We start from the raw sequence: 136,035 nt of genomic DNA, 5'->3' as shown, positions 1-136,035 counted from the left end.
TCTCAAAAAAAAAAAAAAAAAAAAAAAAAAATGTATAAATTTTATTTTTCACTGTGCAACAGAATATGCCTATTTAGTCTTTATTTAAACTTTTTATTTATATAAATTATATTTTTACTCTATTTTATATATGTAATTTGGATTTATTTGATTTTGAATATAGATTTTTATTCTCAAGCTGCTTTTTAAAAATTCTTTATGCATTGGTCATATAACCAAGCCAAGATCTAGCATACAGGAAATTGTTAGTATTGATATTTTGAAAGATTTTGAGATTAAAGAGCAGATTTTGAAAAATTAAGAATGTTGCCGGGCGCGGTGTCTCAAGCCTGTAATCCCAGCACTTTGGGAGGCCGAGACGGGCGGATCACGAGGTCAGGAGATCGAGACCATCCTGGCTAACACGGTGAAACCCCGTCTCTATTAAAAAATACAAAAAACTAGCCAGGTGAGGTGGTGGGTGCTTGTAGTTCGAGCTACTCGGGAGGCTGAGGCAGGAGAATGGCGTAAACCCAGGAGGCGGAGCTTGCAGTGAGCTGAGATCTGGCCACTGCACCCCAGCCTGGGCGACAGAGCCAGACTCCGTCTCAAAAAAAAAAAAAAGAAAAATTAAGAATGTTAAATAATATATCAACATTTGTCGTTTGACATATCTCCAAAATAATTGACTCCTGTTTTCTACTGTCTTAAAAACTAGGGTCAGTTGGATCTCTTAAGGAGCAATACAGGCCTTTTATATAGAATAAAGGACTCTCAGAATGCTGGGTAAGTACTAGTTTTTTTAATTTTAAGAAAATTTTTATTATTGCAAAAGTAATGTATGTGTTGGGAATAAAGCTAATACAAAATTACATAAACCTGTCCTGTGTATCATCCCCACCTCCTATGATATATTCCATTTCCCAGAGGTAACTACTCTTAATAATTTAGTATATATCCTTTCTTCTAGCTATATATAAATACACATAGATGATTATATATTTATATATAATCTTTCTTTTTTTTTTTTTAACAAAAATGGAATCATGCTATCCATTCTGTTTTGCAACTTGTTTTTTTCACTTACTATATCTTGGGCATCTTTTCATGTTGGTACACACAGCTCTGTCTCATTCTTTTTAAGGTAAGCCTTTCTTTTGGTAAATATGTCACTATGGTGACCTTGTCTGTTAATTTTAAGTAGCGATGTAGATTATTAGATTATCCTATAGTCTTTACCTTATTAATTTTACTTTATTCCCCTGCAGTAAAATGAAGGGGTCAGATAACCAAGAAAAACTAGTATATCAAATCATAGAGGATGCAGGAAATAAAGGTAAGCATGTGAAGGATGAAGCAGAAAAAAAACATTGTCTTTGGAGCTAAATATAGGGACCCAGATCTCGGCTTCCCAGGGTAGAGCTCGGTGAACAGAGTATGTTGAGGAAGGGAACAGAACATACAAATATAACATGCATGTGCTTGAAGGACACCCAAGAGTAAGGCCATTGCTGCCTTGAAAGAGATAAGAACTCGAGGGCTGTGGCCAGGGATGGAAAAAGACTTCTGAATTCTGAGTCACATGAATGTATTATCTATTCAAAATAAATCAAATCTAAGTTTTTTTTTTTTTTTTTTAAATCTGTACCTTCTAGCTATATGACCATGGACAAGTTACTTAAACTTTGTAAGCTTCAGTTTCTTCATCTTACCTATAAATTGTGGATGCTGACACCTCTCGTTTTTGCAAGGACCAAAAGGAAAGCCAGTGTCATGTAGCAGTGTCTTAATGGATGTCCCTCTGCGCTATAGTTCCTCTTCTACCCCCCTTGAAGAACTGTATCTAGATTGCAATCCTCAATTACAGTAATTTAGGATCTATTTGAGTCATTGATAGTAGCTTGAAAAATTGAGATGTAATCTGAAATTATATAACTAATTCTTATATTTATTAAAATTAACATTTTTTAAAATAGTCCTATGAGAAGGCCATTCTGCATATTTTTTTAATCTTCCTGTCTCATTATGCCACTACATTGGGAAGAAAATAAAGCAAAATGTTTACATACATTCCCTTTCCATATATAACACTTATTTCCTTCTTTGAAAAAGAAATCATTGCTTCTCACACAGGGCTTTTAGCAGCCATAAGAACCCTAGGCTTCCTTTTTCCATCTCACAAATACAATGTTGTATAAATAATGGATTATATGCATGCAGACACTCGTCTAAAGAGTGTTTTTGTCCCACTTGAGGATGGCAGTTGACCTTGACCCAAATTTAAGTTTGTATTTCACATTTACAATCTAAAATGAAAATATCAGAAAACAGAATTAAGGGTACGGATGATATAAGTTAATTCTGTTGCATCCATGATTTTTCCTTCCATGATAAAAATGTCCTTTTCATAATTTTTGTTTGTTTGTTTTTTGAGATGGAGTCTCGCTCTGTTGCCCAGACTGGAGTGCAACGGCGTGACCTTGGCTCACTGCAACCTCCGCCTCCCGGGTTCAAACAATTCTCGTGCCTCAGCCTCCCAAGTAGCTAGGAGTACAGGTGCACACCACCAGGCCCAACTAATTATTTTTGTTTTGTTTTGTTTTGTTTTGTTTTGAGACAGAGTCTGGCTCTGTCGCCCAGGCTGGAGTGCAGTGGCCGGATCTCGGCTCACTGCAAGCTCCGCCTCCCGGGTTTACGCCATTCTCCTGCCTTAGCCTCCCGAGTAACTGGGACTACAGGCGCCCGCCACCTCGCCCGGCTAGTTTTTTTGTATTTTTTTAGTAGAGACAGGGTTTCACCGTGTTAGCCAGGATGGTCTCGATCTCCTGACCTCGTGATCCACCCGTCTCGGCCTCCCAAAGCGCTGGGATTACAGGCTTGAGCCACCACGCCCGGCTATTTTTGTATTTTTAATAGGGACAGAGTTTCACCATGTTGGCCAGGCTGGTCTCAAACTCCTGAGCTCAAGCGATACACCTGCCTCGGCCTCCCTAATTGCTGGGATTACAGGCATAAGCCAGCGTGCCCGGCCCTTTCCATAAAATTTTTAAAAGTGTGCCACACTGGGATTCCAAGAAATTTCTGATTAGAAATTATAAATCATTATAATAAATCTTATAAAGCATTAGACTTATTTATTGTTTGGCATACTTTTGCTACTTTAGCCAAGGTTCTTACCTCTAAGTCATTTCATTTTTACTGTTAGCTTTATACTGCTAACTTTGGAATGAGATACGAGTTAGAGGAATAAAATTAAAAATCCATGAAAACATAGCTCAACTTATTTTACTTTACTTTCTCATAGGAATATGGAGCAGAGATATCCGCTATAAAAGTAATTTGCCATTAACAGAAATCAACAAAATCCTGAAGAATTTGGAAAGTAAAAAGCTTATCAAAGCTGTTAAGTCTGTTGCAGTGAGTAGTCATTTCCTCAAATATCCACTTACATATGTTGCTTCAAGTTTTAAGTCTTGAAGGTATGTCATGATTTAGAACAGCTGGTCCAAAAAGACTTAAAAATTTAGCTCATGTTGGATTGGTTTGGAGATACTGCTTACACTTGTCCCTACACAGTTAGTTCTTGGTGTCTCACCCACTCAAAGATCTAAAACTACTTTACTGTCTTCAGAGAAGAATCTTTGGAACTGTGAACATTTTTCCTAGATTTTGTGGTGTGTAAGGTAATTTACTTTATCCCAACATATTAACTTTCTCATTCAACAAAGTATTTTCTGTGTGCCAGACACTGTTCTGAGTGCTTGGGATACGTTAATGAACAAGTCGTAGAAAGATGCCTGCCTTGGTGGAGCTTCTCTTCTAGTACACGTGTGTTTTTCCTGCTCCTCATCCTGTCCCACCCCTGCTCCAGAGCTGGCTCCCTCAGGGACATCTGCCCCTAATCTCACTGATTTAGACATCAGAGGAGCTGAGATTCCCCTAGAATAAAGTTTGCTTCAATACACATTTCATAAGAATTAAAGCTATAATTCAAATTTTATAATTTCCAAGCTGTTAAGTCTGTGGCAGTGAGTAGACCTTTCCTCAAATATCCACTTACATATGTTGCTTCAAGTTTTTATTTTTGAATAAAACAAGAATTATAAGAACTGTAACATCAGTTATAAGAATTTGATGCTTATTAGTGATTTTATTTATCAAATATTTATGCTGTACCACTTCTCTCATTTAGAATAACATTTCCCTTCCACGTTGTTTAATGGATAATTTCAAATATATATAAAGGTAGAAAAAATCATATAATAAATCCCTGTGTATCCATCACCTAGCCTCATCTTGCCAGTCTTCCTTCTACATCTTTATGTTCAATAACAGCTTTGCTGAAATATAATTCATCATTCATACCACAGAGTTCATTCATCCTTTTAAAGTGTAAAATCTTTGGATTTACAGTCACTGGTTTTTACTATAATCTTAGAGTTGTGCAACTATCACCGCTGTCCTAATTTTAGAACATTTTCGTCACCCCCAAATGTGACCAGTAGTATTTATTTCCCAGCCTCTCTTTCCACAGTCCGTAACAACGAATAGTTTATTTTCTGTCTTTATTATAGATTTGCCTATTCTGGACAGTTCCTATAAATGGAATAATAGAATATGTAGTCTTTTATGTATGACTACTTTGACTTAGCATGATGTTTTCGAGGTTTATCCATATTGTACTTCATTCCTTCTTATTGCCAATTAAAATTCCATTTTACAGATGTATATCACCTTTTGTTCATTCATCCGTTGCCTAACTTCCGTGTCCTTTTAAGGGTTAAAATAATCTTAGATCTAAGTGTAAAGTGCAAAACTATAAAACTTTTAGAAGAAAACAGAGAAAATCTACATGACCTTGGCTTTATTAGTGAATTGTTGGACTACAACTCCAATAGTAGTCTATGAAAGAAAATGTTGATAAGTTGGAGTTTATCAAAATTTTTTGAAAACCTCGGCTTTGCAAGACATTGCTAAGAGAATGAAAAGACAAGTTACATACTAAAAGATATTTGCAAATCACATACTTGATAAAGCACTTGTCTCCAAAATATACAAAGAACTCCCAAAATTCAACAACAAGAAAACAACACTTTGGGAGCCCAAGGCAGGTGGATCAGCTGAGGTCAGGAGTTCAAGACCAGCCTGACCAACATGGTGAAACCCTGTCTCTACTAAAAATACAAAATTATCCAGGCGTGGTGGCACATGTCTGTAATCCCAGCTACTTGGGAGGCTGAGGCAGGAGAATTGCTTGAACCCAGGAGACAGAGGTTGCAGTGAGCCGAGATTGCACCACTGCACTCCAGCCTGGGCAACAAAAGCGAAACTCCTTCTCAAAACAAACAAACAAACAAAAAACAAAGAAAACAAATAATCTAACTAAAAATGAGCAAAAGATCTGAACCTCACCAAAGAAGATACACAGATGGCAGATAAGCATATGTAAAGATGCTCTACATTATTTTTCATTAGAGAACTGCAAATTAAAATAAAATTTAGTGTAGTAAGATGCCCCTACACACCTGTTAGAATAGCTAAACCTAAAAATTGGTAATACCATATGCTGACAAGATACAAACCAAGACGAACACTCATACATTGCTAAGAATGCAAAATGGTACAGCCCCTTTGTAAAAAAGCTGGGCAGTTTTTTACAAAACTAAACACAGTTTTACCACATCGTCCAAAGGTCAAGCTCTTAAGTATTTACCCAACTGATTTGAAAACTTATGTCCACATAACTACATGAATATTTATAGCAGCTTTATTTGCAATCAGCAGCTTTATTCATAATCAAAAGCAACCAAGGTATTGTTCAATAGGTGAATGGATAAACAAACCAGAATATTATTCAGTTATAAAAAGAAATAAGCTATCATGAAAAGATATGAGTAAATCTTAAATGCATATTGCTAAGTAAAAGAAGCCAGTCCAAAAAGGCTACATACTGTATGATTACAACTATATGACATACTGGAAAAGCAAAACTATACAGACTAAAAAGATCAGGGGTGAGGGCAGGGATGGTAGGGAAAGCTGAATAGGTGAAGCATGAGAAATATTTTTAGGGTGGTGAAATTATTTTGTATGACAGAAGCATTAACCAAATTAACCCAAGCTTTGCTGTCCAAAGTTTTTATTAGGGTTTCATTAAACAGGCATGATTGATTGAATCCTTGGTCATGTGAGTGAATTCAATCTCCAGCTCCTCTCCCCTCCCAAGAGATTGGACTGATGTCACATGGCCCAAAGCCCCAACCCTCTAATCATGTGGTTGGTCTTTCCAGCATGGACACCTCCTATTCTGAAACGATTTAGGGTCCTATCAGGAGTCACTTTGTTAGCATAAACCCAGGTGTGATCTAAGGGATTCACCATGAATAACAAGGCCTATTGGGAAATTCCAAAGATGTAGAAGTTACTTCCTAGAAAAAAAGACATAGTCTAGCCAATTTTTTTTTTTTTTTTTTTTTTTTTTTTGAGACATGGTCTGGCTCTGTCACCCAGACTGGAGTGCAGTAGCACGATCATAGGTCACTGCAGCATCAACCTTCTGGGCTTAAGCCATCCTCCCACCACAGCCTTCCAAGTAGCTGGGACTATAGGCAATTTTTGTATTTTTGTAGAGACAGCGTTTTACTATGTTGTCCAGGCCTATCTTGAACTCCTAGACTTAAATATCTACTCACCTCAGACTCCCAAAGCGCTGGGATTACAGGCATAAGCCACCATACCTGGCCCAAATTCTTCATGTTTACAACCCAGTGAAATTTGGGTTACTCGGTGTTGGAGTGAGCAGTTACAGACAAACAAGGGAAGTTAGAATGATCCATGTAGCAATGGATTAGGCTTGAAAACATCAGTATGGACTCTTGTGTAATTTAATATAAATAATATAGATGGTTAATTTAGAAATATTGAGTATAGCTATATGTATATATATAAGAGTTAATATGCACACATAAATCTTGTGCTGCCAACTGAGAAGGCCTAGAAGTGATGACATCCCAATGGCAATGAACACATCTAGTGCCCAAGTCTTGGTTTCTAATACTATCATGCAATAAAATGAACATACTGAAAATGCTCCTGACGCCGGGCACAGTGGTTCATGCCTGTAATGCCAGCACTTTGGGAGGCCAACGCAGGTGGATCACCTGAAGTCAGGAATGAGACCAGCTTGGCCAACATGGTGAAACCCCATTTCTACTAAAAATACAAAAAATTGGCTGGGCATGGTGATGAGCGCCTGTAATCCCAGCTACTCGGGAGGCTGAGACAGGAGAATCGCTTGAACCTGGCTGCAGCCTGGGCAATGAGAGCAAAGCTCTGTCTCAAAAAAAAAAAAAAAAAGGAAATGCTCTTGACATCTTGTAGTGCTAGAAAGTAAGAAAGTGCTAAAATAGCTGGACACGGTGGCTCACGCCTGTAATCCCAGCACTTTGGGAGGCCAAGGCAGGAGGATCACGAGGTCAAGAGATCAAGACCATCCTGGCCAACATGGTAAAACCCCGTCTCTACTAAAAATACAAAAATCAGCTGGGCGTGGTGGCGCGTGCATGTAATCCCAGCTACTTGGGAGGCTGAGGCAGGAGAATCACTCGAACCCAGGAAGCAGAGGTTGCAGTGAATGGAGATTGCACTACTGCACTCCAGCCTGGGCGACAGAGCAAGACCCTGTCTCAAAAAAAAAAAAAAGAAAGAAAGTGCTAAAATACAAACACACACACACACACACAATGATGGGAGCATATCAAAGGGATACAGGAACCAAGTGAAAACCTTCCAATGCTCGAAGCATTCCAAAGCTTCCAATATGGGAATAACAATGAAGTATTTGAATGTAACTCAAAGTATAAGATAAATACTCATGAGTCCATAGTGATAGAAATATGGTGTTTAAGAAATTGTCACAACTAAAAGAAGCCTGAGAGAGATGACTAAATGTAGTATGATGTCCTGGATGGAATCCTGGAGCAGAAAAGGAACATTAGGACTAATGAAATCTGAATAAAGTACGGCATTTAGTTAGTAATGATTTATCAATATTAGTTCATTAATTGTGACAAGTGTACCACGCTAATCCAAGACGTTAAAAATAGGGGAGACAGCGTGGAGCATATAGGAGCTCTGTGCAATAGTTCTGTACGTCTTAAACTGTTCCAAAATATAGGTGTTTTTCTTTTCGTTTTTGGAAATTGTTATAAACACATGAACTGTGCGTGTTCTTTCCTAGGCCTCAAAAAAGAAGGTGTACATGCTCTATAACCTGCAGCCGGACCGGTCTGTGACTGGCGGAGCCTGGTATAGTGACCAGGATTTTGAATCTGAGTTTGTAGAGGTGCTGAACCAACAGTGTTTTAAATTCCTACAATCCAAGGTGAGGTATGATTGAGGAAACATCACCACAAACCCTCTTGTAAAAAGTTTTTCATAGAGGATTTTAATCTATCATACTTTATAGGAATTAAAAACCTGAAATTGGTAATTTTTACTAAACTAAATATGTTCTGCTGTTGGTTTGACTCAGTATAAAGTGTATTCAGAAAACACACCAATATTCTTGCTTAGATTTCTTATGTTTCAATCCTTATAGGCAGAAACTGCACGAGAAAGTAAACAGAACCCAATGATACAAAGAAATAGTTCATTTGCCTCATCACATGAAGTGTGGAAATATATCTGTGAATTGGGAATCAGTAAGGTCAGAACTGAATTTCATTTTATTTTTTAAAACTTATTCTTCATCACATACAATGTATTCCAAACATGTATTTGACCCAGACTGTTTTTTGGGGGATGATAGCTACGAACATTCTGCAGAATCCACTTTGGGAAAATACTGTCCTGTATCTTAAGCAAAGGCAGTCACTGCCATTGGGCATTGTCTGAACTGACACTAAGCCTGGGACACTGATGCTTTTTAAATTTTTTTTGGAAATAGGGTCTCATTTTGTTGCCCAGGCTGGTTTTGAATTACTGGATTCAAGTGATCCTCCTGCATTGGCCTCCCAAAGTGCCACTGTACCCTAGCCTTTTGAAATTATTTTTTTAAGGACACAGATGCTTTTCACAGTGAAGAAATCAAAGTGGCCATTTGGACATTTCATTTTAATTTCCTGGGCCTCAGATTTCTCATTTATAAAAGCTAGGAACTTGGACTATTTGATATTTAAAGTGCCTTTCTGCTCAAGCATTTTATAAATCTCCAATAAATTCCTGCTAAAGAAATGCTACTTTTTTATAAGATTTCTAGATTTTACTTAGGAAGTAAAAATATCAGATTGCAACCTCTGCCTCCCATGTTCAAGCCATTCTCTTGCCTCAGCCTCCCGAGTAGGTGGGATTACAAATGCCTGCCACCACACCTAGCTAATTTTTGTTAGTAAAGATGGGGTTTTGCCATGTTGGGTAGGCTGGTCTCGAACTCCTGACTCAGGTGATCCACCTGCTTCAGCCTCCCAAAGTGCTGGGATTACAGGCATGAGCCACCGTGCCCAGCAACCGTTTACTGTTTTAACACCCTCCAAGTGGATATCTCCCTGTCCTATTTGTGTCCTTTCTGATGTATCCCTTTTTTAGGTAGAGTTATCCATGGAGGACATTGAAACCATCCTGAATACACTCATTTATGATGGAAAAGTGGAGATGACGATCATCGCTGCAAAAGAAGGCACGGTTGGCAGTGTAGACGGACACATGAAACTGTACAGGGCAGTCAGTCCAATCATCCCTCCCACAGGTTTGGTCCGGGCACCCTGTGGACTCTGCCCGGTGAGTTACAGTGGCTTCACTTTATAATTGACTGCCCCTGGGTGCAACTGCCACATTAAGAAACAGAGCAAGCACACCCCAGTTTTCTCAGACTCTTAGGGTTGACCAAGAGCTATTCAAACCTCCATGAAACCTTGATGAACAGACCTTTAACGAACAAATCATTGCTTTACATTCTTTTTTTTTTTTTTTTTTTTTTGAGATGGAGTCTCACTCTATCGCCTAGGCTGGAGTGCAGTGGCACGATCTTGACTCACTGCAACCTCCACCTCCCAGGTTCAAGCGACTCTCTTGCCTCAGCCTCCCAAGTACCTGGGATTACAGGCGCCCGCCACCATGCCCAACTAATTTTTTGTATTTTTAGCAAAGACGGGGTTTCACCATATTGGCCAGACTGGTCTTGAACTCCTGACCTCAGGTGATCCCCTTGGCCTCCCAAAGTGCTGAGATTACAGGCATGTGCCACCACATCCGGCCTCCTGCTTCACATTCTTTCTTGGAATAAACACATTAAGGATATTTGCGTTTTCTGCTCTTGGCCTTGAAATGGACACTTTTTGATGAGGGCTAATCATTTCACCTAAATAGGGCGGAAAATGAGATTTGTGGAGAACCTACCTTGGGCCAGGTGTGTCCTTGATGATTTCCATAGGTGGTCTCATTTAATCCTCCTTACATTCTTGAAGCTCGTGGTGTTATTTCCCCTTAAAAGTGAGGGAGCTGCCGGGCGCGGTGGCTCAAGCCTGTAATCCCAGCACTTTGGGAGGCCGAGACGGGCGGATCACGAGGTCAGGAGATCGAGACCATCCTGGCTAACACGGTGAAACCCCGTCTCTACTAAAAATACAAAAACTAGCTGGGTGAGGTGGCGGGCGCCTGTAGTCTCAGCTACTCGGGAGGCTGAGGCAGGAGAATGGCGTAAACCCGGGAGGCGGAGCTTGCAGTGAGCTGAGGTCCAGCCACTGCACTCCAGTCCGGGCGACAGAGCAAGACTCCGCCTCAAAAAAAAAAAAAAAAAAAAAGTGAGGGAGCTTAGGCTTAGGAAGACTTACGGGCCTGTAGCTTAGAAGTAACCGGGATTCAAACCCTGAGATCATGTCTTTCCCCTGCAGCATGCCCCAGCACTCTTCCTTCATTCGTTCCCAAATTCTGTAAGTGCCAACTCTATGCTCTAGTCACTAAGGATACAAGAGAAAGTACGAGACACTGTCCCAGTCCTAATGACATTTATAGTCATGAGCCTGTGTGTGTTTTATTTCATTATATCAGCCTTTGTCTATATGCCTAAGCTCTCTATGCCCTGGTTTCAATCTGTAGACAAAAGGCTAACATATAAGGAATTCTATTTTGCACCCTTCACAAAAAGGTAGCTAAACATGAAACATTCGGTTAATCAAAATCAAGTCATTCGTATGTATAGGTCTCCCTGCCTGTTTTCCTGTGTTACCTGGTGATGGCCTTTTGCCCAGCAGACAGGTGAGCATGGTCATCTTAATGCCACAGTAAAAGGCCTCTCTACTACTCCTAACTTGATCACAAAGCGGGCCCTATTATAGTATGTTCTTTTTTGTTGTTGTTTTTTTTTTTTTTGCAGAGATGGAGTCTTGCTCTGTCACCCAAGCTGGAGTGCAGTGGCGTGATCTTGGCTCACTACAACCTCCGCCTCCCGGGTTCAAGCAGTTCTCCTGCCTCACCCTCCCGACTAGCTGGGATTACAGGCGCCTGCCACCACACTTGGCTAATTTTTGTATTCTTAGTAGATACTGATGGGGTTTCACCATGTTGGCCAGGATGGTCTCGATCTCTTGACCTTGTGATCTGCCCACCTTGGCCTCCCAATGTACTGGGATTACAGGCGTGAGCCCCCATGCCTGGCCATAGTATGTTCTTAAATACAGTCCTAATCCCTTTCAGTTTGAAAGTTTTGTTTTTGCTGGGCGCGGTGGCTCAAGCCTGTAATCCTAGCACTTTGGGAGGCTGAGACGGGCGGATCACGAGGTCAGGAGATTGAGACCATCCTGGCTAACATGGTGAAACCCCGTCTCTACTAAAAAATACAAAAAAAACTAGGCGGGCGAGGTGGCGGGTGCCTGTAGTCCCAGCTACTCGGGAGGCTGAGACAGGAGAATGCCATAAACCCGGGAGGCGGAGCTTGCAGTGGGCTGAGATCTGGCCACTGCACTCCAGCCTGGGCGACAGAGCGAGACTCCGTCTCAAAAAAAAAAAAAAAGAAAAGAAAAAAAAGAAAGTTTTGTTTTTAACCTTGGTTTAAATAAGTGGTTGGGTCTTAGATATTTTAAAACTTTAATTTGAATATAATTTTTTTTCTTTTTTAAAGGTTTTTGATGACTGCCATGAAGGTGGTGAGATTTCACCATCTAACTGTATTTACATGACAGAGTGGCTCGAATTTTAATAGAGAGCTATGAACTTAATGGACATTTTGCAAAGGAAGTTACTTTGGGAACAGATTTAATTCATGATGGAACATCAAATCTCCTTGAAAGCAAACTTCATAATAATGGATATAGACTTGCTGCTATGAAAACATATTTTTTTATTTATGAAGACTAAATTTATATTAGTAAAATAGCCAGTAGAATATGAAAGAAATAAGGTTAGTGGTGAAATTCATTCTTCAAGAAATAAAACACTTTGAAACTCTGGAGGACCACATCTTTCAAGACTCCTGATGGGCCAAGGAAAAAGATGCTAACATACCCATATTTACCAAATACTATGATAAGGGCTAGAGTATAAAAATGTTCTTTTTAAAGTTATTTATTAATTCTTCATTGGAAGTTTTTTCATATCTGGTTCACTACCACCATTTCTGTTTTCTGCTTTCTCAGTGGTTTCATTGAAAAGAAATTAGAAGCGGTTAAAGGCAGGAATAGCAAAGGAGTGTATGCAAACTTGGGGTATGACTGGGGGAGAGTGGAACATGCCTGTTCCACACACTATTCCTTTTATATCAGAAATGTTCTTTTAGGAGACTATGCTACCATACTTACTTCAAACCCAATGACTACTGTCAAGGATATATTTTCAGTACATAAATATTATCATTTTCATCCAAAAGAGAATATTTTCACTGTTCCTTCTTTCTTAAAGTCTTGTGTTTCACTCTGTAACTCAAATGTATTCTTTCTTAGAATTTACCCTAGATTCGTATTTAATGTCTGCAGTAGACTGAATGTTGTGTGTGCCCCCAAAATTCTAATGTTGAAATCTCATTTCCAATGTGATAGTATGTGGAGGTGAGGCCTTTGGGAAGTGATAGGTCAGGAGAGTAAGAGCCCTCATGAATGGGATTAGTGCCCTTATAAAAAGAGACCCAGAGAGCTCCATCACCCCTTCTGCCATGTGAAAGGGAGAAGACAGCCATCTACAAATGAGGAAGTGGGTCCTCACCAGAAAACAAATCTGTAAGCACCTTGATCTTGGACTTCCCAGCCTCCAGAATTGTGAGAAATAAATTTCTATTGTTGATAAACCAGTCTGTGGTATTCTGTTCTAGCATTAACTAAAACTAAAAATACTCCATGCCCTCCATTCACACTTTATTTTGAGGGAGGGGATAACATTCTTTTCTTACTCTGTTTTAGATTTATTTCCCTTCCTTACTCTGTTCTAAAAATCATGGTGAGATATGTCTAAGCAGAAAGCCATAATTGTCCTCAGTTCTAATAGCACTTTCAGTTCTTATCATCAGCCACATAGAAAACACTAGGTTACTTGATGTATTGTTGCACAGAAGTTGACTGTAGGGCTTTTTAGAATTTTAGCTTCATATTTTCACTTTGTAGCTCCAGTTAGAAGTTTCTGTATCTAAGCCAAAAACATGGGACCCAATGGAAAGGAATTCAAACTCTGCTAGTACTGACGCTTGGGTTCTAACACCAGTTTGGAGATGCTCTAAGTGGACATCAGAAGAGTTATTTTAAGATAAATGGTATCAGTAAAATAAAATTCAGCTCGGTAACCAATTTTTGTCCAATACATTCTTTAGCCAGCTCTACAAATTAGCATTTGATGACACTAGCTCTTTGTAACAAAAATTATTTCAAGTATTGGATATATATACCTATATAAGATATATAGCCTTTTGGCCAGAACTCCCATCTTCCAGTAATTCGCCAAAATGACGAACACAAAGGGAAAGAGGAGTGGCACCTGATATATGTTCTCTGGGACTTTTAGAAAACATGCAGTTGTTCCTTTGGCCATGTATATGTGAATCTATAAGAAAGGTGATACTGAAGACATCAAAGGAATGGGTACTGTTCAAAAAGGAATGCCCCACAGGTGTTACCATGGCAAAACTGGAAGAGTCTACAATGTTTGCCAGCATGCTGTTCGCACTATTGTAAACAAACCAGGGCAAGATTCTTGCCAAGAGAATTAAAGTGCATATTGAGCACATTAAGCACTCTAAGGACCGAGATAGTGCGTGAAGGAAAATGATCAGAAAAAGAAAGAAGCCCAAGAGAAAGATACCTGGGTTCGCCAGGCATGGTGGCTCACGCCTGTAGTCCCAGCACTTTGGGAGGCTGAGGCAGGCAGATCATGAGGTCAGGAGATGGAGACCATCCTGGCCAACATGGTGAAAACCTGTCTCTACTAAAAATACAAAAATTATCTGGGCGTGGTGGCACGCGCCTGTAATCACAACTACTCAGGAGGCTGAGGCAGGAGAATCGCTTGAACCTGGGAGGCAGAGGTTGCAGTAAGCTGAGATCACGCCCCTGCACTCCAGCCTGGTGACAAAGCTAGACTCCGTCTCCAGAAAAAAATAGAAAGTTACCTGGGTTCAACTGAAGCGCCAGCCTGCTCCACCCAGAGAAGCACACTTTGTGAGAACCAATGGGAAGGAACCTGAGCTGCTGGAACCTATTCCCTATGAATTCATGGCATAATAGGTGTTAATAAAAGACCTCTGGACTGTAAAAAATATATATATACACATATATATTCACACACATACATATATATACACACATACATATATATATATATATGAAGGATTTGGGAACCTGGAACTACAGAGGGTTTCTCTTCCACCCTCAGTGAGAGCTGGAATGGTAAGAACAATGTCTGTCCTTCCTGGGACTTGTCCTATCAAAAAGGCACTAATTTTATGTAGTAAGAAAAATGAACTTGGAAGAGAGCTAGAAATGAGAAGAAACCAACTTATGTTTTAAGTATAGGCTTTGTCTTATGTCTCTATAGCTAAAGACTGGTTTTTAGAGCTTAACATTCAATGGGTAAAACAAAAGTATTCCTTACCTCACCAATAAAGAGAACCTTCAAACTTTTTTCCCACGGCATGTTTTTAATTCTGAAAATTAGGAGATAAGAGACTATTTAAAAATACAGCACCTCTGATGAATAGTTAAATGGATCATTTATCCTACAGGGATAAACTGTAACCAAAACTAATTGTGGGGCTCTAAACTCCTGACAGCACCAAAAACTCAAGTTGCATATGAAGTCCTAATACTTACAGTTGATTTCCATTCAGTATTTGGTATTTTGCTCACCTGAGAATAGATACTCCCCAGAGTGTACAGAGGCCCCTGTATATTCAATGGTGACCACAAAGAATCAAACAGAAATCATGCCAGTCCATGACTCTATGGTTTTTAATGAATAGTTTGTGTGGATTTTCCCATAAACACCCTCGATCTTAGTTGGGCGATTTAGTAAATTGTATAGACCTATGATGTTGGTGGTGATCAGCTAAGCAAAACAGAAATAGCCAAACAGAAGTCATTTCAAATTAAGTCACTTGTACTTTGAACTATTACTCAGTATTGGATGGCAGATGAGGGGAAAATACAAAATATGTGTCCTAGACCAATGCTGTCCAATAGAGCTTTCTATAATGACAGAAATAGCCTATATCGGCTGGTCAGTAAGGTAACCAATAGCCCCCAGTGGCTGCTGAGTACTTGAAATATGGCTATTCTGACTGAACTGAATTTTCAATTTTACAGCTAGCTGTGGTTACTGGTTATATTTGGTAGCAAAGATCAACAATCCTATAGGTCTATCTTAAGATTACTTTTATAGGAATGAAGAGTATCAGAATTATTTCTCAATTACATATATTTAGTTTTCATTTCTACAGAGAGGTCAACAAAGTTTTGTGAACTAAATTGTGTAAGTTTGTTTTTTTACAAAAGGACTTCACAGAGAACAAGGCAAAGAGTAAGAAACACAACAGCAAATTTCCAAAAAATTCAAGTAGAATCAAACTTTGACTACAGATTTGGTCAAATTCGTGCTAAACAGCCTCTTTAACAACATTATTATTCAACTGACTTATATAATTTGCTTTTTAGTAGTCTAATACATTGTTTTAAATCTTAATTTTTTTTTTATAAAATACATGTTTAGTGTAACAAATTCAAATAATCTCTTAGGAGGATAAAATAAGGGGCCAGGCATGGTGGCTCATGCCTGTGATCCCAGCACTTTGGGCGGCCAAGGTGGGTGGATAACCTGAGGCCAGGAGTTCGAGACCAGCCTAGCCAACATGGTGAACCCCATCTTTACTAAAAATATAAAAATTAGCCAGGCGTGGTGGCGCATGCCTTTAGTTCATGCTACTTGGGAGGCTGAGACGTGAGAATCACTTGAACCCGGGAGGCGGAGGTTAGAGTGAGCTGAGATTTGTGCCACTGAACTCCAGCCTGGGCGACAGAGCAAGACATTGTCTCAAAAAAAACAAAGAAGAAGAAGGACGTCCACCACACTGTACCTACCAAAATGCCCATTCCCCAAAGACGACTGCTGTTAAATGATTAGGGTACCTTTCCTGAATTTTTTTTTTTTTTTTTTTTTGTCTAAGCACATTTAAAAACCAAGACTCCTGGTTTTAAGTGATAGCTCTGAATCTCCTTTAGGCATGAAGTATAGGCAATTATATTTCTGCAGCAAACTCAGGCTCTGCAACATCAAGTGTGGATTCACTGGAAATTATTTGAAGTACACTTAGAGATCATAATAGCCAAAAAATGTTGGGAAATGAAAAAGGGTAGGTTTCTTTATTTAAATTTTTTTTTTTTTTTTTTTTAGAGAGAGACAGGTTCTTTGCTCCATCACCCAGGATGGAGAACAGTGACGGGATCGTAGCTCACTGAAGGCTCAAACTCCAGGGCTCAAGCAATCCTGCCTCAGCCTCCCAAGTAGCTAGGACTACAGGTGTGCACCACCATGACCAGCTAATTTTTTAATATTTTGTAGAGATGGGGTCTTGCTATGTGCCCTGGCTGGCCTCAAACATCTGGCCTCAAGCAATACACCCACCTCAGCCTCCCATAGTGCTGGGATTACAGGCATGAGCCACCACACCCAGCCAAAGAAAGGCTTTTTGAGGAAGTATGGTCAGAAGGAAATGGAATGTGCTTGAAAGAGCTCTAAAGGGCCACAGAAGATCTGTTCTCTATAGAACAGAACATGAAGTGTGGACAGGTTATTTTTAAAAGCACTTGACTTTGGAACAAAACCCAAATTGTCCCCATGATTTCGTCCTTTCACATTATGTTCATTTTGGTTATCTTAGTCTTTTCTCAGACTTCACAGATAATTAACTAAAAGCCCCTGGCTAAGTTAATGCTTATGAGTGTGGTCACAAATGGATGGCTTGGATTTTATTTGTCTTGCAGTGTTTGTAAATTTTTTGATGTATACTCTTATTGCCAACTTACATACTCATATGTATATGGATTGTATGTGCATGTGTGTGTGTGTATATATATATAGTCCCCAAATTTAAAAACCATAATTTGGACATTTTTTTCCACACAAAAAATCAGAAAATTGGTAACACTCTGCCCCATTTCCACATGGCAACAATTTAGACAGGCCATGAGCTCTCCACATGGCCCTGATCCCACCACTCTTGTCTCACACAAATCTAGTCAGTTGTACGTATATTATGTATGTATATTGCTGTGCTTCTCCTTCCTTCCTGACTCTGGAAGACTCCTATCTCAACCTCTCTCAACATGTCTGAAGGACTCAGGGGCAAGTGTCAGAGGTGTAGGCCCTAGTCTGGGTTTAATATTCGGGGCCAGCTTGAAACAGCAGCTAGTATTTTGAGCTCTAAGCTAACGCTCTGGACTTTCAGTCATGTTTTCTTTCCCCAGTGAAACAGAAAAGTTTGATTTCAAAGAGGCAAAGTGTGTGACACCTGCAACATACATAAAACCTGTTTAGTTTTACTCAGGAGTGGGAATCAGGAAACCTAGGTGCTGTTTCTGACTTACTTTGGTTAGAGAAGGGCAGTTAAGCTGTCCTTACGTTTCTTATCAAATGGGGAAAATACTGCGGTAGCTCATAGCAATTTGGGGAGTTTTAGAGTCTATGGAAAATGGAAACGCTATTGGTAACTTAGATTGAACGTTGAAACTTGTATTTGTTTTTCAGGCACTTTTGGAACTTAACTGGATGTTTTATGTGTCTAGTAATCAGCTGATAGTAGATATTATTCTACCTCTATATTGGGATGCGAAATAGCAGAAATCACACAGTCTATGCAGGTACTTTCAGCAAAGACTTTACCACAGTAATCAGTTCATGAAACTCTGTGTTCTGAAAGTGGCCACGGTCAGTGAATTTGTGCAATTTGGTTTCCAACCTATCGGCCACTTCTTGTTGTTCCTTCCAGGGAAGGAATGGATCGTCAGTGGAGCCAAACTGCACAATGTAAGGGCAGTTGGCCTTGATTTTCTCCCACTGCCAGGGGCGGGTGAAGTATCCTATGGGGGAAAAAAAACAATCTTTCAGTGCCCATGGATAATCTCCCTCTAGATATTCTAAAACACCTTCTGGCGACCCACATAGACACAAAGGAGCAGAGCCTACGTGTGAGTTAGAAGCAATTCTTTTGTTTTCAAATCTGTAGGGCTTGATACCACAGTTACTCATGAAGAGGTGGTACATGGTTCAACTAAAACCAGGCCTCTGCAGTTCAGTTCTAGACTTATGGCTTGGGAAGAAATCAAAGTGTGAACTTATATCCAAAGATAGGTGGTAAATCTTTCTCATATGCTATTAGAATTCTTTAGCATATCTGAAAGACAGCACTGTTTTTACAAACTGAACAGACAGCCCCATGTCTAGAGAGGGCTTTGCTCAGATTTCTACCTTTGGACTTACCACTTGCACGCTCATTTTCATCCCCCAAGTCTGATGTGTACGCAGACACTAATACAATAGCATATACTCGATGTGTTTCTGCATACCTGGAGAAAGAAAAATGATGTCAGCTAATATAAATGTTACCTCTGATCACCAAAAAGTCAATAAACTGGCTGGGCGCGGTGGCTCAAGCCTGTAATCCCAGCACTTTGGGAGGCCGAGACGGGCGGATCATGAGGTCAGGAGATCGAGACCATTCTGGCTAACATGGTGAAACCCCGTCTCTACTAAAAAATACAAAAAAAACTAGCTGGGCAAGGTGGTGGGCACTTGTAGTCCTAGCTACTTGGGAGGCTGAGGCAGGAGAATGGCGTAAACCCGGGAGGCGGAGCTTGCGGTGAGCTGAGATCCGGCCACTGCACTCCAGCCTGGGTGACAGAGCAAGACTGTCTCAAAAAAAAAAAGGTCAATAAACTACTTAAAAACTCATTTGTGGTAGCCTACAGAAAGCATGTGCTATCTGCTGTTGAGGTTGATGTGAAAAATAGCAAGAAAACTGCAGAACTACAAGCCCAGCCCTGGCTACTGGATGAGCTTCTACTCATTTTTCTTTCCTTTTTTATTTTTCTGAGACAGAGTCTCACTCTGTCACCCTAGGCTGGAGTGCAGTGGCACAATCTTGACTCACTGCAACCTCCACCTCCTGAGTTCAAACGATTCTCCTGTTTTAGCCTACTGAGTAGCTGGGATTACAGGCATGCACCACCATACCCAGCTAAATTTGTATTTTTAGTAGAGACAGGGTTTCACCATGTTGGCCAGGCTGGTCTTGAACTCCTGACCTCAAATAATCTGCCCACCCTGGCCTCCTAAAGTGCTGAGATTATAGGTGTGAACCACCGCGCCCAGCCCCTACTCATTTTTCAAGGTAGTTCAAACTTGTGCAAACCTTCCCCAATAAACAAAAAGTGTAATCCACCCACGTTTAGTATGCTTCAGTGTCACTTGGTTGGTGAACGTGCAGATTCTCAGGCTCAGACCCAGAGCCTCTGATTCAGAAAGTTGGGATTAAGGCCTAGAATCTGCATTTTAAGACATGATCCCTCCTTCAACCCAGATGACTCTAATGCAAGTGGTCTGTGAACTGTATTTTAAGAAACGCTGTACAATACCAGAAATGTACCTTTGGTACCACACATTCCACATTGACAACCCCTGGCAGCATATAAACATCCTTACACTAGGAGTGTACCATAATTTTGTAGCTTCATCCTGAAATACTCGTGTAACTTTAATTAGTGTGGCTGAAAGTTTATGAAATTTGGCAAGATTCCCTGACATGCAATTCATGTGACATCCTAAGTGACTGCTTGGGACAAATAAAAACTATTATCCTTTGTCATTTTGCCTAGCAAATATGAAAGAAACTCAACCCTTATAGGCTAAACTTAGCTTAGTCAGCCAGCTAAGTCCCTACCCACTAGGCCTTATAAGGCTAAAAGGGGAGATACAATATTCTTAAGGAGCAGTAGGGATATGCCCATGAACCTACGGACTGGGGATTCACAGGTGAGTGACACTGCAGACACAATCTACCATATGCCAGGCTCTCTTCTAGGCAATGGGGTTTCAGTGCCAGACTGAACAAAGCCCTGCCTTCCTGGAGTCTACATTCTATTGGCAGGAGACAGATAAGAAATAAACAGGATGTCAGATGGTAAAAAGTGCTGCAGATAGACCGGGCGCGGTGGCTCACGCCTGTAATCCCAGCACTTTGGGAGGCCAAGGCAGGTGGATCATCTGAGGTCAGGAGTTCGAGACCAGCCTCAACATGGAGAAACCCCGTGTCTACTAAAAATGCAAAATTAGCCAGGCATAGTGGTGAATGCCTGTAATCCCAGCTACTTGGGAGGCTGAGGCAGGAGAATTGCTTGAACTTGGGAGGCAGAGGTTGCGGTGAGTCGAGATTGCCAGCCTGGGTAACAAGAGCGAAACTCCGTCTCAAAAAAAAAAAATGTGCTGCAGATAATAAGATATAAAAGGGATAGGAGCCAGTAGATTGAGGAAGCCGTTTCACATGGAGTGATTAGAGAAGGCCTTACCTAAAGGGGACATTTGAGCAGAGACTTCAAGGGAAATAGAAAGCCATGCAGATGTCTAGGGACAGGGTGTCCCAGGTAGAAGGATGAGAGCAGGCTAAGATGTGTGTGTACTTAGCATGTTCCAGGAACCGCAATGAGGTCAGTAAACCTGGCTGGGAGGAGAGAAGGAGAGTCTGTAGGGACAGAATCAGAGCTGACTGATGGGAAGCCACTGGGGTTTGCAGCCACTTATGCTTTAAAAGGATCACTGCATCCCAATAAGAGCAGATTTTTTTTTTCAATCCAGTAGCAAAACCAGGAAGGAATTAGGACAGATTACGTTACCACTTTAGAGGTCAGCACTGTTTCCTCTGCAACAGAAACTTAAGATATACACAAGGTATATCTCAAGCAAGCATGGCTGGAGCCCACAAAGGGGATACAGTTTAACAAAGATCGCACCTCATGGCTGCGATGGCCCCAGAACTGTGGCCGATAATGATGGTCTTCTCATCACAGTGCAGCTCTGTCTCCATGAAGGGCAGCCAGATGCTCTCTCGTGCTGTAACTTAAGGTTCAGGGTAAAGAAAAAGTCTGTCATTTGATAGTGGCAGTCTGAATCCAATGCTGCCCTGCCTTTCTAACAGATGACTATTCAGCAATTCACAACTTTTAAAACTGCAGGACCACAGCAGGAGATAGGATTGTGTTAACAGAGCCAAAGGCTTATGTATTACTACTTGAAAGACCCAAGTCCACAGTTCTGATAAATAGTTTTTTTCTCTCTCTCTTTTTTTTTTTTTTTGTTTACCATGTTCTTGTAAGAAAATACTAAGGAAATAAAATATAACTCTGAAATTTTAATGTAAACTTTCAAACTTAAAAAAAAAAAAAAGCTATCGGTCAGGTGCAATGGCTCACACCTGTAATCCCAACACTTTGGGAGACCGAGGTGGACAGATCAGTTGAGGTCAGTAGTTCAAGACCAGCCTGACCAAATGGTGAAACCCCATTTCTGCTAAAAATACAAAAAAAAAAAAAAATTAGCCAGGCATGGTGGCGCGTGCCTGTAATCCCAGCTACTCGGTAGGCCGACGCAGGAAGAGTCACTTGAACCCAGGAAGCAGAGGTTGCAGTGAGTTGAGATCACGCCACAGCACTCCAACCTAGGCAACAGAGCGAGACTCCATCTCAGAAAAAAAAAAAAAAAAAAAAAAGCAAAAAAACTCTTGCAACATTCTAAAATTCACACACATTTATTCATTCTTTCCAAAAAGGGGATTCCTGAGACAAGTCATAGGCATACCCAGAACAAAAGTAGCAATATGACATTTTTAAACATTAGGATCTCAAATACATGCTGTAAAGTTTTATACCTATGCCTCAAATGTAATCCCCACAAATTCTGCCTGAAAATATTTGTAGACTTACAGAAGGGAAAGATCAAGTCGGTGCAAAGTTGAAAATTAAATTTTACCATGCCCAGGTGCTTTCCTGATCCTTACTAGAATTTTCTATGGCTTTTGGTTCACACCCTCCTCCCCAAGCTGCTTGCCTTATTCTTTCTTAGGTATATAGGCATCTTTGGTTTCTCCACTACGATATTCTTGTTCTCTACCACAAACATGGTAATATCAAAACCCAACAAGATGAGGCTGTTTAAAAACAAGTTTAAAACTTACTTGGGTCGGGCATGTTTTTAGCCAAACACTGGAAACCAGGTATCTATGATATGAGGGGGGAGAAAAAGCTATAATAAAGAGCTTAATTACAACTAATACTTTGCTAATAAGAAATGAGGCACCTGATATGATCGTTACCAATTCAGTATTAACTTGTGTTATGAAATGAAGTAGGTTAAGTGACCATCCTTTTCGCATGAACTCCATCTGTAGTTCTGTATCTAGGCAGCTCTGCTGACCTCTATAGAGAGACCTATATCTGCATTTGTACACCCATATTTGCCTCTACAGCCCTCCATCTATAGAGAGGCATTAACAAATATGTTCTAGAAAGACTGACCTGGAGCCAAATAGACCGTGGGCCAGGGAGTAGGTAAAACGAGGCACAGGAACGTGATACAGAAAGTTGGAGATAGCATCCTCTCAGAAGCTCCAGCCCTGAACTTTGGGGTTGTAGCTCTGACCAGGGTTTTCAGCCACAGCCCTGCAATCTATTCTGGAGACCAGCTCTAGAGGATGGCAACCCAGGGAGCCGACCTACCCCCTGGTTACAGAAGACGGTTAAAAAATAAAAATCAAACGGCACAGGGCAGCCTACAGTAAGATGCTTTTTTTTTTTTTTTTGAGACGGAGTCTCGCTCTGTCGCCCAGGCTGGAGTGCAGTGGCCAGATCTCAGCTCACTGCAAGCTCCGCCTCCCAGGTTCACGCCATTCTCCTGCCTCAGCCTCCCGAGTAGCTGGGACTACAGGCGCCCGCCACCTCGCCCGGCTAGTTTTTTGTATTTTTTAGTAGATACGGGGTTTCACCATGTTAGCCAGAATGGTCTCGATCTCCTGACCTCGTGATCCACCCGTCTCGGCCTCCCAAAATGCTGGGATTACAGGCGTAAAATGCCATTTTTTAAAGCTCACCAAGAAGCCAAATTGAACGCTCTACTGTTTAAAGGGTATATCCATAGGTTGAAAAGTACTTTAATTTTAAAAAGAGAAGCAGATGAAAAAACTTCAGGATGGCACGGGACTGAGATGGGTAGGCATACGGGTCGTTTGGAAGACGATGTATAGGCAATGTCCCAGATTTTAGTTTAGTAATTCATTACATTATGCCTCATAATGTAGACGCATGTTACGTATATCCTTTGTATATATTAAGTACAGCATATTTAATTTTTTTTAAGCTGAAGCGAGGAGCAGGGAAGATGTAAAATTATCTGGGAAGTCCCACATCTGAACCAGCAGCAGATACGGGGGGCGGGGCTCGGGGGCTCAGCCTGGGTAGTTCAAAGAAGGGGGTTTCCTTCAACTCTAACGGCTGAGCCCTCAGAGAAGTCTTCCAGGCAGTTTTACCAACCAAAATTCGACCACTAGCTCTAGAGTTTAAGAGAAGGCAGCGGGGGAGAGGAAGGAAAACACACAGGGCTTTCCTGGAGGGGATTAGACGCATGTTCAAACTTCAGCTCTCAGTCCCCTCCCGCCGTCCCTCCCTGCAGGCTGACTTCACCGAGCAGCAAGGCATTGGGCGCTTACCTTCTCCAGCTCCTTTTTCACCCAGCCATACCAGCCGTGGGTGGTCACATCCCCGCCTCCGTTCCCGGGAACAATCACTGCCTTGCTAGGAGAAGCCATGAGTGCAGCGAGGCCAGAGTCCCCTCAGCGCGGGTCCAGCAGCGCTGAGCCCAGCCTGCACCGGCCGGGAGCCTGCGCCGCGGCATCCTGGGAGTTGTAGTTGCGGGGACCCGGGAGGCCGGGCTCTTTCCTCCTTGGCCTGCCTTCCGCTGCCTGCGTGGGGCAGCCAAGAACAGAGCCTGCGAGCTTCCCTCAATTGTAAAGCAAAGCACCGTTTACTTGCCTCTTACTAGTTCTCTCATGTTTTCCCCTTATTTAAGACAGGCTATGACATGCTTGGGGTGTGTTATTTCTTTGCTAGATTTACTGATATTTCTATAGGAAAGTTTGTTTTTGGTTTAAAACATGCAGAAAACCCATTTATAACTTGGGAACGCCTGAAATCCATATTATTTTTCCTTCTGATTTTAAAACAATTTTTATTTTTAATTTTATTTTTATTTTTTGAGACGGAGTCTTGCTCTGTCGCCCGAGCTGGAGTGCAGTGGCCAGATCTCAGCTCACTGCAAGCTCCGCCTCCCGGGTTTACGCCATTCTCCTGCCTCATCCTCCGGAGTAGCTGGGACTACAGGCGCCCGCCACCTCGCCCGGCTAGTTTTTTGTATTTTTAGTAGAGACGGGGTTTCACCGTGTTAGCCAGGATGGTCTCGATCTCCTGACCTCGTGATCCGCCCGTCTCGGCCTCCCAAAGTGCTGGGATTACAGGCTTGAGCCACCGCGCCCGGCCAAAACAATTTTTAGTAGTCAGTATCAGCCCTGGTTGTTGTTTTTCATTGCTTTGAATGAAGTTTCCTTGTGTAAAGCTACTAACCCAAGTAAAACAAAAAAAAAAATTTAAATTAAATACCAAGAAAATACTTCGTCAGATTTTCATATTAAACCAGCTGATACTAAAATTGTTTAAAATAGTTTATAACCAATGTTTAGTCCCATATTCCTGGGAAGACAATTAAAGCTTCATGTACCTTTGGTAACCTGGTGGGCCATTTAAACATTTTGTAAAGGATTTTATTTAATTGTTATTTGAATTCCAATTTGTCATTCTGGTTGTATAAAAGCTTTCCTATGCAAGGGGCTGATGTTATAACAGTAGATCATTATGCTACCAGGTAAAGAAAGCTTTGTATGATTTGAATTTTCTGGAAACATGGAGAAGACTGTCCTTGTCATCCACACTACAACAAAACTTCAGGACCTTGGGCTTTGGGTTCATGGTCTCGCAACTGAGAAGGGTCCCTCCACACTTTTGGAACTGTGCATGCATTGGAACTTTTGAGGTAAAGCTACCCTGGGAAATTTCTCCCAGGAAGAAAATGGCATGCTTGATATGAACAGCTTTTCGCAAGTTCACAGCTTAAGACTTCTACTATCATAAAAACTCTCATCTTTGATTTTTTTTTTTTTTTTTTTTTGCTTATGCCTCTACAAACAATAGAAGTGGAAAGGGGGTCTGTTATGTGCACTTATGGGATATAGTTTTATTTGTGAAGGAGTTTGCAGCCAGCCTTATACATGGATAACCTTATGCTTTGATAGATAAAAGATGAAGGCCCGGCCGGGCGCGGTGGCTCAAGCCTGTAATCCTAGCACTTTGGGAGGCCGAGATGGGCAGATCACGAGGTCAAGAGATTGAGACCATCCTGGCTAATATGGTGAAACCCCGTCTCTACTAAAAAATACAAAAAAGTAGCCGAGTGAGGTGGCGGGCGCCTGTAGTCCCAGCTACTTGGGAGGCTGAGGCAGGAGAATGGCGTAAACCCGGGAGGCGGAGCTCGCAGTGAGCTGAGATCATGCTACTGCACTCCAACCTGGGTGACAGAGCGAGACTCCGTCTCAAAAAAAAAAAAAAAAAGATGAAGGCCCAGTGTAGGTAAGAAACTTTAATGGTACACGCTTTGCTTCATAATCAGTCAAAAACAAAACATTGGTTCACTCCTCTAACCCACATCATGGGTTAACGAAAACATTGCCAGGAGGCCTTCACTCTTCTAGAAAGGCATCATTTGTTAGGTCCTTTTACCATGGTTTGAAGTAAAAGAAGCAATGATTAGAAATGTATCCCACATTGGCCAGGCGCCGTGGCTCACGCTTGTAATCCCAGCACTTCAGGAGTCTGAGGCAGGCAGATCACCTGAGGTCAGGAGTTTAACACCAGCCTGGCCAACATGGAGAAACCCCGTCTCTACTAAAAATACAAAAACTAGCTGGGCATGGTGGCGGGTGCCTGTAATCCCAGCTACTCAGGAAGCTGAGGCAGGAGAATCACTTGAACCAGGAGGCAGAGGTTGCAGTGAACCCAGACCGTCCCATTGCACTCCAACCTGGGCGACAGAGCGAGACTCCATCTCAAAAAAAAAAAAAAAGGAAAAAAGAAAAGAAATTCAGTGGTAGGGAATTAATGAAGAAATTGCTTAGTCAAGTGAGTAAACTCTTTAGCTCATTTGATTTTAGGAGGTTTGGTTTATGGGGGCCTTGGGTTTAGGAGCATACTCTGAACTCTTGGTGTTATCCTCCCAACAGTTGTAATAATAGTCTCTCTGGTGCGCTGTATTCTCTCAAAGGTTTTAAATGTGTGCATGCAGCCATCTCTAGAACATCAGATGTTCTTTCTTCAACTGGGATGACAAACGCTGAATGAAATGTGCAACCATGAGAACACCAAAACCTATAAATGATGTGCTGAGACCAGAAACCCAAAACGATGGTAACTGAGAGTGGCACTAAGGCCCTAAGTTTTGGTCACACTCTCACCTAAGTGAGAACCTGACCAAGAAGGGGGAATTTTTTCCACAAAATTTTGGGAGGCCATTGTTTTGGACTAAGCTCATGCACTAGGCCCCAACAAACCAAACCAAACCAAAATGGAGTTGCTTGTGCTAAGACTTCAAGGAAACATAGATTCTAGAACAGACTAGTTTTTGTTTTTTCTTCTGCAAGTCTCTATAACAAACATCTCCGACAGCGTAGGTATCCACCCCGTAAAGTCCCCATTAAATCTTCTAAGCAAATTCATTTCCTCTTGTCTAGAGACCATCAAGCTTCAGATGATCATGCAACAAAGGTTCCATCCAGTTCCAGGTGAAGACACCACCCCTAGCCGTCAAGAAACTACCCTGCCTCCACTAGATAGAGCAGGGCGAGTTCCGTGATCACCAATAGGTAGGGGCTACACCCCAAGCCAGCATGAAGCAGTTACAGAAAAAGGACCATCAGTCCCTCTGCCTCCTGTGGAGATTTATGGGGATCACATCTCTCAAGGGGGAGATGAGGCAGGACAACAGGGTCTGGAGGCAGGGAGCAGAAGGCCGATTCACACTTCAGTTATGACAGGAAATATCCTCTCCACATGGCATAGGCCAAGTAAATGACTTAACTTTACTTCATCCTCTTCATTTACATAGGGTGTACCCCAAGTAGAGGGTATTTAAAGGCCCAAAAATTCTATAATGGGGACTTCGAGCCCTTATGCTCAGGCCTACTCCTATAATGTAGACTGTACTTTCATTTTCAATGAAACCCTTCATTCCTTCCTTTGTGCATTTTGTCCAATTGTTTGTTCAAGACGCCAAGAAACTGGACACCCTCCACCATTAACAAAGGGTCATGAGGAAACTTTTGGGGTGATATATATGTTAATTATCTCGATTGTGGTGATGGGTGTCAAAACTTAACAAATTGTACATTTTAAATATGTGCAGCTTAAGGTACATCAATTATACCTTAATATAGCTCTTTCAAATTAAAAATAGTAATCCCAGAACTCTGGGAGGCTAAAGCAGGAGGACTCCTTGAGCCCAGGAGTTTGAGACTAGCCTGGGCAACATGGCAAAACTCACGTCTTCAGAAATTTTAAAAATTAGCCAGGCATGGTGGTGTACACCCATAGTCCCAGCTACACGGCAGGCTAAGGTAGAATGATCGCTTGAGCATGGGAGGCTGCAGTGAGCTATGATCATGCCACTGCACTCTAGAATGGGTAACACAGTGAGACTATGCCTCAAAAAAAAAAAAAAAAAAAAAAAGGAATACAATTTCAACATAAAACAAAGCAGAGACATTCCTGTAACCAACTAATTGTTTGCTTAGTAGTTTTTAGTTCGAGAAGCAATGATACTGCCTAATCAGGAACTGGGGGCTGAAAAAGGATCTAGCAATCTAGCTTTCCTGAAGATTTATTACCTCTTTCTTCTAGAAGGAGAAAAAAGGCAGTGACATTAACTCTCATCTTAGATTGTTTATGCCGATAATAATTGAGAAGATTATAATTACATACATCCGTTTTGTTTTCTACTTTTTATCTCTTGTACAAACAATTTCTGAGCTTATCATTATCACAGAAGAAATAGCTTTGGTTTCAAAGCTGAAAGCCAATATTTTTGTGAATTTTTAAAAATCTGAAAATGCACCTTTATATTTGGTACCTCACTTGCTAATATTGAAGAAGTTATTCTCAAGAACTTGCTGAGACAGTTTCACTCTTTCTTTTTTTTTTTTTTTTTTGAGACGGAGTCTCGCTGTGTCGCCCAGGCTGGAGTGCAGTGGCGGGATCTCGGCTCACTGCAAGCTCCGCCTCCCGGGTTCAGGCCATTCTCCCGCCTCAGCCTCCAAGTAGCTGTAGCTGGGATTACAGGCGCCCGCCACCACGCCCGGCTAGCTTTTTGTATTTTTTTTTTTTTTTTTTTTAGTAGAGACAGGGTTTCACCATGTTAGCCAGGATGGTCTCGATCTCCTGACCTCGTGATCCACCCGCCTCGGCCTCCCAAAGTGCTGGGATTACAGGCTTGAGCCACCGCACCCGGCCGACAGTTTCACTCTTTCTAAAGGGATCATTCATCCTCCACTAAGGCACTCCTGCTGAATAATCTTCCTCTGCCTGGATTTTTCTTTTCAGGTCAGGATCTTTTCTGTGGGAAGTTTGTCTCTAAGTCTTCAAACTCACGGTCTAAACCTATTCTCCTCTCTTCTGTGGTTACTTTTCCTTTCCGCCACTGCTTTTGTTTACTTGTTTAATTTTTGGTTTTGCCACCTTGAGGAGAAAGGAGGTCAATGGAAGCCTTCTTCAAAGTCTTGAAGAACAGATGGGAGTTCCTGGGAAAGAAAGAAGGGTGAAGTGGCTGTTCTTGGCAGAGAGGAAGGCATGCAAATGGGCACCGAAACAACGAACAGTACATGTGGGCTGGGAAGGACAGTGGTTCATTACTGTGAGTGATGGAAAAACTATGTAGGGTTTTAAGCAAGAGAATAGTAGGGTCAGATGTGTGATTTAGAGAAATCTATCCAGCAACCAATGTGATTTTTGGATCTGGCAAATTTGGGCAAAGCAATCATTTGAGAGACTGTTGCAGTAATCCAATCAGAGGATGAGGGCCTGAACTAAGCAAGCAGATGAAATTGAAAAATATTTAGAGTAACAGATTAACAAGACCAAGTGATTCAGTGTCACCTTCCAGGTGGAGGGGTTAGAAATAAGGAAGCGCCAAGGATAACTTCCTACTTTCTAGACTCAGTAACTGGGAAAAGAATGGCATCTTCAAGTGAAACAAAGTACAAGAGGCAGAAGATTCACTGGGAGCCAGGGAAATGATGGATTCAGTTTAGGACATATTAAGATCGAGATGTGCAAGAATACCCAGTGATATCTGCAGGATATTTCTCCAGACAGTCTTGGACTGGCCCAGTTCTCCCCACTTTCTTGCTTGTAGTTCTGAAGAATAATTCTGATGTGCTGGGAGTATAATATTCTGAGATAAGGAGGAAATAGCCAGAACAGCCCAGGCTCTGTTCTAGCCTCCCCAAAAACAAGATGTCCTTCAATGCTTTTACGGCTTTTCCCAGCTGGAGTACAAGTGGACATGCACAGACGAGGCTCGATCTGCACTGTGCGGCTTTCCTGAGTCTTGAGAGACCAGCTCATCATAAATCCTAGGCTTCTGCTGTCCCTTGCTGCTTCTCTGTGAGTAATAAATCCACTTCATGTAACTTGTGTATGTGAGTGTTCTGGTTCACTAGGCTTGGGCAGGTAGTAGAAGTACAGTCCAAGATGCAGTGAGCTGAATTGGTAACCAGTGCACACTAAACATGCTTTGCAGAACCCAGCATGTTGCTGAATATATGAATCTGAATGTTAGGTAGAAAAGTCTGACCCAGAAATACAGAATTTAGGCCGAGCATGGTGGCTCACACCTGTAATGCCAGCACTTTGGGAGGCCAAGGTGGGCGGACCACCTGAGGCCAGGAGTTCGACACCAGCCTGGCCAATATGGTGAAACCCCTACTAAAAACACAAAAATTAGCTGGGTGTGGTGGCGGGCACCTGTAATCCCAGTCACTCAGGAGACTGAGGCGGGAGAATCTTTTGAACCCAGGAGGCGGAGGTTGCAGTGAACCAAGATCGCACCACTGCACTCCAGCCTGGGAGACAGAGTGAGACTCCATCTCAAAATAATAATAATAGTAAAAAATAAATAAATAAAAGAATTTAGAGTCAGGCTATAGATGATGATAATATGTCAGCAAAATTATGAAAGATTTTGAAATAGTCAAAAGAGGTTACTGGGTGAACTTTCCATGGAATGCTGTGCATTTTTAAAAGACTCTCTGGGGGCCAGGCATGGTGGCTCTTGCCTGTAATCCCAGCACTTTGGGAGGCTGAGGCAGGCGGATCACGAGGTCAAGAGGTTGAGACCATCCTGGCCAACATGATGAAACCCCGTCTCTACTAAAATTACAAAAATTAGCTGGGCATGGTGGCAGCATAGTCCCAGCTACTCGGGAGGCTGAGGCAGGAGAATTGCTTGAAGCCGGGATGTGGAGGTTGCAGTGAACTGAGATCGCACCACTGCACTCCAGCCTGGCGACAGAGCAAGACTCCGTCTCAAAAACAAAAAAACAAAACAACCCTGGGTCATTTGCTGTAGGGGCCATGTACCTCTGCCTTTGAGTATACTAGTTTACAACTCTGTAGAGATAGAAATTAACTTACAGAAGGTAGTTATGCAAATGTTCCCTGCCCATAACAATGTAAACTATTCCTGTCCACAGCAATACAAATCATTATTTTGTGTGATAGAAAATATGTCACTATAAACCAAATTCGTCTTGGAACCAGTTTGAACATCCCTCCTGGTTGTAGGGATTAATTAAAGTCAATGAATGAGTTAAGTAAGATCTTTGGAACATGTTCATTTTATATTTGCATGAAGGCCATAATTTTACCTTTTGAAACACTTTAACAGTTTTGAAGCTTTCACCAATATCCCAATGGATTCACCTGAATCCATTTACCAGAATCTGGTAAACTACATTACTGAAGAACACCCCATGGGGCTCTAAGTCCAAGCACACTTTTTCCTGGCTCCCAGAGTGAACACCAAGTAGCAATAGTACTACAGCATTGCTGACTTTCTCCCTAGGTTTCTTTCTCCTCCTTACTGATTTTGGGTTTTGTTTGTGATTCGCCCACAGCTGGTGGATTTTTCCCCATGAATGGCAACAACAGTCAGGAACTCGCAGGAAACCCCGTCGCTCCCTTTCCTCTGGCTGGCAGAGCGGAAGCCGCATGATGCCTGGAGTTCTTCTAAAAGATGTGAACCAGCAGGGCTTCATCAGAGCTCTGGCAACCTTCTCAAAAAGTCTGGGAAGCTGAAAGTCCCTGAATGGGTGGACACCGTCAAGCTGGCCAAGCACAAAGAGCTTGCTCCCTACGTTGAGAACTGGTTCTACACAGGAGCTGGTTCCACAGCGTGGCACCTGTACCTCCGTGGTGGTGCTGGGGTTGGCTCCATGACCAAGATCTATGGGGGACGTCAGAGAAACCGCATCATGCCCAGCCACTTCAGCCGAGGCTTCAACAGCGTCCTCCACCAGGTCCTCCAAGCCCTGGAGGGGCTGAAAATGGTGGAAAAGGACCAAGATGGGGACCACAAACTGACACCTCAGGGACAGAGAGATCTGGACAGAATTGCTGGATAGGTGGCAGCTGCCAACAAGAAGCATTAGAACAAACCATGCTGGGTTAATTTATTGCCTTATTCGGAAAAAAAAAAAAATAGGAACTAGGTTTTACATTCTGAACATCTGGTGATCTCTTTAAGTGAATTAATAGTTTTTAGAGATCTATTCTCTTTTGGATAAGAGATGATGAAAAATCTGGTTAGTCTCTTTGTTTGTTTGCCTTTTTGTCTATTTATGAGTTCAAATCAGTTAAGACTTCCATGCCCACTGGGAAGGAGAACAGCTTTTTGTTATCTAGCCCACCGAATTTTTATGTTTCTGAATTTATTTTGACCTGTGGCCAAAGTTGTAGAACCAAAGCTATATGCTATGTGTCTATGTGTTTTCACGGCTGTAATCAACAAAGGCCTTCCCCTCTTGTTGTGGGAGTAAAAAATATCTTGCTACCTTTGTAAAGTTTTAATAAGTTAGATTATTTCATGTCTTAAAGGAGCTCTGTTATAATTCGCTTATGGAAATAAACACATGTAAATCAACTATTCCTAAAATTCCAGAAAATAAGTAAATTAAACTTCTAATACTTTGTGCATGCAAAATTTCTTAAAAATGCTGAAACCATCCTCACAGGGTTAACAAGATTACAAGTCAGGCTTTAGGCAGGTTAGTTAGGCACTGACCAGGGTGCATTGGTGCACTTCAATTCACTTCCCTGCAGCTGCTAACTAACCAAAAGCCTTGCAGCACACTGATCACCTGCTCCTTGATTGCTCCTATCCACAGAATCTCTGACACTAGATCTTGGTACCCAGGAATTGCTTAAGGTGTTTTTCAGATCCTGAATTCCCACAGAACAGCTGATGCCAAACTGTTTAGGGATCCCCACCAGGAAGGGCACAGTGGCTCACACCTGTAATCTCAGCACTTTGGGAGACCAAGGCGGGAGGATCGCCTGAAGCCAGGAGTTTGGGACTAGCCTGGGCAACAAAGTGAGACCTGGCTTTACAAAAACAATTTTTTTAAATAAATAAAGACCTCCACCAAGGAATAATACTGGAATGAAGTTTCTTCATCTCCCTGTCCCATGACTTCACCTCTCACTTCCTGAACAATCAGAAATCTCCACACTTTAGCCCACTGACCCTCCAGACTTCTTAAAAATGCCATCTCTAATCTCTTGGGGCGGTAGATATGAGGATTCCTCTTGTCTCCTCATTAGGCTGCCACTTGATTATGGAACTCTTTATCTGCTGCAACTCCCATTCTTTCTGTTACTGCACAATGGGCAATCGAACCTGATGGTCCCATAACAATCCTTACAGAAAGTGCTAGTACAGAAAGAATCCAGGTTCAAATAATCAAGGCAAATCTTTGGCAAATAATATTATTTTAATTTTTGGTTAAAAAATATCCCAGCTATGTCTTTTCTCAGTGTTAAGTATTATACATGTGTACATTTTACTGGAGTTTGTTTCCTTACAGAAAGAATAATTTATCTGAACTTCCTAAATGTATAAAAGTTTACTATTGATAAGCTAATATTAACATTACATGTTTAAGATCCTGAAAAATGTAAATATGTTCAACAAAACTGAATCATTCTCCATTTAACAGTAATTGTTTCTGTGCGCCTTAAACTATTAATAATTTCTATGATCTGTAGATAAAACTTAGTATTAAATTGAGCTAATTAATGGATACTTCTTGGATGCCTAGATATGTTCTTGCATAATTTTATGTCTACATCGTTTTGCTTATTTTTCTTTTTTTTTTTTGAGACGGAGTCTCGCTCTGTCACCCAGGCTGGAGTGCAGTGGCCAGATCTCAGCTCACTGCAAGCTCCGCCTCCTGGGTTCACGCCATTCTCCTGCCTCAGCCTCCGGAGTAGCTGGGACTACAGGCGCCCGCCACCTCGCCCGGCTAGTTTTTTGGATTTTTTAGTAGAGACGGGGTTTCACTGTGTTAGCCAGGATGGTCTCGATATCCTGACCTCGTGATCCACCCGTCTCGGCCTCCCAAAGTGCTGGGATTACAGGCTTGAGCCACTGCGCCTGGCATCGTTTTGCTTATATTTATATGCTCCAGAGACTACAACTCTGAGTCACAGTAATGAATGTCTTCATGTTTGCTACTTGGCAGTGTGTAAAAACGGTTGTGGTGGCTGTATAAAGTTGTGTTCTGTCATGCCTTTTGCAGCAACATGGATGCAACATGGATGCCTGCAGCAACTTGGATGCAACATGGATACCTGGAGGCCATAATCCTAAAAGAATGCAGAAACAGAAAACTATCAGGCCTCTGAGCCCAAGCCAAGATATCGCATCCCCTGTGACTTGCACTGTAAGCCCAGATGGCCTGAAGTAACTGAAGAATCACAAAAGAAGTGCAAAAGCCCTGCCTCACCTTAACTGATGACATTCCACCACAAAAGTGAAAATGGCCGGTCCTTGCCTTAAGTGATGACATTATCTTGTGAAATTCCTTTTCCTGGCTCATCCTGACTCAAAAAGCTCCTCCACTGAGGACCTTGTGACCCCCACGCCTGCCTGCCAGAGAACAACTCCCCTTTGACTGTAATTTTCCCTTACCTACCCAAATCCTATAAAACGGCCCCACCCTTATCTCCCTTCACTGACTCTCTTTTCGCACTCAGCCCGCCTGCACCCAGGTGAAATAAACAGCCATGTTGCTCACACAAAGCCTGTTTGGTGGTCTCTTCACACGGATGCGCATGACAAAAACCAAATACATGTTCTCAATTGCAAGTGGGAGCTAAGTATTGGGCACACATGGACACAAAGGTGACATTGATAGACACTGGGGACTACTAGAGTGGGGAGGGAGGCAGGGAGGGGCTATGCTCAGTATCTGGGTGACCATTCGAATCCGAAACCTCATAGCCAGGTAACAAATATGCAGTGTACCCCCTGAATCTAAAAGTTGGAATTATTTTAAAAAAGAAAGTTATGTTCTATGTAGTTATAAGCTTACGCTCTTAAAATGCTTGAATATTACATTTCTCAATTATTCATCTCCATGTAGAAGAATGACATGGACTGTGCGCTACTGCCAGCCTCCACTGAGAGCGCCAAGACATTGCAGCCAGCGAGGGGAGTACAGTTTGTAGCATGAAGCACCACCACACTGCTGTACTTCAAATTCAACTGGCCACAGAGACCGACTCCCAAAACCAACAAGTGCGTAAGCGCCGCCACACTCACCACCCGCCACTCCCCTCCGCCCCGCCTCTTCCGCCCGCTGACGCCTTCTTCCGGCAGCCTTAGTTTCTTCCAACCGGTGCAGCTCTCTGTTCCGCGAGCATACGTCATCGTTCTCGCTTTCCGATAGCTAAGGCGATCAGCGGGACTTCCCACTGAGACCGGCGGATGTTATATTGTATCAGGGCGAACCTCTGAGGAGCTCTGGCTGCGCTTAGGCGACGGTGCGGCAGGCGCCGGGGTTTTCTGAAACAGAAACGTTTAGGGGTGTGGAAACGTGTTCCGAGGAACTGTGGTTTTGAAGTGCGATACACACCTATCTTGCCCTGTTCCAAGATGGTGACAGGGCTTCTCTGAGTCTCTGTCTTCCGCCAGTCCGTCGGAGGAGCGCTCTTTGATTGGCCAGTGGACAGCGTCGTGGCATGACGCGCTGGGGCCCTGGCCAATCGGTTGAGAGCTGAGCTGGACTTGGCGGTGGGAGCCGGGGCCTGGCTGTTGCAGCTGTGGGTGAGGACGGCTCTAGCTAGGTGAGCGGTTCCGGCCAGGTGAGCGCGGGGCGTAGGTGACTGAGGTCCGAGGGCACGGGTATGAGTTTCTGCCGGGGGTGAAGGTGGGCGGCTTCTGGGATGAGGCCTTTTCTTGACAGTTTGGGGTAGCGGGGGTAATCGATGATCCAGGAGGCCCCTGAGGGTGTCATCCCGCACCAGGCTGGCACCGATTTCTGGCTCCAGGTTCCCCAGAATTGCGGGGTACGCACAGCTGGAAGGACCCAATCCCCGTTTTATAGTTGAGAAACTCAAGACTTAGACAAGTGAAACGACTTTTGCTTCATGACAGCTGGAACTGGAACCCAGGTCCTTGGACTCCCTTCAAGGATTAAACCTCACTTATTCTTGTATACACATGGTCGCTGTGTCCCAGAAGTTACCAGTTGGCGAGATAAGGGTGGTTCAGATTTTTTGGCGTATTCTTCTGTTATCTTTCCAGGCCTTTCATTCATTCACTAATTCATACTTTCAGTTATTTACCTCTTCAGATACCTTCCCCGTTGATACTTTATTAAAAGCTGTGGACAGGCCGGGTGCTGTGGCTCAAGCCTGTGATCCCAGCACTTTGGGAGGCCGAGACGGGCGGATCACGAGGTCAGGAGATCCAGACCATCCTGGCTAACACGGTGAAACCCCATCTCTACTAAAAAAAAAAAAAAAAAAACAAGCTGTGGACCCATCTCCCTAGAAGAAAGGCACATTCCCTAATGCGCATTACTTCAGAGGGAGGATTCGTGGACCTTCTGTAGTCCCCTTGGATTGTGTGTCCAGTGCTAAGAATCCAGACCCTAGAAGGGTGAGGGAAACAGCCAGTGGGAAAAGGAGGGAGCAGCAGGTCTTAGGCTGTACATACTTGGAAACCATTAGATGGAGCCAGTAGTTTCTTTTTTTCGCCGAGGCTGGAGTGCAGTGGCGCGATCTCGGCTCACCGCAACCTCTCTGCCTCCCGAGGTCAAGCACTCTTCCCTGCCGCAGCCTCCCGAGTAGCTGGGATTACAGGCGCCTGCCACCACGCCCAACTCATTTTTGTATTTTTAATAGAGACAGGGTTTTGCCGTGTTGGCCAGGCTGGTCTTGAATTCCTGACCTCAGGTGATCCACAGGCGTCGATCTCCCAAAGTGCTGGGATTACAGGCATGAGCCACTGCGCCTGGCCTTTTGATAAAGAACGTTTTGAGAGAGAGACGGTTACTTAATGAAATCTGCTGACATACTTGCTGAGAGTTGTGATATGAGAACTTGCTTTCATTCCGACTTTAGTTATCCCTTTGCTTCCCATGAAGCTCCAGGGTGCTTCTGTGCACACAGTGCTTCAGGTTCTTGCCGTTGCTAGAAATAGCAAATAGATTTCTTAGAGTTTCAGTTGGAGCAAACACTGGAATTCTTGTGTTCTGGGCTCCGTGTAGTAGACTAGTTCATTTGCTTTTCTAGCCATGCAATATTATTGCCTTGATCAAAATTATTTACAGTTTGGTACTTCCCAAAATAACAGAGATGGTTGTTATCCATATTGAAGGAAGTGGGCGCGAGAGGCCACTTTAATACGATAAACTCTTTATTTTGCCTTTTTACTGCTTTTCTTGAGGGGCTTGTTCCCTTGAACCCCAATAGCTGAGTTGTGTGTTACCCTAGATTTTAGGATATGAACAGGATGTATAAGCAAAATTCGATGAAGTTGGGATCATCTGGGTTTGAGAGTTCAGCCTGTAAGACAGTTTTATTGCCCACAGTCTTTTTTATTTTTATTTTTTTGAAACAGAGTCTGGCTCTGTCGCCCAGGCTGTGCAAAAGTAGCTGGGACTGCAGGCACGGTGCAACCACACCTGGCTAATTTTTGTAGTTTTAGTATAGGTGGGGCTTCACTGTGTTGGCCAGGCTGGTTTTGAACTCCTGACCTCGTGATCCACCTGTCTTGGCCTCCCGAAGTGCTGTGATTATAGGCATGAGCTACGGCACCTGGACTTGACCACATCCTTTCAAGGCATGAACGTAAGCAACCGTGGCGAGGAAAGAGGTTCTGGTGAGACTCAGCATAATAGTAATTTTGGTAATACCAAGTAGAAATAATTTAGCTCAAAACTGGTTCCCATTATGAACCAAACTTGCAGATCAGTATCCAGTTCTTTTCTCCAAAGTTAACCAAGTACGGAAGGGAACGAGCCCTGCTACCGAAAAAAAAAAAAAAGCCACTTGGAATGTAAAATTTAATAGAGAAGGAAAGGAAGGAGATTAGAGAGGAAGATAGCTGGATGCTAAACAGGGTTCAAGACTTACCCTTGAGCGAGGGGCTAAAATTGGCTTCACTGATAGGACGTGTGATCTGTGAGGAGGTATGAAGTCGTAGTATTTAACTACATGTAGTTTGGAGATGATCAGGTGATTGTAAACCTCCCACTGATTTATTTTTAAGTGCTTGAGAGTTGAGAAAGGAGCAGTGGTCAGCGATAACTGTGTGGTTAACCAACTTTTGGGTATCAGAAGGAAAAAAAATACTGTCACTCTACAGGAACAGTTTCTTCCAGAGTATTTAAGAAACACTGTGTTAGATGGGCCAGGCACAGTGGCTCACGCCTGTAATCCCAGCACTTTGGAAGACTGAGGCGGGTGGATCACCTGAGGTCAGGAGTTTGAGACCAGCCTGGCCAACATGGTGAAACCCCGCCTCTATTAAAAATACAAAAAATTAGCCGGCCATGGTGACACATGCCTGTAATCCCTGACACATGCCAGCTAATTGGGAGGCTCAGGCAGGAGAATTGGTTGAACCCGGGAGGTGGAGGCTGCAGTGAGCCGAGCTGGGATTAAAAAAAAAGAAGCACTGTAACACTGTGTTACGTGGCCCATCTTCTTTTTTTGACATTTAGTTCAGAATTCCACATACCATTAAGGTTATTAACGTCTTATCTTCAGTTCCCTTTTAGACTATGGCGACATACCTGGAGTTCATCCAGCAGAATGAAGAACGGGATGGTGTGCGTTTTAGTTGGAATGTGTGGCCTTCCAGCCGGCTGGAGGCTACAAGAATGGTTGTACCCCTGGCTTGTCTCCTTACTCCTTTGAAAGAACGTCCAGACCTACCTCCTGTACAATATGAACCTGTGCTTTGCAGCAGGCCAACTTGTAAAGCTGTTCTCAACCCACTTTGGTATGGATTCTTTTGAAACTGGTAAAAATGATAAATACAATATATTATGACTTTTATGTGATGCTCATAAAAGTCATTAAATTTGGGCAAGTCATCAAATTTGTGATGAGCAGTAGTGAAACTCTTAATGATTCTTGTGAGTAGTAAGTGGTGAACATTTGTGGAAATCTCCCTGGCCTGATAATTCCAGATAAAATTGGAATCTTACAGGAATGAGGTAGAGGTAGAGGGAGAGGATTTGTAATTCACTTTTTTTTTTTTTTTTTGCTGATAATCAGTTTGCTTTTGGCTTAACTATAGACTTTATTGATTCCTCTTAATTTCCCAAAAGAATTCAAAAGCTTAGACTGTCTCGTCATGTTTCCCTGGTACAGTGATGCCATATGGCAGGGAGAAGTAGCAGGCAGAAGAAATTTTAGCTCTTAACAATTTGTTAAGTGTAATTTTTGTGTGTGTGCCTGATATAGTGACCTATTTCTTTTAAATGTGGACATTATTTGAAATGATTTTTAAACAGGTGGAGAGTGTCATGACATTTTTATATGAGGGAACATTTTTTACTTCATTCCCATTGCTTTTATTTAATATGCCCATATATGAGTGCTGCTGCTCTGATGTAAGATCGTAGCCACTGGTTATTAATTTTCTCCATGTAGAAAGTAGGAAAAGTAACTGAAGCATTATCTTGAACCAGTTCAAGGAAGTGAAATGTGCTTGCCCAACTTTTCTTCAAGTGGTTTAAGTCAGGTTAAAATCTAGAAACATTTTCCTGTGTGTGAAATAAGCTCTTAATGTTGGGATTTAGTAGTTTCACATAGCTAGGCAATAAAGATGTTAGAAAAAAATCATGAAGAGTATGTTAAGATAAAAGGCAAAAGGGAAATAACCTATAATTTATATAAATCGTGACATTTAAAAAATTAGGAAATTGAGAAACAGAAAAAGAGATTTAGTATTTCTTCACTGTGGCTGTTTGATGGAAATTTTGGTGTACTTAGCCAGAATTCTAACTGCAGTGAACGTTTTGCGTACTTGTACTTACTTACGCATACACATAGAAACACTTATTTGTGTGATTTACTGAACTTGAAATTTATAAATAAACGCTTTCTACCTTAAAAATAAAAGTGGTACCTACTTATAATATTTATCTTTCTCACAGTCAGGTTGATTATCGAGCAAAACTTTGGGCCTGTAATTTCTGTTTTCAAAGAAATCAGGTATGTGAATTATTTAACAAAATGTGTTGTATGTTTTATTTTAGTTGTATTATGAAAAAAGTTGTTAGGTTGAATTTGTGTTTACACTTGCAGTGAGCAGTTTCTGCTGAACTCAGGGTGATAGCTTTTGGTAAGCACAATATTGAATTTGAACATTTGTGGTTTATTCTGTTGGTTTTCTTGAGTCCTTGTCATTTGCTTGGGACTGGGGGCAGGGCGTTCATTGAATTCCCTTTTACACATTTTCTATAGGCAGTGAATCTGTGACCCTAAGAAAGCACCTGTTGTTCATATTTCTCTTGACTTCAGTGTATTCTAATTGGATAGTGTACATTACTAAATTTTCATTTTCTGATCTTTCTAACTTTTAGTGTTCAGGTATCAGTGCTGAGCTTCTTTTGATTTAAAAGTTTTTAAAGTACCAAACTAGAAGGAGCTCACAAGTCACAAGAGAGACTTCTCTATAAAAATAACTGTGCGGCCAGGCGCGGTGTCTCGTGCCTGTAATCCCAGCATTTTGGGAGGCTGAGGCAGGTGGATCACGAGGTCAAGAGATCAAGATCATCTTGGCCAACATGGTGAAACCCCATCTCTACTAAAAATACAAAAATTAGGCCAGGCGCAGTGGCTTACACCTGTAATCCCAACACTTTGGGAGGCCGAGGCAGGTAGATCACGAGGTCAAGAGATCGAGACCATCCCGGCCAACATGGTGAAACCCCCTCTCTACTAAAAATACAAAAATTAGCCTGGCATGGTGGGCACCTATAGTCCAAGCTACTTGGGAGGCCGAGGCAGGAGAATCACTTGAACCTGGGAGGCAGAGGTTGCAGTGAGCCGAGATCCGCTGCACTCCAGCCTGGTGACAGAGCAAGACTCCGTCTCAAAAAAAAAAAAAGAAAAATTAGCTGGGCATGGTGGTGCATCCCTGTAATCCCAGCTGCTTGGGAGGCTGAGGCAGGAGAATTGCTTGAACCTGGGAGGTGGAGGTTGCAGTCAACCAAGATTGCACCACTGCACTCCAGCCTGGCGACGGGGTGAGGCTCTGTCTCAAAAAAAGAAAAAAAAAAAGTAACCGCCTGTAGTGGAAGTGTTCTAAGACTGGATTGTGGTAATTATTGCACAACTGTACATTTCCTAAAAATCCTTGACTTGTGCACTTAAAACGAGTGAAATTTTATGTAAACTATACCTTAATAAAGTTGTTAGAAAACAATTGTGTCTAGTGTAGTGTACACTGTTCTAACAGATCTTAAGCTCCTCACATGCATTTGTTCATATATTTGATCATCATTACAATTACTCAGTCTCAGATACAGCACATAAGTCTAGTGATGAAGAGAGCAGTGTGCCATTGATGACTGACTATAGGTTCAGAAACTATAAGCAAATGTCATTCAAAATGTATCTTCATGAGAGATTCAGAAGTATATACAAATCTTGGCCAGGCGCGGTGGCTCACGCCTGTAATCTTAGCACTTTGGGAGGCCGAGGCGGGCGGATCACGAGGTCAGGAGATCGAGACCATCCTGGCTAACACGGTGAAACCCCGTCTCTACTAAAAATACAAAAAATTAGCCGGGCATGCTGGCGGGCACCTGTAGTCCCAGCTACTCGGGAGGCTAAGGCAGGAGAATGGCATGAACCTAAGAGGCAGAACTTGCAGTGAGCCGAGATCGCGCCACTGCACTCCGGCCTGCTGACAGAGTGAGACTCCATCTCAAAAAAAGTAAAAAAAAAGAAGTTATACAAATCTGAAAAGCATATCTGCTCCCTATTACATTCGGGATTAATGTCTCTGTTTAATATAATTTATTATAAAAATTCTAAGGCAGGGTAGCATAGTGGCTAAAGAGCCAGAGATTTATAGCTAGACTGCCTGGATTTGACTCTCAGATCTCCCACTTATTTCCTGTGTAACTTTGGGCAGGTCACTTAACTGCCTGTGCCTTCACTTCCTTGTCTTTAAAATTAGGATGATAGTATAGTATACCTATAGTCACTTCATAAGATTATTGTGAGAATTAAACTGAGTTAGTGAGTATAAAGGACTTAGAACAGTGCTTGACACATGGTTAAGTGCCATATAAGTATTTGATATTATGCTTACCTGAGATCATCCCCTGCCAGTTTACAAGTATGATCTGCAAATCTATGTGTCCTAAGTGGAAATAATCTTTTGTAACCTTCCTAGCTGGACAGTGTGGGGGTTTTCTAGCTCTAAATGAATATAGAGCTGGAAGATGGAGGGATCAGGGTGATCTCGGTCTCCTTTGCTCTCTTCTGTGCAGCTGGCTGACTGGAGGGGTGAATAGGGCCTCTCCAGGTTGCTGGAAGGTGGCTGGTGTGTCTGTAATCATCGATCGAGCTTTACCCTGCTGGGAGCTGCAGCCAGTGGGCAGTCATGGCCAGGATGGGGCTAGAGTCTTCTGCTGGCTCTGGCTGAGATTCCTGCTGGGGCTCGCATGCCCAGTTGTACCCCTCTCTCCCAACCAGAGGCCTCTTAAAGCTGCCTGTCAGCTCCTCAGCAGCACTTACATTTGGTCACTCTGAGGTCACTGGCCTGGCGTGATCATCTGCTCAACTTGGGGAGATGGACCTAAACTTGTGTTTTTAATGTAAAGCTAAAGACTATTTGGATTATAAACCAACCCACAAGCTGTGAATTTAAAACATTTGCAGAGAGTTTTAAAAACAAAAGAAAATGCCTGTGGCATTATGTTGACTGGATAAAACAAGTTCCACATTGTATATATGGGATGTTCTCAACTGTGCTTAAGTCTGGAAGGAAGTATGCCAAGAGATTGACATTAGCTGCCTCTAGGCGATAGGATTTTGGGAGGTTTCCTCTCTCGTTTGCTTCTATTTTCCTGGACTTGCCAATTTTTCTGCATTGCATATGTATTACTTTATTGATAATAGCCAAAATAATAAACCTAAATAAAGTCTTTGGCTTTATTTAGACTATTGACTATTGATGAAATAGGTGAAATCTCAATCTTTAATTTGCAGGGCAAAACTTAAGAAATGGTTTTCATTTGTGTGTTTTTGACTAGGCATGGTGGCTCATGCCTGTAATCCCAGCCCTTTGGGAGGCTGAGGCGAGAAAATCACTTGAAGCCAGGAGTTCAAGACCAGCTTGGGCAACATAAAGTGTGTTTTTAAACATTTGGAAGTTATAACAATGACTTAAAACTGCTCTAAAAAATATTTTTTAAAGAAGATAGAAAGTGACATAAATATAAGGTGGAGTTAGAAGTTTTAAATGCTGATTTTTATATTTTTGTAACATGTCCTGTATTTTGTGCTTTCAGAATAAATATGTGGTCATTACCGTTTTTTTCTTCTTTTTTGAGACAGGGTCTTGCTCTCTTTCCTAGGCTGGAGTGCAATAGTGCAATCATGACTCACTGCAGCCTAAACCTCCTGGGCCCAAGTGATCTTCCCACCTCAGCCTTCCAAGTAGCTTGGACTACAGGCGCGAGCCACCATGCCTAACTAATTATTTTATTTCTTGTATGGAGACAGGGTCTCACAGTGTTGCCCAAGCTAGTCTCAAGCTCCTGGGCTCAAGTGTTCCCCTTGTCTTGGCATCATCATTTTTACACGTGGAAAATACAAAGTGTAATATAGATATGCCAGCCCTAATAAAATTGTTTCCTTCTTTTCAGTTTCCTCCAGCTTATGGAGGCATATCTGAGGTGAATCAGCCTGCTGAATTGATGCCCCAATTTTCTACAATTGAGTACATGATACAGGTAATTTCTTTGTTGTGCATTTAATGAGCAATATTAAATACTGAATTTCTCTTGAAATCCTTTGTCTACCATGTCTCTTACCTGGCCAAGGACTTAAAGCTGTGAGGACAGCAGGATCCTAACCCTTAGGTTTGATGTGTGTGCATTTACTGGCATTGTTTTGAAGTCCTAATATTATAGAAGTCTACTAAAAAGTTAGAACTGACTAAATTCCAAACCCGTCCTCTGTAGCCTTCTCCATCTCAGTTGATGGGTACCCCATCATCTAGTCGTTTAGCTTCAAAACCTTAGACTTATCCTTGACCTCTCTCTTTCATGTTCCATATCTAATTCACTGGAAAATCCCATTGGCTCTGTCTTAGAAATTTATCCAGAATCCACCCACTTCCCCCTCCCTACTACCAACTGCCCTGGGCCAGCCACTGCTTCTTACTTGAATCTCCTAATTGTTCTCCCTAATGTTACCATTGCCTATTTATACATTATTCTTCACCCAGCAGCCAGAGTAACTCTTTAAAAACAAATCATGTTACTTCTCTGTTCAGAAAACCTCAGTGGTGAAAATGGCTTTCCTTTACCCAGGGTAAAAGACAGTTTTCAAAGCCCTGCGTGTTACCACTCCAACCCCAGTATCTGCTAGTGTCCTCGTTCAGCCCAGTGGGCCTCCTTGACTCTCCTCAAATGTGCTAACACTCCTGCTTGAGGACCTCTGCTCTAGCTTTTCCCTGAGGCTGGAGCTCTCCCCTGTATCTGTAGTGCTCCTTCCCTCTCCTCCCTCAGGCTTTGCTCAAACGTTTTTTCTTTTTTTTTTTTTTTTTTTTTTTTAAGACAGTCTCGTTTGGTAGCCCAGGCTGGAGTGCAGTGGCATGATCTCAGCTCACTGCAACCTCTGCCTCCTGGGTTCAAGCAATTCTCCTGCCTCAGCCTCCCAAGTTGCTGGGATTACAAGGTGAGCCCCACTATGCCTGGCTAATTTTTGTATTTTTAGTAGAGGCGAGGTTTCACCATGTTGGCTAGGCTAGTCTTGAACTCCTGACCTCGTGATCTACCCACCTTGGCCTCCCAAAGTGCTGGGATTACAGGCATGAGCCACTGCACCTGGCCCTCTTTTTCTTTTTTTTATAATGGGGTCTTGCTCTGTTGCCCAGGCTGGTATGTAGTGGTGCAACCATAGTTTACTGCAGCCTCAAATTCCTGGGCTCAAGGGATCCTCCTGCCTCTGCCTCCCAAGTAGCTGGGACCACAGGCATGTGCCATCATGCCCAACTAACTTTTAAATTTTTGTACTTTTTTTGTTGTTAGAGACAGGGTCTCGCCATGTTGCCAGGCTGGTCTTGAACTCCTGGGCTTAAGCAATCCTCCCATCTTAGCCTCCCAAAGTGCTGGGATTACAGGCATGAACCCGGCTCACATGCTACTTTCTAAATGAGTCTGCCCTGACTTCTGTGTTTAACAGTTGACTCTGCCCTCTGCCTGTCCTCCTGGTGTTTGCAGTCTCCCTTAACCTCTCCATTCTAGAAAGCTTGCTCCTTGAGGCAAGTAGAAGTCTGTTCTTTCTGTTCACTGTGTGTCCCAGGACCTGGAACAATGTCTGGCATGTAGGAAGTATGAAAAAATGTTGAGTAAGTTGTTGGATACAAATAGTTTTTATGTTTAATTTGATTTAATAGAATCTAAGTCATTTAATGAGTTAATTAGAGCTTTGTGTAGATGTCCTTATCTCCTAAAACTAAATATAGATGAAGATTTATGATTTTCATACCTAATTTGCCTTAAAAAGTGCTGGTTAAGTCTATTTGTATATTGATCATTATGCTGTTTTTCTTTGCCCAAAGCGAGGTGCTCAGTCCCCTCTGATCTTTCTCTATGTGGTTGACACATGCCTGGAGGAAGATGACCTTCAAGCACTCAAAGAGTCCCTGCAGATGTCCCTGAGTCTTCTTCCTCCAGATGCTCTGGTGGGTCTGATCACATTTGGAAGGATGGTGCAGGTTCATGAACTAAGCTGTGAAGGAATCTCCAAAAGTTATGTCTTCCGAGGGACCAAGGATTTAACTGCAAAGCAAATACAGGTTTGTACCTTACTTTTACAGGAGCAGGAACAAGGACTTTTTTCTTTCCTTTTCTTTTAAAGAGACTAGGGTCTCTTTAAAAGAGCCTGTAGCCCAGGCTGGAGTTCAGTGGTGTGATCATGGCTCACTGTAGCCTTGAATTCCTGGGCTCAAGCCATTGGCCCACCTCAGCCTCCTGAGTAGGTGGGACTAGAGGCACGTGCCACTACACTCAATTGAGGACGTTTCTTAAAAATTAGTCATTCACTTTTAGTGTCATTGGAAATGAATCTTTTTGACCTTTTTTTTTTTAAGGATATGTTGGGCCTAACCAAGCCAGCCATGCCCATGCAGCAAGCACGACCTGTGCAACCACAGGAGCACCCTTTTGCTTCAACCAGGTGAGATCCCAACATGAAGTGTTACATGTACTGTGATGGACAGGCAGATGATCCATGGAATTAGGGAAAGAAAAATATTAGAACTTTTATTTTCTTATTATTAGAGAAAAAGATAAATGATTAAGCCTAATCAGTATTCAGTGTTTTGTCAAAAAGGTTTTGAGACCACTGTGCTCAATTGCTGTGCTTAGACATTCCACATCCGATGTCCTTTTTGATGCTTAAGTAAAACTGGAAAAACTGAAAAGACTTCTTTCATGTGTCCTCAAACATATTTAAGACCGGGTATTCACTTCACTCAGCCCATTGGGTGCCTGGGGCTGCCCTAGACTGGGCTAACAAGCTCGATAAAATGCATTGCCCGACATGCTGAAGACAACCTCTTACTCTCAAGGCTTAAGAGAAGCACAGATTAGAATGATGAGGAATGATGACGATGGTCCACGGAAATGGACCTCACATAGACTGAACCTGTGTTAGGCACGTCCTTAGGATTTCTTTGCTGCCTAAAAGTTAATTAAACTGAATTGCTCCTTTTCAAGACAATTTTTTTTCCATGCAACATAATTAAATTGCTAAGTATTGGGCTTTATATCCCTCAATAAAACTGCTTTAAATTGTTTTGTGTTAGTAGAGAGATAGCTCTGAAGAAAAAAATTGCCAGTCATTTACTACTCCGAATAATTATCTTGGAGAGCAATAATTGTGTGGCATCTAGTGTTGAAGACCATAGTACTTTATTCAATCTGGGTTGATGTGTCTGTTCAAAATCTTGCAGATTTCTGCAGCCTGTTCACAAGATTGATATGAACCTCACTGATCTTCTTGGGGAGCTACAGAGGGACCCATGGCCAGTAACTCAGGGGAAGAGACCTTTGCGATCCACTGGCGTTGCTTTGTCCATTGCTGTTGGCTTGCTGGAGGTAATTTGGAATTTACCAGGACCTCTCAAATCATACAAACTTGCTCTCAGAAAATATATTTGTTGGCTTTGTTTGAAAATCACTTGTGATCTAAGTCAACCATGTGTGCTAATGTATCAGAAAGCATTTCAGGCATCATTATCATTCACGTTGAGGGAGCCCCTTAACATTTTGAAAATGCCAAAAGTTTTCATGAAAAACTGAGAATTAGAGCAATGGGGAGCACTCACAGGGAATTAATAAAAGTGTGCAAACCCATCAGGTTGGAAGAAGGTAAGTGCTGCTTTTCTGCATTATCATCTGTATCATTCTGCAGTATCACCACTTTTTAGAACAGCTGGAGAGAATGCATCTTCGGAGTATTTCTATTGGGAAATTGAAACCATACTCAGAGGTGGGGCTGTATACTTCTAACATGCTGCCATTCGCTATTTTAGGGCACTTTTCCAAACACGGGAGCGAGGATCATGCTGTTTACTGGAGGTCCCCCTACCCAAGGGCCTGGCATGGTGGTTGGAGATGAATTAAAGATTCCTATTCGTTCTTGGCATGATATTGAGAAAGATAATGCACGATTCATGAAAAAGGCAACCAAGGTAGGTGCTCTTGGGTACGGGTTCTGAAAGCCCATTGCCAGGTTTGGGCTGCTGTGGAGTGACAACTACTTTGCTGTCATGTGTCATGGTCAGCAAGACGCTTTTCAGAGACAGTTTTCTGATCGTAGCTGCTATTAAATTATGGCTCCTGGCCGGGCGCGGTGGCTCAAGCCTGTAATCCCAGCACTTTGGGAGGCCGAGACGGGCGCATCACGAGGTCAGGAGATCGAGACCATCCTGGCTAACACGGTGAAACCCCGTCTCTACTAAAAAATACAAAAATCTAGCCGGGCGAGGTGGCGGGCGCCTGTAGTCCCAGCTACTCTGGAGGCTGAGGCAGGAGAATGGCGTAAACCCGGGAGGCGGAGCTTGCAGTGAGCTGAGATCCGGCCACTGCACTCCAGCCCCGGCAACAGAGCGAGACTCCGTCTCAAAAAAAAAAAAAAAAAAAAAAAAAAAATTATGGCTCCTACTTTCAGACCTTAATTAGAGTGAGTAGTCTTAAAACTACTCAAAGGGTTTTGAGATTGAAAACTATATTTTTATTGTATTCAGATATTTTTGAAAATGATTTCCAGGCTGGGCCTGGTGGCTCACAGCTGTAATCCCAGCACTTTGGAAGGGGAGTGGATCACTTCAGGTCAGGAGTTCAAGACCAGCCTAACCAACATGGTGAAACCCTGTCTCTACTAAAAATACAAAAATTAAACCAGGCGTGGTGGCTCATGCCTGTAGTCCCAGCACTTTGGGATGCCAAGGCGGGCGGATCACTTGAGGTCAGGAGTTTGAGACCAGTCTTGCCAACATGGCGAAACCCCCGTCTGTACTAAAAATACAAAAATTAGCTGGGTGTGGTAGCATGTGCCTGTAATTTCAGCTACTCAGGAGGCTGAGGCATGAGAATCCATTGAACCTGGGAGGCAGAGGTTGCAAAGAGCTGAGATTGCACCACTGTACTCCAGCCTGGGTGATGGAGTGAGACTCTGTCTCAAAAAATAAATAAATAAAAATAAAACAATGAAAATTTGCTGGGGATGGTGGCGCATGCTCTTAATCCCAGCTACTTGGGAGGCTGAGGCAGGAGGATCACTTGAACCCATGAGGTGGAGATCTCACCACTGCACTCCAGCCTGGGCAACAGAGAGAGACTGTCACAAAAAGAGAAAAGAAAATGATTTACATATTTTTATATTTGATTACCACCTTTGGTGTATTCAGGTATACCTTGGGAATAATGTCACTGTTTCCTAATGATAGCTTTCCTCTCTTCACAGCACTATGAGATGCTTGCTAATCGAACAGCTGCAAATGGTCACTGCATTGATATTTATGCTTGTGCCCTTGATCAAACTGGACTTTTGGAGATGAAATGTTGTGCAAATCTTACTGGGTATGTTGACAGCAAAAACCTGGGCAGAGTAAGAGTGTTATTTTAAGGAAAGAGAAATTAGTGATGGAGCCATAGGAATGGGCATGGCCAACTTAGAGAAGCTTTCAGGTAGCTCTGGGCTGTGGTTTCAGTGACTGGGGAGGGCTCCTTGGAGAAGGAAGCAGTGATTAGTAGGAGGGCTTAAGGATTCACTACAAACAAGTCATTTCAGAGTAACTTCATTTCTTCCTTAGAGTCGTTAACACTTTTACAGAGACCAGGCCAGGAAAACAAGCAGTATGGACTATCTGGCCCTCAGCAGGGCACTTCCTTTTGAGAAGTGAGGAAAACAGGGTCTGAATGCTGAAGCAACTAGGAGAAACTTGACCTGGCTAAGTGGCCATACTTTGTGGCTAATTCCAAGTGCACTCAACCTAGAGGCTGTACTGACGCAGAGCCTAATTCAGTATTATATTCACAGGCCAGAGTGTGGAACAGTAGTTCTCAACATGTGGTAGTGTCCAGACCTGCAGCCTTAGGGGCTCCTGGGAACTGATTGGAATTGTATATTTCTAGGCCATACCCGGACCTCCTGAATCGGAAACCCCAGGAATACAGCTCTCTAGGAGATTCTGGGGCACATGAAAGTATAGGAACCACTGATGAGCACTGGTCTGAAGCTGGCTACTTATTGTTATCTTCAGGATAGCTTTAAAAACTACTCTTTCTTTAGGTCTTGTCCTCAGAGATTCTGATTTAGTTAGCATGAGGTGTAGCCTGGGCATCAGCATTTTGAAAGTTTCTCCCATGATTCTAACATAGAGCCGAGTTTGAGAACCATGCAGCATCTTGAGCCTCACTCTAGACCTGAATCAGAACCTGCATTTGAACAATATCCCAGGTGATTTGCATGCACAGAAGTTTGAGAAGCATCATAGAGCTGTGGAATGGGCCTGAGATTCTGCATTTCTAACAAGCTCCCAGGTGATGCTGCTGGTCCCCAGTGAATAAAGGGAATAGAAGGTAGAACCAGAATCAACTGGAGTTGTCCTAGAGCGCAGCAGATGAGTTAGGTGATAGAATTAGGGTCCCAAATGATACCGATATAGCTATCTCAGTAATCCACATTTAATAGTATGAACTCCTACCAGGGCCTTCCAGGAGTTCTGACCCGGAATGTCCATAGAAGAGCTTTAGTGTATTTGTGAACATCCTTAGATTGTGTACTAGAGTTTGTGTGAACTTTTTCTGTGAAGAATCACTATCTGGTGCACACATGTGTTAGTACAGCTCAAGGTGAGCCAACAGTGTGGGATGACTTCCAGCAAAGGCAAGGTGATCCTAGGCTGCCCTATAGGAGGAGATTATCTTCAGGGAAGACCATATTCTTGGTTTCTTTGGTGCTAGTCACACCTTATCCAAGGTATATCCAAGTCACACCTCATCTTTAATGAGCATTGCAATTTCAAGGGGCGATAGGAGATGAACTGGAGATGTTCAAAGAAGAGCAGTGGTGGAGAGTCCTGGAAACTGTCATGTGAGGAATGATTGAAGGAGCTGGAAAAGATTAAGCTGAAGACACGTGGGGTGTGAGAACTGTATTCAGCAGTTGAGGGACTTTCCTGTGAAGGAATCTGATTTGTTCTGTATGTGACCAAAGGGTGGAACTAGAACCAAACCAGTGGGTGGAAGCTGCCGGCAAATGAAATTTCACTCAATATCAAGAAGGGCCTTTCTTAACAGAGCTGTTCAAACACAGAATGGACAGCTCGGGGAGGAAGCTCCCGATGCTGGAGGAGTTCAAGCCTAGTCTGGATGTAACTTGGCAGTATTTTGTAGAGGGGTTGGTTGAGAGTTAGTATTAGAATTGTGTGAATGTCACAGAAAACCCAAAATAAGTTTATTTCTCTGGAGGTGGGCAGCCCAGGGCTAGTATGTTGCTTTCATCGTCATTAGGGACTGAGGCTCCCACTCAGCTGCTTTGCCGTGTTCATATGCCATCGGTGGCTCAAGACAGTTGCTGGAGCTCTAGCCATTTACAGCAGCAGGAAGGAGGAAAGGTCAGAGAAGGATTGCTCTTCCTGGAGGAACACACTCCACACGTAAAGGACACAGTAACAGGCAGAACTCACATGCCAACAGAGGCACATGACCACAGGCAAGGCAGGCTGGAAAATGTCATTGTTCCAGGAAACTAAGGAAGAGGTAGATATTTGGTGCCAAATAGCTGACTCCTCACTAGATGGTTCAGACGCTCTGAGATGGCCGGACCAGATGATCTTTCTTGTGTTCTTCCAGATTCTGAGATCTTGTATTATGAATGACGTTTGGAGGCATAACTTGCATCAAGCTGTGCTTCTCTGTCCAAATGCATGAAATGCTGACATTTTGCACAATGTTTTCCTCTAACTTCAGTAAGGGATTAGTGTTAATACTCATGAGTTGGAAAAAATAATTCTTGCAAGTCAAGAATTCGGTGTTTTGAGGCAGTAAATTAACCTGAAAAGGATTTCCCACAGGCCTGGGTATTTTCCCATACCAAAAAACTGAGAGGAATTAGACTTGTTCTTATTTTGTTTAATGCTTTAGGAGTAGTTTCTTTCGTAAGTATGAATTGAACATGCTGTTTTTATTTTTTAAATTTATTTTATTATTTATTTACTTATTTATTATTATTATTATTATTTTTTGAGAAGCAGTCTTGCTCTGTCACCCAGGCTGGAGTGCAGTGGTGCAATCTTGGCTCACTGCAACCGCTGCCTCCTGGGTTCAAGTGATTCTCCTGCCTCAGCCTCCTGAGTAGCTGGGATTATGGCTACTGATTTTTGTGTTTTTAGTAGAGATGGGGTTTCACGATGTTGGCTAGGCTGGTCTTGAATTCCTGACCGCAAGTGATCCGCCCTCCTCGGCCTCCCAAAGTGCTGGGATTACAGGCGTGAGCCACTGTGCCCGGCCTGTTTTTTATATTTAAATTAATCAACAGCATCTTTGGGGACCTGGTTTCTTTTTTTCTTTAAATTATTTTTGTAAATACTGAGGGAGCATCTGAATGGCTTTCAATCTTCCTAATATTCACTTGATTTTTTTCTTCTTACCTAGAGGCTACATGGTAATGGGGGATTCTTTCAACACTTCTCTCTTCAAGCAGACATTCCAAAGAATCTTTACTAAAGATTTTAATGGAGATTTCCGAATGGCATTTGGTGCTACTTTGGACATAAAGGTACAGTAGACTTTTTTTTTTTTTTTTGATGTAGACTCACTGTACTGCCCAGGCTGGTCTCAAACTCCTGGCTTCAGGCAATTTTCCTGCCTCAGTGTCCCAAAGTGCTGGGATTACAGGCATGAGCCACTGTACCTGGCCATACTTTTAAAACTTCAATGGAATTATAGTGTTCTTACATTTTCAATCAATATCCAGATTTCTGGCAACCCCCACCTGCTGGACACGGGTGTGTAAAAGCTGATTAAGAGGATCTCAACCAAATGGCTGTTACAAAGCATGTTATTCACTTTATCACTTTTCTTCTTGAGTATGACCTATATATTTATTTATGTTCTAAGTAACGAGCTGCCTGGTTCCCCTGCAGGCTCTGCTCCACCCTGCTTCAAGGCAGTAGGAGATAGAAGAGGAAGTAGGGTGCGTGTTACGAGCAGCACTGTGGCCTGAGGACAGGGCAGCCACACAGTGGTCTGCATTCACCCAGCCATCAGCATGGCTCACTGCATTGCACAGAGCCGTGGTTATGTTTAATGCCTTCCTGAAGAATAGCCAGAGTGCCCTAAAATAGACAGCATTGGGCCGGGCACAGTGGCTCATGCCTGTAATCACAGCACTTTGGGAGGCTGAGGCGGGCGGATCACCTGAGGTTGGGAGTTCGAGACCAGTCTGACCAACAGGGAGAAACCCCGTCTCTACTAAAAATACAAAACTAGTCGGCGTGGTGGTGCGTGCCTGTAGTCCCAGCTACTTGGGAGGCTGAGGCAGGAGAATTGCTCTTATGCAGGAGGCAGAGATTACGGTGAGCCAAGATGGTGCCATTGCACTCCAACCTGGACAACAAGAGTGAAACTTTGTCTCAGAAAAAAAAAAAGACAGCATAGCGAGATTTTTTTTTTCCCCCATGTAGGGACTCCTGGCCCTGATACAGCTGATTCTAAGTCATTGAGAAAACATTAAAAGAGGGTGTTAGGCCTCATGTCGGTGGCTCATGTCTGTAATCCCAGCACTTTGGGAGGCCAAGGTGGGGTGACTGCATGAGCTCTGGAATTACAGACCAGCCTGGGCAACATAGAAAGACCCTGTTTCTACAAATGATTGAAAAAAAAAAAATTAACCACATGCGGTGGTGCACACCTATGGTTCCAGCTACTCAGGAGGCTGAGGCGGGAAAATCACATGTGCCCCGGAGTTTGAGGCTGCAGTGAGCTATGATCATGCCACTGCACTGAGCCTGGGCAGCAGAGTCGCAGGTTGGCGGGCAGGTAGGGGGCCGTCATTAGAAGATGTAATTGGAATTATTACTTGGAGAATTAGAGATAATTATTAAATCATCTAGGTTAAACTTTAAACCATAATCTTTTTTTTTTTTTTTCTTGAGACGGAGTCTCACTCTGTCCACCAGGCTGGAGTGCAATGGCGCCATCTCGGCTCACTGCAAGCTCCGCCTCCTGGGTTCACGCCATTCTCCTGCCTTAGCCTCCCGAGTAGCTGGGACTACAGGCGCCCGCTACAGCGCCCGGCTAATTTTTTTGTATTTTTAGTAGAGACGGGGTTTCACGGTGGTCTCGATCTCCTGACCTTGTGATCCGCCTGCCTCGGCCTCCCAAAGTGCTGGGATTACAGGCGTGAGCCACCGCGCCCGGCCAAACCATAATCTTAAATGTTTGAGGGTTTTGTTTTAAAGATGGACTTTTGAAATGAATTCACATTTTAAAAATCTAAGTATGTTGGCCTTGTCATTATATTGGAGTTCATGAATTAAGTATTTTTAAAGCAACACAAAATAGTATGTTCTCTGATTAGGAATACGCAAATAATTACGGATATACATGAATGTGAATATATTCATACAAGGGATTGGAAAAGAATATAGTATTGTTAGAATTGTTATCTACATGTACAGTAATTTCAAAGTTTAAAAAGTAAGTTATGAGAGTTGAAAATGCTCATGTTTCACGTGTTTCTAAGGGCGGATTTTATTAAAGTTCTTTATTATTTTTTTTTATTTTTTTGAGACGGAGTCTCGCTCTGTCGCCCAGGCTGGAGTGCCGTGGCCGGATCTCAGCTCACTGCAAGCTCCGTCTCCCGGGTTCACGCCATTCTCCTGCCTCAGCCTCCCGAATAGCTGGGACTACAGGCGCCCGCCACCACGCCCGGCTAGTTTTTTGTGTTTTTTAGTAGAGACGGGGTTTCATCGTGTTAGCCAGGATGGTCTCGATCTCCTGACCTCGTGATCCACCCGTCTCGGCCTCCCAAAGTGCTGGGATTACAGGCTTGAGCCACCGCGCCCGGCCTAAAGTTCTAATCTCAGTGGCTGAGGAGAAATTTGTAGGTCTAAGTAGTTATGATCCATGTGGGGTTTTCTCTTGGCAGAATAGTAGTGTTATATTTTTCCTCTAAGCTTGCATTGTGGCCATGATGAGAGAAGGGTGGATTGAAGTGATCTTTAACTTTACACTATCATGTATTTGTTATAGACCTCTCGGGAACTGAAGATTGCAGGAGCCATTGGTCCATGCGTATCTCTGAATGTGAAAGGACCGTGTGTGTCAGAAAATGTAAGGAAAACAACTCCATCACCCTCACCTCCTGCCCTGGATTTAACCCATCAGAAGTGTCAGAGCATGGTGATCTCACATGTGTCACCTGTCGGATGTGTCTGCAGTGACAGAAGGGCTAACCCTCATTGATGACTTTACTCGGAGAGGTGGTGTTATTCCATCTGTTCGTCTAAAGGGTTAGAGAGAAGGAAACTGAGGCTCAGAAAGGTTCAGTATCTTGCTCAGGGTCAGAACTGACATGCAGGAGCTAGAGCCCAAGTGTCCGTGACTCCACTGCCCATGGTCATTGTGCCGAAGCCATGCCATGCTGTTCAGCACAAGGCAAACATTCAGCACAGTCCTTCCAGAGTAAGCCTATTACTCATTGCCCTTAGAGGTGATACCTTTGTCTCACTCAGCTAATAACAAGCCTTTTACAACAGAGACCACCATGAGTTGGTGTGGCAGTGGGTGACACTGCTGTGTGTGCAGACATCTGTTTTCTCTTGTAATGGATTTTGAGAACAGTTCAGTTATCTTTTGGGATGAGCGACTTTGCTTATTGTCCACTTCCTCTGATTATACTTCACTTGCTCGGAAGCAAACCATTTGGTTTGGCAAGGCCTCTCTAGGGTGGCCCTGGGCTGGGGTTACACAGTCATGTTCTTCCCTCACTGTCATCGTCAGTGGGAGGGTAGACCATAGAACCAGATGTGGATCCAGGGTGCAGGTTTACACCCCACACCTGGCCCAAGCAAAGGACTTACTTGCTGTGTGATTCAGTATCCTTATGTGGCAAATGGGGATAATAACAGTGCCTACTCTACAGCATTGTTAGGAGGTTTAAATGAGTTGGTTCAGGTGAAGCAGTTCGTGCCTGGCACACTGGAAGTGTGGGTCTTCTTTCATGTTGTCAGCAACAAACGTTCCTGAGTGACCACATAGATTCAACTTTTGTTGAGCTTGGCAGAGGCAAGGCGATTTGAGAGCATATTCCTGTAGTCTTCTGAGTGAGACAGATTGCTGCCCTAAAGCCCATCTGATGAGTCATTCGTTACTCCCAGAGTACTAAGGGGCTTGTACCCCTATTTCCTGGCAAGGCTTTGGAAGACTGCCTTGTTATAAAATATTTTTCATGGACTTAAAATCTGCCTGCTGAAGGCTTCCTGAAATAGTTTAAGAAGGCATTTTTATGAATTAGTACAAGCTAATTAATTTTTCTGGTAGAATTCAGCCATGAAAGTTTTGTTTGGGGAATGAGGATGCAGAGAATGGGAAAATACAATTTTCAGACATACTGAGAAGTTTGAAGAAGAGTATGATGAATTTCTGTATACCTACCATTTAGTCATTGATTGTTAACATTTTGCCATAATTGCTCTATTGTCTTGTTTGCCACATTTGCTTTATCTGATTATCATTTATTTGCCACATTTGACTTATCTACTTTTTTTTTGCTGACCTTTGAAAATAATTTGCAGATATCATGATAGTCCTTTAAGCACTTCAGTATGCATCTTCTAAAAACGAGGATGTTCTCCTACCACGATGTCATTATCAAACTTAAGAAAATAATAATTTCCTAATATCTAATTCATATTTTTTCCTTAATTTCCCTCCAGATGCCCTTTGTAGCTGTTTTTCCCCCAACCAGCATTGCATTTGATACGATAGGCTTTGTAAAGTGAGAGCTATGGTTAAAGGTGTGTTTAGATTCAGGTGAAGCCTTTTTGCCAAACATTCTTCCTGAGCAGTATATACTTCATGCTGTGTCACCTCCAGAGGCACTGTGTCTGCTGTCCCATGTTAGATGTGCTGAGTTAGATCGCATGGTGATGGTGGTGACTGCCCCACTGCCTTTCTACCGCAAGGGAAGACTTTCCCCCTTTGCCATGAGCGGGCAGTCTTTTGAATGAGAGTGTGTAGCACAATATGAAAATCTTGTTTGCCAACAGCCTAATGGTTTTTAGCATCCATTGATCTTCACACAAATCAGTTTATTTCTTTGAGGGTTATAAAATGGTCGTTTCCTAATTGTCTTTATTGTTTCTCCAATAAAGGCATCTAAAGAGCAAATGTTTAAGTAAGGAATTTGTGTATCAGTAAGAAAAGGATATTTTGGAGCTCTGGAGGAGCCGTCATCGGTCTTGTGCTTAGAATGGGGTTAGCAAGGCAAGAAGGGGAGGCATGAATGTTCCTTTGACTTCTTTGCCTTTTTCCTGAGCACAGCTCTTTACTTTCCAGCAGATAATAAACACCTGCTTCCTTTAGAAAAGGCCACTACAAGGAAAGTGAACTCCCGTGAATCCATCTAGCTCATTATCTAGCTTAGGAAGTACTGACAGAACGGAGCGCACCCTCTCCGCTCTCCACCTTAGAGCTACTGTGTGATTTCACTTTAAGAGTCTTTCTTAAGAGTCTGACTTGATTATTTGTGGATTTCAGTGTTATGTATCATGCGGAGACACCCCCCCCCCCCCCCAACACACACACACACACAATGTATGTGTAAACCCGGAACGATGGGTCACACCTGTAATCCTAACACTTTGGGAGGCTGAGGCAGGAGGATTGCTTGAACCCAGGAGGTCGAGGCTACAGTGAGCTGTGATTGTATTACGGCACTCCAGTCTGGGCAACAGAGGGAGAGACCATCTCAGAATAAATAAACAACATATATGTGTAGTATATGTGATATAATAAAAATTAGAATGTCAATATAAAAAGCTTAATTTTAAAGTATAAATGTAAATATTAAGCCTTCCTCTGGTCTGCAGTTGTTCTCTTTTCAGTAGAAGATTTCATTTCAACTTAAATGTTGTCCTAAAAGAAGATACTCTAAGTAGCCTGCCCTACTCAGTCAGTACTTTTCATTAGCGATTAACCATAGGGATAGTTTTCTGGTTTTGTTTTTTAAATTCCTCTTCCCACCCCTAGGAACTTGGTGTTGGTGGCACGAGTCAGTGGAAAATCTGTGGCCTAGATCCTACATCTACACTTGGCATCTATTTTGAAGTTGTCAATCAGGTGAGTTGGATTTCTTCACATGTCTTCATGTCTTAGTGTCCTGTTCTGTGATTTATCTCAAACCAGTGGTCTCTGGTTACTTTCTTCACAAACCGATATTCCTTGGGTATTGTTTTAGGCCTGATGATAGTCTGGCATGACCACCTCTTATTTATTCCTTCAAGGGTTTAGTCGGAGTCAGGCAGCAAATTACTTTTGTCCCTTTATTGTTGATAAGGTCATTAGAAGTGTAATGGATTTTACTAGTCATCATCATGTCGGTGAATTTTTGAGTGCATCGCTTCTTTCTCTAATATTTTATTATGAAAAATGCCAAACATACAGAAAAATTGAAAGAATTGTACAGTGAACACGTAGTACCTAGGTGCACCCATCAACTTGATTCTGTAATTAACATTTTACTGTACTGGCATACCTTGGAAATATTGTGGGTTCAATTCCACACTACCACGATAAAGTGAATATTGCAATAAAGCAAGTCACGTGAATATTTTGGTTTCCTACTGCATATAAAAGTAATGTTTACACTATAGTGTGTTAAGTGTTAAATAGTGTTATGTCTTTGAAAACATTGTCATTCTTTTTTTCTTTTTTTTGAGACAGAGTCTCGCTCTGTTGCCCAGGCTGGAGTGCAGTGGTGCATCTCAGCTCACTGCAAGCTCCGCCTGCCAGGTTCACGCCATTCTCTTGCCTCAGCCTCCCGAGTAGCTGGGACTACAGGTGCCCGCCACCACGCCTAGCTAATTTTTTTGGTATTTTTAGTAGAGACGGGGTTTCACCATGTTAGCCAGGATGGTCTCAATCTCCTGACCTCGTGATCCGCCCGCTTCGGCCTCCCAAAGTACTGGGATTACAGGCGTGAGCCACCACGCCCGGCCTGTTCATTCTTTAATTAAAAAACTACTTTACAGTTGACCCTTGAGTAGTGTTGGGGTGCCGACACTGCACAGTTAAAAATCCACATACAACCATAACTCCCCCAAAACTTAACTACTAGTAGTCTACTGTTGACTGGAAACCTGACCGATAACCATTGATTAACACATATTTTGTAAGTAATATATATTATATTCTATATTCTTACGATAAAGTAAGCTAGAGAAAAGAGAATGTTATTCAAAAAATCATAAGGGAGGGAAAGTGCATTTACTGTTTGTTAAGTGGACATGGATGTCACGAAGTCTTCATACTCGTCTTCATGTTCAGTAGGCCGAGGAGGAGGAGGAAGAGGAGGGCTTGGTCTTGTAGTCTCAGGTGGCAGAGGCAGAAGAAAATCCACATGCAAGTGGACCCATACAGTTCAAACCTGTGTTACTCAAGGGTCAACTGTATTGCTAAAAAATGTTAATGATCATCTGATCCTTCAGTGAGTCATAATCTTTTGCTGGTGGAAGGTCTTACATTGATGTTGTTGGCTGCTGACTGATCAGGTTGGTAGTTCTGTAGGGTGAGTGGCTGTGGCAGTTTCTTTTCTTCTTCTTCTTCTTTTTTTTAATTAAGACGAAGTCTTGTTCTATCACCCAGGCTGGAGTGCAGTGGTGTGATCCCGGCTCACTGCAACCTCTACCTCCCAGGTTCAAGCCATTCTCCCACCCTGGCCTCCCGAGTAGCTAGGATTACAGGTGTCTGCCACCATGCCTGGCTAGTTTTTGTATTTGTAGTAGAGACAGGGTTTTGCCACATTGGCCAGGCTGGTCTTGAACTCCTGACCTCAAGTGATCCACTTGCCTCAGCCTCCCATAGTGTTGGAATTACAGGTGTGAGCCACTGTGCCCGGCCTGGGAATTTCTTAAAATAAGGCAACAATGAAATTTTTGGTAGACTCTTCCTTCCAGGAAAGATTTCTTTGTAGCATGCAGTGTTGTTTGATAGCTTTTTACCCACAGTAGAACTTCTTTCAAAAACGTAATCAATGCTCTTAAACCTTGCTGCTGCTTTATCAACTAAGTGTATGTAATATTGTAAGGCTTTTCTTGTCATCTCAACAATGTCACAGCATCTTCATGAGGAGTAGATTACATCTCAACAAACCACTTTCTTTGCTTATCCATAAGAAACAACTCTGAATCTATTAAAATTTTATCATGAAATTGTAGCAATTCAGGCCCATCTTCAGGATCCACTTCTTTATCTTTTTAATAAAAAAAATAGGCCAGGCGTGGTGGCTCACGCCTGTAATCCCAGCACTTTGGGAGGCTGAGGTGGGCGGATCATGAAGTCAGGAATTCGAGACCAGCCTAAACAACAATGGTGAAACCCCGTCTCTACTAAAAATACGAGAAAAATTAGCTGGGCATGGTGGCGTGCACCTGTAATCCCAGCTACTCAGGAGGCTGAGACAGGAGAATCACTTAACTCGAGAGGTGGAGGTTGCAGTGAGCCAAGATTGTGCCACTGCACTCCAGCCTGGGAGACAGAGGGAGATTCTGTCTAAAAAAAAAAGGCTGGGTGCGGTGGCTCATGCCTGTAATCTCAACACTTTGGGAGGTGAAGGCGGGCAGATCACGAGGTCAGAAGATCGAGACCATCCTGGCTAACACAGTGAAACCCCATCTCTACTAAAAAGACAAAGCAAAATTAGCCAGGCATGGTGGCAGGTGCCTGTAGTCCCAGCCACTTGGGAGGCTGAGGCAGGAGAATGGTGTGAACCCAGGAGGCAGAGCTTGCTGTGAGCCAAAATTGCACCACTGTACTCCAGCCTGGGCAACAGAGTGAGACTCCGTCTCAAAAAAAAAAAAAATAGAGATGGGGTCTCTCTCTGTTGCCCAGACTGATCTCAAACTCCTGGGCTCAAGTGATCCTCCCACCTCAGTCTCTCAAAGTGCTGCGATTACAGGTGTGAGCCACCACACCTGGCCAGGATCTACTTTTTTTTTTTTTTTTTTTGAGATGGAGTCTTGCTGTGTTGCTCAGACTGGAGTGCAGTGGCGCCATCTCAGCTCACTGCAACCTCTGCATCCCAGGGTCAAGCAATTCTGCTGCCTCAGCCTCCCGAGTAGCTGGGATTACAGGTGCCTGCCACCATACCCACCTAATTTTTGTATTTTTATTAGAGACGGGGTTTCACAATATTGTCCCAGCTGGTCTCGAACTCCTGGCCTCAGTGATCCACCTGCCTCGGCCTCCAAGGTGCTGGGATTACAGGCGTAAGCCACCGTGCCCAGCTGAGGATCCACTTCTAATTCTAATTATCTTGCTGCTTCCACCACATCTTCAGTGACTTCCTCCACTGAAGTCTCAAACCCCTCAAAATTGTCTATGAGAATTGGAGTAAAATTCTAAACTCCTGTGAAAGTTGATATTTTGACCTCTTCCCATGAATGATGAGTGTTTCAATGACATCTAGAATGGTGAATCCTTTTCAGAAGATTCTTCATTTTCTTTGCCCGGATCCATCCCAGGAATCACTGTGTATGGCAGCTATAGTCTTATAAAATGTGTTCCTTAAGTAATAAGACTTGAAAGTTGACATTTCTCCTTGATTCATGGGATGCAGGATGGATGTTGTGTTAGCAGGCATGAAAACGTTGATCTCCTTTATATCTCCCTCAGAGCTCTTGAGTGACCAGGTGCATTGTCAATGAGCAGTAATATTTTGAAAGGAGTCTTTTTTTTCTGAGCAGCAGGTCTCAACAGTAGGCTTTAAATATTTAGTAAGCCATGCTGTAAACAGGTGTGCTGTCATTCAGGCTTTGTTGTTCCTTTTGTAGAGCACAGGAAGCGTAGATTGAGCACAATTCTTAAGAGTCCTAGGATACTTGGAATGGTAAATGAACATTGGCTTCAACTTAAAGTCACCAGCTGGCTGGGTGTGGTGACTCACACCTGTAATCCCAGCACTTTGGGAGGCCAGGTGGGTGGATTGCTTGAGTTCAGGAGTTCAAGACCAGACTGGGCAATGTGGTGAGGCCTCACTTCTATCAGAAATACAAAATATAGCCAGATATGGTGGTATAAGCCTGTAGTCCCAACTACTTGGGAGGCTGAGGTGGGAGAATCTCTTAAGCCTGTGAGGCCGAGGTTGCTGTGAGCTGAGATCATGCCACTCCACTCCAGTCTGGGTGACAGAGCAAGACCCCATCTTAGAAAAACAAAATAAAGTCACCAGTTGCATTAATTCCTAACAAGAGAGTCAACCTGCCCTTTGAAGCTTTAAAGCCAGGCATTGACTTCTCTCTAGCTGTGAAAATCCTAGATGATATCTTCTTCCAACAGAAGAGTTATTTCCTTTACATTGAAAATCTGTTGTTTAGTGTAGCCACCTTCATCAGTGATCTTAGCTAATCTGAATAACTTGCAGCAGTTTCTACATCAGCATATGCTGCTTCACCTTGTGCCACTATGCTATGAAGATGGCTTCTTTCCCTAAACCTCAGGAACCAACCTCTGCCAGCTTCCGACTTTTCTCCTGCAGCTTCCTTACCTCTCTCCGCCTTCATAAATTGAAGAGAGTTAGGACCTTGCTCTGGATTAAGCCCTGGCTTAAGGGAATGTTGTGCCTGGTTTAATTTTCTATTCAGACTTCTAAAATGTTCTCCACATCAGCAGTAAGGCTGTTTCACTTTCTTATCATTCACGTGTTCACTTTTAATTTCCAACTTTTTCTTTGCATTCACAGCTTGGCAGTTTGGGGCAAGAGGCCTAGCTTTCAGCTATCTTGGCTTTCAACGTACCTTCCCTACTAAGATTAATGATTTTTAGCTTTTGATTTAAAGTGAGAGACGTGTGACTCTTCCTTTCACTTGAACACTTAGAGGGCATTGTAGGGTTATTAGTTGGCCACATTTCAATATTGTTGTATCTCAGGAAATAGGGGAGGCCCAAGGAGGGGGAGAGAGATGAGGGAAAGGTCAGTGAAGCAACCAGAATACACACATTTATCAGTTAAGTTTGCCATCTTATATGGGTGCAGTTTGTAGCACCCCAAAACAATTAAAATGGTAACGTCAAAGATCACTGATCATAGATCACCATAGCAGATATATAATAATAATGAAAAAGTTTGAAATATTGTGAGAATTACTGAACTGCGACACAGAGACATGAAGTGAGCACATGTTGGAAAACTGGCGCTGATAGACTTACTTGATGCATGATTGCCACAAATCTTCAATTTGTTAAAAAATCTGCAAATAAGTGAGGGATGCCTGTGTTTGTTTAATGATTAACAGTCCATCACAAATTGGACAATTCATCAGCAATAACTTGTCCAGTTTGTGATCCATCAATCCGTCTTCATTTTGATGCATTTCAAAACAAGCCGCAGTCATCCATGTATTTCATGCCTAAACCCTTCAGCAGGTATATCATTAACTTCAGTATTGAACGTAGTTCTTCATCTTTTTTGGAGATAAAGGTTATATGCAGTGAAATGTGCAAATCCTAAGTGTGCCCTTCAAAATGTGTCAAGAACCTTCCCATCATTGCTGTGTCAGTCATTTTAGAAGATTACAGTGGACTCTGTCACTGTGTTTGAGTCGTGCCTATAACAGACAAGGTTTTGGCCTCTCATCCTGCAGCACAACGCCCCGATCCCCCAAGGAGGCAGAGGAGCCATCCAGTTTGTCACGCATTATCAGCACTCCAGCACCCAGAGACGCATCCGCGTGACCACCATCGCCCGAAAGTAAGGAGCCCTGGTTTCCTTTCTGTTGAGGAACTGCCTGACATTTTTCCCTTGAAGAGATACTTTAACATTTGTTAGTCTGTCTTTTTGATTCCATTGAATGGTTCTCACCAGACCTCATTGGCTTATTTGATCAGAAGAGGAGGCATTTTTGGCTAACCCAGTTGGGCCTATGAATACTTGCCTAGAAGAATCATCTTTCTGTAGGAAATATAGTTCATTAAAACTTATTTATTATTATTATTATCATCATTTGGAGACAGTCTCGCTCTGTTGCCTAAGCTGGAGTACAGTGGCATAATCACAACTCACTGCAGCCTCAACCTCCCATGCTCAAGTGATCCTCCCACTTCAGCCTCCCAAGTAGCTGGGACCCCAGGCACCTGCCACCAAAACTGGCTAATTTTTTTACTTTTTTTTAGCAAGATGAGGATCTCACAGTGTTGCCCAGGCTGGTCTTGAACTTCTAGGCTCAAGCATTCCTGCCACCTCGTGCTCCCAAAGTGTTGGGATTTCAGGAATGAGCCACTGCACCTAGCCTGTGTTTCTTTATCTGAATAGATGTCTGGCTTTCTGTTCTCTCCTAAACATAAGCATGGCACTAACTCTGGAATTATCAGTTGGGCAGATGTACAGAGTCAGCTTAGGCACATAGAAGCAGCATTTGACCAGGAGGCTGCAGCAGTCTTGATGGCACGGCTTGGGGTGTTCCGAGCGGAGTCAGAGGAGGGACCTGATGTGCTCCGGTGGCTGGACCGACAACTCATCCGACTGGTAAATTGGGGACAGTGGCATTAGGTTCAGTCTTGGTTTCTGCTTTACTTTCGAGAGAAGAAAATTGTCACTTAATTATTATTTTATAGTGAATCAGCAAGAATTTATCAGTTGCCTACCTTATGCCACACACTGGACATTCTGGTAAAGACGTGTTAAATGTGCATTTTCCCCTCAGAGATTTACATTATAGTTGAGGAAGAAACAACACGCACAGAGCATTTGGAGAGTGACACAAATCTGTGTGGGTTGAGTTGACTTAGTTGAGTCATTTTGCGAATGCTCTGGTCTTGTATTTTTCTTCTAAACCTGGAAAGTAGTTTTAGAAATAGGGATCCAGGCCTGGTGAGTTTAGGGAGATGTCTTGTATCCTTGTATCAATCTGGGTTTAATAAGATGAGAGAAGTAACACTGTAATTTAAACAGGGAAAGTCTTTTATAAAGAATACAGTAAGGGAGTAGAAGAGAGACTGGCTAGAAGGAATTATAGAGAATTGGGCAGCCACTACTTCTGGGGCTGAGATAGAGCACCCAAGGAAGTGCTCCCTCTCCCCAGGGCTGTTCCAGACCTAGTTGGGACGGCATGGCCATGGCTTGGTGAGTCTTTTGCAGAGAGGTTGCCATGGTGCTGTGCCAGGGGAACTTGCTAGAAATTCACTCTCTAGAATTTGAAGAAAATCCACCCTCCATGGTGCCAGGGAAAGCTGTGTACCGGAAAATGTCTCATTGGAGGCATGCAGGGATGCTGCTTTAGCTGCTGGCTGCCATGTTCTTCAAGAACTCGGCACTGGGGAAGCCACGGTGCAGCAGGACCCAGCACCCAGGAAGCTGCTGAGTGAGCACTCAGGCGCCCGAAGCTGACACCTCCAGTGCACTCTACTGACAAAGCTTGATATCGTGCCAGCTGGCAAATGAGAGGTAGTGAAAGGGCCCATGTCCATTTCACAGCAGGCAAAGGGGGTGAGTGTGGAGCCAGCACAAGGCAATAAATCAATAATTGGCACACGATAATCTTACCTTCCTGGAGAGTCACAGCATGTGTTTGTGATCAAAGGCACCATGGAAAGGTCCAGTAAGGAAACTGTTTCATTTTGTTCAGCCCTCTATTTGCCCTTGCTATCTCATGGATCCATTTTTCAGGAAGTGTCAACATTTCAAACATAATTTGAAAAGTGCTGCTTTAAGATTTCAAAGGGCAGAGGGCCCAGGTGGTTAACAAAGACTTCCTGTGGAAATGAGCCTTTAGTCAGGTTTTTTATTAAAGAATAGCTTAATTGGAGAGGAGAAGGCAAGGCTTGCTGAGTGGAGGGCTAGCAGGAATGAGCCCGTGGGAGCTAGCTGGGTCTTTTAGCTTATGCTGAGGACTTTGAAGAAACCAGTGTCACATGAGGCCAGGTTGTGCAGTGGGGCACAGAGTCAGGGAAGGTACACCTTGATTGGGGAGCTCCTTAACTTTAGGGAGCAAGGGACACTTGGCTGTGATTGTTAAGCAGGGGTGTGACATCGGCATGATGCTTGTGTTTACATTTAATATCACCACGTGAGGCACACCACAAGGCGAAAAGGCTATTGTTGTGAATGGAGGATTTTTCAGGCTCGATGGCGCTGAGACCAGCGTAGTGGCAGTAGAGATGGAGGAAGCAGAAGGTTTGAAATCAGGATGTAAACTGAAAGAATTGATAAAACTTGATGAAATGATTCTTTGTAAAGTCAAAAACCAAAAAGTCAGCATTGAGTGACATTTCACACGTGGGTAACTGCATGAGTGATGGTGAGGTAGAAGATGGGAAAGGAGTGCAATTTTAGGGTGAGAGAAGGTGAATCTCTTTTTTTGAATGTAATAGTTTATTTTTGATAATTGAATGTGAACTTGCAAAAGTATGTCTCACGAAAACTCCCATATTTGGGTGGATGTCCTGACTGGGGTTCAGGCTAGAGGTTAGCACTGGACACTGGAGGGTGGATTTGGAGGCACCCATCTGGCTCTAGTGTTTATTTGTACCCAAAGCAGTGAGGATAGGAGGAGGGGGCCAAGAACTAACCCCCAAGGAGTCCACAGTTAGGGGGAGGAGGAAAACAAAACCATTGAAAAAGGCAGAAAATGGTTGGTTGGAGAGATTATGAGAAGTAGGAAAGTGATGTATTAGCAGCTGAAGGAGAAAGTTTCAAGACTTTTGGGCAGTCACCTGGCTCATGCTGCTAGGAAGTTCAAGAAGATGAGAACTGTGGAAGGGCACCAGATTTTGTGGGAAGAAAGTTATTGTTAGAAATGGGGTTTCTTTAAATGGTGAATAGCCCAATTCTTTAGTGACCAGAAATGTGTAAGCAGAAATAAAGGCAGGAAGAGAAAACATTGTGGTTCAGAAATCTGCCATTGGGAGAAACAAATTTGAGTTTTAGTGTGAGAGAACATCAAAGCGTAAGTATAATTGTTAGTTTTCATGGTGTTAGAGGGTTTTCATGTGGAACAGGTGCCTGGAAGAGCTCACCTGGCTTCTCTGGTCAGGGCGGTCCTCAGGCCAGCATTGCCTGAGCTGATTAGAGATGCAGAATCTTCAGCTCCTCCCGAGAGCCTGCATTTTTAAAAAAATTTAATATTATTTTTTTTTTGAGAAGGAGGCTCGCTCTGTTGCCCAGGCTATAGTGCAGTGGTGCAGTCTCGGCTTACTGCAAGCTCTGCCTTCCAGGTTCACGCCATTCTCCTGCCTCAGCTTCCCGAGTAGCTGGGACTACAGGCGCCCGCCACCATGCCCGGCTAATTTTTTTGGTATTTTTAGTAGAGACGGGGTGTCACCGTGTTAGCCAGGATGGTCTCGATCTCCTGACCTCATGATCCACCCGCCTCAGCCTCCCAAAGTGCTGGGATTACAGGTGTGAGCCACCACGCCCGGCCAGAGCCTACATTTTAATAAGACCCCTCCGGTCATTTGCCTGCTTGAGAAGTGCTAGTCTAGGACTTACAGTAAGTGGCAGAGTTCGGACTGGATGTAGCTTAGTCCAAGAATGCTTCCAGGTAATGCTAACTTAGATTTTTCTCTCTCTCTTTGTGTGTGTGTGTTTGGTTTGTGGTATTTTCTTTCCATAGTGTCAAAAGTTTGGACAATATAACAAAGAAGACCCCACTTCTTTTAGGTTATCAGATTCCTTTTCTCTGTATCCTCAGGTAAGTAATATATGTTTCTAAAATAACTACAGAACAGTAAATTTTCATAGAAATGAACTTTATTCTCAGGGTAAAGTGAAGGCTTTTTAATGTTTTGAGACTCAGTCTATAGGTGACAGAGATTGTTCAACCCGAGTCGAATGTGTGTCGAGGCAAGACAGCACCCTAAGCCCTATAGAAGATAAAGATGACATGCAGAGGGGAGGAAACTCATGCATACGTTTTCATGAACAGGCAAAATAGGATCATTGATATAAGGCCATAAAAAATATCTCTGATATGTAGAAGTTCTGGGGAAACAGCTACCTCAGCAACAAACCAAGAAAATGAGCACACATGGAGATGAATATAACAAAACAAAACCACAGTTAGTGCAACAAATATTTAATAATATGTCTGTGGTTATTATGTGCATCATAGCCAGGAGTGAACAATAAGCAGCTCCTGAAAGGAACTGCATTCAGCATGAACAAAGCCTTTGGAAGCCATTGGACAAGAGAGAGGAGCGGGAAAAGTAGATGAATTTCCATCTCCATTGTAATTTAGCAAATAGAGTGTAACTCTTGGGTGTCTATAAGAATTACAGGAGCTGAGGCCAATTGAGTATTAAATATTTAGCACAATGCCGGTCACCTGTTCAGCACTAAATGTGACCTAGCTCCATAGCAGGTGCCTGGGACTCTGAGGTGCCCATGTGTGAGAGGTTAAAGTTGTGTTGTGTTGTGGGAAGAGCCCTGGACCGGCCAGAGTCAGGGTGAGGTTCCAGTGCTGGCGCCACTGGGCTGACCTTAGAGGAAGTTCAAGAGCCCTGTAGAGTTTGGTTTCCCACCTCTAGCAGTGGGGAGTTGCTCTGGTGAAGTGGTTTGCAGGGTTTTTTTTTTTATTTTAAGTCATGGAATCGTTTCTTTGAGAGGAGCTGCCCTGAAAAGCCAGCACATAAAGCAGATAGAGTTGGTGCTTCTCTGGTTCTGCCCACGTACCACCCCCATAGTGGGTCCCACCAGAGTCCTCATCCCTGGGTCCCTGAGGACTTGATGAAGACTCTAAGAGCACAGCTTGAAAACCAGATGAAATGCTTTCTCAGATTCCTTCTGTCAAGGCATTCTAGGAGAGAGGCCAAGAGCCCAGTCTCTAGAGCCAGGCGGCCTGGTGTAGAGTCCAGCTGTGACACTCAGTAATGGGGTGACCTTGGACAAGTTGCTCGCCCCTGTGCCTCAGTTTCCTCACCTATAAACTAGGGATGGTAAGAGAACTTACCTCATGGGCTTATTGGAAGGATTAAGTAGTTCTTGTCAAGTGCTTTGTGCCTTGCATGTAGGATGTATTGAATGTCAGCCTTGATTATTATTTAGGAACCTATGATTCAATATTTGGAGTCTCAGGAAGCTTTATACTTCACAAGGCAGCTCATTTTCATGTTCTGGCAACTCTTTAACGTGAGCTGAAAGTCTGTCCCCACCCCTTCTTCTCATCCTCGAGGGTGAGAACCTATGGCTGCAGTGTCATCCCACGTCCCTTTCTCCCCTGCACCCACACTTCACCATCCCAGCTTGTGTCCTGAGCTCTCATCTGCTGTTCCTGTGCCTGGAATCCCCTTCCCCCTGGTGCTGTGGCCTCCTCAGCCATGTCTCTCAGGGTCCCCTTCCCCCTGGCGCTGTGGCCTCCTCAGCCACGTCTCTCAGGGTCCCCTTCCCCCTGGCGCTGTGGCCTCCTCAGCCACGTCTCAGGGTGCACCGTCAGTCCCCAGAGCTCTAGGAAGTCTCCTCCTGGCCCTCCACCCCCACCTCCCCAGTGCTATCCTATACCCTGGCTCATAAAGGCACGCCCCAAGCATGCCTTTCTCACTGGGTCTGACTTCTCTGAGAGCAGATACTCTGTCTCTACTGCCTGGCACAGTGACTCTGGAAATGTTTCTTTGGTGTTTCTCTTAACTGTGGAAGCTCTGACATATCCAGAGGCCCTTTTTTAAAAAAAAAAAATTATTTTTATTTTTTTAATTTTTAATTTTTTTTTTGAGACGGAGTTTTGCTCTTGTTGCCCAGGCTGGAGTACAATGGAATGGCACAATCTCAGCTCACTGCAACCTCCGCCTCCCGGGTTCAAGCGATTCTCCTACCTCAGCCTCTTGATAGCTGGGACGACAGGTGCCCGCCACCATGTCCGGCTAATTTTGTATTTTTAGTAGTGATGGGGTTTCTCCATGTTGGTCAGGCTGGTCTCGAACTCCCAGCCTCAGGTGATCTGCCTGCCTTGGCCTCCCAAAGTGCTGGGATTACAGGCATGAGCCACCACGCCCAGCCAGAGGCCCCTTTTAAAAATAAGTAAGTAAATAAATAAATAAATAAATAAAATAATACAATTTTTAATTGTAGTAAAACACACATAACAGAATTTACCATCTTAACCATTTTTAAGCGTACAGTTGAGTAGTATTAGGTGTATTCACATTATTGAGCAACTGATGTCTAGAGTTTTTCACTTTGCAGAGCTGAAACTCTGTGCTCATTAAGCAACAGCTCCCAGTTTTCCTCTTTCCCCACCCCTAGTACCACCTTATGCTTTCTGTTCTGTGAACCCAGAGAGCCCTTTTCTGGGTTCTCCTATTTCAGACCCCTGAGGCAGATCTACTCTGTGGGTGTCTAAGAAGGTTACAACTATATGCATTTCTCTTTCATTCTTTGTGAATGCAGTTCATGTTCCATCTGAGAAGATCTCCATTTCTTCAAGTGTTTAACAATAGTCCTGATGAGTCGTCATATTACAGACATCATTTTGCCCGGCAGGACTTGACCCAGTCCCTCATCATGATCCAGCCCATTCTCTACTCTTACTCCTTTCATGGGCCACCAGAGGTAAGGCTCTACCTGAGTGCTTTCCTGAGGATTGGAATCACCTAACTTATATATTCTTTTTTAAGCAAATTTACTTAGCAGAACTGTAAAAAAATAAAACTTTGAGTTTTTATAGTAATTTAAATTATTAAATTTAATTTAAATTTCTATTAAAAATACCTTTAGGAAAATGTCAAAGACATATAAAGCTATTATTTGTGGAAGGCAGGAATAAATGTCAAAAACTCTAAGAAATAACATGGTTGCTTTCTTTTTCCTTGTGCTTGTATACTTATATCCAGCAATTCCATGTTTTGTATCTGAAGGAAAGACTCCTAGATATAGAATAGACTTTGTGCAAAAAAAAAAAAAAAAAGTAAAGGAACTACTATAATAGAGAATCAAATAACAGTCCGAATGTTTAATATAGGAAAATAAATAAGTAACCTGAGAAATGCAGTTGACCCTCAGTATTCATGGAGGATTGGTTCCAGGACCTCTCTCAGATACCAGAATTCTTAGATACTCAAGTTACTAATATAAAATTGTGTAATATTTGCATGTAATCTGGACACATTCTCCTGTATACTTTAAGTCATCTCTAGATTAGTTATAATACCTATTATGTAAGTGCTATGTAAATAATTGTCATACTGTCTGGTTTAGGGAATAATGACAAGAAAACAAGTCTGTACATGTGCAGTACAGATGCATATTTTTTTCAAATATTTTCAATCCAAGGTTGGTTGAATTTTCAGATGTGGAACCGACCAACAGTATTCACAAAATGTATGTAACATAATAAAATAGAAAGTCCTTATGTAAAAATGTTACATGAAAAAAGCCAAAATAGAAACTTTTCTAAATATTCCCTGCAAAAATAAAGAACTATATGGAAAAACCAAAATATCAATATTTGTTATACTTGGGTACACATTTTAAAATTTTCTTTATTGAGTACAACTTACTTTTATTATTGAAATAATTACTGGCTGGGCGCAGTGGCTCAAGCCTGTAATCCCAGCACTTTGGGAGGCCGAGACGGGCGGATCATGAGGTCAGGAGATTGAGACCATCCTGGCTAACACGGTGAAACCCCGTCTCTACTAAAAAAAATACAAAAAAAACTAGCCGGGCGAGGTGGCGGGCGCCTGTAGTCCCAGCTACTCAGGAGGCTGAGGCAGGAGAATGACGTGAACCCGGGAGGCGGAGCTTACAGCGAGCCAAGAACCGGCCACTGCACTCCAGCCTGGGCGACAGAGCCAGACTCTGTCTCAAAAAAAAAGAAAAAAGAAAAAATTACTAAAATAGCAGGCGGATCACCTGACATCAGGAGTTTGAGACCAGCCTGGTCAGCATGGTGAAACCCTGTCTCTACTAAAAATACAAAAATTAGCTGAGCATGGCACCAGTAATCCCAGCTACTCAGGAGGCTGAGGCTGGAGAATCGCCTGAACCCAGGAGGCAGAGGCTATAGTTATTTATATAATATATAAATTATTACTTATAAGTAAATAAGATATATATATATTTTGAGATGGAGTCTCACTCTGTCACCCAGGCTGGAGTACAGTGGTGCGATCTTGGCTCACGGCAACCTCCACCTCTCAGGTTCAGGTGATCGTCCCACTTCAGCCTCCTGAATAGCTGGGACCACAGGCACGTGCCACCACAGCCCAGCCAATTTCTTGTGTTTTTGGTAGAGACAGGGTTTTGCCATGTTGCCCAGGCTGGTCTTGAACTCCTGGGCTCAAGTGATCTGCCTGCCTTGGCCTCCCAGAGTTCTAGGTTTACAGGCGTGAGCCACCACACCCAGCCATAATATATATTTTGTAGTAAACTTCAAAATTTGGGTTAAATGCTATTTTTCATATAGGCATCTGTATTCTGTCTCATCTACAGAGAGTGTCTCTGATTGCTAAAATACATACAAAACTGAGAATATTCAGAATTATTTTTCGTTCTAAGATCAAAAGATATTACTAAGCCTGGTCAACATAGTGTCAGAGCCTGTCTTTGCAAAAAATAAAAAATTAGTTGGGCATGGTGGCATGCGTCAGCTACTCTGGAGGCTGAGGTGGGAGGGTCACTTGAGCCCAGGAGGTCGAAGCTGCAGTGAGCCAGGGTCGCATCACTTGACTCCAGCCTGGGCAACAGAGCAACACCCTGACTCTTAATTTAAAAAAAAAAAAGGTATCATTAATTTCCCTTCTCAATTGATGAGGAATTATTTGGAGCCTCTTTTTCCTACAAAGCTGAGAATGAGTCAGGAGCAGAGAGTGCAAGTATGTCAGGAAGAAAAGGGGGGAGCCACTGTGCTGGGCACCATTTGTAAATAGCCTTTGCTGTGGATACCAGGGATGGGGTCAGGGTTGGGTGGAAGTGGTTGCTGTGTGGGGAGTAGGGAAAACCAATGCCATCTTTCTCTCTCTTTTTCTTCAGCCAGTACTCTTGGATAGCAGCAGCATTCTAGCTGACAGAATTTTGCTGATGGATACTTTCTTTCAAATTGTCATTTATCTTGGTGAGGTAAGATGATATTATTAATTAATTAATTTTTGTTTTTAAATTGGGGAAAAGGCATACACATTTATTTAATTGTGTACACAAGGAGAGTTATTGTCCTTAACTGTGGTTTTTGTTTTCTGCTTATTTATTTATTTATTTATTTAATTTTTTTTGAGACAGAGTCTCGCTCTGTCGCCCAGGCTGGAGTGCAGTGGCCGGATCTCAGCTCACTGCAAGCTCCGCCTCCCGGGTTTACGCCATTCTCCTGCCTCAGCCTCCCAAGTAGCTGGGACTACAGACGCCTGCCACCTCGCCCGGCTAGTTTTTTGTATTTTTAGTAGAGACGGGGTTTCACCATGTTAGCCAGGATGGTCTCGATCTCCTGACCTCGTGATCCGCCCGTCTCGGCCTCCCAAAGTGCTGGGATTATAGGCTTGAGCCACCACGCCCGGCCCTGTTTTCTGCTTATTTATTAATTTAGGTTTTTAATGACATTTGTAACAACAATTTGGGCTTAGAAAGCGCAGTGGCTTTTATTCTAGTGGATAGAAACTTTTCTTATGTCCCTGGAGTATTTGTATTATTTATTAATTTTAATCATATTTGCTGTAAATATGGGCTGGGCACAGTGGCTCATGCCTGTGATCCCAGCACTTTGGGAAGCTGAGGTGGACAGATCACCGTAGGTCAGGAGTTCAAAACCAGCCTGACCACAGGCAAAACCCCATCTCTACTAAAAATACAAAAGTTAGCCGGGCATGGTGGCACACACCTATAGTCCCACCTACTTGGGGGGCTGAGGTGGGAGAATCACTTAAACCCGGGAGGTGGAGGTTGTAGTGAGCTGAGATCACACCACTGCACTCCAGCCTGGTCAACAGAGTGAAACTCCGTCTCAAAAAATAATAAATAATATATGCTGTAAAAAAATCTCAGGTGGTTCTTGTTTTATTTTTATTTATTTATTTTTTTTGAGATGGAGTCTCGCTCTGTCGCCCAGGCTGCAGTGCAGTGGCATGGATCTCGGCTCACTGCAAGCTCTGCCTCCCAGGTTCACACCATTCTCCTGCCTCAGCCTCCTGAGTAGCTGGGACCACAGGTGCCCGCCACCACGCCCAGCTAATTTTTTTGTATTTTTTGTAGAGACGGGGTTTCACCATGTTAGCCAGGATGGTCTCAATCTCTTGACCTCGTGATCCGCCTGCCTCAGCCTCCCAAAGTGCTGGGATCACAGGCGTGAGCCACTGCGCGTGGCCGGTTCTTTTAAATCACTGTAAATCATTACCTTCAAAGTTAGGCAAAACTAGTTTATTCTCCTCAATAAATATTTTATACATATTACTGTTCTTTCAGAGTTAGCGTTTAAAGCTGAAGTTGTGCTTTGATGAAATAACATGGCCCAGGGAACTTCACACTATGTCTGTGGATCCCTAGGATGGCTGTGGATAGCTTTCAGTCCATTTCTTTCTCAGAAAGAAATTCTGAGACTCTGTGGGGTTTCTCAGTGGGGCTTATGCCCTGAGAAAGGGAATAGCTTCTCTGAATTATTTGCATCTTCATGGAAAAATCCTTTAATGGAGATGATGGTGATATTTATATTCAGTGATTCTTTTTCTTCTATTGTATGTTCTCTACCTTCATTATATTGGCTATTGATTTGGTTTCCTAGTGGCCAACCATTAGAAATGATTTCTGAGATCGTGAAAAGATATAAATTGTGTTTCGGGATTCCTTTAGTAACTTAGGAAGTATTTGTTTTCTAATACTCCTAAGTATTTTATAACTTTAAACTTTTTTCAGCATATTAACACCCACTCTGCTAGCCACTTTCACACAAGTGCTAGGCTGTCAGTAATAGTCCTAGACTGAGAGCCGGATGACCAGCTGCTCTTCCCACTGGGTCCTTTGGTATCAGTACAGTCGGCCCTCCGTATCCACAGGTTCCACCTCTGCAGATTCAGCCAATGGCAGGTTAAAAATAATTTTGAAATAATGATAAAAAATAATACAAATAAAATGTATAGCACAGACCAGGTGTGGTAGCTCACGCCTGTAATCCCAGCACTTTGGGAGGCCGAGGCAGACGGATCATCTGAGGTCAGGAGTTCAAGACTAGCCTGGCCAACATAGCGAAACCCTGTCTCTACTAAAAATACAAAAATTAGCCAAGCGTGGTGGCAGATGCCTGTAATCCCAGCTGCTTGGGAGGCTGAGGCAGGAGAATCACTTGAACTCGGGAAGTGAAGGTTTCAGTGAGCCGAGATTGTACCACTGCACTCCAGCCTGGACGATAGAGTGAGGCTCTGTCTCAAAAAAAAAAAAAGAAAAGAAAAAAGAAACACAGAAGAACTATTTATATACTCTTTACATTGTAGTAGGTATTATAAGTAATCTAAAGATGATTTAAAGTATATGGGAAGATGTACGTGGGTTATATGCAAATACTGTGCCATTTTGTATGAGGGACTTGAGGATCTATGGAATTTGGTATTGGGAGGAGCGGTCCTGGAACCAATCTTGTGGATACTGAGGGCCGACTGTACTGACGATAAAGCATTCTTTGCCCTAAGCTCACCCCTTATTGACATTTCTTTTGTAACCCCTGATGCTGTTCATTCACTTGTTTATTGAGCACCTTCTTGTGCAAGTGAGGGGTTCTAAGGATAAAGACAGTGACACTGCTGTTACCTTCCCCAAGCCCCGAGTGTGCTGAATGCAAGTGTTTGTAGGAACTCCTGGCCCCTGGTGAGCTTGTGGGCATTTCCCATAGGCCAACTGTCAATCACAGCATTTAGACCTGGAAAAGGTAACTGCCACTCTGAGAGGAAGCGAGCAGAATACAGAAGGAGGCATCTGATGAGAATCCTCTGCCTGGAGCCATGTTAATGGCTCTGTTAAGACACATTGCACACTTGCTGTAGCCTCTTTCTCCATTTTTCCTGTCTATTGTCTTCTTGTTCCCCTAAATAACATGCAAAAACACTTCACTTTGTTTATAAAGGTATATGAATCAGTTAATGAATGTTTCTTGATTTCCTGTATATACAAGATATTTTCTAGACCAGTTGCTGATGAGTATAAAAGAAGGAAGGGTGATAAAATGTGTAGCTTAGTCGGGGAGACAGATCGTCTGCTTTCCACAGTTTAGCATATGGCTTCTCTTCACTGCCTGATCAACACTCATACTTTGATTCTTACAGCTCTTGTCTCCTTTGCCAAGGGTACCCCAATTCAGGGCCCAGGGGGAGCAGGGGATAGGGATGAGTCAATTGCACCCAAGTCTGTATGACTAGTGCTTACTGGAGGAAGAGTGTAGTATGTGTGCCATTAGGAAAGGAGATGGGGGAGTGGAGTCTGTGTGGGCAGCCAACAAAGCCCTTTCCTTACCAGATGTGTGGAGATGAGAGGCTAGACTGAGTGATAACAGTGGAAGTGGAAAAGACAGGAGGCTGCCGCTCCTTGGGATGAGTAATCCACGGGCTTTGTTAAGTAGTTGATATAGAAGAGAGGAGGCATGAGTGGTGCCTGACATTCCTGGGGGAATGTGCAGGTAGGGGTGTCCTGGATGCACCCATTTTGCTTACTCCTGCTTCTCCTCCTGCAGGTAGCTCTGCTTTGCTCTCCCTATGAAGCTTGTCATTTTTGACATTAGACTTCTTCACTGGAAACAAGCTCTGGGTGGCGATGGTAGAATGTCAGTGTCAGTGAAGGCTGTTGTTACAGTTTCCACAATAGTTTTGGTTGGTTTGTTTCTGTGTAGACCATAGCCCAATGGCGTAAAGCTGGCTACCAGGACATGCCCGAGTACGAAAACTTCAAGCACCTTCTGCAGGCACCACTGGATGATGCTCAAGAAATTCTGCAAGCGCGCTTCCCGATGCCACGTTACATTAACACGGAGCATGGAGGCAGTCAGGTGAGCGAGCTGAGTTCTAGCTCCAGTGGTTTGTTCGTTTTATGACAGATTGTTATTGCTATACATCCAAACAGGATGGTTAATATTTTATGCAATGACATAAGTTGACACACAGGTAATCTTCCAAATATGACTTCTTTTTAAATAAGTGGTCAAAATACACTTATGTAAAGGGATTGCCAAGATAAAATACACATTTTATGTTTTAGGATCCTTAAATGGAGAGCCAGTGGGCTTAAGCTAAAGAAATAGATTACTGTGCAATAAAACAATTCTAATTTAACCAAAGAAATATTGTAAAAAATTATCTTTTTTCTGTTACATTAATATTAATGTCACTTTTTAATCTTTAAACCTTTTTGTTGTTGTTAAAGGCTCGATTCCTTTTGTCCAAAGTGAACCCATCTCAGACGCACAATAACCTGTATGCCTGGGGCCAGGTAAGAAATGTTCAGGTATTTGGGGAGGATGCCAAGCTAGTTGTTTTTAAAACTTGTTTTACAATTCTACAAATTGGATCTCTTTTGGCCTAGAGACAGAATAACTGCATAACGTGGGTATTTTGCTGGGGAGTAGCAGGCAGCGAATCAACTTGAATAACATGGCTGGGCCGGAGCTTGAGGGGGCTCCCTGGGCGGGTCCCCTTCCACAATATACAGCATAACATACCAGGTTCAGGCCAGGGGACAGAGCACTGTACTGTGGCCTCCATGGGGGTCTCCTTCATCACACAGCAGCGTGGCCCCTAGTCCTCTCTCTGCCAAGAACACAGGGCAACTTGTCACCATCGATTTTGCCACCTCCTCACTTTCCAGCCGAATTCCTTCCCTTTTCTCCTACCCCTCCGCCCCCCACCAATTACTACTTTATCTAACTGTTCCCAGCATTTATGTCTTTCTCAGATGAGTCTTTCCTTTTATTCTGTTTTCTTATAACATTTTTAAAATTAAACTTTTTTGTGATAATTGTAAATTTACATATAGTTACAAGAAATAATACAGAGAGATCACCTGTATCTTTTACCCATTTTCCCTTAGTGTTAACATCTTGCAAAAACTGTAATACAGTATCACAACCAGGATACTGAGATTGATAAGGTCAAGATGTGAGGCATTTCCATCACCACATTTATTATGCACTTTATTTCTATGAATGTTACATTGTAACATATAATGAAATAATTGTACAACTCCCCATAATGTAGAATCAGTGAGAGCCCTGAGCTTGTTTTCCTGCAGCTAGATGGTCCCAGCTGGGGGTGACGAGAGACAATGACAGATCATCAGGCATTAGATTCTCATAAGGAGCACGCAACCTAGATCCCTCACATGCGTTGTTCACAATAGGGTTTGCACTCATATTAGAATCTAGTACTGCTACTGATCTGATGGGAGGTGGAACTTAGGTGATAATGCGAGTGATGGGGAGCAGCTGTACATACAAATGAAGCTTCATTCACCTGCTGCTTACCTGGTGTGTGGTCTGGTTCCTAACAGGCCATGGACCAGTATTGTCTGTGGCCTGCAGTTGGGGACCCCGATTTAAAGTATATGGGAGGGTATGCATAAGTTATATGCAAATGCTACACCATTTTATATTAGGGACTTGAGCATTTGTGGATTTGGGGATCCACAGGAGGTCGCAGAACCATACCCCCACAGATACTGAGGGATGGCTGTATTCCGTGACCTTCCTGAGTCACTTAGAACTCTTAGGAGTTTTTTTGTAAATTTCTCGGAAATTTCTTTTTTTTTTTTTGAGATGGAGTCTGGCTCTGTTGCCCAGGCTGGAGTGCAGTGGCCGGATCTCAGCTCACTGCAAGCTCCGCCTCCCGGGTTTACGCCATTCTCCTGCCTCAGTCTCTCGAGTAGCTGGGACTATAGGCGCCCGCCACATCGCCTGGCTAGTTTTTGTATTTTTTAGTAGAGGTGGGGTTTCACTGTGTTAGCCAGGATGGTCTCGATCTCCTGACCTTGTGATCCGCCTGTCTCGGCCTCCCAAAGTGCTGGGATTACAGGCTTGAGCCACCGCGCCCGGCCGGAAATTTGTACTTAGACAATCATGTCATTTGCAAGCCAGGGACAGTTGTATTTCTCCTTTTCAATCTGAATTACTTTTACTTTATTTTCTTGGCCTACTGCACTGATGGTTACCTCTAGCACTATATTACATAAGAATGGCGAGACTGGACACGCTTGCCTAGTTCCCTGCTTTGGGGAAAAGCGTTCAGTCTTCCACCATTAAGTACAATAGGAGCTGTGGGCTCTTTGTAGCTCTTTTATCAAGTTGAGGAAGATCCCCACTACTGCTATTTTTCTGAGAGTTTTAAAATCATTAATAAGTTTTTAATGTTGTCATGTTTTTTATGTACCATTGGTATAATCATGTGATTTTTTTTTTTTTTTTTTTTTTGAGAAGGCGTCTCGCTCCATTGCCCAGGCTGGAGTGAAGTGGCGGGATCTCGGCTCACTGCAATCTTGCCTCCCGGGTTCAAGCAATTCTCCTGCCTTAGCCTCCCAAGTAGCTGGGACTACAGGCACCTGCCACCACACCCGGCTAATTCTTTTGTATTTTTAGTAGAGATGGGGTTTCACCATGTTAGCCAGGATGGTCTCGATCTCCTGATGTTGTGATTCACCCGCCTCAGCCTCCCAAAGTGCTGGGATTACAGGCGTGAGCCACTGCACCCGGCCAATCATGTGATTTTTTTCGTAAGCCTTTTAATATGGTGAATTGTGTTGATTCTTTGAATATTAAACCAGACTTCCATTCCTGGAATAAACCTCACTCCTAGTGTGTAATTATTTGTATATATGGCTGAATTCTATTGGTTAATATTTTTTCGAGAATTTTTGTATCTATATTTATGAAGAAGATTGGTCTGTAGTTTTCATTTTTTTCTCCTGTTTTTGTTTGGTTTGGTATCAGGATAATACTAGCTTTATAAAATGAATTGGGAAGTATTTCCTTCTCTCCAATTTCTGGGGAAGATTGTGTCGAATTGGGGATTCTTCAAACATTTGGTTGATTTCTCTACGAAGCCATCTGGGCCTAGAGATTTCTTTTTTGAGAGTTTTTAGATTACTAATTCAACTTCCTTAATAGTTATAGGGCTCTTCAAATTATTGATTTCATATTGGATGAGTTATGGCAGTTGTGTTTTTTGAGGAATTGTTCCATTTTGTTTACACTATCAAACTTACACGTATAAAGTTGCTTGTAGGATTCCCTGATTATCCTTTAGATGTCTGTAGAGTCTGCAGTGATACCCGTTTTATACCTGATATTGATAAATTTATGTCATCTCTGTTTTTTCTTTTCTTTGTCAGTCTTGCTAGAGTTTGGTAATTTTAATGATCTTCTCAAGGAATCAGCTCTTCATTTCATTGACTTTATTATTTTTTTATGTTCAATTTCATTGGTTGCTGCTCTAGTCATTATTATTTCCTCTCTCCTGTTTGCAATAGGTTTTTAAAAACTCTTCCGGCTGGGTGTGGTGGCTCACACCTGTAATCCCAGCACTTTGGGAGGCGAAGGTAGGCAGATCACGAGGTCAGGAGTTCGAGACCAGCCTAGCCAACACAGTGAAACCCTGTCTCTACTGAAAATACAAAAATTAGCTGGCGTGCTGGCACGTGCCTGTAGTCCCAGCTACTCGAGTGGCTGAAGCAGGAGAATTGCCTGAACCCAGGAGGCGGAGGTTGCAGTAAGCTGAGATCGCGCCACTGCACTCCAGCCTGGGCGACAGAGCAAGACTCTATCTTGAAAAACAAAATAAAAGAAGTGAATTCATTATAGACAGTGTATAGTTGGGTCATGGTTTTTAATGCAGTCTGCTGAGCTCTCTTACTTGGTATATTTAGACCATTTATATATAAAATGTAATTAATGATATGTTAGGGCTTAAGTGTGCCATTTTATTTTTTGTTTTCTGCTTTTCTTTTTTCATTTCGTTTTGTATACTTTTTTCCTGCCTTCCTTGTGTGTACTTTTTTCCTGTCTTCCCATGAGTTATTTGAACATGTTTTAGGATTCCCTTCTGACTTGTTTGTAATGTTTTTGAGTGTATCTCATTATTTAGCTTTTTTAAGTGGTTGCTCCTAAGTGCCCTAGGTTTTTTTTATTTTAATTAAGATGAGGTCTTGCTATGTTGCCTAGGCTGGTCCTAAACTCCTGAGGTCAAGCGATCCTCCCACTTCAGCCTACCAAAGTGCTGGGATTATAGGCATGAGCCACCACACCTGGTCAGACCCTAGGTATTACATCATATATGCGTAACTTATCACAGTCTACTGGTGTTTTTTTTATCAGTTCAAGTGAAGTCTAGAGACCTTACCTCCCTCTTCCATCACTTTCCTCTCCCCCATCAGTAATATAATTATGTTAAATATTTCCTCTGCATACATTTAGTATCACATCAGACAATGTTATAATTTTTGTTTCAAGCATCAAACGTAATTGATAAGTCTTAAAAAGGAAAACCTATTATATTTCTCTCTATGGTTGCTTTTATTGTTTTCTTCATTTTTAAAGATCTTTTAGCCATTATTTTTTTATTTTTTCTTTTTTTGTTTGTTTGTTTTTTTGAGACGGAGTTTTGTACTTGTTGCCCAGGCTGGAGTGATGGGATCTCAGCTCACCACAACCTCTGCCTCCGGGTTCAAGCAATTCTCCTGCCTCAGCCTCCCGAGTAGCTGGGATTAATGCACCACCACGCCTGGCTAATTTTGTATTTTTAGTAGAGACAGGGTTTCTCCTTGTTGGTCAGGCTGGTCTCAAACTCCTGACCTCAGGTGATCCGCCTGCCTCAGCCTCCCAAAGTGCTGGGATTACAGGCGTGAGCCACCACGCCCAGCCTACCTTTAGCCATTCTTTTTAGCATAGGTCTGCTGGTGATAGATTTTTAGTTTTATTTGAGAATGTCTTGATATCCCTTTCATTTCTGAAGAATATTCTCTCTGCGTATAGGATTCTGACTAACAGCTCTTTAAGCAGTTGAAAAATATTGTGCCGCTTCCTCTGGCCTTTATGGTTTCTTATGAAAAGTTCACTGTCAGTCTCAGTGTTTTCCCCGGTAGAGAAGGTGTCATTTTCCTCTGGCTGCTTCCAGTGGTCTTTTTCTGTTGTTAGTTTTTCAGGGTGGATGGGCAGGGGCAGAGAAGAAAGTGTAATTACGACATGTCTTGGCATGGATTTCTGTGGGTTTATCCTGTTTTGGTTTACTCACCTTTTTGCTTCTGTAGGTTTGTATCTCTTGCCAAATAGGAAAGTTTTCGGTCATTATTTCTTTTCTTTTTTTTTTTTTTGAGACGGAGTCTCGCTCTGTCACCCGGGCTGGAGTGCAGTGGCCAGATCTCAGCTCACTGCAAGCTCTGCCTCCCGGGTTCACACCATTCTCCTGCCTCAGCCTCCGGAGTAGCTGGGACTACAGGCGCCCGCCACGTTGCCCGGCTAGTTTTTCGTATTTTTTAGTAGAGACGGGGTTTCACCGTGTTAGCCAGGATGGTCTCGATCTCCCGACCTCGTGATCCGCCCGTCTGGGCCTCCCAAAGTGCTGGGATTACAGGCTTGAGCCACCGCGCCCGGCCGGTCATTATTTCTTTGAATGCCTTTTCACCTGCTCTCTTTTCTTTCTTTTTTGACATCCGGTGACATGAAGGTTAGATCTGTTGCAGTGCCCCAGGTACTACATTCCATGTATTTTCTTTCTTTTGTTCATTTGGGTAACTTCTATTATTTTGTCTTCCAGTTTATTGATTCTTTTTTCTGTTCCTTTTCTGCATTGAACCTATGTGCTGAGCTCTTTGTTTGTCACTGTATTTTTCAGTTACAAAATTTTCTTTTGGTTCTCCATGTCTTCCACTTCTTTCCTGGGACCTTGTTGTTTCTTTGCTGAGGCTTCCGATTTTTTCATTTGTTTCAAGTGTGTTTGTAATTGCTTATGAAGCATTTTTATCATGGCTATTTTAAAATCTTTGTCAGGTGATTTTAACATTGTTGTCAACTTAGGTCTTGGTAATCTTTGTATAAGTGATTTTTTAAATTGAAACTTGGACACTTGAGTGTTTGTATGAGACCCTGGATCTTATTTAAACCTGCTACTTTTCACTGATTTTTTCTTATATTACTCTGACAGGGAAGGTGGTGGTGGGGGTGTGGGGGGTGCTGGTGGGCTCCATTACTGCCAGGTGGAGGTGGAGAAGTCCAGGTTTTCCACTGACCTCTGTTGACACCTGGGGGCGCCTAGTGATATCTTGTTTCTATGGGAGTTCCAGCTCCCCCATAGCCTCCAATGACACTGCTGTGGAGATGGCCTTGTTACACTTGGGTGATGGTAAAAGTCCTGACCCTCCACCAGGCCTCTGATGCCACTCCAGTAGGCAGGGGGAGGGACATATATTTTTGCCAGGTTGGGGTGGAAGTCCAGGCTCCCCACATGGCCTCTACTGACACCACAGGGGTAGGATAATTTCTTAGTTGGCCACTGGGGATGAACTTCCTGGTTCCATACTTAGCCTTCTCTGTCACCATCTTGGTGGAAGTGTTGGGGTGCCTTGTTACTGCCTTGTGAGGGTAGAAATTTTAGCTGCCCACCCAGCCTTTCTGGTTCAGGTGGGTCAGGGCCACGGTTTTTCCTCTCAGTTTTGCCCAGAGTACAGGGGTTATTATCTAAGATTGTTCTGTCTTGCTAGGCTGCTTTAGTCCTTTGGCTAGAGAAAGTGGGTGCTTTTTGTTGTTTTGTTTTGTTTTGTTTGAGTCTGCGCTCAGTGACAATTTGCCAGCCTCTTCAGCTCCAAACTCGGAGTGTATGAGGCATAAGAAAGCCCGGGACTCGCTGCCGTGTTGTTGCTTGTGTCCCGAGGTCTTCAGTGTGTCTTCTGTCTTCTCTCCACCTTTAAACATCTTCTTAGGCTTGGTTTATATAAGATGCTCAAGGTTTTCAGTTGTACTTAGTGGGAGGAATAGAGGAAAGTATATCTTCTACTCCTTCTTCCTCGAAATCCTCTGAAAACATTTTGATCATGCTTACACTTTTCTAATTAGAACAGTACGGTTTCATTTTAGAAAATCAATATGTTTTAAAAAATAAGAAAATTTAAATTACCTAGAATAATTTTCTAAAGAGTTATTTCCAGCTTTTTCCTACATAATATAAAGTGTATTATTGTGTGCGTGTATATATATATATATATTTTTAAATGTCTTTACAAAATTGGAATCTTACTACAAATTGAGGTTTCTATTCAATTTTTTCCCATAACATTAATAAAATTACAAGCTTTTTCTGATATTTGAAGTATCCATCTGTTCAGTGGAGATACCGGTTCACTTGTTCATGGGTACACCATTATCCAGCTTCTGTGGTAAGCAGAGCAGTTAAGAGGAAGGGCAGGCATGTGGGCCTCCGTGAGCTCACATTGGTGGGGAGCTAGACCCTGGGTACTTCATCAGGACTGTGGAGAAGAGGGTAAAGTAGAAGTCCTGATGCTCAAAACTAGCAGGTGGTGGAGGCCTGATCTCGGCATACCAGGAAAGGATTTTGTGAGGAAACTGTGCTTTAGTCAAAAGAAGTCGTTAGTGAGGCGGAGGATGGGGTGATGGGAGTACTCGTAGCAGAGGAGTACTCGTAGCAGAGGGGACAACACCTGTGAATGCTCTGAGGGAAGGTGCTTGACAGCTCATGAATTCTAACCAGCTTCTAAGATATCTGCCAACTAATCTTTATCATTACATTTCAGGAAACTGGAGCACCCATCCTAACTGATGATGTTAGCCTGCAGGTGTTCATGGACCATTTGAAGAAGCTGGCTGTCTCCAGTGCCTGTTAAGCTGAGGATGCAACCAGGAAATTGAAGAGAACGGTGTCAGATCGTGTTCAAAATGTCTAGAAAGGCTTAATAACATTCCTGTTACTTTTCTAGCAGATTTTAACAAATAATCAAGGAAATTTTGTATGTAACTCTTTAGATTATAATTTATTTGTATTCCTGTCTTTGTCCTTTTTCTTGCACTATGAAATTATAAGGTCATAAATGTTTTGGTACTTGTAGACGTTTATGTGCTTTTTGTATCCTAACTTTTAGAATCTAAATAAAATCAGAGGTAATGTATTTTGGCAACTTGTTTAGGTGAGAATCTTAATGATCATAAAGGAAATAAATCCAGATGCAGAAAGTACTGGCTAAAATATTGCTAATACAAATGTGATTTCCTGAGGTCTCTGTGTGAGTGTGTATGTGTTTTAAGTGACTTCCTTAAGAGGTGTTTCCTGAACTTAATCCTCATAAAGTAATACATATGCAGGATCAAAATGAAACAAATACCTTATCCTAAAGAGCTTATAACAAATAAGTTACCTCCACTCTATAAACTCAGACCTACTTTTTGAAGATAACTGCTTTTAACCTCTCCTTACAAGATTTTTGTTGTTGATGTATTTAATTTTAGCCCATATCTCAATTCCCATTTTCAAAGAATCAAGATATTAAGACCTTTCTCTCTACCCTCCAGCTATACCTTTGGTCATTTTTGTATTTTTATTTTTATATATATTATTTATTTTTATATTATCAAGATTGGTAAAATTTATATTCTGGGTCAGGTACAGTGGCTCACACCTGTAATCCCAATGCTTTAGGAGGCCAACGCAGGAGACTTACTTGAGGCCAGGAGTTTGAGATCAGCCTGGGCAACATAGCAAGACTGTCTCTACAAAAAATTTTAAAAGTTACTGGGCCATGGTGGTGTGTAACTGTAGTCCTAGCTACTTGGGAGGCTAAGGCAGGAAGATCGCTTGAGCCCAGGAGTTCAAGGTTGCAGTGAGCTCTGATTATGCCACTGCACTCCAGCCTGGGTGGGAGAGCAAGACCCTGTTTCAGAAAAAAAAGAAATTATATTCTGGCCTATTATCATATCTTTTGTCACTAAGTTGATTGTGAAAGCTGAAAGCTCCTAAGAAGCATTTACACAGTCATGATGATGTAAATATTGTTCAAGTCCAAGCCAGGTAGGATGCCATTTTTCTCTAGGGTGCTAGTGTCCCAGTCAGTCCCTATGCCACTTGGAGGAAAACATTCCGAAGGACAGAATCAGAGTTACTTTGTTACGTTCCATCGTGCCATATGTTGGCTTGCTCCCTATTTGGATTATGATTTCTTAGATTAGCTGTGGTTTTCCTCAGAATTTCTAAATTTTGTTTGCTTTTTGAGAGAAGAAATATTCTCTATTTACTAAGAAACTCTAGCTTATTCTACTGAATGAAGTCCATTTTTTTCTTCTTTGGAGGCCACTGATGTCCCCTTTTAATGGGGGCCAATCACTTTGACCTGCTGGACAACTGTCATCCAGGAATTTCTTCTGTTTGGAATCTTGGGTTAGTTCCACTCTTCCCTTTATTCCATAAGGCATTTTGCAATCTCAGATGACTTTTACTAAAAGGAGTACTTGGGGAGAATTCACTGGCTCTCAGCATATCTGCAAATCTATTCTGTCTTCATACTTTACAGCTTTGCCAGGTAATATGGTTTGGATATTTGTCCCCTCCAAGTCTGTCATTGAAATGTTATCCTCAAGATTGGAGGTGGGGCCTGGTGAGAGGAGTTTGGGTCATACCAGTGGATCCTTCATGAATGGCTTGGTGCCATCCTCACAGAAATGAGAGAGTTCTTGTCCTGAGTTCAAATGAGGTACAATTGTTTAAAAGTGTGTTGGCTGGGCATGGTGGCTCATGCCTGTAATCCCAGCACTTAGGGAGGCCAAGGCGGGTGGATTACCTGAGGTCAGGAGATCGAGACCAGCCTGGCCAACATGGTGAAACCCTGTCTCTACTAAAAAATAAAAAAATCAGCCGGGCGTGGTGATGGGTGCCTATAATCCCAGCTACTCAGGAGGCCGACGCACGAGAATGGCTTGAACCCAGGAAGCAGAGGTTGCAATGAGCCGAGATCATGCCACTGCACTCCCTGGGGGACAAAGACTTTCTCAAAAATTTAAAACCTGTTACCTCCCCCACCTCTTCCTCTCGTTCTTGCCATGTGATACACTCGGCTACCTCTTCACCTTTTGCCCTGATTGTAAGCTTCCTGAGGGCTTCACCAGAAGCAGATGCTGGCACCATGCTTCCTGTACAGCCTACAGAACCATGAGCCACAAACATAAACCGTAAACCTCTTTTTAAAATAAATTACCTAGTCTCTGGTGTTCTGTTACAAGAGATGCAAAAACAGACTAACCCACTGGCTCTAAAAGTATAGGCCCAAGATAATCTCAGATCGTTGGAGCCATTCTTTCATTAATTCAACAAATAACTATCCAGTACTTGTTGTCCATGGAGTAGTCTTCTAGGCATTGGGAATATTGCCAATAAAACAAAAATTCCTGTTTTCATAGGGCTTATGCATTAGTTAGGGAAGACCAACAGTAACAATATGAGAAGTAAATGATATGGCCGGGCACAGCGGCGTGCAGACCAGCCTGGCCAACATGGTGAAACCCTTTATTAAAAATACAAAAATTAGCTGGGCATGGTGGTGCACACCTGTAATCCCCGCTACTTGGGAGGCTGAGGCAGGGACAGTTGTTTGAACCCAGGAGGCAGAGGTTGCAGTGAGATTGCGCCACTGCACTCCAGCCTGGGCAACAGAACGAGACTCCGTCTCTGTGGGGAAGGAAAAGAAAGATCAGACTGTTACTGTGTCTATATAGAAAGTAGACATAAGAGACTCCATTTTGTTCTGTATTTGAGATGCTGTTAATCTGTGACCCTACCCCCAACCTTGTCCTTGCAAGAGACGTGCTGTGGTGACTCAAGGTGTTAACAGATTTTGGGCTGTGCAGGGTGTGCTTTGTTAAACAAGTGCCTGAAGGCAGCTTGCTAGTTAAAAGTCATCACCATTCTCTTAATCTCAAGTACCCAGGGACACGTACACTGCCAAAAGTCACAGGGACTTCTGCCTAGGAAAGCTAGGTATTGTCCAAGGTTTCTCCCCATGTGATAGTCTGAAATATGGCCTCGTGGGAAGGGAAAGACCTGATCATCCCCCAGCCTGACACCCGTGAAGGGTCTGTGCTGAGGAGGACTAGTGTAAGAGGAAAGAAGGCCTCTTGGCAGTTGAGATAGAGAAAAGCATCTGTCGCCTGCCCGCCCCTGGGCAATGGAACATCTCGGTGTAAAACCCGATTGTGTGTTCTGTTTACTGAGAAAGGAGAAAACCGCCTTAGGGCGAAAGGTAGGACTTGCTAGCGCAATGCTGCTCTTTATGCACTAAAAAGGTTTATGGAGATGTTTGCATACGCATATCAAGGCACAGCACTTTTCCTTAAACTTATGTCACAGAGATCTTTATTCATATGTCTTTCTGCTGACCTTCTCCCTATGATGATCCTATTATCCTGCCACTTCCCTTTTTCTAAGATGGTAAAGATAATGATCAATAAATACTGAGGGAACTCAGAGACTGGTGCTGGCGTGGGTCCTCTGTATGCTGAGCACAGGTCCCCTGGGCCCACTTTTTCTTTCTCTATACTTTGTCTCTGTGTCTCATTTCTTTTCTCAAGTCTCTCGTTACACCTAATGAGAAACGCCCACAGGTGTGGAGGGGCAGGCCACCCCTTCACATCTCAAAAAAAACAAAAAAACCAAACAAACAAAAAAAAAAATGAAGTAAATGATACATTAGAAGGTAATGAGTGCTATGTAGAAAATGAAGCTGGAAGCTCCTATTAATTGGATGTTGGACCAGCTGGATTTATTCCAATATTCTATCTTTTGAATTTGTATTCGAATACAAGTTATTGTATTTCTTTTTGTCTCTGCCCTACATTCTAGCAGAATTCTAGCAGAGTTTCCTATCTTAAAATGTTGAACATTGGCCAGGCATGGTGGCTCACGCCTGTAATCCCAGCACTTTGGGAGGCCAAGGCAGGCAGATCACTTGAGGTCAGGAGTTCAAAACCAGCCTGGCCAACATGGTGAAACCCCGTCTCTACTGAAAATACAGAAAAATTAGCCATGAGTGGTGATGGGCGCCTGTAATCCCAGCTACTTGGGAGGCTGAGGCAGGAGAATCACTTGAACCTGGGAGGTGGAGGTTGCAGTGAGCACACCACTGTACTCCAGCCTGGGTGAGAGAGGGAGACTCCATTTCCAAGAAAAAAAAAAAAAAAAAGTTGAACATTTACATTTTAAATTCCAAGAGCTTTTATTTTCCGCACTTTTTCCAAGAATATTTTTAGTTTTAGATGTAATTTTTAACACATCATCTAGAAGAATACATAAAGCTGTCTGTACAGATTAAGGCCAAAACATCCTTCTTCAGCTTTTGTTTCAAATTAACACAAAAAAGAGTGTATGATGAACCCAGCTAACTCTGGGGTTGTCTCAAGTGTCAGTGAGTTAAGGGACTGAGGGAACAGCATGGTATGACATGGCCATGCAGGTCCCACCTTGGGGAACCAGTGACTTTTTCCACAGAATGTAGGGGGTGGTGGGGTGATAGTGCTGTGTGGAAAACACCCATCGTGAGAAGGGGTCACTGAGCCCAGTATGCCCAGTGAGGACTCTGAACTCCATCTTTTTATTAATTGTTAATTTTTGCAGGTATTGAACTCCATCTTGAAGGTAAGGCAAGCCTCTGACTTATCTTAGGCAGAGGGTGAAATGATAATTTAAGGTTTGAAACACAGTCCAGAGGGGGAAGGATGAGAGGAGACTAATCCAGGTGAGAAATGAGACCTAAACAGAGATGGTATTTAGACAGAGGTGACAGATAGGATGTCAGGTGAGATGATTACAAGTTTCTGGCTTGGGAAATTTCTCAATCACTCTCTGAATTAGGGAAGAGAAAGGGAAGGTTTGTTTCCTGTTGTGAGTGGCACTGATAAATTCAATTCTGAACATTTTTTTTTAGCTTCAGGAGCTTGTGGAATATGCAGCCGAGGATGCACAGCAGGTTGGCAGTAACATGAATTTGCTTTCAGAGAATCTGGAGTAGATTTGAGAGTTATTAACAAATAAAACAGGTATCATGAGTAAGGCTGATGAGAAGGATGAGAAGAGATGTAAGCTTGAAACAATATCAATTTTTCTGTTTTGTCCACAATTATTGAGCTACAGTTCACATATAATAAACTGCACCGATTTAAAGCATACAATTGGATAAATCTTGACAAACCGCCACACTAATCAACATACAGAACATTGCCATCACCTCTCTAAGTCTCCTCAGACCCCTTTTAGTCCTTCTCTTTCTCCACACCCTTACTTCAGACAACTACTGATCAGCTTTCTCCCACTATAGTTTGCTTCCGAATAGCTGGGATTACTGGCGCCCGCCACCACGCCGGGCTAATTTTGGTATTTTTACTGGAGACGAGGTTTCACCATGTTGGCCAGGTTGGTCTTGAACTCCTGACTTCAGGTGATCCACCCACCTTGGCCTCCCAAAGTGCTGGGATTACAGGCGTGAGCCACTGCACCCAGCCAGTAGTTCCTTTTTATCGCCAAGTGGTATCCCACGTTTTGTTTAGCCATTAACTCGATGGATATTGGGGTGGTTTCCATTTTTTCCTATTAAGAATAAAACTATGAACATTCATGTACATGGCTGTGTGTAGACAAAGGTTTTCATTTCTCGTGGATAACTAGAAATGGAATGCCTCCGTTATATGGTAGGCATATGTTCAACTTTTTAAAAACTAAGTTTTGCAAAGAGATTGTAACATTTTATGTTCCCATCAATAAGAGTTCCAATTGTTCCAAATCCTTACAGCTCTTGGCATTCTCAGTCTGATTTTAGCCACTCTAGTAGGTGTGTAATAGTCTCTTATTGCATTGTTTTAATGTCCATTTCTCTGATGACTAATGATGCTCCTTGCTTATTGGTCATTTGTATATCTTCTTTTGTTCTATTCAAATTTATTGCCTGGTTTTTAGTTGGGTTGTATTTTTATAACTGAATTGTAAATGGTCCTCATATATTCTGGATCCAAGTCCTTTGTTAGATATATGTTATTGTGAATATTTTATTCTGTGGCTTGGCTTTTCATTTTCTCATCTGTGACCTTCAAAGAACAAAAATGTCATTTTTAAAAAAAGCCCTATTTATCCATTTTTGCTTTATGTATATATATATAAACTGAGATGGGGTCTCACTATGATGGCCTTGCTGGTCTGAAACTCCTGGGTTCAAGCAATCCTCCCTGCTCTACCTCCCAAAGTGCTGGGGTTACAGGTATGAGCCACCCGGCCTGGGATGCCTTTTTTATTCTAAGAAATCTGTGCTTATTCCAAGATGGCAAACATATTCTCTTTTTTTTTTTTCTAGGCTTATATTAAATAATTTTAGCTTTTACATTTAAGTGAGCGATCCATTCAGAGTTAAGTTTTGTGGATATATATTAATGTAGGGCAGAACATCAGTTTTTAAAGGGTGGGCAAGGTGAAAAGAACCCTGAAGGATACCAGGGAAAAGGATGTTTTTGAAGCCACGAAAGGTGCAGGTGGGGTCAGTGGTGGCAAATGCTTCCGAAACCAAGTTTGAGTATGGCTGAAAAGTACTTAATGTCAATTTACCGAGCCTGCCTTGTGCCAAGCACATCACACTTGCTCTTAAGTTTTTCAGTCTATTGAGGGCATCTTGCCTTAAAAAAATGTATGAATAAGACAAAAGCTGAAGCCGGACGGAGTCGAAGGAGATTTTTTGTTTTTGAGACATGGGCACGTTTGTATGAATGATAAACGTCAGTAATGAAGATGGGGGAGGGCTTAGGGCTTACGGTGTCAATGAGGCGAAAGGCCCCTAAAGCAGGAAAAAATAAGACCCAGAGCCTAGCGGAGGAGTTAGCTTTGGCCTGGAGGTATTTAAAGTTCACCCAGAGTTCCGGAAAGGAAAATGGGGGAAAAGAAGAGTTGCGGGGAGAGACAAGCAGTATCCCTGCAAATCTGAAAACTGGAAGAGGAATTGGAAGTAACCTTTTCAGATACCGTCTGGAGCCCACGAAGGCATTACAATTTTGCAAGTGAGAAACTTCTCCTCTAAGAAGTTGTCATTTAGTCCTCGTCACGTGGTAAGAAGTATCGCACGCCCACAGCTCTACACCCGAATGTCCGGACACCAGAGCGACTCTCCGGACCACAGGCCCCAAGATACATCCGGGCAGAGCCGGAAGCGGACGCGGAAAACTGGCGGCTCCCGATGGTTCCGGCGGCAGGGACGGCAGCGATTCCCTCGCCGGAAGTCCCGCCTCCGCCATGGGCCTGCGAGAATCGAGGCACTCGCCGGCGTAGCCATGTATAGAAGTGAGTTCACGGCCTGGTACCGGCGGATGTCAGTGGTCTACGGGATCGGCGCCTGGTCTGTGTTGGGCTCAGTGCTTTACTACAGTCGGACAATGGCGAAGTCGTCAGGTAGGGCTCTTCGGCCGGGCCTGCCCCGGGACACACGGCCTTCGGTGGAGAGTTCCCCGGGGGTCGTGGAAACAACCTCCCTGTTCTGTAAACCCCAGGTTTATTCTCCAAAACTAATTGAAACGGGTGCTAACAGCCGTTTGTTACAATGGAATCTGCAAAGAACTAGACGCCAGGAATTACTAATACTTTGTAAATATTGTTACCTAAATCTTAGTCATTTACTGGATAGGGCCGTCCCTGTACTCAGAATTGGAGCAATCTGTGTAAAGTGCAAGGTGGATTTTCAGAGACTCTGTCCGGTGATTTTTTAAAGAATGATGTTTCAGTACTACTGTCCCTCATGATATGTGGCGAGCAATTTCAGGACTTTTAGCAGTCAAGGCGTATTAAAATCTTCCAGTTACTAGGCGCAAAGGGAGGAAAGTTTCTCAGCTTTGAAAAATATGCTGGAAATGTATGGAGACATTAAGTTGATCAGTGTGGTTGCTAGGCGCTGAAGGGTTGGGGAGATGGGGAATGACTGCCAAAGGTATGGAATCCTTTTGTGGATGAAAATATTTTTAAATTGATTGTGGTGCTGGTTGCACAAATCTGAATGTACTAAAAAACATGAAATTGTATCTTTTAAGTGGGTTAATTGTATGATATGTTAATTATATCTCAGTTAAGTTGTTGTGTAAAAACTATGCTGAAGATTACATTTGGTGATGAAGCTATCAGTGGCCTGAAAGTACATGTGTCCAGCATTAGGCATTTAAAAACATTTTGGCCAGGTGCAGTGGCTCTCACCTGTAATCCCATAACTTTGGAAGGCCAAGGTGGCAGATTGCTTGAGCCCAGGGGTTGGGGACCAGTCTGGGCAACATAGGGTGACCCCCATCTCTACCCCCCCCAAATTTTATATATTATATTTTATATTTACTTTATAATATATGATAAAATATTTTATATTTATATATATAATAAAAATATTTTAATGTCCGGCCGGGCACGGTGGCTCAAGCCTGTAATCCCAGCACTTTGGGAGGCCGAGACGGGTGGATCACGAGGTCAGGAGATCGAGACCATCCTGGTTAACACGGTGAAACCCCGTCTCTACTAAAAAATACAAAAAACTAGCCGGGCGAGGTGGCGGGTGCCTGTAGTCCCAGCTACTCGGGAGGCTGAGGCAGGAGAATGGCGTGAACCCGGGAGGCGGAGCTTGCAGTGAGCTGAGATCCGGCCACTGCACTCCAGCCTGGGCGACAGAGCGAGACTCCGTCTCAAAAAAAAAAAAAAAAAAAAAAAAATTTTAATGTCCATGTTTATGTTTTCTTTCTTTCGTTCGTTTTTTTTTTTTTTTTTGACAGGGTCTCACCCTGTTGCCCAGGCTGGAGTGCAGTGGCATGATCTCAGCTCACCACAACCTGCGTCTCCAGGCTCAAGCCATTCTCCTGCTTCATCCTCCCGGGTAGCTGGGGTTACAGGCGCAGGCCACTACTGCCTGGCGAATTTTTTTTTTTTTTTGAGACGGAGTCTAGTTCTGTCGCCCAGGCTAGAGTGCAGTGGTGCCATCTCGGCTCACTGCAACCTCCACCTCCCAGCTCAAGTAGTCCTCCTGCCTCATCCTCCCCAGTAGCTGGGATTACAGGCGCATGCCACCATGCCTGGCTAATTTTCGTATTTTTAGTAGAGAAGGGGGTTTCACCAGGTTGGTGAGGCTGGTCTCAAACTCCTGACCTCAGGTGGTCCACCCGCCTCGGCCACCACAAAGGGTTGGGATTACAGGCGTGAGCCACCGCACCTGGCCTTCCCTTCCCTCCCCTCTTGTCCCCTCCCCTCCCCTTCCCCGTTCCCTTTCCCTTCTCTTCCCTTTCCTTTCCCCTTCCTTCCTTCCTCCCTCCCTCCCTCCTTCCCTCCCTCCCTCCCTCCTTCCTTCCCTCCCTTCTTTCCCTTCCTTTTCATTCCTTTCTTCATTATTGGGGTTGGAGGGAGTGGACATAATTCTTATTTAATTTCTAAGACTTTAGTGACTGCTTTCTAAGTTAATAATTCAGGTGTTCTTTTTTTTTTTCCTCTTAATGGTGATAAAGTAGACCAAAAGGATGGCTTAACAACTGAAACACCCAGTGAACTATCTGAACGCCCAAAAGGATTTTATGTGGAAACAGTTGTCACATATAAAGAAGATTTTGTTCCAATTAGAGAAAAGATCCTCAACTATTGGAAATCGTGGACTAGTGGCCCTGGTGCAGAACCATGACTGGCTGCTGAATACTGAAAACCAGGACTTGGTTCAACATTTAAATTTGATAGTTGCCTCGATTCCCCTTTTGTGTTTGTGAAAAGTGTATGTATTTAAAACTGCTGTAAAACATAATCACTAATAATATGCAATAAATATTTTCTTGAAGGAATCTATCTGCATTTTCTTTTTCTTTTTGAGAAGGAGTCTCCTTCTGTCAACGAGGCTGGAGTGCAGTGGTGCCATCTCGGCTCACTGCAAGCTCCGCCTCCCGGGTTCATGCCATTCTCCTGCCTCAGCCTCCTGAGTAGCTGGGACTACAGGCATCCGCCACCACACCCAGCTAATTTTTTGTATTTTTAGTAGAGACGGGGTTTCACCGTGTTAGCCAGGATGGTCTCAATCTCCCGACCTCGTGATCCGCCCGCCTCGGCCTCCCAAAGTGCTGGGATTACAGGCGTGAGCCACCACACCTGGCCTACTATCTGCATTTTCAAGAGGTGTTCCTCTGTATTTGCATGAGTGAAAGACTGATGTGAAATTTCACATAAAGCTTCCATAAGCTTGATTTCCCGAAACTAGTTAAGGTAGATTTGTATTTCATGTTGCTATTAGGCACAGCTTTACTGGCCACTTTGAGGTTAGTTTCAGCAATCCCCACATTTAGTTTGGGATTCACAGTAGCCCTTTGGGTACTACTGCATACTGGGTAAGTATGATATAAATTAGATTGTAACTTCTGAATTAAATAGACTGGACCTATTCTTTAGGACTAGTGCACATATCCCTCATTCCTTCGGCAGGTGTGGATTACCCACCAACTGTGGCCAGTGCTATTCTAATGCTGAGAATGCAGTCAGAACGACATGGTTGATGCTGAACCAGTTTCCTCAGTGATCTCTTGGTTGCAGGCAACAAACATAAGCAAACTTAAATCAAAAGGGGGTGTTTATAAAGAAATGTGTATTGGTAGCTCAGAATTAAAGCAGAGAGTATGGGCCAGGAGCAGTGGCTCACGTCTGTAATCCCCACACTTTGCAAGGCCGAGGTGGGCGGATCATGAGGTCAAGAGATCAAGGCCATCTTGACCAGCATGGTGAAACCCTGTCTCTATTAAAAATACAAAAATTAGCTGGGCATGGCAGCATGTGCCTATAGTCCCAGCTACTTGGGCGGCTGAGGCAGGAGAATCGCTTGAACCTGGGAAGTGGAGGTTGCAGTGAGCCGAGATCACATCACTGCACTCCAGCCTGGTGACAGCGAGAGTCCATCTTAAAAAAAAGATGCAGAGAGTATGTTGAGGTCTTCAGAAGACCTGACACTGGGACCGGAATGCAGGCAGCCACTCGCTGAACCTGCTTGGGCTCTCGGCCTTGCTTTTCTTATTGCACACCAGCTGCTTTTCCCACCTTTCTGGCGTAATACAAGTATCCCAAGAAGATACTACCTCCCATGTGCAGTGCCAAAGTCTGACCAGCCTCTCCTCAACCCGGTGTTTGGCTTCCACCCTTGCAAGAGACTCGGTTCAGTTTTTATCAGATCCCTGCCTATGGATTATAGAGACTGCCTCAGTTATGAATAAAGTGGCATTTATTTCTCATTTAGGTAGTGTTTTCCTGTTCATAGCTATCAGGACACTGTGAGTAGAGATGTGTGGTGGGACAGGAATTGGACATTTCAGGGTTCCTCTACAGTGCTATGACCTTCAGATCCTTATCTTGATTTCTCACTGGTGTCAGTTCCACCATATAGGTGGCCTGAGGAGTGCTGTGGTGCAGTCAGCCTTAGTGACAAGGATTCCAAAATAACAACAGCTCCAGATGCTGGCAGCAGACTCAACTTCCCAAGGGATATCAGGTCAAGCATGGATTTGTGCCAATTGGCTGCGTATTCCAGTGGACCATCTTGGTTGGCATCAAACTGATGAATGAGAAGCAGTGTGCGACAGTAAGACGGGGAAGGTGAGAAGCAAGTGAATCAGAAATATGGGAGAGATGGGAACAGTAGCACGAACCTTTTGGAAGACATTTCCTAACATGAGGGACTTCCAGAGAAACGAAGGGCAAGGGCTGAGGGGCTGTGGCACTTGGCAGGTGAGGGTTGTTAATAGAGCACACCTAGGATAAACAGCTGAACTTCTACTCTCTCACCTGGCAGTCTGTACCCAGGATCCGTACACTTGTGGGGCTTAAGGGGACATTTGGGCTAGCTTTCCTTGGGACCTGGCTGGGTTTCTTTGCTAGATCTAATTTTTCTCTTACTTCAGCCTAGCATTCTCCTGAACTCAAGATCCATGTCCATCTAGCATTGCTGCTTGGATGTTTAGCTACCTCAGCTTCGTTCATAACTTAAATTGCTGCCATCACCCACAAGCCTGCTCTTCCTTCCGTTCTCTTTCTCAGAGAGTGCTTAGTTCCTCAAATTAGGAACATACCATTCTAGACTTCTCCCTCTTCTTGTTCCTTCTTCCTCCAGCCACCAGGTCCCATCATTTCTACTGCAGATATTCCACTCCATTCCCACCTCCCCATTTCCTTTAACACTACCTTACTTAAATCCTCCGTCCTCGTTGCTTATGTAGCCTCAACTTCCTGTTGTCTCTGTCTCTACTTGGAGTCCCCTCCAATTGGTTTCTATAGTATTAGCCAGCATGACTTTTTTGAAATTAATTTTTATATTTTTAACAAAGCAGCAAATGCATTAAAAAGTTAAATAGTGATCAAAAGTTTGTAACCGAAAAAACAGTTCTTGCTTTATCCCTCCACGCTTTCTTTTTTTTTTTTTTGAGGCAGAGACTCGCTCTGTCGCCCAGGCTGGAGTGCTGTGGCATGATCTCGGCTCACTGCAAGCTCCGCCTCCTGGGTTCACGCCATTCTCCTGCCTCAGCCTCCTGTGCAGCTGGGACTACAGGCGCCCGCCACCACACCCGGCTAATTTTTTGTATTTTTAGTAGAGATGGAGTTTCACTGTGTTAGCCAGGATGGTCTCCATCTCCTGACCTCGTGATCCACCTACCTCGGCCTCCCAAAGTGCCGGGATTACAAGCGTGAGCCACCGTGCCCAGCCCCCTCCTTGCTTTCAACTATTAGGTATATATATATATATTTTTGGTATTTATGTTTACATTTCTAAATAATAAGCTTTTACTAATATCTTTATCAATCATATATGGGATTAATCAGGATTTGATCCTCCTTTCCAACTGAGTAACCAATAAAACTATTGCATATTTTTGATGAATCAATAATTGATAGTTACCCTGTTTAAACTATGCAAACATAGTTTGTTGATAAGCCAAGTAAGTAAGCTATAATTGTTTCCCATATAACTTTTCTTTCTGGAGTTAACTGCATTCTTTTTTTCATTTGCTTTGTTTCCTTGATGTTTCTCTCTCATTCTTTCCACATCCTCTAACCTCACAATATAATTTTCCACACAAACCTTTCCAGTTTCTCTTTTCTCTTTTTAAATCTTGGAGCTCTTTGTCATCTTGCTACAATCTGGACTGATCACTCTAGTTCTGCTTCGCATACATTTTTCTTTGCTGTTTCCTTTGCCATCTTATAATGGATCTCTGTTTTCTCGATCCGTGTCCCCATAATTCTGAGAAAGGGTATATAATTTTTTGTCTCTTTTTCATGTCTGAACATGTCTTTTTTTGAGACAGAGTTTCGCTCTGTCATAGAGGCTGGAGTGCAGTGGTGCGATCTTGGCTCACTGCAACCTTCGCTTCCCAAGTTTAAACGATTTTCATGCTTGAGCCTCCCGAGTAGCTGGGACTACAGGCCTGCGCCATCACACCCAGCTAATTTTTCATTTTTAGTAGAGATGGGGTTTCACCATATTGGCCAGGCTGGTCTCAAACTCCTGGCCTCAAGTGATCTGCCTGCCTCTGCCTCCCAAAGTGCTGGGATTACAGGCATGAGCTACTGTGCCTGACCAGAACATGTCTTTATTGTATTCTCATACTCAATTACTAGTTGGCCTGGGTATAGAACCCCAGGTTTGATCATTACTTTCCCTCAGAATTTTGAAAGTATCAGTCCCCTGTATTCTAGCAATTCCAATATTTCAGCTGAAGAGTCCTAATCTTTGATTATTACCTGTTTTCTTCTCTCCAGAAGGTCTTAGGACCTCCTTTGTCTCTAGTGTTCTGAAATTTTACAATGATGCACCTAGTGTGGCTTAAAAAAAATTGATTAGGCTGATCACTCAGTGGGCTCTTAGTTTATGGAAACTCTTATTTGGTTCTGGGGCATTTTCTTTTTAGGAATTCCGTTTGCCTTTTAATTTTTTTTCTGTGTGTCTGGAATTCCTAATAGACATTCCAGACTACTTTTCATTATTTTATACTTTTTCTTAACTACTGTTGATCTCTTTGTTTATTTTCTACTTTTCAGGGAGAGGATCATTCATTTACTTATACAACTGTGGAGGAGGCAAAATTTTACCTATACTTTTTAGGGTTTGTGGCTGGGCCTCAAAATTAAATTGACATAAAACAGATTAGCCAAAGTAAAGTGTACAGATTCTTACATGCACATGGAAGCCCCCATAGAAAAATGGAGACCCAAAGTGGCAAAACCTAACTGGTTATATACTGAGTTGAACAAAAAGAGGCAATTATGGAAAAATAACTAAAATGTACAGGAAACCAGAGGAGGATAAGTTATTTAAACAAGGCCTGTTTGTATAGAATTATCTCGACCTTGCCTCTCCATCTCTGGTGATAAGAATGGTTCTTTCCTCCTGGTATAGGGAGGGCATCTTCCACATAGCAGTTTTATCTCTTTCTTGCTTTCTTTTTCTTTTTTTTTTGGAGACAGAATCTTGCTCTGTCACACAAGCTGGAGTGCAGTGGCATGATCTTGGCTCACTCCTACCCCTGGCTCCCGAGTTTAAGCAATTCTCCTGTCTCAGCCTTCTGAGTAGCTGGGATTACAGGGGTGCACCACCATGCCCGGCTAATTTTTGTATTTTTAGTAGAGATGGGGTTTCACTATGTTGGCCACACTGGTCTCGAACTCCTGACCTCAGGTGATCCGCCCGCCTCTGCCTCCCAAAGTGCTGGGATTACAGGCGTGAGCCTCCATGCCTGGCCTATCTCTTTTTGTCAAAAAGAAAAGAGGAGGTCAGATCACCCTTCCTGCACCTGCTATTTTTCAAGTGTCTTTAGCTCAAAATAAATCTTATGCCAAAGTGGCATATTTTTTGGTGGTGTATTCCACTATCCTTCACATTCAACAGACACCTACTGAGCCCCTACTTTGGTTGTGGAGGACAAAGCAAGTCCATCTTGGATGCTGATCTGCCATGTTGGATTCTGATTAACCCTTAGTCCATGAATACCTCTAAGATTTGCAGCTTATCTATTGTTCCTTGTGTAAGAGCTTGTCTTTACAGTCAATCCTGCCCTGAGATCCAACAACCTTGATGTTACTGTACTTCAGTTGTCCCACATATCCCTGCTGAAGCACCCCTTCCCTACGGTATAAAAGCCCTGGGTCTGAGGCGTGACGGCTCGGGGATCCACCATCTTGCCTCGCAGCCACCCAAGACACAGACACGGCTTCTGTTCCTAAGTCCCTATTAAATGTTTCTTTCTAAGAAACTAGATTTGTCAGCCTCCTTTTTGGCCTCTGAGCTTCCTCAGACTTTGGGGCCAGTTTGTATAGCCCTGCCTGCCATGGGACGCTGAGCCAGCATTGCTCTGTGTGCTGAGTACTATATAAACAATGCCCTCAAGCAGTTCTAGCTTCCAGTGGAGAAACAGACAAGAAAAACTAAGCAAATACATAATACATTATGTCTCCTATAATACAATTTTTTTTTTTTTTTTTTTTTTTTTTTGTGATGGGGTTTTGCTATATTGCCAAGGCTGGTCTTGAACTTCTGGGCTCAAGTGAACCTCCCACCTCAGCCTCCTGAGTAGCTGGGGCTACTGGTGTGCACCACTGTGCCTGGCTGTAATCCAACTTTTTAATTGCATTTTAATATTGGCTATTATAGAAAGCTCTTGTAAATTAATTCCTTTTTATGGTATCCTATTCATTGATGAATACAATATTTTCTGATGGCTGAAGGTATTCTAAGTTGTCTTACTATTTCTTTTTGTACTGCTATAAGTTCCTTTACGTGACTCGTTTTTGTCTCTGTCTCAAGTTGGTGGCATTTGTCTAATGTCCCTTCTTATTGTACGGGCATTGATTTAAGAACCTTTCGTGAACCTTCTGCAGCTTGAGGATAGGGGTAGGTGTTTGATAAGTTATGACTAGCTTTTTACTGGTGGTTGGTGTTGAAATTGGGATTCTTAGCAACACACCACAGAACTGGAGCCAGTTCATGCTGAAAAGGAACTTTGGAAAGAATATTGGGAAACTCCTAGAATTAGGGGGATCATCAGGGAAACATAGTTACAGACACTGCAGCCAGGAATGGCACCCCAAGTATCCTGCCAGACCACCACCCTCAATGGCACCAGGTACAGGCACTGTGGGGTCATGGTGACAAAATAGGCTGTTCCTGCCGGGCCCCTGCCTCCGGTACCTCTGAGAGCAGGGAGTTTCTGAAGACCCCACATCAGAATGGCTTCCTGGAGCAGCCTGCTTATCACTCGATTCCGAATCTAGTTTCACTTGGGGATGCTTAACTCAGGGCGTGTTGGTCACATTCCTTTGCCTTAGCTGCAGTAAAGTCTGGGAAAGAATTTCTGGCTTCTACTATGGGGATATGTGGAGTTTTAAGGTGAGAAGTTCCCCAAATACAGGATGTTCACAAAATGCTGGGAAAACAAGTACCATGACAAATGTCCACTAGAGACAGCAAGCCAGATTTTTTTAGTGGGAGGTACTGACATGCCAGCATCTGTCAATCAGTTCCCAGGAGAAGGGTCCTCTCTCCAGTCTCCCACAGGGATTGAGGGTAGATGCCTGGCTGTAGGAATCCTGGGAACTAGATTGGGGAGGGGTTTGGAGATGGTTGTTTATTTCCATTGAATCCGGGGCCACATCCCCCTCCTCTGCTCCGGCCAAAGCAGAAACCTCAGGTTTCCTGAGTGTAGTGCAGGAAGTTGGGGTGGGTACCTGGGGGTCCAAGTGTTGCTTCTGCAGACTCAAACATCTATGTCCAGCCCACCCTTCACCCTGCTTCCACCCACCTGTAATTTATGTGTTATGTAGAGGGTGTCTATATTTTAAAACTCCCAATAAAAAACTTAAATTCTGAGTCTCTATTGAGCTACCCCGGTAGACCACACTTGAAAAGTGTTGTCAAGGCTGGGCGTGGTGGCTCACGCTTGTAATCCCAGCACTTTGGGAGGCCAAGGCACGTGGATCACTTGAGGTCAGGAGTTTGAGACCAGCCTGTCAACATGGTGAAACCCCCCTCTACTAAAAATGCAAAAATTAGCTGGGCATGGTCGTGCATGCCTGTAATCTCAACTACTTGGGAGGCTGAGGCAGGAGAATCGCTTGAACCCAGGAAGCGGAGGTTGCAGTGAGCTGACTGAGACTCCATCTCAAAAAAAAAAAAAAAAAAAAATCAATGCTAGAGGAAAAGAATGTGTCCCTTGCAACCCCATAGGAAGAGGGCTTTGGAAGCCTGTGCCTGTTTTCCTTCAGACTTTGCCCCGTGCACTTCTTGTCTTTGCTGATTTTGTTTCATATCCTTTTGCTGTAATAAACTACAGATGTGACAATAACTATATGCTGAATCCTGTGAGTCCTCCCAGCAAATCACTGAACCTGGGGGTGGTCTTGGGGATCCTGGATGTGCTGCGCAGGCAAAGGCCACCCAGCTATGGAAGAATACTGTTATAGTCCCACTCTGTATTTGTGATGCATAGAGGCTCAGGACCATCAAGTATACTTTTCAAAAGTTAAAAACATGAGTCAAATACAAGAATGAACAAATGTCAAATATTTGTTCAACTTGTAAATGAGAAAACCAGCAGGATGGTAAAGCTGATTCAAAGAAGAAGAAAGGACCAGAGGTTATTTAGGTACTTAAGAAAAAAGTGTTAGAATAAGATTTCTGGTTAATGTTCTAGCGGGGATAAAGCCCTAAACTTAGGGTTATTATTATTATTATTATTATTATTATTATTATTATTATTATTTTGAGACGGAGTCTCCCTCTGTCGCCCAGGCTGGAGTGCAGTGGCCGGATCTCGGCTCACTGCAAGCTCCACCTCCCAGGTTTATGCCATTCTCCTGCCTCAGCCTCCCAAGTAGCTGGGACTACAGGCGCCCGCCACGACACCCGGCTAATTTTTTGTATTTTTTTTAGTAGAGACGGGGTTTCACTGTGTTAGCCAGGATGGTCTCGATCTCCTGACCTCATGATCCCCCCGCCTCGGCCTCCCAAAGTGCTGGGATTACAGGCTTGAGCCACCGCGCCCGGCCGGGTTATTATTTTTTAATGGACAGAATTATTTTTATTTTTATGTGACAAAAGTTTACAAGTTAACATGAAGCTTCACAAAATCCAAGCTTTTAATTAAAAGTAGGTGATGGTGCCTGGCTAACATAGCGAGACCCCGTCTCTACAAAAAATAAAAAAATCAGTGGGGTGCAATGGTGCATACCTGTAGTCCCAGCTACTTAGGAGACTAAAGTGGGAGATTGCTTGAGCCTGGGAGTTCAAGGCTACAGTGAACAATAATCACACCACTGTACTCCAGCCTGGGTGACAGAGCAAGACCCTGTCTCAAACAAAAAAAAAGAAGAGAAAAAAAAGAAAAAAATGTTGGCCAGGTACACTGGCTCACACTTGTAATCCCAGCACTTTGGGAGACCGAGGTGGGCTGATCACTTGAGTTCAGGAGTTTGAGACCAGCCTGGCCAACATGGCAAAACCACGTCTCTACTAAAAATACAAAAGTTAGCCGGGCATAGTGGCATGCGCCTGTAATCCCAGCTACTTGGGAGGCTGAGGCAGGAGGAACACTTGCACCCAGGAGGCGGAGGTTGCAGTGAGCTGAGATCATGCCACTGCACTCCAGACTGGGCAACAGATCGAGACTCCATCTCAAAAAAAAAAAAAAAAAGTAAATGATGAGTCAAACAAAGGTACCCTAGTTCGTTAATACCCTAATTAATTAAATAATTCTTGAGTGAGCCCATAAAACACAGTACCCTAAGATGACATTGAAAGAACTCACTACCTTTTGCTTTAGGTCATTGGAGGTCCCAGGACTCAGTTGGTTGCTCAGTGGCCGGGCCGGGCCTGCCCTGTAGTTGGTGCCTCGCCAAACACTGGAGGTGAATCAAGGTAATATCTAAGGTGAGGAGGTATTTTGAGTGGATTTTCTGGAAGGACACGTGTAGATGGGAACTAGGCATGTGGAGTTCACAGAGACTTTCTGGTAATTTCACATCAGAGGACCATCTGGCCATGTTTTTGGATTTTTCCATCTCAGATCCAGCATGCTTCAAAGCAAACATGAGACTCTCCTGGACTAATCCATTTCCAGAGAAGAAAATCGCTCCCCAATTTGTATGCTGATAGATTAGAGAAAAACGTTGAAATGGCTGATGTCAAAGAAGTGATGGAATTCAGGTGCTCCTAGCGATAGAAACTCACCCAGATGGAATGAACCATGCTTTTTTGGGTGCTGTGCTCCAGTGGGTTCTAGCACTGGGCTTTCAACCCTCTGGGGAGCTCTGCTTTAATGCCTGAATTAGACTTTTAAGATTAATGATATGGCCTATTATCATTTCCAAAATGACAGATATGCCCCCATCATGTCTGTGTGATTGTCAAAATAGATTGTTTGCTGCAAGATCGTTTTTTGAGTGCTCTTGTGTTATATTTACTCCTTACTGCAATCTTGAAGACAAGATATTATCCCCACTTTACAGATAAGAAGACTGAAGCTGAATCGGGCTAAGTCACTTTTCCTAAGGTCATTAAAAAAAAAAACAAAAAACAGTGCACAAATAACACATTTATTTTTTTTCTTTCTTTCTTTTTTTTTTTTTGAGATGGAGTCTCACTCTGTTGCCCAGGCTGGAGTGCAGTGGCACGATCTCGGCTCACTGCAGGCTCCAACTCCTGGGTTCACACCATTCTCCTGCCTCAACAGGGTGTGGTGGCGGGCACCTGTAGTCCCAGCTACTCGGAAATAACACACTTCTTAAAAGTTTGAGTCATTTTGAGTTCCATGCAACCAAAAAACATCCCAGCTGATTCAGACCCCAATGTTCATCAACAGAAAAAACTGTTGGCCGGGCGCGGTGGCTCAAGCCTGTAATCCCAGCACTTTGGGAGGCCGAGACGGGCGGATCACGAGGTCAGGAGATTGAGACCATCCTGGCTAACCCGGTGAAACCCCGTCTCTACTAAAAAATACAAAAAACTAGCCGGGCGAGGTGGCGGGCGCCTGTAATCCCAGCTACTCGGGAGGCTGAGGCAGGAGAATGGCGTAAACCCGGGACGCGAAGCTTGCAGTGAGCTGAGATCCGGCCACTGCACTCCAGCCTGAGCGACAGAGCGAGACTCTGTCTCAAAAAAAAAAGAAAAAAGAAAAAACTGTTTAGGGTAATTACAATACATATATTAGTCCTTAGCATCTGCACATCTATTAATAGAGAAATACTGTAAATCCATGATACACTGTTAAGCCAAAAAATTGGCTTCTCACATTTATTCCTTTGGCAATATTACCTGAGCCCCAGGTACTGTTTTAGATGCTGAGGATTCAGTGGTAAGCATGAGAGACACAGGTAGAAGAACACAGCTTACCAGGCAAATAGAGTCATTGAAAGTCACCAGAAGATTATGAGAGAAAACCCACGGGACAAACATGAGAAAAACAGGGAGCAGGAACACCTACTTTTCTTGGTGCGGACAGAGAAGATCTGTCTGAGGAGGTGGCATTGAAGCTGAAAACCTAAAGGTAGGAGAGGACCATGTTGTACAAAGAGTGGATGAAGGTAGAGGAACCTACCTGTTCCGGGTAGAGCAAGAGCAGATCCTGAAGTCCTGAGGTAGCAACCAATGACTATTTGAGGAATTTAAAGGTGGTCAGAGTCTGGATTGTTAAGACTTTATATTTTAGAGAATCACTTTCATCTGCGCCTGGAGAATGGATTGGAGAAGGACAAAGGGGAAGTAGGAAGACCAGTGAGGAAGGTGTGGTAGAAATCCAAATGGGAAAGAATAGTGGAGCGGATGATGCGGGAGGGGTGGAGAGAAGAGGGCACTTTGGGTTTTGAGAGAAGAGGTTTTGGAGAGGGAGAAGATTTGCTGATGGACAAGATACTTAGGGAATGGGGAAGAGAGCAATCACAGGTCACGGCTGGCTCCAGGAAACAAGTGGAGCCACTTATTTAAGTGGGGATTTGCCAGGTGCGATGGCTCACGCCTGTAATCCCAGCACTTTGGGAGGCTACAGCAGGTGGATCACTTGAGGTCAGGAGTTTGAGAACAGCCTGGCCAACATGGTGAAACCCCGTCTCTACTAAAAATACAAAAATTAGCCAGGCATGGTGGCAGCACCTGTAATCCCAGCTACTCAGAAGTCTAAGGCAGGAGAATCGCTTGAGCCTGCGAGGCAGAGGTTGCAGTGAGCCAGAACGAGCCACTGTACTCCAGTCTGGGTGACAGTGCAAGACTCTGTCTCCAAAAAAAAAAAAAAAAAAAAAAAAATAGGAAAGGATATGACTCTTATGGTGGAATATGGTATGGAGGGCTTCGGGGTTCACTGAACACCAACTGGTGAATTGCAGTTCAACTCTGGCACGAATCACCTGGAGTTAGAACAGATCCTGCAAGTTTAAGGGTATGTTTCCCAAAAAGATTTCAGGTGCCAACCACACTTGGGTGTCCCCAAACTGCCTGCACTTCAGACCAACTGGCTACACAGTCAGGAGTATCCATGACCCCCTCAGGGTTGATAATGCACTAGAATGACATATGGAACTGAGGAAAGTGCTGTAATTATAATTTATAGTTTTATTATAAAAATTAGGACCAGCCAGATGAGGAGATATGTTAGGGAAGGTCTGCGAGAGTACCAAACACACAGCCTCTGTGCTTTCGCCCTGTGGAATCAGGGCCATCACCCTCCCAGCACATCAATGTGTTCAGCAACCAGGAAGTTCCATGTAGCTTCAGTGTCCAGAGTTTATCCCGGGATTTCATCATGTAAGCATGACTGATTGAATCACTGGCCACAGGTTGAACTCAATCTCTGTCTTCTACCCCTCCCACAGGTTGGGCTGGCTCAGACATCCAGTCAGGATTGGTTTTTCCTGTGATCAGCTCCCAATCTGAATTGTCTTGTTAGTAAACTCAGGAATAATCAAGGAGCTCATGAATAACAAAGATACTCCTGTCTCTTGAGAAATTCCAAGAGTTTTAAAAGCTCCATGCCAGAAACCCAGAATTAACAAAGTGCTGGGATTACAGGTAGTTTTGCTGTCTTTTAAAAAGTCCGCGGCTGGGCATGGTGGCTCATGCCTGTAATCCCAGCACTTTGGGAGGCCGAGGCAGGTGGATTGCCTGAGGTCAGGAGTTCCAGACCAGCCTGACCAACATGGAGAAACCTCATCTTTAATAAAAATACAAAATTAGCTGGGCATGGCGGCGCATGCCTGTAATACCAGTTACTCGGGACACTGAGACAGGAGAATTGCTTGAACCCACGGGGCAGAAGTTGCGGTGAGCCGAGATCACGTCATTGCACTCCAGCCTGGGCAACAAAGAGCAAAAAACAGTGTCTCAAAAAAAAAAAAAAAAAAAAAAATCCTCATTAATTCTCAGAATTCTACCTAGTTATTTTGTAGAATGTTCCTCAATTTATTTTTGTCTTATGTTTCATCATGATTGGATTCAGGTTATACATTATTTGGCAGAAATACCGCAAGATTGATGTTGTGTCCTTCCCAGTGCAATATCAGGAGGCACATGATGCCTGGTTATGTTAACTGGTTATGTTAACTTTGACAACGTTATTAAGGCAATTTAATATTCAGTATTTAACAAACAAGCATACTAGTTTGTAGTCTTTTCTGGGCAAGTGAGGGTTTCTTCTCCATTTCAATGCCTTTTCTACGCCCACCAATGCTGTTAGTCACCTTCAAGGTGAAGACTGCTGAGATGGAATTATTTTTAGCAATGATAATAATTTGTTGGGGTAATAGTTGTACAGCCTTTTGCTGCCATCTAAGCACTTTTACGTAGTTTGGTTTATTTAAATCTAACAACCCAGTGAGGGGGCCAATTATTAGTATTTGTATTAAATGAGCAATTAGAATTCTAGAATCACATACCTATTTATTATCATGACATGGCTAAGTCGAATTAATGGTGAGATAGTTAAATGGCTATTTTAGGCAGCAGATCCTTTTGTATGTGGTATCTGAGAAGCCACTGAGGCAGGAAGACAAGTGAAGAAGAATTTGGGAGGATCTGCCTGCAGAGGAGTGGAAAAGAGGAAAGAGGAATACAATTAGAAATAGGATTCAGGCTGAATTCAAAGGCTTAGTGATGACGGGTTCTTAGGTTCGGGTACGTTGGAGAAAAAAGCCAGCATAGAGACTGCCTTCGGGGCAGAGTGGGTTCTGGGCACTGGGTAGGGGCTGGGGCCGGGATGGCGGGATCAAAGGGCTCTGGCGGGACCCCGATGTGGGTGGGGCAGGGCCAAGCACCGGGACGGGGCTTTTCAATGACGGGCGGGGTTAAGATTGGGCAGCAGGTGGGCGTGGCATACATGGGCGGAGTCAATCTATGAGTGGGTGGGCCTATAGCCAGGCCGAGAGTGGGCGTGGCCGACGTGGGGTGGGTCTCAGCCGACCCAGTCGGAGCAGACCGTTGGGCTCTCTTCCGGGTGTCACCTCCAGAGGGCGCCGGCCGCGGATCCGCCCTCAGAGTCGCGAGGCCGGACGCAGCGCGGCGCCGCCCCACTCGCCCCAGCCGCCGCCATGAAGGCCGTGGTGCAGCGCGTCACCCGGGCCAGCGTCACAGGTCAGTCGGGCGGGGCCGGGCCCGGGAGGAGCCGCCCCTGACCCCCGCGACCGGCTGTCCTGCGTGGGGGGGTCTTCCTGCGCCATCCTCGGGGCCGCTGCGGCCCCTCTGCGAGGGTGGTCCCCTTCGCGAGCTCGGTCCCCGCAACCGCGAGTCCCTGGGGCCGGCTCCTGGGCAGCGCAGCGTTCGGAGAGCCCACTGCACGTGCCCGGCCGGCCCCGGCGCGCCCCTGGCTTCGGGCTCTCGGCAGCGGGTGCAGGACGAGCGCGCCTCATTCTCAGCACCTTTGTCCTGCGTGCGGGATGGCGGAGCCTCGGAGCATCTCCGTGGCCCGCTCTTCAGGGAGCGTTGATGAACCACGCGTAGAGCATTTCTGGAGCAGGCACTCTTCCCTTTTCACTGCTGTATTTTAAATGTTTAATTTTTGCCCATTTTTACGTATTCCAATTTTTATGGGGCTTGACTCAGGATGAAATGCACAGATGCGAAGAGTTGCTCCTTGGGCTGAGCTCTGACAGTTGCGTGCACGCACGTGACTGGAACCCAGGCTGGATGAAGGGCGCCCCCCGCACAGGACGCCCCTCGCCCTCTGTCGCTGAACTCTGCGCCGAGGGGTCGGGATCTAAAGAATTGAAGATGAAAACATTTCTCTTTTTCACTCATTTCTTGTGGACCAAGCCACCCGACCCCTGGTCATCACTCGAGTACTCTAGTCTTGGTTGGGCATCAGAGGTCCAGGTGATTAGTGTAGATAATGTAGTCGTTTTAAGAAAACCACGATACGAAAGATAATTTTTAAAAAATATTTAAATGACAAGCTTTATATTGTCTTTAGTCTTTTCTGTCTTTATTGGCAGAATTATATTGTTTCAGTTCAAATAATTTCAGATATCCTGGCCTTGGAGCCAGTCTGCACCAAATATGTGTTCTTGTGTCCACAAAAGTATGAATTAAAAACAAAACAGGCCGGGGGCGGTGACTCACGTCTGTAATTCCAGCTCTTTGGGAGGCCATGGCGGGCAGATCACCTGAGGCCAGGAGTTCGAGACCAGCCTGGCCAACATAGAGAAACCCCATCTCTACTACAAATACAAAAATCAGCTGGGAGCGGTGGTGGGTGCCTGTAATCCCAGCTACTCAGGAGGCTGAGGCAGGAGAATTGCTTGAACCTCGGAGGCAAAGCTTGCAGTGAGCTGAGATTGTGCCACTAACCTCCAGCCTGGGCGACAGAACGAGACTCTGTCTCAAAAAACAACAAATAAACCCCCAAAACAACAAAACAAAACAACAAAAACCCCTAAAGAAACAACCAAACCCACCAAAACCATATATTTAAATCTGAGAGTCTATTTTTCAGCCCCGCCTAATGATTTCTAAGCTGTTCTGGTAACTTTGGTTTTGGAAATGGTCCTGGAATAATAGCGGATAGAGTAGCACTGGGATTTAGGAATTTTAAAGGGTTTACAACATTTCGGTAAATATTTAAATTCATGAAAACTGGGAAAATTCATAGATTAAAGATATTTTGCATTATTGAGAAGAATCTTGCAGTCTGCTGCTGTGTGTGGTCATCACTGACAGATTTAAATTTTGATCTCTCTCCTGAACTCTCCATCCTGCTAATCTGGGATATTGAAAATGTATATTCTGTGAGATGTGCTGAATAGAGTTTAGGTTATTTTGGTTCATTATTTAAGTTATATGCTTTTAGTTAAAACAACCTAACCTACATGTTAAAAAGGATAAGGGTGTTAATTATGGGAAAGTGTAAATAATTCGGGAATTCTGGGTTGGGGAACTGTGAAATTATGTTAGAAGGGCCCTCCACTTATGCAGGCGTTCTAGTAGCATTGTAATGGAAAAGGATTTTCTGATTCCTTTAAAATGTGGCTGGTTTCACTGAAATGTGGCTGTGTTTGAATGGCATTTTATTTTAGGGGTTCTAAAATGTTAACTTCCTGTTTTATGGTCAGGACAGCATAAAATATCAGGAGTCACACGTTTTATTTTATTTTAAAATAGTTGGCTGACTTCACCCTTATTTTTAAATTTATGTATTTATGGTTTGTTTGTTTTAGAGATGGGGGTCTTGCTCTGTCACCCAGGCTGGAGTGCAGTGGCACTATTATAGCTTACTACTACCTCAAACTCTTGGGCTCAAGTGATCCTTTAGCATCAGCATCTTGAGTAGCTAGACTACAGGCATGTGCCACCACTATGTCCAGCTTAGGAGTCACACATTTTACTATGTGGTATATTCAACTTATGTGATTGGTCAAACACTTTTTTTTTAATAGTAACCCTTTAATATCATTTGATGCCCAGTCTATCAGATTTCTCCAACTGGCTAGTTGGTTTTGTTTTTGTTTTGAGAGAGTCTTGCTCTGTTGCCCAGGCTGGAGTACAGTGGCGCCATCTCGAATCACTGCAGCCTCTGCCTCCTGGGTTCAAGCAATTCTCGTGTCTCTGCATCCTGAGTAGCTGGGCTTACAGGTGCACACCACTGTGCCTGGCTAATTTTTTTTTTGTATTTTTAGTGGAGACAGGGTTTTGCCAAAACCCTAAGCTGGTCTCAAACTCCTGGCTTCAAGTGATTTGCCTGCCTCGGCCTCCCAAAGTGCTGGGATTACAGGCATGAGGCACCGCACCCAGCTTGATCAAACACATTTTGATGCCTTAGGTTGGGTATCGTGATAATCTAATTTTTAAAAGTTTATTATGGCACATTTCAAACATATTAACAGATGGAATAATGCAATAACCCCCATGTCCCATCACTCAGTGTCAGCAGCTAAAATCTGGTGTCTGTAAACACAGTGTTGAAAGAGGATCTAAAATGTTTGGGTTTAAATAGGTTAACTTTAGAGACTGTGAATTCTTGAAGAAGAGATCTCAGGGCTGATGCCACTAATAGGTAGAGAACTTGACCAAACATCTCAGGTCTTTTCCAGCCCTTTGATCTTTTGTTCAAAGTGGTGATTCTCAGATTTTTTTCCCTTGGTGATCCATTTACTTATAATAAAAAGTCCTTTTGAACCTCCTAGTCCTTCTGCTTGTCCCTGGAGGAGGGACGAAACTGCTCCAAAATAAGACAGCAGTTTCTGTGTCATATATAGACTTTGGGCCATAGTTTGTTTCATGTTAAGATAATTATAAAACTGTCAAAATTCTTTGACAGTGATTCTGCTTTTGAGAATCTACTCTAAGCAGATAATCCTAACTGTAAAAAAGGCTTTAGTGTACAAAGATTTTCATTACACTGTTATTTATTGAAGTGAAAATTTTGAAAGAGGCCATATGTCCAGCAAAATGGGATGGTTAATCAGTCTGCTTGATGAGATGAATCTATTAAAAGGTGTTTAGGAAAAGGTTATGACATGAAAAAATTCTTATGCAATATAATTACAAAAATTTACATGCAACATTATTATAGTAGTTGGAAACAAATATGAATGAAAATGTATGAATAGATAACATATTAAAAGGAAATCATTAAAATATTAAAGTACTTACCTTTGTTCTTTTTTTCATGTTTCTCATATTTTCTAAAATGTGTAATCCTTACTTTGATGATATATAACTTCATGACCTTTATTTTTTGAAACATACTTTGGGAAAAATTTAGAAAGTATATCAACATTGTAAGAAAGTAATGTTGATTTATTCAAAGAACAAATAAAGCCAAAGGCTTTTTCTGAAGCAATGCAAATGAGCAAACCAACCCCCAGTTGTTTACTACCTATGTCAGGATAGATTATTTCTATTTCAGCTTTTGAGGCAGTGGCTCAAAGGACAATAAGTCACACACACACAGTTCATTATAAGAAAAGCAGCACAGAAGAAAATATTTGAAAAAGTTTAGCGTAAAAATCAGAGAAATTCAGCATTACTAATATTTCAGGAATGGATTGATGTGCTCTCCCGGGGTCTGAATACCAGGTGGTCTCTTGCCATTGCAACTGAAGAACGAGGGAAGTTTCTCACCCTTTCTTTAGCAGTATAGTGCAACATGGCGTAGTCTGTGTTACTGTGTTAGTTATATTTATAGCTATTATCCAGCAGAAGCGAGCAAACAACAAGAAAATGGCTGAGTTGACCCTTCTATTCCTGATTAGAACATTAGGTCAGTACAAGATGAAATAGTAAAACAACATAATCTATTAAGATTGGCAAATAATTGGCCAAAAAAAGTAGAAAATTATCAAGAGCACCACTTGAAATACAGATTTAGCTGGGTGTGATGGCGTGCATCCATAGTCCCAGCTACTGTGGACGCCGAGGCAGGGAGGATTGTTTGAGCCCAGGGGTTCTGGGCTGTACTGCACTGTGCTGACCTGTTGTCATACCAAAGTTCTGCATCAATCTGGTGAGTTCCCAGGACCAGAGGACCACCAGGAGCCTAGTTTGGACATGGAGCAGGTCAGAACTCCTGTAATGATTAGTAGTGGGATTACACCTATAAATAGTCACTGCACTCCAGCTTGGACAACATAGAGAGATCCTGCCTCTTAAAAAGAAAAACGAATGGAAAAAAAAATAATAGATTCTCCATCATAAAGATGCATCTTTTTTTTTTTTTTTTTTTGAGACAGAGATTCACTCTTGTTGCCCAGGCTGAAAGGCTGGAGTTCTATGATGTGATCTTGGCTCACTGCAGTCTCCAGCTTCCGGGTTCAAGCGATTCTCCTGCGTCAGCCTCCTGAGTAGCTGGGATTACAGGCATCCGCCACCATGCCTGGCTAATTTATGTATTTTTATTAGAAACGGGATTTCACCATGTTCACCAAGCAGATGTCGAACTCCTGACCTCATGTGACTACCTGCCTCAGCCTCCCAAAGAACTGGGATTACAGGCATAAACCACCATGCCCGGCCCATAATGATGCATCTTGCTACCATTTGAGATACTGTCTAATGGTAGTAGGGCATACATTTGGTTATAAATACATATGCAAATGTTAGGAGTGTGTGCTTAGAGCCCTTTTTTTTTTTTTTTTTTAATGGACAAGATGTCTGATTGAAAAAGGTTTGGAGATCATTGGCTTAGAATGTAACCACAGAACTAAAGTGGGCAATAATAGCAGTTTGATGAGTTGAAACTTAACGCATAAATTGTGATTTTTGTGTATTATGTATTTGTCCTCATAGTAAGTAGGAAAATCATTTGTTTTTATGACATGAACGTTTTCCACTTTGTGCTTCCTGTATACTGTATTACCATATTTGCTGATTTTCCACAAAAGGCAGGAATATCCTTTCTGAGAATTAATATAGCTGATCTGGCCTCTCTAGGGGAGGAAAACATAATTCTGTTTTTATAGATGGGCAAACTTGACCATAGAAAGTTTTGGGTGTCTTACCCAAGGTAACATAGATGAAATATGGCCCTAAGATCCTGCTTAGTGGTTGTTCACTTTACAGCTCCCATTCATTCCAGAGGTAAAATCAGAAAGGATGGAAATTATTATTGTCTCACTGCATTTATGTAATTCTTTTCATTTTCGAATATGTGCTGACTTTAACCAAAGAAGTTATAAGAAGTGTGTATGATGTTTAAAATACTCCTATGGTTACCTAAATGTGCTTCATGCCCTTGTTTGGTTCTGAGTGCTTCTCTCCGTTTTGGTTCCTTTCTAGTTGGAGGAGAGCAGATTAGTGCCATTGGAAGGGGCATATGTGTGTTGCTGGGTATTTCCCTGGAGGATACACAGAAGGAACTGGAGCACATGTAAGATGCATTTCTGTCATCGCTGTTTGAAGGGGTACATGGTGGTGATTATGCTGGGAACTTCCATAGTACTTTGTGCCTGTGAAGTGAGCCCTTGTCACTTTTAACCATTGTTCCATTGGATGTAGTATGGTTATTTCTGTGTTCCAGAGGAGGAGACTGAGGAAGAATGATCTGGGAGACCTCAACAGTAAGTCGGCCTCAGAGCAGGAGCACCGCCTATCCTCCCTCTTTTTGCTACTACGGCTTCAGATTATGCCTCTTGTTCTTTTAATGCAAAAACCAAGCCTCTTTTCTTATGTTTGGGTTCTCTTTTTTAAATTGGGCAATGTTATCTGGGCACTATGTCTTTTTAGAGTGCCCACTGTGCACATAGGTATCTGGAACTCAGAGAGGTTAAATTCCTTGCTGTAGGTCATGCACACACACTTAGCAAAAAACCTGAGTGGCCGGGCGCGGTGGCTCAAGCCTGTAATCCCAGCACTTTGGGAGGCCGAGACGGGCGGATCACGAAGTCAGGAGATCGAGACCATCCCGGCTAACACGGTGAAACCCCGTCTCTACTAAAAAATACAAAAAACTAGCTGGGCGAGGTGGCGGGCGCCTTTAGTCCCAGCTACTCGGGAGGCTGAGGCAGGAGAATGGCATAAACCCGGGAGGCAGAGCTTGCAGTGAGCTGAGATCCGGCCACTGCACTCCAGCCTGGGCGACAGAGCGAGACTCCGTCTCAAAAAAAAAGAAAAAAAGAAAAAAAAAAACCTGAACCCCACTTGGAGTCTGGGCTCCCTGACCTTGAAGCCAATGATCTTTTTACTAAGGTGGTGGTGGGGGTTGAGGAGCAGGAGTTGCCATTGCTCTGCCTGCCTGGCTTTCCGAGTTTACAGATGGACAAACTCTACTATAGAAAGTTTTAGTGTCTTAGCCAAGGCAACACAGATGAAATATAGCCCTAAAATCCTGCTTAATGATTGTTCACTTTACAGCTTCCATTCATTCCAGACATAAAAGCAGAATGCGCCCTCCGTGCACCTCTCCCCTCCATCACCACGGGGCACATTTACTTTAGATGCTGGATCCATTTATTCTGCCCCTCGGTGCTCAGAGCTTGGGTATAACCCTGCCCAACTGTCTCTTTTGTATTAGATTGAAAATCAGACTTGAAATTGAATTCCGGCTAAGGTGTTGATGACGAATAACTATCATTCAGTACTACTTCAGTGATGGTGGTGTTTTAGTAGCTGTCCCCTGGATACTGAAAGAAGCAGTAGAATGGTGTAATGGCTAAAAACTGAAGCTGTGGGTTTGAATGTCTTTATGGCTCTGACGTACTACAGAGCTAATATTTAGCCTGGTGCTTAAGAGATGTGATTCAACATAAGACAAATCTTGACTGTGGAGAGGGGGTAATGAGTAGTACCTGTCCCTGAGGATGCCCATATTAAGAGTTAGTGAATTGGTATTTATAGAGTCTTTGAAACTGTTGTTGGCTTCAACATCATCTGGAAGTGTGGCTCTCAAATGGTGCATTTTCAGCTTTCATGCTGGTGGTTCTCTGCTGTGCTTCTCAAATCTGACCCTATAGATGTCACCTGGTCAACCTTTTTGCCATGGTGACTATCCTTCTTCATCCACACGTGTAGGGAAAGCCCCTCTGGGACTTAAGGAGCTTGTGACATAGTTGTCAAGGTGTCTTTCTCCAGATCTTTTTGCATATTTGCAATAACCATGATTTTTCTCAGTGTATTTGCTGAATTTTTTTTTTTTTTTTTTTTTTGAGACAGAGTCTCCCTCTGTCACCCAGGCTAGAGTGCAGTGGCATGATCTTGGCTTACTGCAACCTCTGCCTCCCCGGTTCAAGTGACTTTTGTGCCTAAGCCTCCTGAGTAGCTGAGATTAAAGGCGCCTGCCACCACGCCTGGCTAACTTTTGTATTTTTAGTAGAGATAGGGTTTCTGTATGTTGGCCAGGCTGGTCTCGAACTCCTGACCTCAGGTGATCCACCCGCTGTGGCCTCCCAAAGTGCTAGGATTACAGGCATAAGCCACCATGCTCAGCCGAATTGTTCATTTTGAGTAGCTCCAAGAAGGGGTGTAAAAATAGATGTCATTTATCCTAATGTGATGAATTCGTTCATGAAAAATTACAGTTGGATCCACGTTTTGACATATCCCTGACCTAAAGGAGCAGAGAATAGGTGGTTGTTGTCTTAGCCCTAGTTCTCACCAGTGGCTGCTGTGAACTGGAGGGACTGGCAAAAAAGAAGGCAATCTGAAAACAACCCTGTGAGGTAGAACTGTTATTATTCTGTATTGCAGCTGAGGCCACTGAAGCACAGGGTGGATAAGTGACTTGCCTGAGGTCATGCTTCCTGTCAGGGCTGGAGTTGTCATTATGTCCTTATTTGGCTGGAAGCTGTTGACATTTTTGGGGTATGGAGTGTGTCGCGGGGCTTGTGATCTCTCAGGTAGCTCTCACTGCTCTTTTTCCCCTTAGGGTCCGAAAGATTCTAAACCTGCGTGTGTTTGAGGATGAGAGCGGGAAGCACTGGTCTAAGAGTGTGATGGACAAACAGTACGAGATTCTGTGTGTCAGCCAGTTTACCCTCCAGTGTGTCCTGAAGGGAAACAAGCCTGATTTCCACCTAGCAATGCCCACAGAGCAGGCAGAGGGCTTTTACAACAGCTTCCTGGAGCAGCTGCGTAAAACATACAGGCCGGAGCTTATCAAAGGTAAGCAGGAGAGCCACATCCAGGAAGGGGTCTTTGGGCTCCTGGACAGAGGGAAAAGAGAAGCTGCAATTGCAGCATCACCTTTCCTGGAAAGTCATTGTTTATGCTTGTTACTTACTTAGAACCACATACTAGCTGCTGCTATTGCTGCTGTTACACATAACACGTGTTCTCAGAATGCTCCTGCTGGCACTTGCCTTCTTCCCTTCTGTTCACATTTTGAAAATGTTTGGGAACCCAGAGGTGTGGCTAATACAGTGGTGTTTCTTTGATTGTTTAGCTTAGCTGGAATATGTCATTTTAAGTTCTAGTAGCCATATTTAAAAAAGTAAAAAGAAACAAGTGAAATTAATTTTAAAAATATATTTTATTTAACTGAATATGTTCAAAATATGATTTGACTATGTAATCGTTGTAAACAATGATGAGGTAGTTTACATTCTCTCTTTTTTTTTTTTCTAAATACTTTATTTGATTAGAGCAGTTTTAGGTTCACAGTAAAATTGAGAGGAAGGTACAGAGATATGCCATATGTCCCTGCCCCCACATGCACAGCCTCACTCATTATCAACATCCCGCATTAGAGTGGTGCATTTGTTACAACTGATGAACCTAAGTTCATTGTTGGATTATAACAATTGTTCATGGCGCATCGTTATCACCCACAGTCTCCTGTTTACACTAGGGTTCACTCTGATATTCTGTGGTTTGGGCAAATTTATAACGACATGTGTCCGCCATTACAGTATCATACAGAGTATTTTTTTATTTTTATGATGTTTTTTCTTTTTCTGTTCTGGCTTCTCAAGATTTTTTTAACCTAGTCTCATAGACTCTGCCTTTTAGTAGATGAAAGTGTGTGTGTGTGTGTGTGTGCGCGCGCGCGTGCATGTGCGTAGAGACAGGAGGAGCTGTAGATGGTTTTTTTGTTCTTGTAATGGTTATTTCAAAGTTACCATTCATAAATAGTTACAAAAATTTCTATCAAAATTTAAGAGGCTCTTAGTATATTTGAACATCCCCTTTTCCTTTCTGGTTCCACTTTTTAAAATGGCTTTATTGAGATGTAATACACATACTATACAATTCACCCATTTAAAGTGTACAAGTAAATTTTTTTAGTTTTTTCAGAGTTTTGCAACCATTGCCACAATCTAATTTTACAACACTTTTGTCCCCCTTAAAAGGAATCCTGTACTTATCAACAGTGCTGGCCTACTCCCCACTCTTCTCTGTTGCCCCAGTCCTAGGCAGCCACTAGTCTACTCTCCATCTCTTTAGATTTGTCTATTCTGAACATTTTATGTAAGTAGAATTATGTAATGTGTGGTTTTCTTCCTGACTTCTTTCACTTAGCGTAATGTTTTCAAGGTTCATCCATGTTGCCACTTTTCTTTTCATCATAATCATAATCACTTTTAATCATAATTTATTTATAATCTGTACCTGGCTGTATTTGATAATATATTTTATCAATTTCTGTGGCCACCAACCTGTCTTACTTCCTTCTTTGGGCTCTTCCTTCTGAAGCACATTCTATGATATATCAGTTGTTTACTAAGAGTCTATTAGTGGAACATAGCCACTGTAAGTTTTAAAATGTTTTTATTTTGCCTTAATTCTTTATGATTGCTTAGCTGGGCATGGAATCCTAGCCTGACATTTCTTTTCTGGTAAAATTTTGTCTTTTTTTAAAAAAGTTATACTTTAAGTTCTGGGGTACATGTGCAGAATGTACAGGTTTGTCACATAGGTATACATGTGCCATGGTGGTTTGCTGCAGCCATCCACCCGTCACCTACATTAGTTATTTATCCTAATGCTATCCCTCCCCTAGCCCCCCATCCCTCAACAGGCCCTGGTGTGTCCATGTATTCTCCTTGTTCAACTCCCACTTATGAGTGAGAACATGTGGTGTTTGGTTTTCTGTTCTTGTGATAGTTTGCTGAGAATGATGGTTTCTAGCTTCATCCGTGTCCCTGCGAAGGACATGAACTCATCCTTTTTTATGGCTGCATAGTATTCCATGGTGTGTATGTACCACATTTTCTTTATCCAGTCTATCACTGATGGACATTTGGGTTGATTCCAAGTCTTTGCTATTGTAAGTAGTGCTGCAGTAAACATACATGTGCATGTGTGTTTATAGTAGAATGATTTATAGTCCTTTGGGTATATACTCAGTAATGGTAATTTTTAGTAAAAATCCTCTGTGCTCTGGCTATTCATCTCTCTCTCTTCTCTAACTCCTGTCAACCACTGATCTTTTTACTGTCTCCATAGTTTTGCCGTTTTTAGAATGTCATATAGTTGGAATAATATGGTGTGTAGCCTTTTCTGATTGGCTTCTTTGACTTAGTAGTATGCATTTAAAGTTTCCCTTTTCATGGCTTAATAGCTCATTTTGTGTTAGCACTGAATGATGTTCTGTAGTCTGGAGATACCACAGTTTATTCACTTACTGAAGGATATCTTGATTGTTTCCAAGTTTAGGCAGTTATGAATAAAGCTGCTATAAACATATGTGTTTTCTTATTTTTTGAGATGGAGTTTTGCTCTGTTGCCCAGGCTGGAGTGCAGTAGTGTGATCTCGGCTCACTGCAACCTCTGCTTCATGGGTTCAAGCAATTCTCCTGCCTCAGCCTGCTGAGTAGCTGGGATTACAGGTGCCTGCAACCACACCTGGCTAATTTTTATATTTGTAGTAGAGATGGGGTTTTGCCATGTTGGCCAGGTAGGTCTCGAACTCCTGACCTCAGGTAATCCACCCACCTCAGCCTCCCAAAGTTCTGGGATTACAAGTGTGAGCCACCGTGCTTGGCCAAACATCTGTGTTTATAGCAGGTTTTGTATGTATATATGTTTTCAGCTCTTTTGTGCAAATACCAAGAAATGCAATTGGTAGACTTAATAAGAGTATGTTTAGTTTGTCAAGAAGCTGCCAAACTGTCTTGCAAAGTGGCTGGATCATTTTACGTTCCCACCAGCAATGAATGAGAGTTCCTGCTGCTCTCCATTCTTGCTAGTATTTGATGATGTCATTGTTTTGGATTTTGGCCATTCTAATAGGTATGTAGTGATACCTCATTTTAATTTGCATTTCCCTGATGACATATGATGTGGAACATTTTTTCATATGCTTATTTACTATATATCATCTTTGGTGAGGTATCTGTTAAGGTCCTTGGCCCATTTTGAAAAATTGGATTGTTTTCTTACTGTGTTTTAAGAGTTCTTTTTATATTTTGGATACTAGTCCTTTATCAGATATGTCTTTTGCAAATATTCAACTTGCAAATATTTATCCCTTATCAGATATGTCTTCTGTGAATATTCAATTTGCAAATATTCATCCTTTATAGGATATGTCTTCTGTAAATATTTTTTCTCAATCTGTGGCTTGTCTTTTCATTCTCTTGACATTCTCCTTGCCTTTCATGGAAAGGGAAAATTTTAATTTTAACAATGCTCAGCTTATCAATTCTTATTTTCATAGATTGTGCCTTTGGTGTTGTATCTGAAAAGTCATCATCCTACCCAACAAAATCTAGATTTTTTCCTGTTGTCTTCCAGGAGCTTTATAGGTTTGCATTTTACATTTAGGCCTATGATTCATTTCAGATAATTTTTGTGAAGAGTCTGTGGTCTTTGTCTAGATGCACTTTTTTGTATGTGGATATCCAGTTATTCCAACATCATTTGTTGAAAAGACCCCTTGCTCCATTGTATTGCCTTTGCTCCTTCGTCAAAGATCAATTCACTGTATTTATCAGGGTCGAATTCTGGGCTCTCTGTTCTGTTCCATTGGTCTGTTTCTCTCTTCTTTCATCAGTACCACACTGTCTTATTTATTGTAGCTTTATTATAAGTATTGAAGTCATATAGTGCCAGCCCTCTAACTTTGTTCTTCTCTTTTAATATTTTTTTGACCATTCTGGGTCTTTTGCCTCCCCATATAAACTTTAGAATCAGTTTGTTGATATCTGCAAAATAACTTGCTGGATTTAGATTGGGATTGCATTGAGTCTAAAGATCAAGTTGGGAAGAACTGACACCTTGACTGTATTGAATCTCTCTATGAACATGGAATATCTCTCCATTTATTTAGTGCTCTGATGTCTTTAATCACTTCTTTAATTTTTCTTATATAGATCTTCTGCAGTTTTTAGATTTATACCTAAGTATTTCATTCTGGGGGGTGCTAATGTAAATAGTATTGTGTTTTTAATTTCAAATTCCACTTGTTCATTGCTAGTATATAGGAAAGCGATTGACTTTTGTATCCTGCAGCCTTGCTATAATCACTGCCTGGCTTCAGTTTTTTTGTTTAGTGTTTAGGATTTTCTTCTTGGATGATCATGTCATCTGCAAACAAAGACAGTTTTATTTTTCTTTTTTAATTCCTTTTCTTGCCTTATTTCGTTAGCTAGGACTTCCAGTCCAGTGCTGGAAAGAGTGGTGAGTGAGGTATCTTTGGCTTATTTCTGCTCTTAGTGGGAAAGCTTCTAGTTTCCCACCATGAAGTATGATGTTAGCTGTAGGTTTTTTGAAGATACTGTTTATCAAGTTGAAGAAGTTCCCCCCAGCCAGGTGCGGTGGCTCACGCCTGTAATCCCAGCACTTTAGGAAGCCGAGGTAGTCAGATCTTCTGAAGTCAGGAGTTTGAGACCAGCCTGGACAACATGGGAAACCCCATTTCTACTAAAAATACAAAAATTAGCCAGGCGTGGTAGCACGCACCTGTAATCCCAGTTACTTGGGAGGCTGAGGCAGGAGAATCCCTTGAACCTGGGAGGTGGAGGTTGCAGTGAGCCGAGATTACACCACTGTACTCCAGCCTGGATGACAGAGTGAGACTCTGTCTCCAAAAAAAAAAAAGCCATTCCTAGTTTACTGAGAGTTTCTATCATGACTGGATATTAAATTTCATCACATGCTTTTTCTGTGTTTATGGATGTGATGATGTGATTTTTCTTCTTTAGCTTGATTGATTAATTGATTTTTGAATTGAACCAGCTTTGCATACCTGGGATAAATCCCATTGATCATGGTATATAATTCTTTTTATACATTGTTGGATTCTATTTGCTTTTTGTCGAGGATTTTTGTGTCTGTATTAATGAGAGGTATTGGACTGTTGTCCAGGCTGGAGTGCAGTGGTGCAATCTTGGCTCTGCAACCTCTGCCTTCTGGGTTCAAACGATTCTTATGCTTCAGCCTCCTGAGTAGCTGTGATCCAGGTATGTGCTACCACACCTGGCTAATTTTTGTATTTTTAGTAGAGACGGGGTTTCACCATGTTGGCCAGGCTGGTTTCGAATTCCTGACTTCAAGTGATCTACACGCCTAGGCCCCAAAGTGCTGGGATTACATGCATAAGCCACTGCGCTCGGCTCTTGTAATTTCTTTGTTTGGTTTCTGTATTAGGGTAGATTCTGGCTCCATAGAATGAGTTAGGAAGTATCTCTACTGCTTCTATCTTCTGAAAGAGATAGATTGTAGAGAACTGGTATAATTTATTCCTTAAATGTTTGATAGAATTCACCAATGAACCCATCTGGGCCTGGTGCTTTCTTTTTGAAAGGTTATTAAATATTGATTCAATTTCCTCAATAGACATAGGTCTATCCAAATTGTCTATTTCTTCTTCTTTCTTTTTTTTTTTTTTTTTTGAGATGGAGTCTAGCTTGGTCACCCAGGCTGGAGTGCAGTGGCGTGATCTTAGCCTCCCAGGTTCAAGAGATTCTCCTGCCTCAGCCTTTTGAGTAGCTGGGATTACAGGTGTGTGCTACCATGCCCAGCTAATTTTTGTATTTTTAGTAGAGAAGGGGTTTCACCATATTGGCTGAGCTGATCTCAAACTCCTGACCTCAGGTAATGCACCCGCCTCGGCCTCCCAAAGTGCTGGGATTACAGGCATGAGCCACTGCACCCAACCTGTCTATTTCTTCTTGTGAGAGTTTTGGCAGATTGTACCTTTCAAGAAATTGGTCTTTTCTTAATTAATTTATTTTTTTTCTTTGAGAACCCTGAGAAACTAAGGGAATTGGTCTTTTTGTCTAAGTTATCAAATTTGTGGATATAGAGTTGTTCATGGTATCCCCTCACCCTCTTTTTAATGTCCATGGGCTCTATAGTGATGTCCTCTATTTCATTTTTGATATTGGTGATTTGTGTTCTCTTTTTTTCTTAATTATCCTTTCTAGAAGCTTATTGACTTTATTTTTTCAAAGAGCCAGCTTTTGGTTTGATTTTCTCTACCAATTTCCTATTGTCAATATGATTGATTTTTGCTCTATTTTTTTAAAAAAATTATATGCTAATATTCTCTGTATTGTTCCAATTTTTGTATATGTGCTACTGAAGCAAGCACTCTGCTCTAATTTTTATTATTGATTTTCTTCTGCTTACTTTGCATTTAATTGCTCTTGTTTTTCTAGTTTCCTAAGGAGGAAACCTAGATTATTGATTTTAGTTCCTTCTTCTTTTCTAATATACACATTTAGTGCTATAAGTTTCTCTTTTCCCCACTTTTATGCTAAGAATTTTGTAATAAGTCTTCAAAACCTCGTGTGTAGTTTATACTTAACAATTCAGACTAGCCACATTTCAAATGTCCAATAGCCATGTATAGGTCATGGCTGTCATATAGGATAATGTAGAGTTAGGTCTCTGCTTACCTGTTTCTTTTTCGGTGTGCCAACCTAGTTCGACTAATCAAGACTTACCTAGAAAATGTCTCAGAATAATGGTCCTGGTTTTCAGGAGAGCTATGATTCTGTAAAGACTTTTTTTTTTTTTTTTTTTTTTTTTTGTGAGACGGAGTCTTGCTCTGTCGCCCAGGCTGGAGTTCAGTGGCCAGATCTCAGCTCACTGCAAGCTCCGCCTACCAGGTTCACGCCATTCTCCTGCCTCAGCCTCCCGAGTAGTTGGGACTACAGGCGCCCGCCACCTCGCCCGGCTGGTTTTTTGTATTTTTTAAGTAGAGACAGGGTTTCACCGTGTTAGCCAGGATGGTCTCGATCTCCTGACCTCATGGTCCACCCGTCTCGGCCTCCCAAAGTGCTGGGATTACAGGCTTGAGCCACCGCGCCTGGCCTTATTATTATTATTATTATTATTATTATTATTATTTTTTTTAGACAGGGTCTCACTCTGTCACCCAGGCTGGAATGCAGTGGTACGAATTCTCTGCTCACTACAACCTCCACCTCCTGGGCTCAGGTGATCCTCCTATCTCAGCCTCTCAAGTTGCTGGGACCACAGGCACGTGCCACCACAATTGGCTGATTTTGTTTTTTGTTGTTTGTTTTTTTTATTAGAAATGGTGTTTCACTACGTTGCCAAGTCTGGTCTTGAACTCCTGGGCTCAAGCAATCCACCTGACGTGGCCACCCAAAGTGCAGGGATTACAGGCGTGAGCCACCAATCCCATCCTAATTGTTAACTCTTTAGTGTTTCCTATGCTTTACTTTCTCTCTCTGGATTAAGCAAACCCAGATTTTTTTTATTAGGCCTATTTTCAACCTTAATTAATGACATTTATGAAAAAGTTTTTGAAGCTCTGTAGCAGAGTCCACATTGAGGATTGTCAGCTCATTCAATGTGCTCATGTTTAGATGGGTGATATTCCTACTCCTCCTTGGCATTTCCTTTTAATTCTCTTCCTACTTGTAAAAGATGTCCAGTTGCTATAAGAATACATGGATTCTAGATGAACAGAACATTCCCACCTTAATTCAAATCCCACACTTACTTGGGTTCTGATAGAGCAAAATAGATTTGCCTCTCCTGGAAATATCCAAATTTAGAACTCCATTTACAAGTCTGGTCATGGAGGTCTCCAGTGGTTTTTCCTACCGTGTGTCCACTGGGATCCTCCAAAGTGGTTTGCTGCAAACATGTTTCTTCACAGAATGAGTTATTAAGTCAAGTCCTCTGAGTAATTATTTTTCTTTTCTGAGACAAGGATTAGATGCTGCCAGCATTGTTCTTCCCTGCTTGCAGGTGTTTGTGGAATCATTCCATTTTTGAGTAATCTCAGATGAGTTTTAGAATACTCTAAAGTCCCTTGAAACATAGATGAAAGCAAGGAATATCAGAAAAGCATAAGTGAAGGCATTTTAAATGGGTGAACATTTATAGTTGTTAAGGAATGCTTGAATGAAAGCAAAACTGCTTTCATCTACGCTTTTAAAGAGGAGTGTTTATTATTTTTGGGTGTTTGTATTCCTAAAAACACCTTTTATTTATTTATTTCTTTTTGAGAGAGAGGGTCTTGCTATGCTACCTAGGCTGGGCTTGAAGTCCTGGGCTCAAGTGATCCTTTCCTCCTCAGCCTCCCAAGCTGGGACTACAGATGATGTGCCACCACACCTGGCATACTTTTTAAAATGATCGATATTTTTATCTAGGTAATATATATGAAGTGCCTGGGGCAATCATAAATAATTTCATAATGGATCAGAATTTAAGCTCATGGTGTAAAATACATCTGGTCATTTTGATGAAAAATTGACATAAATTATAAAGTTTCTTTTAAAGGATTTTAAAATTACAATTCGATGCATTTTGGAAAAGCAAATGTAAAATGACTTGGGCTTATAAAACCAGAATTTATGGCTGGGTATGGTGACTCATGCCTGTAATCCCAGCGCTTCGGGAGGCCAAGATGGGTGGATTGCTTGAGCCCAGGAATTCAAGACCAGCCTGGGCAATATGACAAAACCTCATCTCTACAAAAAATGCAAAAAAATTAGCCACACATGGGGGTTGCATGCCTCTAGTCCCAGCTATTCAGGAGGCTGAGGTGGGAGGATCACTTGAGCACAGGAGATTGAGGCTGCAGTGAGCTGAGATGGTGCTGCTGCACTTCAGCCTGGGTGACAGAGCGAGACCTTGTCTCAAAACAAAACAGAAAACACCAGAATGTACAATTCTGTGACTAGTCAAAGACAAATCATAGAACTATTTTGATTACAAGTGCGAAGTAATTTTAATGTTGGTTATAGATTTACTTTCTTATTCCCCTAATAAGAGTCAAAAATCATGGTTAGATGCTACAAAGTAGGTAGCAATGCCTTAACCTGATGCATGTTGTCAGGCCAAGGGCCCCTTCCATCCTTGTCAAGAGCTAACCTTCTGTCCTTTCATACAGCGTATACAGACAGTTTTAATCAAAATTTATTTCCAAATGTTTTGAACTTCCGGAAGTCCTACAATTATATCAACAGTGTGTCACTTTTTTTTTTGGCCTTATCTCTTTTACAGCCTCCAGTGAAACAAAATGCATAGAGCATGCGTTACACATTTGCTGTCTTTTGGTTAATTTTGAGAATTTGGCTTCCAGCTCCAGAATGAAAAGACTCTGTGAGCCCAAGGGACGTTGGAATGCAGATGAAATGCTAAATACATTTTCTTTATTTTAGGAGTTTTAAGACCACTTCAGCAGCTTTAAAACGTAAAGTTTAATTAGATTTAACGTTTTTTCACTCCCTTCTCCTTTCCTAAGTGAAATTTTATCTTACATTTATATTTGATTTTTCTTATTTGTTGTTAGTGACAGAAGATCGTTGTCCCCTTTGTTCCTTATCTGTGTTCTGCACATCCCTGCCAGAGAGGGGGATTAGGGACATTTCCTCATCTGCTGCAGCTCTTCCCACATAGTCCCTGCTGTGGTGCATGTGCCTACAGCAACAGCAGGCCGGCTCTTTTGGCTCCTGTAGTTTTATGGCCTGCTTGGTAATATAACCCCAAGTTCTTTCACTTGTTCCGTATACAGTGGAACCCTGGATGGGAAGCTAGTTACGGTTTGGTCCTCACACATGTTTTTTATTATTATTTTTACTATTAAGACAGAGTCTTGCTCTGTCACCTAGGCTAGAGTGCAGTGGCGCGATGTCAGCTCACTGCAACCTCCGCCTCTTGAGTTCAAGCGATTCTCCTGCCTCAGCCTCCTGAGTAGCTGGGATTGCAGGCGCCCACCACCGTGCCTGGCTAACTAATTTTTGTGTTTTTAGTAGAGATGGGGTTTCACCATCTTGGCCAGGCTGGTCTCGACTTTCTGACCTTGTGATCCACTTGCCTTGGCCTCCCAAAGTGCTGGGATTACAGGGGTGAGCCACCGCGCCCGGCCCATACATGTTTATTATTGTTGTTAGTTAATAACATGCCCAAATACCTCTGTTGAGGGCTTGTTATACAGACCCTGTGCAGAGCAAACACTGTTTCATTCTTTATCTCGTTGGATCCTCACAACAATCCTAAGAGGTGAATATGAGGATTACTGCCATTCTGTAGGTGAGGTGCAGCAGAGTAACCTATGGAAGGTCACTCAGCACATAAGTGGCAGAGCCTGGACTTGAACCAGCAGCTGTCTCTAGAACCTGAGCTTCACTCATATCTTTGCTTCACTGTAAAATTCACATCTTCTTGGCTTATTGACCTTTTCTGTTATCTTTCTTTTATTTTATTTTGAGACAGTCTCGTTTTGTCGCCCAGGCTGGAGTGCACTGGCGCAATCTGGGCTCACTGCAACCTCCTCCTCCCAGGTTCAAGCGATTCTCCTGCCTCAGCCTCCTGAGTAGCTGGGACTACAGGTGCCCGCCACCACACCTGGCTAATTTTTGTATTTTTAGTAGAGACAGGGTTTTACCATGTTGGCCAGATTGGTCTGGAACTCCTGACCTCAAGTGATCTGCCCACCTCCGCCTCCCAAAGTGCCAGGATTACAGGCGTGAGCCACTGCGCCTGGCCCTTTTCTGTTACCTTTCTGTATTTATTGAGTCTACTGGGACTTTCCTGCCTTCTCCGTCATGATCAAGGAAATCAGCAGAGGGGTTTTTGGGCCTCATTTGGGCCTAGGAAGGGGAGCAGTGTGCCCTGAGGCCAGAGTGTCCTTCCTCTCTGAACAGTGATGTTCATCCAGGATTTTAGTCCTGTTTCTGCTACAGAAGATGTTATTGGTTCCATTCAAGTCAGTTTTGTGACTTATCCATCAATAAGACACTTTATCTGTCAGCCCTTGTGCTAGGCTCTGGGTATATAGTGCCAAGTAAGAGTGATGCAATTCCTGCCCTGAAGGAGCTCATGGTCTAGAGAAGAGAGATACTAAACCAGTGTGGCTGTTTCTGCCACAGCGTGGTAAACGTTCCTAAGAAACCTCCTGCTCTGCAAAACCGCTGCTAAAACTCTCAGGCTTATGGGAAAAATGGAGTTAATAGCAGAACGCCAAAGTCCTGTGGCTGGGTTGGAAGGCAGTAGGCACTTGTTTTTTATTTTCATAAGATATTTTTAGGGGCTTCTGCTGCCAGTGCTTAGGGCTTTTTTGCTGAAGGCCGTCATTTTATTCCCACTATTCTGGCTCTCCTTGTCTGAGAAAACCCACCTCTGCCCAGATGCAGCCTTTGTGGTATATGCACTTTCATTTACCAGTTGTATATGAGCGATTCTCCTTTCAGAAACAAGTGTCCGCAGAACCTTCTGAGGTGACTGGTGTGATACATGCTTTGAGGGAGTGTTAGGGATGAATAACAGGGTTAGGCACTAAGGTGGTGGCTGCACATGTGCTTGGGCATGATTTTGCCAGAGCTGTGTGTAGGTCATTTGTTGAATCTTCCTGACTCATCAAACCAATCCCCATGCAGAATGTTGTTGATCTTTATGCCTGTATGTGGGTATGTACTGTTGCCCTTCGTTAAATATTGACTGGTGCATGTGGTTTAAATTGGAAACACCCCCACTGTTTTTCTTTTATATTTTACACAAAGTGTAAAAGATTGGAGACAATTTTGCCATGTTGCCCAGGCTGGTCTCAAACTCCTGGGCTCAAGTGATCTGCCCGCCTTGGCCTGCCAAAGTCCTGGGATTACAGGTGTGAGCCACTGCATCTGGCCTATTTTTCTTTTAAAAACTCTCTGAGCCTCTTCTTCTATTGTAGTGACCTGGGGCACTGGACAGACCAGCCTCAGAGGAGAGATCAGGTTTTCCCAGCATGTTCCTGCTCAAGCACTGAGCATCCCATATCCCTAGAAACCCTTAAGTCCTGGGCAAACTAGGATGACTGGACACCCTAAGAAGCAGCCCTGTGGCAGTGCAGTTCTCAGGAAAACCTGGGCCAGGTGATATCCTGAATGCATTGTGTAAAAATGCACTCCTCTTTGCATAGGAGACAAGGTAGGGATAGGATGAACATCAGGGCAGGAGGATTAGCTGTCTGCTTTGGCTGGAGAAATGCCAGAGTTCATGGCCAGGTCCCCAGTAAAGCCGCTAGAGTACCCAGCTCTAGGCAGGTGCGTGACTGGCCTGAGCAGGTTCAGGAAGTTCAGGGACAGACTTGGATGGAGGAGTGGAAGAGAGACCACATTGCTGAAAAACACTGTTGGCAATCTGGCAACTTGGTCATCTGGTGCACTGGCTGACTCCTATGTTTGTTAGCGGCAAAGACAGCCGGGAGAGAGATTTAAGCTGAGATGAGAAGGATGAGAGAAGCTGCAGGCTGTAGTATCAGGAAGTGTTTTTGTGTGGGCCCATTTAGAGGCTTTTCCTGTGTCCCAGCAAGCTCCCTAGGCTTGCACACATTTTCCCTTCTCCCTCCCTCCCTCCCTCCTTCCCTTCCTGCCTGCCTTCCTCTTGCTCACTCTTTCTTCCACTCTCCTTCAATCCCTTCCTTCCTTTCTTCTTCTGAAACGGCCACAGTGTACCCTCTTCCCCTTCTACTCTCCTCCCCCCACTCCTCCCCACTTCTCATCCTCGGCCTCGCCATGTTGCTGGGCTCCTCCCAACCTGGTGGTCTCAGGGCAGTTGGCTTCATGACGTGGTGCTGGCTTCCTTCACTGTGAGCATTACAAGAGCAGGCATCCCAAGATGGTAACAGATGTGCTGATCCCTTCAGACCAGGCCTGGAAAGTGGCACAGCCTCACTTCCGTCATACAGTGTTGGTCAAAGCAGTCTCACAGCCTACCCAGATTCAAGGGAAGGGGATACAGTCCCACCCTGCAATAGCAGGAGTGTCAAAGAGTTTGCAGCCATCTCTAGTCTTCCACAGCTCGTAACCCTGCTGCTCTCAAAGGGTGGAACTTTCCTCATTTCATGGCTGTTTCTCAAATCGTTGCTTTAGGGGAAAAACTCTAGTAGTGCATAGTCCTATCGTATTTTCCATTCTACTGAGAATGAGCTAAAGGTTGAGGGTGCATTATGGGGTCCCCAGACTGAGTAGGCACAGGAAACTGGGTCACTTGTGTCCTCTGCAGCCCCTCAGGGATCTCCAGCCTTCACATGAATGCTGAAGGCCTCATTTGACAGGAGGCATTGAACACTCTCCAAGTTGAGTGTTAAGCATGCATTGCTTTTATAGTTAGAAAAAAAAAAAAAAGTTATACCAAAATGGAATAGTGGAGAAGAGCAACCTCCACTCAAGCTTCTAGTTCCAGCTCTGAGGCGTTTGTAATGGGCTCAGGAAAACATTCACCGGTCAGCTTTGTTCAGCAAATCAGAAGCTGCTGCAGTATTCAAGAGGATTACCTGTATATTCTCTGCTGGGTCTGATTTGTTGTGGGCGTCTAAGAGCTAGAGAAATGTGGACAGACAGGTTAGGAGAGCAGCAGTGTATGACCGCTTCTGCTCTGTGTGCTCTGTGGGACATCCATGATGCCCGTGCCTCTCCCACTTCATAATGCAAAAAGGTGCCAGGAGCTGGAAGACCACGTCTAGTTTTTGTTTTGTGCTTAGTACTTGATTTCTGTGGATTTGTTTAATTTTCTACTGTTTACTATTTAAAGCATTTTAACAGCATGAGTGAACTTTCAGTGGAAGCCTGTTTTATATACTTTGGCAAAGACTATGATGGCAAAGGAAATTACAACGTGGGATCGTGTCTTCATTGTTAATGAATGGTAGGGTTGGCAAACTGTGGTACAGGCTGATGCTCTTGTGTAAAAGTTTGGCACAGCTATCCAGCTGATTTTGGCCAAATAGGTTTATATTTTCTCTCATTCTTTTCTTTCATTCTATTCACTAATTTGCTTACTGACTTCCTTATTTATTCCTGCATGTCTCTTTTTTGGTCTTACACATACATCATCTCCATAGCTACAGTTTAGCATCCCTTTTCCCAAATGGCAAACTGTATCCACTTTCATTGTTAAACTCTATCTTTTCGTGATTTCCTTGTTTGCTTAGTTGATTATCTATTGTGAATAGCAACCTGATCTTGCCAGTTCTCCCTTCCCCTACCTAAAATAACCATGGTCACCCTAAAAGCAATGTCAGCCACCACAGTGGCTCACGCCTGTAATCCCAGCACTTTGGGAGGTCGAAGCAGGAGAATCACTTCATCCCAGGAGTTCTAGACCAGCCTGGGCAACATAGCAAGACCCCATCTCTACAAAAAAAAAAAAAAAAAAAGAAAGAAAAGAAAAGAAAAAATTAGCTGAGTGTGGTGGTGCATGCCTGTAGTCCCAGCTACTTGAGAGGCTGAGGCAGGAGGATTGCTTGAGCCCAGGAGTTCAAGGCAGCAGCAAGCTATGGTCACACCACTGCACTCTAGCCTGGGTGATAGAGTAAGACCCTGTCTCTAAAAAAATTTTTTTTAAAAAAGCAGTGTCAGTGGTATGGAGGGATTTTGCACTCCTGCAGTAATGGCGGCGTGCCTTATGCACAGTGGGTGCTTTGTTATTTTGTGCAATGAATGCCTCTGGGTCTCAGGAGATGAGGACTGGCCCATTTTGGTGACTTTGTCATCCTTTCTATTCTTTCCATTCTCTCTGGGCTCTTTCCCCCTCCTGTTCTTATTCTCCTTCCTCACTTTTATCTCACTTCCTGAATTTCCTTCACACTTCTGGCCATGAATTGCAGGATCAGCTCTTTCTCCTTGCCCAAGAGTCTATTATGGCAATTCAATTGGAAGAAATAAAGACAATTTTTAAAAGAAGATACAGGCATAGGTAGAAAGAAACTTCTGTTCACTGTTGTTACAATCCAAGTAAGTAAGGTGACTTGGGATGCAAGGAAAAGTCTGAATCATTCAACAGGAGGAATGGGAAGAGTTCAAAACCTTATTGATTCAGGGACTATGAATTCAGGAAAAAAAATTGTAGAATATATATATACTCTATATATATAATTTTTTGTAATGTATATATATAATATAATGTATATACATATACACACACACATATATATTTGTGACCATATATATGAGAGTTTACTTCTGGACTCTCAGACTATTTCATTGTTCTATGTTTCTGTCCTTACACAGTACCATACTGTTTTGATTACTGTAACTTTGTAGTAAGTTTTGAAATTGGGAGGTATGAGTCCTCTAACTTTATTCTTCTAATTAATGCTTGAATAGGTAGTATGATGAGGTAGTTCAAATATCAAAATGATATGAAAAGGTCTAAATTGGAAAGGTTTGCTCTCATTTGTGTCTCTGTCCAGCCTGTTTTGCTTGCTCTCTAGAGATAATCACTTTTATTAATTTTTTCTATCCATCTATCCATTTGCAAATGTGAGCAAATATGAATTTTTAAAAAATATTTCCCTTTCTATACAAAAGGTGTGATGTGAGGTACCGTTTTATATCTTGGCTTTAAAAAAAATTTCACAGTGTATCCTAGAGATTATTTTCATACCAGTTCATGGAGACTTCTTTTTTCTTCTCTTCTATTCTGAACAAATTAAATCTCTCTTTTTAAGCTGCTGTGTACTGTTCTATGGCAGGACTATAGCCTGGCTTATTTAATAGATCTTGTATTGTTGGACTCCTGGGCTATTTCTAATTTTTGTCTTTTAAAAACAGTGACATGATGAATACATTTGTACGTGTGCCACTTCATATGCAGTCAGGAGATACCTGTTGGAGAAATTCTCAGAAATGGGTTAGATGGTGCCAGATGGCTGTTTGTAGGCACCGCACCTTTCTGCAGTGTGAGATTACCATATTTCTCCTAGCTCTGTTGGCAGAGTGTATTTTGAACTTCTAGAATTTCACCCATCTGATAGCTATCCCATTGTATTTTTTTTTTTTTTTTTTTTTAATAGACGGAGTCTCACTCTGTCGCCCAGGCTGGAGTGCAGTGGCCGGATCTCAGCTCACTGCAAGCTCCGCCTCCCGGGTTCACGCCATTCTTCTGCCTCAGCCTCCCGAGTAGCTGGGACTACAGGCGCCCGCCACCTCGCCCGGCTAGTTTTTTTTTTTTTTTTGTATTTTTTAGTAGAGACGGGGTTTCACCGTGTTAGCCAGGATGGAATGAACCCCATTGTAGTTTTAATGTACAGTGTGTGGTTGGACATTTTTTCAGACGTTTGACTGACTTGTATTTCCTTTTCTCTTAGCTGTTTATGTGCTTTGTCCTTTTTTTGTTGTTTTTTTGAGACAGGATCTGGCTCTTTGTCATCCAGGCTGGAGTGTAGTGGCATCATGATCATGGGTCACTGCAGCCTTGACCTCCCAGGCTAAATCAATCCTCCCACCTCAGCCTCCTGAGTAGCTGGGACCACAGGCATGTACCACCATGCCCAGCTAATATATATAAAAATTATATATCTAAATACATATGTAATATTAATACATATTAATACATATATAATAATACAAAAGTTATATATACATACATATGTGTGTATATATGTTTACATATATATGTATACATATAGAGATATATAATTATACACACACACACATATACAAAATATTTTTTTTTTTGAGATGGAATTTTGCTTTTGTTGCCCAGGCTTGAGTGTAATGGCGTCATCTTGGCTCGCTGCAACCTCCACTTCCCTGGTTCAAGTGATACTCCTGCCTCAGCCTCCTGAGTAGCTGGGATTACAGGCACCCACCACCACGCCCAACTAATTTTTGTATTTTTAGTAGAGATGGGGTTTCTACTAAAAAATGTTGGCCAGGCTCGTCTCGAACTCCTGATCTCAGGTATTCTGCCTGCTTCGGCCTTCCAAAGTGCTGGGATCACAGGCGTGAGTCACCGTGCCTGGCTATTTTTATACTTTGTAGAGACAGAGTCTCACTATGTTACCCAGGCTGGTCTCAAGTTCCTAGGCTCAAGCTATCTTCCCACCTTAGCCTCCCAAAGTGCTGGGATTACAGGCATGAGCTACCTCCCCTGGCCTGTTTATTTTTTCTGTGAAGTTATTTGTCAGGTTCTTTATTTCTGTGAGTGCTTTATACATGCTGTGAGTTGCGAATATCTTTCTCTATTTTGTCATTTGCTCTTTGACCTTGCTTAAGGGACTGCTGGGTAGACAATTTTGATCCTTAAGCAGTAGATTGTCAATTTTTTGAAATGGCTGCTGGCTTTTGAATCAAGTTTCCTATGATTCATATGACATTTTCTACTCCAAAATTACAAAGAAATTTGGCTATTTTTCCCTCTCCTGCTTTTTTTTTTTTTTTTTTTTTTTTTGGAGATGAGTCTCACTCTGTTGCCCAGGCTGGAGTGCAGTGGTGCGATCTTGGCTCACTGGAACCTCTGCCTCCTGGGTTCAAGTGATTCTCCTGCCTCAGCCTCCTGAGTAGCTGGGACTACAGGCGCACACCGCCACACCTGGCTAATTCTTTGTATTTTAGTAAAGATGGGATTTCACCATGTTGCCCAGGTCTCGAACTCCTGAGCTCAGGCTATCTGCCTGCCTCGGCCTCCCAAAGTGCTGGGATTACAGACATGAGCCACCATACTCGGCCTCCTCTTCTGCTTTTTTGCTTTCAGTTTTTACTTTGAAATCTTTTATCTGTTTGTAGTTTATCCCATATAAATGTAAAGCGTGGGTTGAACACTTATCTTTTTCTTCAGGTATTTACTAAATGGCTTCCCAAAACTATTTATTTATTTATTTATTTATTTATTTATTTATTTATTGAGACGGAGTCTCACTCTCTAAATGGCTTCCCAAAACTATTTATTTATTTATTTATTTATTTATTATTTATTTATTTATTTATTTATTGAGACGGAGTCTCACTCTGTCGCCTGGGCTAGAATGCAGTGGCCGGATCTCAGCTCACTGCAAGCTCCGCCTCCCAGGTTCACGCCATTCTCCTGCCTCAGCCTCCCGAGTAGCTGGGACTACAGGCGCCCGCCACCTCGCCCGGCTAGTTTTTTGTATTTTTTAGTAGAGACGGGGTCTCACCATGTTAGCCAGGATGGTCTCAATCTCTTGACCTCGTGATCCGCCCGTCTCGGCCTCCCAAAGTGCTGGGATTACAGGCTTGAGCCACCGCGCCCGGCCACAAAACTATTTATTTAAAAAGCCACCTTTAGCTTTACTAATTTGAGTTTCTGGCTTTATCTTCCAGTAAATTCTTGTATGTATTTTTGAACTTTTAAACTTTATTATTTTTAGTTTATAATTTTAATTTAAAAAATCTTCCATTCACTGAAAAAATTTGGTTTCTATCTTTTTTGTCCGTCTGCCTTATCTGTTTATATGCTGAACACACTTTTTTAGTTATTGAGGATTTTTACTATGCTTTCCTATTAGGTAAGGTTAATTTCTCCCACATTGTTCTTTAGAGTTTTTCCTAGCTCTTCTTAAATGTTTATTTTTTCATATGAATTTTTAAATCAGCTTATATACTTCCAGAAAGTAATCATATTATTTTTACCTGGATTGTGTTAAATTTATGAATTCTCTGGGTCCCTGCATTAGACACATTAAGATTGGCTGCCTGTTTACATATTCCTACTTGGGTATCTAAGAGACCCCCAAACTCAATGTGTCTAACCCAGACCTCTTAATTTCACTTCCTAACCCCAAACCATGCCACTGTCAGTTTACCTATCTCAGTTGGTGGCAACGCCAGCCTTCTAGTGGCTTGGGCAAACAACTGAACCAACTAAAATGCTGGATGGAATATATTTCTTTAATTCTTTTGTATTT

At 42.8% G+C, this 136,035-nt stretch overlaps 5 protein-coding genes, 1 non-coding gene and 1 pseudogene across 12 annotated transcripts in view; 5 read left to right on the top strand and 2 right to left on the bottom strand.

The window, feature by feature from the left end:
• Positions 1-13,252, top strand: part of POLR3F (RNA polymerase III subunit F) — an 18,750-nt gene extending 5,498 nt beyond the window's left edge. The window contains exons 3-9 of the mRNA XM_023217784.3: positions 698-765; positions 1,248-1,315; positions 3,284-3,396; positions 8,219-8,362; positions 8,579-8,686; positions 9,565-9,756; positions 12,095-13,252. Coding sequence (XP_023073552.1) covers positions 698-765; positions 1,248-1,315; positions 3,284-3,396; positions 8,219-8,362; positions 8,579-8,686; positions 9,565-9,756; positions 12,095-12,172 — 771 coding nt within the window. The 3' untranslated portion in view covers positions 12,173-13,252. The remainder of the gene's footprint in view (positions 1-697; positions 766-1,247; positions 1,316-3,283; positions 3,397-8,218; positions 8,363-8,578; positions 8,687-9,564; positions 9,757-12,094) is intronic.
• A 1,819-nt stretch (positions 13,253-15,071) lies between these two features.
• On the bottom strand, positions 15,072-24,398 carry RBBP9 (RB binding protein 9, serine hydrolase). The gene is made up of 5 exons (XM_023217783.3): positions 24,197-24,398; positions 22,670-22,712; positions 21,450-21,555; positions 18,925-19,010; positions 15,072-18,524 (listed from the first exon to the last, which is right to left on the bottom strand). Exons 1-5 carry the CDS (start codon positions 24,293-24,295, stop codon positions 18,298-18,300), a joined length of 561 nt encoding a protein of 186 aa, XP_023073551.1. The 5' UTR covers positions 24,296-24,398; the 3' UTR covers positions 15,072-18,297.
• A 7,431-nt stretch (positions 24,399-31,829) lies between these two features.
• LOC111546488 lies at positions 31,830-32,293 on the top strand (annotated as a pseudogene).
• A 3,209-nt stretch (positions 32,294-35,502) lies between these two features.
• Positions 35,503-85,299, top strand: SEC23B (SEC23 homolog B, COPII coat complex component). 2 transcript variants are annotated; one of them, XM_023217782.1, is made up of 20 exons: positions 35,503-35,990; positions 38,922-39,156; positions 40,319-40,376; positions 44,048-44,134; positions 45,970-46,206; positions 46,501-46,586; positions 47,365-47,509; positions 47,947-48,105; positions 49,380-49,495; positions 52,574-52,697; positions 55,175-55,255; positions 58,175-58,264; positions 63,784-63,890; positions 64,511-64,664; positions 67,750-67,827; positions 70,518-70,679; positions 73,101-73,187; positions 76,927-77,082; positions 77,457-77,522; positions 84,822-85,299. In XM_023217782.1, the coding sequence occupies exons 2-20, from the start codon at positions 38,936-38,938 to the stop codon at positions 84,909-84,911; spliced, it is 2,304 nt and encodes a 767-aa protein (XP_023073550.1). In that variant the 5' UTR covers positions 35,503-35,990; positions 38,922-38,935; the 3' UTR covers positions 84,912-85,299. The 2 variants fall into 2 exon arrangements, with proteins under 2 accessions (XP_023073550.1, XP_023073548.1); XM_023217780.2 differs by having other exon boundaries at positions 35,531-36,008.
• A 6,920-nt stretch (positions 85,300-92,219) lies between these two features.
• On the top strand, positions 92,220-94,887 carry SMIM26 (small integral membrane protein 26). Of its 2 annotated transcripts, none has more exons than XM_023217957.3 (2): positions 92,220-92,488; positions 94,564-94,887. In XM_023217957.3, exons 1-2 carry the CDS (start codon positions 92,371-92,373, stop codon positions 94,731-94,733), a joined length of 288 nt encoding a protein of 95 aa, XP_023073725.1. In that variant the 5' UTR covers positions 92,220-92,370; the 3' UTR covers positions 94,734-94,887. The 2 variants fall into 2 exon arrangements, with proteins under 2 accessions (XP_023073725.1, XP_023073726.1); XM_023217958.3 differs by having other exon boundaries at positions 92,240-92,488; positions 94,567-94,887.
• Positions 94,888-108,466: 13,579 nt separating this feature from the next.
• Positions 108,467-136,035, top strand: part of DTD1 (D-aminoacyl-tRNA deacylase 1) — a 191,226-nt gene continuing 163,657 nt past the window's right edge. For all 5 annotated transcript variants that reach the window (XM_023217776.2, XM_023217775.2, XM_023217779.2 and 2 more), the window contains exons 1-3: positions 108,467-108,683; positions 114,321-114,411; positions 116,905-117,140. In XM_023217776.2, coding sequence (XP_023073544.1) covers positions 108,641-108,683; positions 114,321-114,411; positions 116,905-117,140 — 370 coding nt within the window. In that variant the 5' untranslated portion in view covers positions 108,467-108,640. The remainder of the gene's footprint in view (positions 108,684-114,320; positions 114,412-116,904; positions 117,141-136,035) is intronic.
• Positions 126,181-126,300, bottom strand: LOC111546541. Its single transcript, XR_002732810.1, has one exon. It is a non-coding gene; the product is annotated as a U6atac minor spliceosomal RNA (small nuclear RNA).

The sequence above is a fragment of the Piliocolobus tephrosceles genome, chromosome 20, assembly GCF_002776525.5.
Source record: "Piliocolobus tephrosceles isolate RC106 chromosome 20, ASM277652v3, whole genome shotgun sequence".
Lineage (NCBI taxonomy): Eukaryota > Metazoa > Chordata > Mammalia > Primates > Cercopithecidae > Piliocolobus > Piliocolobus tephrosceles.
This window is presented reverse-complemented; position numbering and strand designations above follow the sequence as displayed.

Bases quoted from the DNA above. Each gene is read 5' to 3' on its own strand.
- RBBP9 (XM_023217783.3), bottom strand. From the start codon at position 24,295: ATGGCTTCTCCTAGCAAGGCAGTGATTGTTCCCGGGAACGGAGGCGGG. The intron at 21,556-22,669 runs GTAAGTTTTAAA...CTGAACCTTAAG, and splicing joins TAAAAACATGCCCGACCCAA to TTACAGCACGAGAGAGCATC. The intron at 18,525-18,924 runs GTAAGTCCAAAG...TTTCCCCCATAG, and splicing joins TGAAAATGAGCGTGCAAGTG to GATACTTCACCCGCCCCTGG.
- SEC23B (XM_023217782.1), top strand. From the start codon at position 38,936: ATGGCGACATACCTGGAGTTCATCCAGCAGAATGAAGAACGGGATGGT. The intron at 58,265-63,783 runs GTGAGTTGGATT...CTCATCCTGCAG, and splicing joins ATTTTGAAGTTGTCAATCAG to CACAACGCCCCGATCCCCCA. The intron at 77,523-84,821 runs GTAAGAAATGTT...ATTACATTTCAG, and splicing joins ACCTGTATGCCTGGGGCCAG to GAAACTGGAGCACCCATCCT.
- SMIM26 (XM_023217957.3), top strand. From the start codon at position 92,371: ATGTATAGAAGTGAGTTCACGGCCTGGTACCGGCGGATGTCAGTGGTC. The intron at 92,489-94,563 runs GTAGGGCTCTTC...ATGGTGATAAAG, and splicing joins GACAATGGCGAAGTCGTCAG to TAGACCAAAAGGATGGCTTA.